The sequence below is a fragment of the Furipterus horrens genome, unplaced genomic scaffold (assembly GCF_987537825.1).
Source record: "Furipterus horrens unplaced genomic scaffold, mFurHor1.1.pri manual_scaffold_21, whole genome shotgun sequence".
Taxonomy (NCBI): Eukaryota; Metazoa; Chordata; class Mammalia; order Chiroptera; family Furipteridae; genus Furipterus; species Furipterus horrens.
The window spans coordinates 837,521-954,645 of record NW_028327191.1 but is presented as its reverse complement, the minus strand read 5'-3'; the positions used below and the strand labels follow the sequence as shown (position 1 = coordinate 954,645).

The following is a 117,125-nucleotide window of genomic DNA, read 5'->3' as shown; positions in this document are numbered from 1 at the left end:
CCCTGGTCCTGGGCTCCCCCTGACCCTTGCTCACCCCCGCCTGCTGGCTGGGGCGGCTTCCTCTCCTGCCCACTCCTAGGGCCATTCCCAGCTCCCTGCCCCCACATGGCTCTCCAGGCCTCGACCCTACGGACAGGAAGCTGCTGTCCATCAGCGATCAGGGGCTCCCAGAGCCAGCAGTCACCAGGCAGCAGGTGTGCCCCCGCGGAAGGCTGGTGGTGGCCTCTGCCTTTTCCTGGCTCCCTCCTGGGGACAGCATTCCACCAGGGCTGGCATGTGTCTGTCTCAGGCCTTGGTGTGATCCTTTGGGCAGAGGCAGCCAGATCTGGGGAACTCCTGGAGCCTCTGGGGTGAGCTGGGAACCTGGACCTGTGTCCGGATGCTGCCCCCCAGGGTCTGCCCCAGAGCGGGTCTTCTGTGTTTAGCAGACATGCTTGGGGAGTGGGTGGATTGTGCGCACCCTTGGCTGCTTAGAGACACCTGCGGCTCGGGCCAGAGGAGAGCCTGGAGACGTGCACCTGGGCGTGCCTGGGCGCTGAGGAGGGGGAGCACTGCAGACGCTGGCAGTGCTGCCATCAGGGGACCGCTGGGGGGGTCTTGAGTTCGAAGCTCCTAACAGCTCTTGCAGGTGCTCCAGAGTCCAAGTTACCTGTTTTCTGCTACTTCACGGTGCTGTGAACCAGGCTCACTGTACGTTTTTCTGTTTGGTTAATTAATTTTGGCCTAACCAATTTTCTCTTTTGAAGAAAACATTCATGGGTATTTGGCATGAAAAACACTATTATTGGATTTCCGGTGCCTTCAAACATTCAGGAGATGCTTGTTGAAGCCAGGCTGAGTGTAGAGTCCCCCTTCTGATCCAGCCTGCTGCAGTGTCTGCCCGCCGCTGACCCAGAGTCCAGCCCGAGGCCGTCATGGAGGAGGCGGCAGTGCATGCTTGTTGAGTGAATAAATGACCTGGATGGGAGAAGTTCCTGAGTGGAGGGGGCTGAGAGGGTGAGAGGAGCAGGGGCAGGAGGGTGGGGCTGCATTAGGTTGTTAGGGTGTAACCCTTCCACACCCTGGCAAGAAGCATGCAATTTAAAATTTTATTTGAAATAATACAGTGCTTCCTGAACATAGTCTTATAAAAATTAAAGCATTACCGATAAAATCTGAGCTCATCTTATCAATCCTCTTTACCCTTGCCCCCACTCCCTGCTCTGTTTTGATGTTTTTGCCACACGTCCTGTGTTACTGACATGCTGGCACGTGCCTGTGTCTCTGTGTGGTCAGTTTTGTGCACACACATGCGTGTGTGTGTTTAAACTCAAATGGCGCCGCGCTGTAGGCACTGACTCGTAAATTGCTTTTCCCCTAAGCAGACTAAATCTTGGAGCTCTTACCCCACCAGGATGTGGACTCCACCTGCTGACCTGCAGGCAGGCAGCCATGACAGGCTCATTTTATAGATGAGGAAATTGAGGCTCAGAGAGGCCACGTGACTCCCCCAGGGTTCCTGGCTGGTGGGAAGGTAAGGATCTGTGAGAGACGGAGGGACAAGCGTGACAGGTGAGTGTGAGGCAGAAGGGGCCCGAGGCCAGAGCCCAGATGCCGGGGGAGGAATTGGGGGCCCCTGGGATCTCGGTGACTTGGCCGTAATTCCGGCGTGACGCCCAGCGCTCTGGCTGGAAGCTGAGGAAACATACAGGTGCTGTCCGGCCGCCCACTGTGCCTCCTCAGGTCCCCGACTTGGTGACTCCTCAGTGCCTGGGCGGGGTGATGACCGAGCGGGCCTGCCTTCCAGGGTGGGATCCGCGCCCCTCCCGTGCCAGGTGGGCTCAGGGCCAGGGCCAGGTCCTGCTGCTGTGTCCCCCATAGACAGCGCCAGGTCCAGCCCTAGGTGGCCTTTTCCGGGCACCGTTGCCTAGGACTTGGCTCAGCGTGAGGCACAGGCCGGAAAGGCCAGCCCCCCTGGGCAGGCTGACGTGTGTGACCTGCTGGGCCTCCCAGAGGCCCTAATTAGGGCGGTTTCCTCCGGAGGAGGAAGCACCGGGGAAGTGGCCTTCAGCCTCCTCACTCACTGTTCCTTCCTGACTCACTGCTTGCCCGCCCAGGGACAGGCCGGAAGTCACCAAGCCACCCCGGGGTCCTGCGGGTCATGGGTCTTGTCTCATGCCCCCCAGGGGGGCCCCAGCTGACACACCTCCCAGGCTTTGTCGGTGGGGGTGGGGGGAGGGTGCGGCCTGGGCGCGCTCACGGTGCCGGGCCCTCGCCTCGTCCTCGGCTTGGTGTCCCCTGGTCACTTCAGGCCCGTCTCCTCGGAGGCCACTGGCTTACTCACCAGGCCACTTGTGCCCCGCAGCTGAAGGGCACCGCTGCCAGCAGGCTCTGAGGCCCCTTCTGCCACCAAGGGGCTTCTGACCCCACAGGGCCCTGGGCTGGGTCTGCGGGCTCCACGCGCCCGGGCCCTCCCACTGTGCTGGCCTGGACCGGCTTCGTGACCCACATGAGCAGTGTCACCGGGATCAGACGGGAGCCACGGGCGGTGCTGGTGGCAGCTGTGGCACTGGGGGCTGGTGGGGGCCCCCGCTTTCCAAGCCTGCGGCCTGCCCGGCAGCCCCGGCCGCGGAGCCCCAGCCCAGCTGCGGGCGCAGGCTTCACCGGCCGCTCTTCCCAGGGGGAGACTGCACTCCCAGGGCCCCGCGTCCCCGTCCGCGAGCAGCGGGCGCCCGGCTCCTTCTGCCCGGGGCATTCGGAATCGGCGCGAGGAGGTGTTGTCTTCAGGGCCGGACCCGCTCGCACGAGTCTGATTGGGCCGCGCGCGTCCGAGTCGGGGCGCTCGGGGCGGCCGGGCCTGTGGCGCCACCTGCTGGAGGGGGCGGCGCGCGCGACCCCCTGGAGGCCGGGCCCGTGGGCCGTGCAGCCGAGGGGCGCAGGCGGCTTCACGCTGTGGAGCCGGAGCCCCCCCCCCCCCCCCGCGGGCCTGGGGACCTGAACGGGAGAGGCCGGGCCCTGCACAGCTGCCTGGGGTGCTGCGCTGCCGCCCTCGAGCTCCGGGGAGAGCAGGATCCCCGCCCCCGCCGCAGGGCCGCGCGCAGAAAAGCGGTTCCCGGCCGAGCGCGGGGCCGCAGCTCCCAGGGGGCCGTGCCCGCCGGCCCATCACAGGAGAGCCTGGCCGCGGGCAGCGCCGGCGACAAAGGGTGCTTTGTTCCCCTGTTAAAAGGAGCACTTCCCCTGGATATTTACTCCCGGACGTGAATGTAATATGGGGTGTCAGTTACCCTCTAACGGGAGACCTGATCCTGGCCTCCCAGCTCCCGGAACTGATTTCCTGGAATAAAGGTGCTCCCCACCCCAGCCCTGGTGCCCTGCCAGCTCGCCAGGTGCTGATGGACCACCCTCTTGTCGGTCACGGAGAGACTGGCGATGCTGTCGCTGGGACCCCGGTCCCGAAGAACCGAGGGTTGGGGGCATCCCCAGCCCCGCTGAAGACCCAGCCGTGTTGCCGGTGAAGCCTGGACTGTGGGCAGTGACAGGTGAGAAACCCGTCTGTTCGGTTTCCCCACGGAGAGGACAAGGACGAGGATGGGGACAGGCTGCTGCGGGGGAAGGGCCACCCAGCGGGCCCAGGCCCCAGCGCCAGCTCACAGGCCCGCCAACGCCACTGCGGCCTGGACGACTCAGTCGGAGTCTCCGGGCCGACCTACCACGGTGCGCCCGCCTCTAAAGGTTCAATAAAACATCACGAACTTGGAGCCAGACAAATCAAAATTAAAAACCCAGATGGGATTTCAGTGATGGCAGGATATGGTCAGAACCTTCGTGAAGGAAAACTGCCTCCCACAGCCCCCATGGGTCATGCGCCAGGTTACCTCCGCTGCCTGCAAACAGTGAGCTGGGGCAACCGATGTCCCCGTGGGTATTGGGACTGGCGTAGAGGGGAGGTGGCTGTGGCAGGAGGGTAATGTGGCAAAATGTCACATGGGAGACACAGGGGTCCCACATGGCACTGTGACAGGAGGGAGGAGAGTGGGCAGGGACAGAGGGACAGGCACCAGGGAGAAGAAATGCTGGTGCAGAGGGACACAGAGAGCCTCACCTCTGAGACCCAGTTCTGGGTCCCAGGAGGCCCAGTGTTCCCCACGCCTTCCTTGGGGTCCCCGGGGACCGTCTGTCCTGCCTGGGCCAACGTGAGTGATGAGCCGAGTGAGAACATCTCAGGATGGACGTCCGTGGAACCAGAGTGCACCTGTCACCCAGCCTGCCCCAGTATGCAGCAGAGCTGGGGAACAGGAAGGGCCGCTGTGGAGTTGGGGAGGTCACTGCAAGAGACTGGGGTGGCTCTGCGTGGTGTCTCGCACGGGTCAGACGTCTGCCTGATGGTGAACGGAGGCGAGCACGCTTTGGCTCATGGGCTGCGGTGCTGGGGCCTGGCTGCTGGCTGGCAGGCGGGTAGGGCCCAGTGGGAGGAAGCCTGGCTCCTAGAGAGAGTGACCGTCTTGTGTAAGGGGCTTGATGACCACGGGGACAGCTGAGGTGGGAGAGGCACAGGGGTGGGGGTGTCCTGGGCAGGGCTGAGGTTAGCTACGTCTTTTCTAATATATATTCTTGACCACAGCTGGGGACTGGAATGGAGCCTGTCTGGAGGGGATGGCACCGGGCAGGAAGACGTGACCACTGAGGCCACCAGCTCGAGGCCCGGTTCAGGCTGGAGGCCAGAGGACAAGGCACAGCCTGCTGGCTGGACCGTGGGCGGCTGGAGGGGAGCTGCCGCGGAGCCCAGGCCTCCCTGCTGCGACCCCAGGCACGGGTGGGGGCTCCTCTAATGCTCCCGGCCCTCATCAGGGGCCAGGTGGGCGGGAGGCAAGCATTCACATGTGATTTCCTTGTGAAGCCTGGCAGCGGTCGAGGGGTTCTCTCTGAGGGATTGTGCTGCGTGCTGCGAGCAGCTGCTGTGCCCACGCCCGACTCACTGGTGGCAGAACTGGGGCGGCCGACTGCTTTGCAGGAGGCTTTGCTCTGGGCTTCCTTGAAAGGCAGGCTCTCCCAGGCTGGTGGGTCTTGAACTTGGGTGTGATCAGAACCTCCTGAAGGGCCCCTGAGAGCACAGGCCCTGGGCCTCGCCCTGCAGTGGCTGCTGCAGCCCCGAGTCCGCTCAGCTGGGATTAGGGCAGCGAACGTCTCTGAGGACCCTGGCAGCACGGTGCTTGGGCTCTGGAGGGGGTCTGTGCTGTGAGCTGAGCCCCTGCTTCCTTCCTGCAGGTGGGGCAGAGCTGTGGAAAGGGGGTCCCGGCAGGCATGGGGGACCCAGGGACCGGGGACCCCGCCTCAGATGGCAGGCAGACGCCCTGCAGCCAGTGACGCCTCCCCACCCAGGGTGGACACCGTGGCTGCTCAGGCCCCTGGGCGTGGGCACGGGAGGCCACGGAGCTGGTTTCACAGGAAGAGCAGCTGGGTTTCAGGCCAGAGCGGACACAAACAGGAGGCTCCCCTGGCCCTTTTCACAGGGGAGGTGGCCTGCTCTTCGAGTGCAGCGTCTGGGGCCCCTGTGCACCACAGTGAGTCCGTCCCCACAGTCGGCCCTTTGTGGGCTGTGGCGGGCCTCCTGCCAGCCTCCCGGACACCTCAGGACACCGCAAGGTCCATCGTGACATCCCCCAGCCACAGGTCGGGGGTGCCAGTTCACTTGAGGGAGGTGCTGGCAGGGGCAGGTACAACAGCCTGAGTCCTGGGGGTGGCAAACCGGGGAAGGGACCCTGGGGGACGGGAGACTCCCTTGAGTGTGGGTGGCCCGCACTGTGGGGACCCGTCCATGGCCTGTTCTCCAGACTCGTGTCTGGGGGAGAGGGACTGTGCCCCCTGACCTCACAGGCCCCTCTAGCGCAGATCGTCAGAGCCTGAACCCTGGCCCTACGTTAACTCGTTGGTTTGGTCACCAGCTAGTTACCTCCCAAGGCAAGCTGGCTCCTCTGTCCGGACACCCTTCCTATGCGTGAAATGCGCGTCAGCAGCGCACAGGGTGGGGGCACGCTACACGGGTGCGAGCAAACCAGGGCCTGGCACGGGGCACCTGGGACCTGCTGGCTCTAGCACAATCCCCTGGGGGCAGGAGCAGCCACACTCTCCAGGGTCTTCGACTGGGGTCCAGGGACCCCTGGGACATGGTAACAAGAGGCTCCCTTGAGCTAAGTTCAAGCACATGGTTTCAAGTTGCACCTTCAGATGGCCGGGCTGGGTTCCCTGCCCCCGCCTTTCCGGTCCAGGGAGCAGGCGCCAGGACGGGCTGAGTGTGGGTTTTAGGACAAAAGGTCTGCTCGGCTTTCCGCCTGCAGGTAAGGGCGAGGGTCCCTCTTGGTGGCTGTAGCACATCCCCCAGGTGCGCCTTTGAACAGGGTCCCCTGTCCCCAGTGCCCAGCATGCCAGGTCACGTTTGTTCATGCTGTCACCCACAGAAAGCAGCATGTGACAGTCAGCTCGCCACCCACAGGCCATGCCAGGATGCCACGACCCTGTTCCCAAGCACAAGGGCCTCAGGGCAGGTGGGCTCTGTGAGCAGGGAAGCGCCTGGAGCAGCAGGGTGTCGGCTTCGCTCCGCTCTTCGAGGCGTGGCTGACGCTTGGCGAACTTTCCGGGGGTGGGTGGGTCTGGTTTTGACATCCTCCAGCTGCCCTGTGTCACTTCCTACAAATCACTGCTGGCAGCCACCAGACCTGTCCACCTTCCAGAGGGTACCCTCCATCTCGGCTAAGTGCCCTTCATGCCGCTCTGGTACAGCTGACGGGTCCATGGTGGGTGATAAGCGTCTTTATTTATGTATTTATTTTAGAGAGAGGGAGACAGAGCGAGAGAAACATCGATTTCTTATTCCCCTTATCGATGCATCATTGGTTGCTTCTTACATGTGCCCTGACTGGGGATCGAACCTGCAACCTTGGCGTACTGGGCTGATGCTCCAAACACCTGAACTACCCGGCCAGGGCCATGGGCCCTTTATTAAAGCGACTCTAATTCACCCGGACGGTTGCGAGTGACTGTACTCACAGGTAACAAGGGGACGTGCTCCTGGGGCCGACGCCCCACTTCCCTTGGTCCTCGGTGTCTCCCTTTCTTGGTGAGAGTCCAGGTCCTCGAGTCCCAGTTGCGGCACTGGCGAGGTGGCCTTGGGCACGTCCCAGCCCCGCTCAGCCCGTCTCCTGCTCTGCACGCGGGCCTGTAGGTCCACCGTGTTTGGCTCTTGGCACTAACGTGCAGCGCGGGCAGCAGACCCGGCACCTGGGGCGCCCCAGGGAGCGTGGGGAGCCACGTGCTGCCCCTCAGGGCTCTGGTGGGCGCTGTTCTGTGTGTGGACCAGTGGGCTCCCAGGCAGGGCCCCTGAGCACCAGCACGTCCCTGGGAACTCGTAAGAAAGCGACTGGGCTCACCAGCTCACGGACAGCCCTCCAGGCGATTCTGACACAGCTCACGTTTGCGAACAGACGGCCCCGGCGAATGATCCCTAAAACAGCGTCTTTCTTGAACCACAAAGCCAATTTATCCCCCGGAGGCCACACAAACACTTGCCAGAGAAAACGCGACACCTGCCGGGCTGGTGTGGCTCAGGGGACTGAGCGCCGGTCGCTGGTTCGATTCCCCGTCAGGGCACAGGCCTGGGTTGTGGGTCGGGTCCCCAGTTGGGGTCATGTAAGAGGCAACCACACATGGATGTTTTCCTTTCTCCCTCCCTTCCCTTTTCTCTAAAAATAAATCAAATCTTTAAAAAAAAGTGATTCCTATCAGAACGGACTCCTCCCCACCTGCAGCGGTGTCCCCTGGGGCTGCCCAGTGCTTTTCCACCAAGTCCTCCTGGAGCCGACCCAGGCAGCCAGTGGGGCGCAAGGGCCACCTGGTCCCACGGCACAAGAGGAGACACGGAGGCACAGAAACCACACAGGCAGTGGTACCGACCACGGGCCAGACCTGGTGTTCCACGCTGGAGACCCTGAGGGAAAACAGGGGCCTTCCCCTCGGCTCCTCAGCCAGGCCCCCACTCACCTACAACTCCCAGGCAAGCTCACTGCTGAGAATGGTCTTTTAAAACGCATTTCTAGGGCTTTTGGTCATTGCTTTAGACGGAGGTTGATTATGCAGTGTTCGTGTGATAGTGGCCAAAGCAGAGGAAACGCCAACAGACTGCTGAGCACTATGGACTAGGCCTCAGGCGTGATGCCCTGATGGGACCTTCCAGAGTTCATAACCCACCCTCCGTGGGGCCTAAACGACCTGCTTCTGAAGGGCTCTTCCGTACCTGCTCTTCCATCCCCACAAGCGGCACCGAGTTAGAGCTTACACTTCACCACCGCCGCTTTCCAGAAGGGAAGGCAGAGGCTCGGAGGCCACAAGGTACGCAGGAGAGTCGCCTGGGTAAAGTGTTTATCGATACTGAACATCAAATGTGTGAGTGCGTAGATCTGAGCCCCAGCTCCTATGATAACCAAAATGTTGAGTCCCCAGTTCCTTGGGGTTCCTAAGGACGGGGTGGCCCGGAGAGGGTCTGGCCGCACGGCTGTGTACAAGGTCTCCTCGGGGTCCGACGGGCCCACAGATGCGGCGGGAGGAACACCGAGCAGGCCAGGGTGTCTTACAGGTGCATTTATTCACGCCAGCAAGGAAACGGTACTCCTACGACACCCAGTGCATCACTGTTCCCACATAACGGCTCAGATGGGCAGTCAGGTGCCATGCAATCCGGGCTCCGCTGGTTAGTGATGACCATGGGCAGGTGCCGGGCTCGAACCTTTGGAGAGAAGCGTAACACAGACCCAGCTTAGGACAGGCGAGCAGAGCCAGTCCCGGTGTGAGCGCGACAGGGCAGAGCGTGAAAGCCGTGTCCACCGGTCTGGAAGAGCGCAGAGGGCTGTTTCCACCGGCAGGCACAGCAGGGAGCGGCGGGTCTGTGGGATCCAAGCCCAGGCACGGGGCTCAGCAGCAGGCGCGGAGACCCGGGCACGGGGAAGCGCTGCTCCCAAAGGGGAGAAGCGGCCCTGGGTGTGCGGGACTCGAGGACTAGCTTCACTGTCACTTGGGATGGAAAGTGAAGAGGCACCAGCACGGTCCAGGGCCTGAGCTCACGTGGTGCGCTCCTTCCAGCACTGACAGCGCAGCCTGCCTGCAGCTGGCTCAGGCGATGGTTTTTAACATTCAGGCCACAAGAAGCACAACTTCATGTTTGGAATATCCTCATCGCATCCTCTACCGGGCTGGCCAGAGTCCACTTAGATTTTTCCATAAAATAAAAGACACCTTTTCACTTCACTGGTTTGTGTAATTTGAGTATGTGGGCTCTCTCCTGCTATCGGCTTCTAGGGGGTAGAGCCCGGGGGTGCTGCTAAACATCCTCCAGTGCATGAGACATCCCACAGTAATGAATTATTTGGCCAAAAGGTCCACAGCACCGAGAAACGTCACAAACCACTTCTGACACATTCGCTCAGTCACAGCACCTTCCCCACACATGGCAAACATCATTTCTGTGTTTCAGTTGCGTTTTTCCTTTTTTGAAATAATAGAGCAAACTATGCCGAAAACGGTGCATATCGTCTTCCACCTCCAATAGTAACATGGCTGTACAAAAGTTCACCAATTCTAAGGTTTTTAAAACCCACGAGACACGACAGCTGTCACAATACAATTTAACGAAATTGTTTCAAATGACGTTCGAGGCAACTAAGTGCTACTAGAACCATCCTATGGAGAAAACCTAAGAGACTTTTTGGCCAACCCAATACATTTACTGAACCACGTGTTCTCACTCCCCATCCACTTTAAAAGCAAAGATCTTACCTTTTGAAGCTTTACTTCTTTTATCTAAAATACAAAGAAACATTGGTCACATCAATGCTTTACACAAAGCGAACTGTCCACCGCAGACGTCCACGAGTGGCTGAGCAGCCCTCCCGCACCCGCACGGGCCTCTGCTCCCGCCACAGCGCAACTGCAGTGCTCTGACTCCGAGTTTGCTCCTTTCTTGCCTCTTTTTGACCAATGGCTTATTAATACATGATTGGGCCCCATCTCTGCTTCAGTGAGAACCAAATAGCCCTCCTCTGTAACTTTTAATATGAACTATTTCAAACATTCAGGACAATGGAAGATGAGCAATAAAACACTGTATACCGGGACTTCCGGCCAAGCTGGAGGCCCAGACAGACACGCTGTGTCTCCCTCCACAACTAAGAAGGAACACAACTACCTCAGAACTAGAGACAACCAGAAGTTCCAGAAAACCAAGCTGCATGGAAGGCCAACAGACAAGGATATAAAGAAGAAATACTCATTCAGACAGGTAGGAGGGGCGGAGAGGGGCGGAGCTGGGGTGGAGAGGACATGGTGTGGTGGCGGTGGCAGCAGTGGCAGCAGCAGTCCAGCAGAAAGCAGTCACATGTTTTAAAAAGTAGGGAGGGGAGCGCTCCCAGCACCAGACCAGACCGTGCATCTCACGGTCCCGGCGCCAGGGAAAATCAAGCCTCATTGCTTCTGACCGTGCAGACCCGTGGGGGTTGGGGCAGAGGCAGAAACTGCAGATCTCAGCAGAGTTTGCTTGTTTAAAGGGCCCCTGTGGTTCTAGAACATCTGCAGACCCACCCACTCAGGGAACGACGGCCAGGGCTGCAGCTAGAGGGGTGCTAGTCCGGTGCGGAAGTGGGAGAGGTGCCTAGAAAGGGGGCGAGTGCTGAGCAAGCAGCATTGTTCCCTCTCGGACCCCTCCCCCACACACAGCGCCACAACGTGGTGGGTGAAACCAGTCGCCCTGTACTAACGGATCCCTAAGCCCCCCCCCCCAACATAACAGGTGTGACAGCTCTACCTAAGACACAGAGGCAAACACACACAGGAGACTTCCAGCCAAGACGAAGGCCTAGACTGACACGCTCAGTCTCCCTCCACAACTAGGAAGGAACACAACTACCGCAGAACCAGAAATAACCAGAAGTTCCAGAAAATAAACGGAAGCCCAACGTATGAAGTTATAAACAAGTGCTGCTCGTCCGGACGGGCAGGAGGGGCGAGGCCGGGGCGGAGAGGCCAGGCTGTGCTGGCGGTGGCGGCTGTGCCCACAGCAGCGGGACGGCGGTGAGCACAGACGTCGTATTTAAGGGGAAGCGAGAAGCGCCTGGGGAGCACCCCTGGCAGCACACCAGACCCGTCAGCTTGTGATTCCAACGCCGGGGAAGGCAGACCCCCATTGCCTCGGACTGTGAGGCCCAGAGGGGGTGATCATGGAGGAGGAGGCTCCCGGTCTCTCAGCGGAGACTGAATGGCAGGAATCCATCTTGGATCCCCAACCCCACAGAAAACGCCGCAGTGTGGTGAGAAGGGTCACCTGGCTATGACGAGTGCACAGGGCTCCGCCCCCTATAGCATAGGAGGTGTGACAGCCCTGCCCAGGAAGCAAAGGTAAACTCAAACGGTCAGGATGGCACAGATCACGATAGAGATCCCGGGGACGCAGCTGACCAGGCAGCAAATATCTAACCTAACGAAGCAGCAGACAGGAAACCTTTCTGAGGCTCAGTTCAGAGCTTTGGTTATAAAAATGCTTACAGACCTGACAGCAGATCTTAAACAAGACGGGGAGGGAATGAAGGCTAGTCCTGCTGAAATGAACAAAAACACATACGAAACTAGTAGTGAGGGAAAGAAAACCAGGGATCAAATCATCAAATCGGAACACAGGGAAGGAACAAAGTCAACCAGTGCAGGAAGAGGAAACAAAAAGTGAGGAAAATGAGGAGAGGCTCAGACACCTCTGGGACAGCTATAAGCCAGCCAATGTCCAAATCATGGGGTTGCCAGAAGGTGAAGAAGAAGAACAAGACATTGAAAAATTATGTGAAAAAATAATGAAGCAGAACTTCCCGAACTTGGGGAAGGAAACAGACTTCCAGGTCCAGGAAGCACAGAGTTTCAGAAAAACTGGACCCAGGGAGAACCACACCAAGACACATTATTATCAAAATGTCAAAAATTAAGGATAAAGAGAGAATCTTAAAAGCAGCAAGAGAGAAGAGAATTACGTATAAAGGGGTCCCAATAAGACTATCAGCTGATTTCTCAAAAGAAACTCTGCAGGCAAGGGATTGGCAAGAAATATTCAAAGTAATGAAAAGCAAAAACCTACAACCACGATTACTCTATCCTGCGAAGCTGCCATTCATAATAGAAGGGCAGAGAAAGTGCTTCCAGGACAAAGGAAAACTGAAGGAGTTCATCAGATCCAAAGCACTGTTATATGAGATGTTAAAGGGACTTGTTTAGGAGAAAGAGGATCAAAACTATGAACATTAAAATGAAAACTGTATCACAACAACCAACAACAGAAGCTGGGAATCAAAACAAAGGCAAACTAAGTAGGCAACGAGAGTGGAAAAAGAATTACAGGTGTGGGGAACATTATGGGGGGAGGTCAGCAGGGAGGGGGGAGGGGGGAAAGGGAGAGAGAAGATACAGGAATGAAGAAGCATAGTAGGAGGGAGTGGAGTAGACATGATGATGTTGAGAAGAACTATATGCACAACCAATGGGCATGGACTAAGGGTGGGGGACAACTGGAGGGAGGGGGGCCACTGGGTGAAGGGGAACAAAGGGAAAAGAAATTGGGACAACTGTAAGCATAATCAATAAAGCGTATTAAAAACCAACCAAACAAAAAAACCCAAAATACCGTATACCAATACTTCATCTCCAAATAATTTAGCTGCATTTCTTAAAACTATGATCACTCCTATGAATTAGACCCACTCTCACCCCTAAGAAAACCCACAATACCCTGATATCCAGGTCTTACTGAGATTTCCCCAACGGTCCGTCCTTCACGTCTCACGGCTGGTGTGCTCCCTCTGCCCCCCCATCCCCATTTCAGCGTGGCCCACCGGCCTGCCACTGGTCATGCCTTGCTAGAACCACAGTCCTCACTGCGTGGACTACGCCTCCGTTTGAAAGGTGTCCCTGCCCTGACCTCCAACGCAACAGGCGCAGCCACTCACCGGCACTCCTGATCTTGTACACGACCAAGCTCATCAGGCCCACGCCCACCCAGATCTCCTGGTACACCTGGGTGTAGTAGGGCTTCATGGGGACCCAGACGTTCTTCACGAGGCTCTGAAACATCTGCAAAGGAGCACAGTGGTGAGTGTTAAGGTGACCATGGTTTTAAACTGAAGTGGCCGGGGACTGCCACCTCTTCATGAAGTTAGCCCTGTTTCTGCAACGATGCATCAGGGATCTGCTGACACCAGACGTGCCCCACACCCAAGAGGTCCCCCTCCCCTCAACGCCCTGACCTTGGCCATCGCAGTGCTGTCACCTCCCACTGCTCAAGCCTGCGCCATCCTTCAGTGTCGAGTGTCCCCCCTGAGGGCTACCCTCCCCTGACGGTGCCCCAAACCACTTCTACACCTTTGAAACTGGGAGTCGTGTGTTTGCACCATCGGGCTAAGAGCCGTTGGCATTTCACGCTGGGAGCACAGGGTCAGGACACGGGGGTTTCCCACGGGACCAACGCCCAGGCTCGGGCCCCAGGGATCAGCTGTAGCTCCCTGCTGATTTTTAAACGTCAGCTTTGCTGAGGGTTAACTAATGTAAGGTTGTGGTGGGGACTCCATACATGTCCACACTGCGAAAGGACTGCCACCGTGTGGTTAATGAACACATCACCACCCCACACCCGTTCTCTGACGACACAACCCTGTGCAGGGTTGGTAACTCCAGCTGCAATGTTCCGCATGGGTCTCAGCCCCCAAGTCAATTGCTAAACACAGAGCAGCTCAAGACGACAAGGTCACATCCTAAGAGCTGTGATGATCACAGAATTACTTCATGAGTAAAAATATTTAACCAACGACTGAATTTGATCAGTAAAAGCCGTCAGCTTCTGCACTTACACAGTTCACCTTTATGTGCAGGTCTCAAAGTGATTTTTTTTTTTTTTTTTTATGTTTATAATTTACTACTGACTCTAATGGGACACACTCACTTTCATTTTAATAAGCTTCACGACGCTGGTCTAGTGACAACAGTCATTCCAATCACCACCAGGAATCACCAGGCCTGGTCCTTCCCATTTTGCTTGAAAACGCCCCTTTGCATCCCTGGTGATGCAGCCTCACCACCACTCCGACTACCTTTCACCCCCCCGCCCCCCCCCACTCCTCAGAACTGTACTTCTCTGTGTTCACTCCATCTCCTGTCCCGGAAGCCTGGGCCCTGTGATCGCTGTTCACGCAGCGGGCATGATCCAGCACGCACGGGGCGGCGGCTACACACCAGGCCCCCCAGCCACGTGAACTGGAGGATGGGGGGATGGGGGGATGGGGGAGAAGGCCACAGTGGCTGCCCAGGTTCAAGCCCTGGCCCGGCCACTTCCCAGCTAAGTTAAGGCGCCCCAGCTTCCGCATCTAGAAAAGATAAAACCAGTACTCTCTTCAAGGGCTGTTATGAAGGTGAGTTATTCCACGTCTCCAGCACTTAGCACTGGTGTCCTATGCTGAGCGCTTGCTATAGAAAATGTCGTGGCTGGGCTAGCGAAGGGAAGGTGGCCCAGGTCACTTAGGGCCTTGGAGGCCACGGTCAAGACTTCAGCCTTTATTCTAAGAATGCCATGCAAATTTAACAGCACGCACACAGCGCTTCCTACACTTTATCTGCTGCGCTCCTCCCACCCCTGCAAGTGAGACCCGGAGCAAGCTGCCAGCCATCACCCAGGCCCCTGCGCCCGTGACTGAGCATCTGCCCCCAGGCCTGGCGTCCTGCTCTTCCCAGCAGAGCTTTCGCAGCCTGCGGCATGGTCCTTGCAGGCCGCGGCCGCGCCCTCCTCTGCAAGCCCTCGCAGTTCCTGTCCTCAGACTGTGCTGAGACCCTCTGTCAGCAGAGGCCCCGAGAAAGCCGCCACCTGCCTGGGGAGGCAGCGGAGAGGGTCCCGACGGGACGCAGAGGCCGCCTCTGGGAGCCCCAGGCGGGCAGGGCTCGGGGGCACAGGTGCCTGCCTCTGCTCCGCGCACCCAGCACCGGGTGGGGGGGAGGCGCTCGGCGGACAAAGAGCGCCCGGAGCCCGGAACCCCGGGCTGCGCTGGGAGCAGCCCGCCCGCCTGCTCTGCCGCTCCCCCGGGCTGGTCCCTGAAGCTGCGGTGTCAGAAGAGCCGCCTTCTGTGGAACAGGGACCGTCCTCCTGCCGCACGGGGGCGGGGGCCTGGAGTCCGAGACAGAACAGGCAGCCCAGTGCCTGGTGAGCACCAAGAACTCAGTCACGATCACAGCAACGGCAGACAGCGGCGACAGGCCCCCAGGCGGCCGCGACAGAGCTGGTCACAACGGGAGGGACTGGCGACGCGGCTCCCGCGCGGCCCCAGCCGCGTCTGCTCACCTGCCGTCACAGTGCCACGGCGACACGTCCTCCACGGTCAGCCGCGCGCGGCCCCTGCGCTCCCCGGCCCCCACTCCCAGCTCTGGGCGCGGGCTGTGCGGCTCGAGGCCCGCCCTGCTCAGAGGTCAGCCCGGCGTCCGCCCGGCCCGTCCGAGTCCGCAAGGGCTCCGGCTCCGGGACAGCAAACCGCTGCCCCCTGACCTCACCGGGGGCCCGTCGGACCCCTGCGTCCCGGCCCCGGCGCACGGCCGAGCCGGACCCCGTGTGGCCCCGCCCCCCCCGCACGGCGCACGCAGTTCCGCCTGGAGGCGCGCGTGCGGCGGCGGCCTGCGGGACCGGGGGCAGGGGCCGCTCCTCATCCAAGGCGGACCGGGGCGGCGGCCTCCCACTAGCCCGGACCCCTGGGTCGGCTTCTCCGGTTTCGGGGGCTGGGGAGGGAAAGCTCGCGTGGGCGCCAAGGTCAGCGGGGCTCGAGGCGGGGCTGCCGTGCGGCTGGAGCGGGTCCCGCTGGCTGCCGGCTCCCTCGACGCGCACACGCCGGCCCGGGCCTCCGCCGACCACGGCGCGTCCCCCACCGTCCCGGCAGCCCCGCGCGGAGCACCGGGTCCCGGTCCCCGCACTCGCCTTGTCCCAGGACTATCGGCTCAGGCCGCCCCAACCAGCACCGCCAGCGACGGGGGAAGGTCACCGACGACGCAGGCGTGGCGCACGGCCTGCCGGGAAGGCGGAAGGAGCGGCGGCGCCCGGCGCTCCCCGGGCCGCGGCTGCGCACCACAGCGCCCCCAGCGGCGGCCCCGGTGCCGCAGGCTCGGAGGCCGAGCGCCGGGGGCGGGGCTTCGGGTGTGAGCCCGGAAACGGAGACGACCCCTCGGGATCCGCGCGGCCGCGGGCCTTGCAGCGCGGAAACCGGGAAGGGCCTGGGCAGCGCGGACGAACACTGGTGAGCCTGAAACAGGGGCCATCGCTGTTGGCTAAATTGAAGCCCGAGAAGCGGAGTCCCCTGTCTTTGTGGTTTTCGTGCCATTTCTCTTTGTACTGTTAATATTTCTGCTCTGCGCATTTTAACGCATCTGTCCCGCGCCCGGTAATTCTACTCACGAACCAACATAGACTTCCACAGGGGGTTCAGACCCCGCACCTAGCCGACACAGGCTTTAAAAACACCTGTGCTCACTATGTTCACGGAAATGAAAAATAAGACTGAAAACTTCAGCGGGAAATTGTAACAAATGAAACAAAAGAAAAAACCTACTTACCTAATTTGAAAAAGAGCCAAAGAGAAGTTGGGTGTAGTTAGCAGCAGATTAGACAGTTGAAAAAATCACTGAATTGTAAAAGAGGGTAGAAGAGACAGCTCAGAAACAGAGACGAAAGAGTTCAGGGAGTACAGCAAGAAAGTCCATCATATGTATAATTGGAGTCTTAAAATGAGAGATGGGGCAGAAATATTAGAAGAAAAAATGGCGGCTCTGGGGTCTCAGCCACCACCATCTGCGGACGACCTCCACGTCTGTGCCTTGCGCCGCCTGTCCAGCTATGGGCAGGGTGTGCAGCTGGAACGCACGGTTAGGAGCGGGGAAGATGAATTCAGTTCATTTCCGTTCCGGCCCTGCAGAACTTCTTCCAGGTCCTCAACCCAGCCATTGGGGCTGCCCGCATTCAGGCCTCCACCTGCGTGCCCCTCCCCTGTGACCTCCCTGAGTCCTCTGTGGTCCGATTCTTTCCTGGTCAGCCCGCAGGTGCCACTTAGGTGGCGTTTTCCCCAAGAGGCCTCCCCTGCCCTTCTCCTTGCTCCTCTCCCCAAAATGAGGTGCGAGGTGCTCCAGTTTTGCAGCCAGCTGTTGACCTCAGCAAGACAAGCACAAATCCTTGTCCTGGATCGCTGTCCGCCTCCACACGCTGGGCTCTGTCGCCGCCGTGCCCCGCGGCCCTGCAGCGGGCCAGGCGCACAGGAGATGCTCCATAAACGTGGTGCTCCTGCGGCCTGAAGCCTCACGTGGCAGCCTCCAGAGGCAGACGGTGGGAACTTGAGGCCCGGCCTTGCACGCCCCAGTCCGTTGATGCCTTGCTCCAGCCCAGAGGCTGAGGGTCCCCTTGTGCTGCCTCCGGGGACGGCAGACAGGCTGCGGACCTCTGAGCCTGGACGCCTTTTAAGAATCAAGCCTCTACGCGGGGTGCGGACTACCTGGGCTCCCAGCAGGCCTAGCGCACCGCACGGAGCCTCTGCCTCTGGCGCTGGTGCGCTCTGATTGGAGGACTTCGAGCAGGGCGGGGCCGCCGGTGCTGGCGCGCTCTGATTGGAAGGCCTCAAGCAAGGCGGGGCCGCGGGCGCGTGGACGCTGCGTGGCGTCCTGTCGCCGCCGGTTCCCGCCGCTTTGTCGGGCGGTTGAGGCGGCGCGGACGGCCGGCTGCGAGATGCTGCGCAAGCTCACCGTGGACCAGATCAACGACTGGTTCACCGTCGGCAAGGCCGTGACCGATGTGGAGCTGCTGGGGTCGCCGCCCGCCTTGCGGGCAGAGGCGGCCAGGGACGAGGCCCAGCGTGACGACGGGGCCCTTGGTGCCCGCCCTGCCGCCTCGGCCGGAGCCCAGGCTCCTGCGCAGGCGCAGGCGGCGTCGGGGAGGTAGGAGGCCCGGCGAGGGTGGGGGCGGGGCCGGGACCGCCGGACTCGGGCTCCGAGGCGCATCCGGGGCCCTGCCGTCTGGGTGATGCCCGGGCATCCCGACATGAGGCGGCCGCAGGCAGGCCCCACCCCGCCACCTACGCCAGGCTCCCCGTCCCCCCGCCCCCCGGTTTTGTTTATTTTCAGAGAAAGAGGGAAGAAGGGGGAGAGAGAAACATCAGCTGGTTGCCTCTCGCACGCCCCGGGCCGGGACCCGGCCCGCAGCCCAGGCCTGCGCCCTGCCTGGGCATCGAACCGGCGGCCCTGGTCTGCAGGCCGGCGCTCAGCCCGCGGAGCCGCACCGGGCGGCGGGGCCCCTCTGTTAGTGTGAGGGCAGCCCCGCACGGCCTTCTCTGGAACCGCCACGGACGGACGGAGGCGGGTTCGCTGTGGGCTGGGCCGGGCTGGCCCGCCCCTCGGTGAGGCCTTGCCTTTCGGGGTCGGCGGCACAGGCGTGATGGGAGGGACCCCGTTCCCTGGGGCCTCTGCGCCCCGCGCCCCGGCCCCCGCAGGCCTGGCGCGTCTCCTCCGGCCCTGGGGCTCCGGCCTCGGCCGCTGGCCCCCTTCCCCCACTCGGGGGTGAAAAGACGCTTCCCTCTGCTCCGGGAGGGGCTGAGAGTTTGAGAGACTTTGGTCACTGACCGCCTGCCCTTCTCTGTTTCTCAACGCAAAGGGGGCCACGAGCCCCGCCAGCGCAGCGCCCCTCGACCTCCCTCGCCTCAGGGTGCGTGGGGACTCGCTTCCGACCCGCCGCAGCGCGCCAAACCGTTAATTTCTGCAGACGGGACAAAAAATAGGTGTAATTCTGATTCATTCACCCTGGACGGCTGTCGTGTTGGCTGTCAGTTTGTTTTGCTTTTTAAAGTATTTACTTATTTGTTAGTTTGTTTATTTGTAGCGAGCGGGGAAGGAGAAAGAGAGGGAGGGAAGCATCACTGTGTGGTCGCCCCTCACACCCCCCACTGGGGCCTGACGCGCACCCAGGCCTGCGCCCCGACTGCGGATCGAACCCGCGCCCCTTGGCCCGCAGGCCGGCGCTCAGTCCGCGGAGCCGCAGTGGCCGGTGTGATCGGTCTCTGATCTGACGACCTGAACGAAGAGCGGCCGGTGCCCCGACGGAAGAGTCGGGTGCTCCGCGCGCGCGCGTCTGGAACTGCGGCAGCACGCGGGCGGGTCACGCTCAGCCCGGCCAGTCGCTGCGTCGTCAGAGCAGCACCCTGTGCTCCGGGGTCGTGGGGTCCCTCCCGGTCAGGGCACCCGCGGGCGGCGGCCAGTGATGCATCACAAATAAGTGGGAAGCACACGGACGCCTCCCCCTTCTCTCTAAAGTCAGCAAATGAGAAATTTACAGAAAACAGGGCTGCAGCCTGCGGGGAGTCCTTGGCCCTCGGGCACGGTGTCCTGACGTCGGATGTCCTTCGCAGGCCGCCCGGCCCGAGCAGCGCGGGGCTGGAGTACATCCGCGAGTACCGGCAGCGTGAAGCCCAGGAGCTGGGGGCCCACGGCGGCGTGCCGGGGCCCGCACCGTGGGAGCTGTCCGCACGCTGGAACGGTAAGTTCCGGGTGTTTTTCAAATTGAGTTTACACTATTGGACGTTGGCTAATAAAATTGTATAGGTTTCAGGTTTGCAGCTCTGTGTAGATGTCGTGTGTACGTTGTGTTGTGTGTTCACCGTCCCAAGTCGGAGCTCCTAAAACATGAAATTCTTAGACGGCGAAGAGATGTGGAGTTTGGTCCATAAAGAATTCATACTGCGTGTTCATGCGGGAGTTCTGGGACTAAAGTGATTGTTGTTTTCTCTCTTTTAAATACACCGTAGTCCCCGGAGAGTCTGTTCTTTGGAAGACTAATAATGGTCCTGTTAATTAGGAATTTATTTAAAAATTATTAGTTTTTAAAAGTAAACACATTAAAACAAAATTTTAAACAGTCCACACATCTCTACAACAAAGGGTCAAAGGTGCCTTTTCACCGCCCCAGGGGTGCAGTTGTTCAGTTTGGGGGGGCGACGTCCTGTGAGCGTGGCTCCTGCTGCGGAGCCGACCCTCGGCCGCGCGTCGGGCCTGTCACGGGCAGGCGCCCGCTTTCGGGCTTTGCTTTGTGACGGGCTCTGCGCCCAAACTCCCCGCCAGGCCGGCGGGAGGCGCCTGGGTGCTGCCGCTCTGTGTGTCGCGCCCACCGGCAGGCAGAGCTCGGGCAGAGCAGTGGCGTCCTCTTCTCAGCCTGTGGCAGGTGGCGTGCCCTGTCTTCCCGAGCCGACGGCTTCCTGGCAGTGTTGGTCTGTCGTCCGTTCTGGGTGGCTCTGAGCGGTGTCTGGGCCCCACTCTGTCACTGAGCTTGGTGTGTCTAGTTTTGTCACCGCAGGCAGGTTAGCTTGTCACTGTTTGTCCCTCGCCCTTGGCCCCACTGTGTGCTCTTGCCTGTTGCAGACTTGGGCCAGGTGTCTGCTCGCCGTTTCCTCAGCCCTTCGGTCTTGTCAGACGGCCTCTGTCCTTTGTGCGGCGTCTCTGGTTGCCCCCCAGGGGGACAGGGGTCAGAACAGCCCAGCACGCCATTCCCAGACGCGCTCGCTCAAAGCGCGTGCCTGCTGTGACCGGCTCTCGTGCCCCTGGGGAGAGTCCTGTCTACGGCCTCGGTGCTTCTCTGGGGGGAGCCCTGGAAGCCTCTCGGGTGTCAGAGGGCTGCCCAGCTGAGCGGAGTCGCTGTGTGTGCTGTTGTGGAAAGACGCCCGTCACCTCGTGTGTCCCCGGGGGGGTGCCTGGCGGGTATGCGCGCGTTTTCTGGCCTGGGGACCCACCCAGCCACAGCCCTGCGGAGCCACCGCCGTGGAGGGCGCCGGGCCGTGATGAGGGCCTGTGGTGCTGTGTCCGCGCTGCACTTGATTTGGAGCCACGTCTGATTGCCGTTGGCTCCCTCGGTCCCCAGCGCCTGGGTGTGTGGGGCCCTGCACTAGGCAGTGCCGTAAGCCTCAGCTTCCATGGCGCTCGGAGGCCCCCAGCCGCTGCTGTCTGGAGCAGGGCGCAGGAGACGCGGAGCGGAGCCCGGCCCGGCCCGCAGGGACGGCCCTTCGGCCTGTAGTCCCCGACACACGCTCTGGAGACGAGTCTGGCGGCAGCTCAGCGAACGTTTAGTGCCACGGTGAAAGCGGCGCGCGTGACCTCACTTATCCTACAGAGCGCCCAGCGTCCTGGGTTTAAGATGAGAAGTGTTGGTATGTCCTGTGGTTAAAATCCATCGTGTCCGGCTGGAACCGCGCCCGCTGAATTGTTGGTCAGATCCCACAGTGGGGGAGCTCCGTGAACAGCAGCTGGCGTATTCCGTGGTTTCTCGGGTTTTCCAGCCCACGTGGAATATTTTGGTGTCAGTGACCTCGGACGGAGGGACACCAGATGGCCGAGCCGCGCACTCTGAGGTCGAGCCCTTTTTGTGCCAGAGGGGCCTGCGCTTGGCGTCGTCCTCCCCGGCGACGGTAGCTGGCTGCTCCCCAGCGCCTGCCTCTGGTCTGCTGCTGACGCCGGGAGGAGGGACGCGTGGCGGCGCACGCCCCTGGGACCCGCCGTCCCTTGGGTGTGGGCACGAGGCGGGCTGCCCTGCGCAGGGCCCGCTTCGGCCGGGCCGGGGATGTCAGGCCGCCTTTGTGTGGCGTGGACAGAGAGGGTGTGGTTCAGTCACCTCGGCTAGGGCTTCTCGCTGTTTTTGGTGAAACTTCTGCCTTTAGGTCGCAACCTTCCTGACGCACTTGACCAGGGAGTGGACGCCGGAGGCGCGGCGGCTGGGGCCAGGGCTCCGAGTCTCCGCAGAAGCACAGCTGCTGACCGTGCACAGTCCCTGCCCACTCCTCTCCCCTTTGAGGAGCCGCTCCCTGAGCCTCCTCCCTCTGCCCCCCATGCTTGCCGGTCCCTCCGTCTCCCAGCGGAGTCCGGGCCCAGAGCCCTTCCCGTGAGGTGTCCTTGTTCGCGGGGCCCTGTGGGTGCTCGTCCTCTGTGTATTACGTGGACGGCCTGTTGCCAAGGAGACACCTTCAGGACCAAGAACGGGAAGGGTTGTGTTTGTTTCTCCTTACTTGTGTGAATGTCTTCTCCGTTCTCGGACTTGGGGGCTGGCCTGGATGTCCGGCATCCATTCAGAGTTCCCGATAACGTAATGGCACGTTGGGGCCCTTTGTGAGTTAGCAACTGGTCAGACGTGGGCTGTTGCTCCTCCTCGGTGTGCTGAAGGGGGTGGGGGCAGTTTTAAGGATTCTTTAGCTGAGAGTGCTTCTGGGAGGGGAGCCAGGAGGAGGCACCGCAGCTGGGGACAGGAAGGCAGCGGGACTGTGTCTCAGGGGCAGCAGCGGAGGGAGAGTGAGCTGTGGTGCTGGGAGGCAGGGCTGGCTGGGGGGCATCTGGTGTCGCAGTGAGACGGAAGAGGACGACAGAGCCGTCCAGGGCTGGGCACGGACAGCGCCCCCGGTACCAGTGGCCTCGGTGCCCCCGGAAGGATTATCCACAGTGACGCTGCATTTGCTTTGAGAGATTATCACAGATCTGGCTCTTTTTAAAATTCAGAACATGTACTGCATACCCTGATTCAAATATAGGCACATTAGCCATGTTTTAGTTATATGTTGTTAGGTCAATTAATAAACTGCAAATGTGTGTCGGAAAAAAGGGTGGGAGAGTGAAGAGCAGCTTGGGTGCGCGCGTCAGGCAGCAGTGGCGACGGCGAGGTGCAGGGAGGGAGGCAGTGTCGGGGCAGAGGGACGGAGGGCTGGCGGAAAGGACAGCTGGGCTGGGGCCAGAAGTCTGGGGAGGGGACCAAGCTCGGGCCTAAACTTGGGAGCGATGGGGAGGCTGCAGAGTTTTATTTTGTAAGTAAAGCTATTTCCCAGAGAAAGGCTGTATGCCCTGGATTTCAGTGCTTTGTCGGTTTGTCAGGTGGTGCCTAGAGATCCACGAGGACAGGGGGCACTTCCTGGAGGGTGTGAGCGGGTGGGGGGCTGAGCGCATCGCGCCTGTACTTCATGGGCGGGTTTGGTTGTCTGCTACCAACTTATTCCAGTAGCAAGGGGGGAACAGGAACACCTGACACCGCGGTGTGTTCCCGTGAGGTTTCAGACGAACGCGGTTCTTCCAGCTCAGCCTTGGAGAGCTGCTTCCGAGCGGCGAGCGCTGAGCCTCCAGCCTCCGTGGGTGTGATGGGGGTGGGCGAGTGCCCACTGCCAGCAGTGACGAATGGGGGGCACCAGGGGCCTTGCTGAATTGCCCTGCTCACCGGGCAGCCAGTGGAACGTGGGTTTTGGCCGTTGTGGGTGTTGATGTAAACGTGGCGTATGCGCAGAGTAGAAATGGTGCTGGGTTGTTGGCCTTGCCTTTTTTCAGATGAGAAGTAGCATTGTGTTTGTCTGTCTTGTCTGACTCCAGGTCCGAGGTCGGCTTTGGCTAAGCCGAGCACCGTGACATGCGTCCCAGAGACAACGTACAAATACCCCGATTTGCCTATAAACCGGTGTAAGGAAGAGGTAAGAGCGCTCTCGTCCTGATGTAACGTGCTGTCTGAATTGAGGCTGAGACTCCACGCTTGCAGTTTAAGGTCCGAAGGTGTCCAGGCGCCAGGCGAGCGCCCTGGCCTGTGTGAGGCTGTGGGACCCGCACGGCAGGGGCTTCCTGCGGCCGCGCTGGTCTTCTGCCGCCTGGTTTGTTGTCTGCTTCCCCTCTGACAGCTCGGAGGGGCCACCTGCCCCACCCCCTTGCACAGCGTCCAGCCCAAGCCCCACTGCCTGTCTCCCCCTCACACACTCAGGCGCCCAGCCCCGCAGCCTCCCCGCGGGCCCTGCCACCCAGCGCTCTTCGGCAGGGCTGGCCCACGTGGCGGCGGCGTGCATTTACAGTAGCTTTTTATGTCAGCTGCGTGTCATCTAAGCTGTCGGAACCTTTATTCACTGTACTAGTGGGAGAAGCAGGGACAGATAACACCGAGTCTTCCAAATTTAATTTTTATTTAGCTCATGCAGCGTTGGTTGAGTAGATACACCTTGCGTATTCGAGGCCAGCACTCAGTGCTGAGTGGTGTCCCTGACGGTGGCGCTGGCTGGCCGTGAGCCGACACGCGTCCAGGTGGCAGCAGGGCGCTGGTGGGCTGGACTAGGGGCCATGGAAGTGAGTTGTCCAGACACGTGTCTGAAGAGTTTGAAACGGAATTTTAAAACCGTTTGAGTGTAGTTACAGCTGGTTTTCATGTTTTTCTCACTGGAATCTCATTCTTCTCAGTAGAATTATTTGAAAACTTTAAAATAATAGAAATTTAGACTTAGCAAGAACTGTAGCAACCCCAGTTCAGTGCTCTTATTTTTCTGTGTGAAGACGCAGAGACCCAGGGAGCTGAGGCCAGCCTGGTTCCCCGCAGCAGAACAGTTACTGTTCCTGGAGACTAGGCTGCTTTAAATGTGCAAATGCGTAGCCTTCCTGCTCTCTTTTGTGGTGTTTAGGTGGTTATGAATTTAACTTTGAAAGATGAAAGGAAAATAAATCCTGAAAGTCTTCTCAAGATAAAGCTTCTGGTTTGTAGGTAGCATTTTGTATCGTTGTTAATTTTGCAGGACGTTTGATGATTTTTTTTTTTTTTCAATTCCAGGTTATTTCTTTGATAGAAAGTAATTCCGTTGTGATTATCCGTGGTGCCACGGGCAGTGGGAAGAGTACTCAGCTGCCACAGTACATCTTGGACCGCTGCATCCAGCGCTCTGCCTACTGCCACATCGTGGTCACCCAGCCGCGCAAGATCGGGGCCAGCAGCATGGCCAGGTGGATCAGCAGGGAGCGTGCCTGGACTCTGGGGAGCCTGGTGGGCTACCAGGTGAGGGGCCAGGAGAGCTGCTCTTTCCGCCACACTCTCCTGTGGGCGCTGATGGTGGGATCGGGCTAGTTTATGCTGGAGACAGTCTGCTTATAGAGCAGGACTGCGTCAAAATTCATTTGTCTGTTTACTTATGTTTTCATCTTCATCTGAGAACATTTTTTCATGGCTTTTTTGAGAGGAAGGGGGAGAGAGAGACATTGACTCAGAGAGAAGGATCTATTGGTTGCCTCCTGTACGTGCCCTGACCAGAGATTGCACGCACCTCACCCGGGGACCAAACCTGCAGCCTAGGCATGTGTCCCGACCAGGAATCCAGCCTGCAACCTTTTGGTTACGGGGCAGCGCTCCAACCACTTGAGCCACACTGCCCAGGCCAGAAATACGGCATAATCTTAAAAATAATGAAACTGAATTCGCCCTGGCTGGTTTAGCTCAGTGGATTGAGCGTCGGCCTGCGAGCTAAGTGTCGCTGGTTCGATCTTCCAGTCAGGGCACATCAGAGAAGGAAAACTCTGACTCCAAAAAACCTCCGCTGCCTTGCGGCATACCTCTTCAGGGGAAAGGCTAAGGGAGTAAACCCCGACAGAAAATCCGGAGCCGGAGTCCCTAAGGCGGTTTGACGTTGTAGTCAACACCGGCAACTCCTGCGGCGCACCTGAAGCCAAGCTGTATCGACTCCGTCTTTCCCTTGGACCCTTCAGCTGCGAAGAGAGGGGGGGTCTGCTGCATGGGCAACAGCAGACCCTCCATATCACCCTGCCCAGGCTCTGTAGCTTCAGCGTCATCGCAAGATGTCGATTCAACACGGGAGGAGACAGATACCGTGTCACTCCCGAGTCGGACTGCACAGCCATTCTCGGCGGTGCAGATAGACTCTTAAGAAGCTACACCATCGTCTCTCGAGACGGACGGCTGCCGACGGAATGAAACTGAATTTCTTGAAAACAACTGCAGCCCTGGCTGGTGTGGCTCAGTGGATTGAGTGCCAGCCTGCAAACAGAAGGGCCTCTGGTTCGATTCCCAGTCAGGGCACAGGCCTGGGTTGCGGGCCGGGTCCCCAGTTGGGGGCACGCGAGAGGCAACCACACATGGATGTTTCTCTCTTTTTCTCCCTCGCTTTCTCTCTCTGTAAAAGTAAATAAATAAAATCTTAAACAAATAACAAAATAACTTTAATTTCCTTCCCAGTTGAATAGGAAAGACGTGAGAATCCTCAGACTCGTGGCTTTTATAATTTTAATGTTTAAATTATAGTTTTGTGTGTGGATATCTCATACACAGTTGTCTCACTGTAAAAGTGATAAGGGCAACATGACTAGAAAAGCCACTCCCCGCCCCCAAAAGGAGAACGTCAGCCGCATTTCAGCTCTGACTTAGACCTTCCGCAATAAAGTGAACGTGGACTTTTTGGGGGGTGAGGTGCAGCCATTTCAGCCCAGAAACGTTATCCTGTCCCTTTTCCTGCCCCGGTTTCAGGTAGGCCTGGAGAAAATAGCCACAGAGGACACCAGGCTGATCTACATGACAACCGGGGTCCTGCTTCAGAAAGTCGTCAGCACCAAGAGCCTGATGGAGTTCACCCACATCTTCATTGACGAGGTGGGTGCACGGCCCTCGCCGCGCTGCGTGCGCGGGCCCGCTCCCAGCAGGAGACCGTGTGGTGATCAGGGTTTCGTCCCTGTGCCCTCTCGATACGTGTGCAGGGTGGGGTCATCAGGGTAGGAGGGGCGGCAGGGCCACCTGGGGACATGGGGAGGGCGGGGCGGCAGGTCAGAAGTCCCGAGTGGGGAGATAGTGGCGTCCCGACCCCGAGCAGAGGCCCTCTCGGGGCTGTCAGCGACGAGCATCTTCCTCCTTCTCAAGTCAGACGCCGCTGTCTGTGCTGAGGATGTGCTCTGGACGGCGGCTGGGAGAGTCGCAGGGGCGTTCCGTCAGCCTTTCCAGCCGCGCTGCGGGAGCTGTGCGCCCTCCAGCCGCCGGAGCTGCCTTCCCGCCTCTGTGCCCCTGCCCCACGCGTCCGTGTCCGTGGGACTCGGGGTGGTGGGGTCGGAGTGATGGCCCGGACGCAGCCGAGGGGACGAGGCCTCTTGCTGTCGCACCCAGCAGCTCGTCTCGCCGCCGGGGCAGAGAAGTGTCCCACAGTAGAATTACAGTCCCCTTGTGTGTCCAAGTGCCCTGACAGGAAAACAGCCTCACGTCCTGCCCTTCCCTGCCAGCTGGCTCTGGGGCGGGCAGCCGGTGGCGCTGGGGTGACTCTAGGTCCTGGGGCTGGCTCATCCTGGAAGGCCTCTGTGTGAGGAGGGCACGGTCGCCACTGTCCCTGAGGGCTTTGCAGCTCCTGACTTAGCCAGTTCCTCCAGGTCCGCCCCCACCCCCTGGACCTGCAGCCCCCCCGCCACGAGGCCTGGGACACGTCCTGTCAGGCAGGGCGCTGTGACCTGCAGAGGTGTGTTGTTGGCTAGTGGTTCTCCTGGCGGGTTGTCACAGTGGCGTGGGGCACAGTTGGCATTGAGTGGGCGGGGCCAGCGATACTCAACATCACTCGACCCAAATGCTGGTAGGATCCCAAAGAGGAGGGCTGGGGGACTAGGACCCCCACAGCCTCTTCAGGGCCCTCTGCTTTGTCGGCCCATGGTCGCTGCTTCCCCTCAGCCAGGACTGGCACCGGGAGCAACCCCAGTCTCCGAGGAAGCCCATTAGCACCGAATGGAACCCCCTCCGACACACCTGCCCGCTCTTCCTGTGGCGGCGTCTGTGCCGCTTGGAGTCACGTGGGCGCTTTTCCTGTCTTGTAGGTCCACGAGCGAACTGAGGAAATGGACTTCCTGCTGTTGGTGGTCCGCAAACTTTTAAGAACAAATTCACGTTTTGTGAAGGTAAATTTGATTTCACGAATAACAAATATTTAGGGTTAAGATTTATTATTCAGTTTTGCTCCTCTTTGTTTTAACCTAGCTGGACTGGTGGGGCCTCCGTTTCACCTTTGCGCTGAGATTTACACAGCAGAGCCCTAACTGGCAAATGCGCCAGGCAGGCAGCGGCCGGCAGGGAGCTGCGCTCGCCCCCTGGGCGCTGCAGAGCCCTGCGGACCCTGCGTGTTGGGCGGTGGGGCTCTCGGCACTGCGCTCCCACACTTGCTCGTGGCGGACCGAGCCCTGCAGTCCGCCAGGTGTGGGTGGGCCGTGGGCCGCACGGCCGCCTCTGCCACTCTGCGCCTCCTTTCTCTGGTCGCTTGTTCAGTTTTCTGTTGGGTTCTGACACAGAGCGGCCTTGCAGAGAGCGGTTACGGCTTTATTGGAGCGTTCTTTAACTGCAGGGGTCTGCATCACTCCAGAGCGTCAGTCGGCACGTTCTATCCCAGTCGCAGAGGTTACTGACGCGGGAGGAAGCCTGGAACTGGCAAAGCGTCTCCCCTCAGCCCTGTCATTTGGACTCATCTGTCCTTTTCCCGGTCCTCTCTGCAGGTCATCCTGATGTCAGCCACCATCAACTGCAATGAGTTTGCCGATTACTTTGCCGTTCCCGTTCAGAACAAGATGAAGCCTGCGTACGTGTTTGAAGTGCCCGGGCAACCCCACTCGATTGAGGAGTACTACCTCGGGGACCTGGAGCACGTGCCTCACTGCAGGGTAGGCACCCTGGCGGGGGCCCCAGGGGCCACCCCACTGCCCTGGGGGGGGTTCCATTTGCTTTACAGACATTAGTGATGTTGGCGCCACAGTGGCCTCTGCCACAGCGAGGGACTGACGAGGCTTCACCCAATGTAGGAAGATGTGTGAGAGGGACCAAAACACAAGAGTTGTCTCCTGGAGGGCAGGCCCCTTGTAGGACACGCCTACCCCGCTCGGTGGGTGTTCCAGGATCCCATCTGGGCCAGGGCACCACCTGGCATTGCTGTGAGAGGCTGCGTTCGGCTTCAGGGAATTTTTTGGAGACTCCGTGCGTTTGCCTATTTCGTGAAGGGTGATTTACAAGCGCACCTGCCCACACCCTGCTGAGTGTTCAGCAGGTTTTGACCAAAAATGCATGACCCCGGTACCCCACCCTCCCTATTCACCCAGTCTCACCCCAAGCGACCTCTTCTTTGTTTCCTCGGATGAAAATAATCTTCAAAGGAAACGTTTTGCCAACATGGAAGAGGCGAAACAAAAAAACGGGCAGAAGCACTAAAAGACACCAAAGTCAATGAGTTCAAATCTCCTCTGAGCACGGGAAGCACGTCTCGCTGGGTGTGTTGCATCAGGTGGAGAGCGCTCTGACGGTGACTGAGGTTTAGGGACAAATACAGGACTTTTTATAAATAAGTTCCGTTTTGGGGGGTTCCCCCTTGTATTTTGTCAGATTACATCAGAGGGAGGCCAGTGATGGCCGTTAAAATGTTGCATTTTTTTCCAACTTAAAAAAGACAATAATTCTAAAAAACAGATCAGTTGGAAGCATTTGACAGTGCAGAGCTTACGTATGCGTCACCGAGAGCCTCCAGTGACGGCCGCACATAACACGTCCGAGGGGAGGAGCTGGCCCAGGGGTTCCCAGTCGCTGCCTCCACTTTGTGTGGATCACGCCGGCTCCCCTGACGTCCGTCCCAGGCCTGTGCTGCCGCCCGCCTGTCGTCGCGGCTTCCGGGGCAGAGGGGGCTTCTCAGCCGGCTCGCTCTTTAGATGACGGTGCGCTTCAGTGGGGCTGCTCAGGTGGGGGTCGCTCTGTGGCTTTCCTCGCGGTCAGGTGGGGGTTTGGGTTTGGGGAAGAGCCACAGAGGGGACGTGCCGCTTGGTCCCGTTGCTTCCTGGCCAGGCTCCTCACAGGCACTGTCGTCCTTGGCACCACCACCCCCGCGCCCCCGTCCTCCACACTTGTCAGGCTCCTCCGCGTGGTGGCAGCCGGCCCCTCCTCCTCTTTGGATTTGCTCAGGAGGGCCATGTCTGTCCTTTCCTGGCCGTCCTCTTTGGAAGTAAGTCACTGAGTGCGCTGCTTCCTGGGATGGGTGGGGTGGGGAGGGGTGGGATAGGGGCACCCAGGCTGGAACGGGACAGCGATGAGGGTTTTGTGACCTCCTCTTTCCCAGACGAGTCTCCCTACTTCCCGTTGACGTCTCTTGAGTCGTGTGTCAGATTGGCAGAGCTTGCTGGGGACTTGTGGGGGCTTGGGTCAGGCCTGGGTGCTTGCCCCCTGAGCCTGGGGTTACTGTCAGCAGGCTGGAGTAAGTGTCCTGCCACTGGTACCTGGTAGGTGCTCAGCCAATATTTCAGTAACTGAATATTCTAGACTTAACTATGTATTTTAAGCCTTACAAAAGAGTGTCACCTGGACTCTGTGGTACATTTTTCGACACCAGTGGACCTTTGTTAAAATTCCAGGTGGGGTTTACTAACAGCTTCTGCCACCTGCTGTTAGCAGGAGGTGCCCCTGCCCTTGACACTGGCCTTTCCGCATGTCCCTGTCACCGGCCAGCTCATGGGGGCCTCGTCTGTCTGCGTCCCTCCTCACTGCGCGAGCTCCTTGCTCCTTTCTCACTCGCGTCGGAGCGGAGCTGCGTCTGTTCTGCCTTTGCAAGCACTGTGCGTGGCTGTGTTCTCAGTGGCTTTTCCCGGACTGGGTGTGCACTCGCGCTGTCTGCCCTGCCGCCTGCCCCTTGCTCCCCGCCCGCCCCTGCGCCCTCGCAGCCAGACTGGCTGTCCTTCCTGTGTCCTTAGAGGAGCCCTTCTCATCGTCTGTTTTCAGCTTTTTTACTGCAAAGAGCCACCCTTAGGAAAGTGTGTAACCCTGAGCTGCGCGGTGCAGCAGCCCCGCTCAGCTGTGCTGTGGCCCGGCCCCGGCTGCTGCCGACGGCTTGCTGTCTGTCCTCTGGGGACGCGTTGGCTGGCCTGCCGTGCCGTCTCATGGGGTGGCCTCCCTCGGGGAGGGTGCCCGGCGCCCAGCTCAGACCGCACCCCTGGCGCCCCTGCCCCGCTGTGCTGCCTCCACCCGTGGGGCGGCCATGCCCTCCCCTTCCCAGTCCTGCCCCCCGCTGCGGCTTGTCTCGTCCCAGCACCCCTGTCACACGTCTGCCTGTCTGTCCTCCGCCCCCCCGGGCTCCCTCCTGACCCCGCACACGGGAGGGACCATGACCATGCTTCCTTTGTCACCTGCGTCGGGGCAGCACAGGGGCAGCAGGGCTGTGCTTGGTGCCTCAGCAGCGGGTCCGCAGCACCCCCCGGGCTTGGGCGCTGGGCGGCGGTCACGCCGCCTGTGAGCCGGCGACAGGCTTTCCTGGCTTGTTGGAGAGCGGCTGCAGGTGCGTTCGGATGCCACGGTTGGGGGAGTTGGTGAAGACTGCCTTTTCAAAGTGACTTGGATAAAGCAGGAAATTATTTGAGGTAAAGGTAGACTACGAAAACGGACTGACTAGACATGCTTCAAAAATACTGATTAAGAACAAGTCACTAAGCCGCCTCACGTCAGTAGAATTGAGAGAACAATGAAAAGTGGATTATTTGGACATTGACCGACTTAGCTGACTCTTAGCAAAGGTCGAAAGCAAACTTTGCATCTGCGGGTCACTCGGCGTCCCCTGAAGGGTTCTCCTGAGGTGTCCTCGGCACGGGCGAACCGATGTCCTGCTCTCAGGACTCGGGAGGTGGAACTGAGAGGAGAGGAAGCGCGGGTTTTGTGACGGTCATCCTGGATGTTGTAGAGAGAGGCCTGCACAGCGGTGACCTCAGTCCCACGAAAGCTGTCAGCTCAGAGCCCCACTGTCACGTGGCTGTCACGGGGGGAGGGGGCTGCCACTGTGTTGAGCCCCTGTGTTCTGAGACGTGCCTGAGGGCAGATAGCAACGGCCTGGGCTTGACCTGGCATTAATGCACCCTGGAAGGGGGTCTGGGGACAGTGACCCCAAACTGGGTAGCACTCTGATGCAGTGGCACTGTGACTGCACGTTGGCGGGTCCAGGGTGGGTGGTGTTTCCTTTTCCTGGGACTACTGGTTTTGAGGGACTGCTTCTCATGTGATGAAGTTGACATCTCGGGGCTCCGGAGGTGGGGGTGTGACAGAAGGCGATACCCTGACTCTGGGGTCATAGGCTCCCTGGCTGGCTTCCACAGGTGTTTGGAGCAACTTACTCTATGTCTTCAAAGTAGGTGTCCTGCCTGCCAGACACTTCGCTTGTGTGTCTGGACTGTGACCCCACCCTTGCTCTAGGGACGGGGTTGGGGAGTGGCCCGTGACCTCCCGTGTGAGCTGGTGCTTGGTCGTGTGCGGCGCTCAGCAAGCGCTCGGTACTGGCTGCAGCGCTGCGGCCTCCTAGGGGCGTTCGTCAGTGGTCCCTCGAGGGGAGCCCCTGCAGTCCGTCCCCCGTGACCCACTGTACCCCAGCTGCTTCTCCTGGTTTCAGCTCCCTTCCCACGTCCCGGAGGAGCCGGTGATCACGAGGGACATGTACGAGGTCGCTGTCTCCCTGATCCATACGTTCGATGACATGGACATGAAAGACAGTGGGTAAGACACTCGGGTGCCGTGCGGGATGCCCCTCGGGGTGCGGCCTGGGTTCCTTGTTTTAAACTCCCGCGTCTTTGTAATACCAAGGTTTCACTGTGGAGACTTTTTCAGTAGCCACTCTGTATCTTTAAAAATAAAGTCAGCACCTTCAAAATTTCCACTGGCAATGTCCACTCTAAAGTAGTTAGAACCGTGCCAGGTGTGAGGACCGAGCGCTGTGGGAGCCAGAGAGCAGCCTGAGGACCGTGCTCCTGACCTGCCGCGTGCTGCCCTGGGGTCCCGAGCGGACGTCACCGCGCTGGCTCGCTGTTCTGTCTTGTGTCCTGGACTCGCCTCCCTCGGCCGTTCCTGTCCCCCCTGAAGCCCAGCCCCCACAGCTGGCTTCCGGGTCCGCTGGGAGCGGCGCTTCGTTTTCCTTTGGCTGCGAGGGTCTTCATTTCATTCTCACGCTTGAAGGACAGTTGTGTTGTTAGGTGTGAAAGCTAGGGTGCTGTTTAAGTCTCTCCGTGCTCCTCTTTTTCTAATTTTATGTCTAACTTTATTGAGATATAACCTGCTCACATTAAATACAGTCATCTTTACTGTCCTTTCCGTGCCGTGGTGCTGCCCTGGTGACTCAGTCAGTCAGCTCTTGTCTGCTCTTCCCGCGTGGGCTGCCTGCTGGGAGGGCGCCATGGGGACCCTGTGTACCCTCCACCCCGTCTGACCCACGGCCTCTGCTGTGGGCACTGTGCCTGGCGGCCACTCACCTGTCACTCGCGTGGGCACCGTGGGCCGCACCACGTCCCTTGTCCCCTCAGTGTGTTCTTTCATCACCTGTTCTTGTTTGTCCCTGGGATCTCAGCATAGAGTGGGGCTTCCCTTATGTCACTGCCTCTCTGCTCTTCCTTGTGCTCTCTGTCTTCCCACGCTACAATGGACTCACGGACTTTTCCCCTTTAAATAGAATTTATTTTCAGGGAAGTTTTAGGTTCCCAGCAAAATTGAACAGAACATCTCCACGTCCCCATGCCAACTCCCCTCACCCCTGTCAGTGTTTCATACGTGTCACCAGCACCCAGCTCCCAGTTTACACCGGGCCACCCTGGTGACAAGTGGACAATGACAGCCTCCAGCACTGTGGCCTCGGGCTGAGGTTTCACCGCCCTGAAAACTCTCTGTGCTCTGCCTGCTCACCCCGCACCCCCCACCCCCCCGTAAGCCCTGGCAACCATCCATCTTCTCATTGTCCCCACAGTTTTACCTTTTCTGGAGTGTCTGTGGCTGGACTTACACAGCAGGTGGCCGTTTCCCACCGACTTCTCTCACTGAGTGATGCGCGTGTAACGGCCTTCCTCTCTTCTCGGCGGGCAGCTCGTTTCCTTTTAGTGCTGAGTGATGCGCCACGGCCTGAATGGACCACAGGCTATTTATCCTGCTGGAGGACATCTCGGTGGCCTTCAGGTTTTGACTTATGAATAAAATTGCTATAAACATCAAGTGCAGTGTTTTTAAAAAGATTTTATTTACTTATTTTTTAAAGAGGGGAAGGGAGAGAGAAAGGGAGAGAAACATGTATGTGTGGTTGCCTCTCGCGAGCGCTGACTGGGGACCCGGCCCGCAGCCCAGGCCTGTGCCCCGACTGGGGATCGAACCGTCCACCGTCTGCTTTGTGGGATGACACCCGGCCCGCTGAGCCACACCGCTCAGGGCTCTGTGTGCAGGTTTGTGTGGACATGGGTTTTCAGCTTCTTGGGGTAAATGCCAAGGCACACGAGTTCTGGGTCCGAGTAGGAAACCGCAGGACTGTCTCCTGAAGGGGCTGTGACCCCAGCAGTGAACGCGCGGCCTGCAGCTCCGCGTCCTCGCAGCAGCTGATGGCGTCCGTGTCTGGCCTGCGGCCGTCTGAGCACAGTGCAGTGGCACCGCATTGCTGTCATGACAGTCCCCGGTGACATGGGGTGGGGAGCTTTTCTTCATAGGGCTGCTTGTCACCTGTGCATCGTCTTCTATTTATTGTATTTTTTTACTGTTGTTCTATTACCGTTGTCCCACTTTCCCCCTTTGATCCCCCTGCCCCGCCCCTGCCCCACAGTCAGGCCCTACCCCGTTGTCCGTGTCTGTGGGTCCTTTATGTTAGTTCCTATACATCTTCTTCAGTGAGATGTCCGTCAGGCCTTCTGCCCATCCGCCCCCCAAATTTTAAGTATATTTTATTGATTATGCTGTTACAGTTGTCCCAATTTCTTCCCCCTTTGCTCCCCTCTGCCCAGTACCCCCCCTTCCCTCCAGCAATCCCACCCCATTAGTCACGTCCATGGGTCGTGCATATAAGTTCTATGGCTTCACCCTTTCCTATATTATTAACTTCCCCCTGTCTATTTTGTACCAACTGATTATGCTTCTTAGTCCCTGCACCTTTTCCCCATTTCTCCCCCTCCCCCCTCCCAGCTGGTAACCCTCCAGATGATCCCCACACCTATGATTCTGTTCCTGTTCTGGTTGTTTGCTTAGTTTGTTTTTGTTTTTATTTTTTAGATTCAGTTGTTGATAGTTGTGAGTTTGTTGTCATTTTAGTGTTCATAGTTTTGATCTTTTTCCTAAATAAGTCCCTTTAACATTTCATGTAATAATGGCTTGGCGATGATGAGCTCCTTTAGCTTCATCTTGTCTGGGAAGCACTTTATCTGCCCTTCCATTCTAAACGATAGCCTTGCTGGGTAGAGTAGTCTTGGTTGTAGGTCCTTGCTTTTCACCACCTTGAATACTTCTTACCAGTCCCTTCTTGCCTGCAAAGTGTCTTTTGGAAAATCAGCCGATAGTCTTATAGGCACCCCTTTGTAGGTAACTCTCTGCTTTTCTCTTGCTGCTTTTAAGACTCTCTTTATCTCAAACCTTTGGCATTTTAATGATGATGTGTCTTGGTGTGGTCCTCTTTGGGTCTAGCTTGTTGGGACTCTCTGTGCTTCCTGGACTTATATGTCTATTTCCTTCACCAAATTAGGGAAGTTTTCCTTCATTGTTTTTTCAAATAAACTTTCAATTTCTTGCTCCTCCTCTTCTCCTTCTGGCACCCCTATGATTCGGATGTTGGCTCGTTTAAAGTTGTCCCAGAGGTTCCCAAGCCTCTCCTCATTTTTTTCAATTCTTGCTTCCTCATTCTGCGCTGGTTGACTGTTTTTTCCTTCCTTATGTTCCAAATCATGGATTTGAATCCCAGTTTCCTTCCCTTCACTGCTGGTTTTGTGTGGGTTTTCCTTCGTTTCACTTAGCATGCCCTTCACTTCTTCCCTTATGTGTTTGCCGTACTCAAGCATGTCTGTCAGCCTGTGAGCATTTTTATCACCAGTGTTTTGATCTCTGTGTCTGTTAGGTTGGCTATCTCCTCGTCGCTTAGTTCTCCCACTGGAACCTGGATCTGTTCCCCCTTTTGGGCCATACTTCTCTGTCTCCTCATCTTGACAGGCCTCTGTGTGTGTTTGCCTGTGTCTTAGGCAGAGCTGTCGCTCCTGTTATGTTGTAAGGGGTGGAGCCTTAGGGATTAGTTAGTGTAGGGCGACCTGTTTCACCATGTTGAGGCGCTGTATATGGGGGGGAGGGGTCTGTTTGGATGAGTATTTCTTCTTTATATCTTTGTTTGTTGTACTTCCATGCAGCTTGATATTCTGGAACTTCTGGTTGTCTCTAGTTTTGAGGTAGTTCTTTTCCTTATTAGTTGTAGAGGGAGATGCAGCGTGTCTGTCTGGGCCTCCATCTTGGCCGGAAGTCCTCTTCTGTCCATTTTTAATTACGTTGATTGTTTTCTAATTGTTGAGTTTTTGGAGTTCTATGTGTATTTTGGGTAACAGTCATTTATGTGTTTTTTGCAAATGTTTTCTCTCTGTGCCTTGCCTTCTCATTCTCCTGAGATTTTGGTTTATTTCAAGTGTCAAAGTTGATGGCAGTCAGGTTTCTTTGTGGATGGTTAGTTATCCAGAGTGTGGCCAGCGGGAGCCTCCTCAGCTGGCCCCGGTGATGCCTGACCCTGGTGTTCTCTGCTTTCGGGCCCAGCCGTCCCAGCTCTTCTTGAGTTTCCTCGGTGGTAGATCAGGGGTCAACTTTGTTGCTTTTTCCAAAGAGCCAGGCTTTGGCCAGGGGGTGGGGCTGCTGGGGGTGCGCAGAGGAGAGGCGCTCGCCTCACACCAAGGACCACATGGATGGGGTGAGGGGCGGGGATGGGCTGGGATCTGTTCTGTAAATGTGCTTCCTGGTCAGTTTGACTCCTTGGAGTTTATTTTAAATGTTCTGTAGTTGAAGTTCTGGATTACAGTAACTACATTTCAAGGAAGACTTTTACAGATAGTTTTACAGGAGGAAATAATGGAACCAAGAGGCTCTGGGTCGCAAAGAGACTTGGGCCCCTCCCTTTGCTCTGCATCTCCTTATGGGAGAGAAAAAAAGTTCCGCCCGCAGGCACGCATGGCCTGTACACACCTTCCATGGTCAGGAGCTGCGGCGTCCGGGTTCTGTGGGAGCCCTGGCTGTCCCAGCCTGGGCTGATATCCGCCCCCTCTGTTTACAACAGGACCAAGACCGGGTCGGGTGCCCCGCTGGTGTGGGAGCGGAGCAGTGTGTTGGTGTTCCTGCCAGGTGAGTGCCAGCCCTCGCGGCCCGGCATCGTGGTGCCTGGTGCGCGCTGTGCAGAGCAGCATGCTATGTGCGGGTCACGCTTCTTCCACCCCAGGGACAGGAACGCTGGCGGCGTTTAGTTCGACCTGTGACTGTAACCCTCGTAGTGCTAAGGAGAGCGATGACCAAGAGTTCAATTTTTGAAGGCAGTCTTACCCCATCAAAATTTTCAGTGAAACACTTTGTTAAATTTGCTTTGTTACACGTATGTGGCCACAAATGTGTCATAGTGTTGTCACTAATGCCATGAGAGGCCTCAAGTGGTCCTTGAGTTCTTTTCTCAGTATTTGAGAAAACAGGCTCTTAAAATACTCCAAAGAAATTTACGTATAATTGTACTTTTTCAAAATGCTGTTTTTGGTGTTTTAATGAAGTGGGATAGCTTGATGAAACACTGTTGACAGCCATGCAGGTGTTTCTGCTGTGGAAGGTGCCCTGTCCCGCCGCTGAATGTCTGGATGCTGATGGAGTGCAGCAGGCAGCAGTGGCAGCGACCCAGCGCCCGGGGGACTCAAGCCCTGAGTGCCAGGCCGTGGCGGCTGTGGTTCAGTCGTATCCAGGAAACCCATTAGCTGGCCGTGGGATGGGGTTGCACTTGCCCCAGGAAGCACTTCTCAGCAGCGTGGGTGCGCCCAGCGCTGTTAGGGGAGAGGACCAGGCAGAGGCTGCCTTAGCCCCGAGCAGGAGACTGCGCTCTCAGCTGCGGGGCACTGCCTGGCTGAGGGTCTGTAAGGGGCATCTGCTGGTTGTCTTCCTGCGATGCGGTCATGAGGGTTCAGGGTTCACATGTGTTGCTTTTATTAGTTGATCTGGCGTGAAGGGCTCTGTATTCGTTTCCTAGGGCCGCTGTATGTAACCAAGTGCCCAGACTGGAGGGTCTGACAATCAGAGGGTCTTCTTCCTGCTCTGGAGGCTGCAGTTCCAAACGCGGGTGCCAGTAGGGCTGAGACCCCGCTGCGGCTGCGCACAGGTCCTTCCCGGCCTCCTCTAGCCCTGGGCCGGCGGCCTGTGGCTCCCGTGGCCTCTGCCGCCATCGTATGTGGCATCCTCTCCACGTCTGGCTCTCTTTTTTTTCTAAGTATTTTAGTGTTTAATAGTAATAATACTTTATGCTAATACTATTTGATGGTTCTTAAATATCATTTTTTGGTTGTAAAATATTCCATGCTCATTGCAGGGCATTAGGGAAATCAGTAGGAAAAAAAAAAGTGAAATGACGTGGCCAGCACTCACACGCAGCCACTTGCACTATAGAAGGGCCACATGGGGAGCGGGCAGTGTGTGTCCTGCTGCTGAGAGTCTGGGGATCCGTGTCACTGTACACTTCCCCTTGTCGTTCTGATGTGCACGGGAAAAGGAAGTGAGATGAATCGCTAGGGCCTTCCTTGGCAGAGATGTCGTCTTCATTTAAAGGTTGGTTTTCAGGCCCCGGCTGGGTAGCTCAGTTGGTTGGAACAGGGTTGTGGGTTTGGTCCTCGGTGAGGGCACATGCCTGCGTCAGCCAGTGGCTGCCTTTGTCACGAGTGGAGCGGCGAATCGTGCTTCTCTCTCTCAAAACAAACAAAGACATAAGGGTTCTTAGCAATAAATACAAATCTTTTTCTTTCCCTTTTTTTTCTTCCATAGGTCTGGGTGAAATAAACTATATGCATGAACTTCTCACAAACATGGTTCAGAAAAGGTGTGTTTAAACAATACTGCTTCTTTTTCCTTTCTGTTGAACTCATTGGAGTGACACTCGTCAATAAAATCCTGCGGGTTTCAGATGCAGATACTGCTGAATTCTTAAGACAGGGATGCATCGTCCCCGTGTGAAGTAATTTTAATTGTCTCAACGAGCAGTTGCTTATCTTCTAAGCTCTCAGCTACACCTCTGCCTTATGGACGTGGTGTTCCGCTCACTTGCCTCTTAGGCTCCACGTCTACCCCCTGCACTCGAGTGTGACTCTGGAGGAGCAGAGCAACGTGTTTATGAGCCCCGTGCCCGGGTACAGAAAGGTAGGACAAGGCTCCCCTGAGGAGATGCTGGCCTCCTGAGCCCTGGCTTACTTAATTTTGTCTTGGAGCTTCTCAATCAGTTTGCTAGAGGTTTTTATTGCCTTTGATTTCTCAAAGCGTGGGACTGCTCTGGCAACTTTTAAGTTTTATTTAGTTTTTAGAAAGAGGGGAAGGGAGGGGAAAGAGAGGGAGAGAAACACTGATTGGTTGTCTCTCACACGCCCCCAACCAGGGACTGAACCTGCAACCCAGGCTGTGCCCTGGCCAAGAATCTGATTGGCAACCTTTGGGTTCTCAGGCCGGCGCTCAGCCCCCTCGGCCACCCCAGCCAGGGCAGCTGGTGGGAGCGAGGGGCTGTCTCATCGCAGCCCTTCTGGTGCTGCTGGCGGTGCTCAGGGACCTTTGACTCCAGGGGGCGCCCTGACCTGCAGGGCAGCCTGGGCCCTGCCTTGGGTCCCAGCCTGGTGGTTCCTTTTGCCCCCGAGGGTGAGCCCCTCGGGGGAGGAGGCGGCGCTGTGCTGAGGTGTGTGGTCAGGAGCGGGTGGCATCGGGCAGGTGACGTGGTCCTCGCCTGTAGCAGTGTGGCTTCAAGCAGCCACCTCTCTGAGACTTGACTCTGTGTTTGGTGCCTGAGCCGGGCTGCTGGTGCGGCAGAGCCGCTGGGAGGGGAGGGGCAGTGGCGGGGCCCAGGGCGGGCGTCCAGGGCAGGGCGGTCACACGGCTGCTGCTTCCTGGACTTGGCAGGTCTGAGCCCTTCACACGTGTCACCTCCTGTGACCCTCACAGCAGCCCCGTGAGGGTGAGCATCACCACTGTCTCCGTTTCATATGTGAGGAAAACCAGGGACGTGACGGGCTGGGGTCGCACCTTGTGGAGCAGAGCTGGGGCTCAAGGAGGTTCAACTGCTGAGGCCACATTGCAGTGACCCCTCCTCCTACCCACGCCCCCGGGCCCCTGATCAGTCGTAACACGGATAAAATAGGAAAGCGACAGATTTCAAATTTGAGTCCAGCGTTCACGTCAAGAAGCTTTGAAACGACTCCGGGGTCTGAGTTTTCTTACTGTTGCCTGACGGTCTCCAGTGCGCAGTAAGAGCGTCCGCCTCTCTTTCTGCCATTTGGTAGATTATCCTGTCCACCAACATCGCGGAGAGCTCCATCACGGTCCCAGACGTCAAGTACGGTAGGCCGCTGCTGCTGCCCTCCCGGCGCGGGGGCCGCGGGCGGGCGTCTCTGAGGAGGTGTCGTTGGAACAGGGCTTGAGGTGCAGGAGGTGCGGCCGCGGAGGGTGTGGGTCCGAGGGGCAGGAGGAAGGCGGGTGTGGCTGAGACAGGCAGACGGGGGCTGCTGGGCTTGTCCTTGTGCCCGGACGGTCTGGGTGCCGGGGCAGGGCCGTAAACAGGGGCACACCCTTGTGAGGCAGCCCGGCTGGGGACGGGGAGGGGGACAGTGAACAGGGCAAACGCCGTGGCAGTGAACCGCGGTGTGCGTGTGGGGGGGGGGCACGGGTATTACGCAAGGCAGTCAGAACTCAGCCGTGCTGGGTGGGCTAAATGAAGGAAGACTGTGGCCTTGACCCTGTGGGGGGGGCCGTTGGGGAGCCCTGGGGCCAGGAGTGCTTGTCAGTCAGGTGGGGCCGAGACCGCCACACACGGCAGAGACGTGGGGATGGATGGGGCGCGGGTGACGGTCCAGAGCAGGACAGTCGCAGCAGCGGACGAAAGGAGCGGCCAGTCCCAGGTGAATTCTGCAGGCTTTGCTGAGGGGTCTGATTCAGGGCTTGCGAGGGCTGGAGGGGGCCTGTGGCCTGAGAACTGCAGGGGGTGGGGCCATGGCGGTGACTGGAGGGCCGGGTGCGGTGGGCGGAGGAGGGGCCTGCACTGGCCGCGGAGGCAGGGACTGGCCGCGTGAGCCTGGGCAGGGGGCAGAGGGGCACATGAGTGGCCGCGGAGGGCAGGTGAGGAGGGGCCCCTGGGGCAGGCCTTTGTGGGGGTTGGTGACCAGGCAGGGCCTGCTGGTGACAGGTCAGGGTCAGCGGTGACTGAAAATGGGCCTAGGGACTCAGCCACAGGACGTCATTGCTGACCTTGCTGAGCAGTTTCTGTGGAGGCGGAGCCTGCGAGGGCCGGGCTCAAGGAGGGATGGGTGAGGGGTCGGACAGGGAAGCCAGGCAGACAGCCCCCAGGGCCCAAGGCAGGAGACCCAGCACCTTGTTTGCTGGGCGACAGAAGCGGCGCGGGGCTGCTGCGGGCTGGGAGGGGACGGGGCTGCGGCAGGGTGCGGGGCAGCTCTGGTCGCAAGGGAGGCTGGCGGGGCCAGGAGGAGCTCTGTGGTCCCTGCTCCCTCGGGTACCAGAGGCACGGCTGAGAGCTGGGAGACGGGGTGTCAGAGGCTTAAGGAGAAGTGGAATGGGTCCCGAAGGAGAGGGACAGGGAGTGACCAGGAGGTGTCTTTCTGAGGGCCTGAAGGGGCAGGGGAGTCAGCCTGCTGGCCAGTTCGGTTTCTCCCTCTTTGCCACGTGGAGCGTGCAGTGTGGGTGGACAGCTGTCACTGAGCAGGGCTGGGGCGGAGCCACACGTGCGTGGGGCACAGGGTTAGGGTTTGGTTTCGGGTTCGGGTTAGGACAGATTGCTCGATGGACCAGGTCCTGTGTTTGGGGCAGGCGGGGAGGGAGGCGGTGCGGGCACAGGGGAGGGACAGGCTGCACGTTCTCATGGGGCCAGGTGGCAGGGCCCCCTGAAGTTCTGGGGTGAGAGGTTCTGCTTGACATTGAACAGAGCGGTCGGATGGTGTGGCATTTGGTGGTGGGAAGGAAGGGTCAGTGTGCTGCTGGTGGTTGGTGGGGCGGGGGTGCTGTCCGGGGGGTGGTAGGGCCCAGAGCGAGGGAGCAGGGGACCCACACACCCTGCTGCAGAGACCACCGCCTGTGGTAGCCAGGACGGGAGGGTCTGTGCAGGAGGAGTGGCAGGGGCATCTGCCACCTGGGCTCACAGATGAGGACACCGAAGTGCAGGGAGGCCAAGCTGCTGGGCCCAGCCCCCAGCCCTGGCCGCTCCTCTGCCCTGTGCTGCGCCAGGGACCATGGCCATCGAGTGTCGCCCAGGTGGGCTCAGCCTGGGGCACGTCAGGTCCTACAGGGCCCTGTCCGTGGTGCCCAAAGACTCCTTCCCCATCCTTAGGAGGCAGAGGCTGTGGGGTCTTGCCTGTTGGTCACTGTGCACTGTGATTGTCACACGGCTGTGTCCTGTGAGCATCGTGTTTGTTCTCCTTTTTAAATGACAGTTATAGACTTCTGTTTGACTAGAACTCTGGTGTATGATGAAGACACAAATTACCAGAGTCTGCGCCTGAGCTGGGCGTCGAAGACCAGCTGCCACCAGAGGAGAGGTAAGCTGGGAGCCGCCCCCCCCCCCCCCCCCAGGCGCAGCTTCAGGTCCAGGTTTGCCACTGTCACTCAGAGACTCCCCTTGTCGGAACCAGCTCTAAGATGTCAGCAGCCCATCTCTTACCATAAGACTCTGCACTTAAGCCTGTGACTCTCTCCTGTCCATCAAAGTAGGTGACAGTCTGTGTACACAGGTAAGGGACAGCATCCTGTCCCCTCCAAGGCTGTCATTTTTCACAGCAAGCCTGTGTGTGCCTGGGAGGGTTTTGGAAGCCATGTGGCTTGCTTTGTAAGTGCTTGGTAGTCCTTCCCTCCCCTCCCGTCCGAGCGCGGATCTTTTTGAATGGGCTGCACAGCGGGCCCCGTGTTTGCTGGGATGCACCCATGTATCCCTGCAGCAGTGGAGCTGGGGGTGTCTGTCAGGGGCTGGGACCTTGGCCGCAGTGCAGGTGTGGCCGTGACCTCCTCAGGGCCCTGGCTGCAGCTGACAGTGTGCTCCGTGTGGACTGATGCTGTCAGGGAGGGCTGGTGACAGCCACCCCCCCAGAATGGAGGGAGGCACCGCTGAGGGGCACCCACCACGTGCAAGTGCACCCGAGGTGTCCACGTGTCCTCAGTGCCCGTGCCACCACCAGGCAGAGCCGCAGTGCCACACAGAGGAGGAGCGGCCTGCCCAGGCTGCCCTGTTAGGTGGCGGGGCTGGAAGTGGCACCTTGAGGTCAGCCTAGCTTCTGGACAGGGCCCCTGAGAGAGGGATGCAGAGAGACTTCTACAGAGCCACAGAAGGGGGTCCACAGCCCACCCCTCACTTGGGGAAACCTCGTGCCCAGTAAGGGACGTAAGTGAGAACGGGGCATTAAACTGGAATCATCTCCCTGCTTATCCTGTCCCCCACACAGAGCCCTAAGCCAAAAAAATCTGTGCTCAGGAAAAATGACTGAAGATGAATATACAAAACTGAGAAGGGGTTGTCTTTGGGACAGTCTTGGGTTGTAGGAGTTTTAACCTTGGTCTTTTTGTACGCTCATCATTTCCATAATTAGAAGGATTGTCCTATACAGGAAGCTGCAGAAATAGTACAGAGTCCCTTGAACCCTCCCCCAGCATGTCAGCGGTGACGTCTGACATGACAGGTTGGTTCCATGTTGCACGCACTCCTTTTGCCACCGCTGACACCGGAGACAGGCCGGCACAGCCCTGCTCCTCAGGTCTGCAGCAGGCAGCCTTGGCAGATCAGTTCTCTCTGTCACTGCAGCGTCCTCGCGATCCATGCAGGTGGTCGCGTGTGTCAGTGAGAACAGTCTAGCACTGTCCCGTTCGCTGCTAGAGGACCTCTGAGGGTCTCCGCGTGGCGGTGGCAGATGTAGCCACTGTGCGCATGGATGGCTGTGTGGACACATTTCTCTGGGATCCCTGCCGGGCCGTGGGCAAGGCACTGCCCACTCCTGTGTGGCGGCCTCCTCTTCCCACTGCTGGCCGCGGCATGTGGCCCAGCACTGGCTGTCACACTGCTCTGGCCCACAGTCACACCCTCTGTGCTTGGAGGCGGCACATCCGTGACAGCTGGCGAGGTTCAGTTCTCGTCGCCTGCTGCACCTCAGGGACATGTGTGCCCGTTTCCTGACTGGTTGTTGGTTCTCAGTGCTGGGCCCTGGGAGCTCTTCCTGTAGCCCCATGACATGTGCGCGCAGTTCCTCCTGCTTCATGCTGTAGTTTGTCCTTCATGCTCTGAGCCGGGTCCTTCACAGGCAGCTGTTCAGTTTGGACACAGCCATGCGCTGGCTGCATGTGAGGTGATCCATGCCAACGTCACCCGAGGTTCTTGCTGACCTAGTCTGCGAGGACACGCAGAGGCTTCTGGCCATTGTTAGATACATAGTTATGCTAATGTGGGAGCAATTAATGCCACATGGCCTTCGAACATGTCTCCTATGAAGGCCGTGCTGGACGTGTGTCGAAAGGCTACTGTTACCACCTGGTGCAGAAGGACTTCTGGGACAGAGCCATCCCTGACAACGTCGTTCCGGAGATGCTGGTAATGGGCTCGGGTCCACGTCAAAGTTTGTTTTTTTATAGACAGTTTTGCCACAGTCTGGGTGATGTAATTCTAAGTGTTTATAATTTAGATTCCAGAAAACTCACTTTATGACCAGTGGTCTTTAGTGGCAGCTCGCTCGTGAGCACTGGGTGCTCTGCGGGCTTCACACGGCCCTGTCTGCCGCTCAGACTGCCTGGGTGCTCTGCTCCCCCTTGTCCCGGGGGGCTGTTGGGGGGCGGTGCCTGGCAGGGGGCTGGCCTTTCCTTCCCCTCCCTGTCTTCCTCTCTTCCCCCTCCTCTGCCCTCCTGCCCTCCGCCTTCCCTTCTCTCCTCTGCGTCCTCCTCTCTCCCTGCTCTCCCTCTCCTGTCCCCCTTCTCTCTCTCTCACACCCTGCCCCTCCCTTTCTTCCCTCCTTTGTTTTTATCATCCTTCTCTTTCTCACCTGCTCCTTCTGCTCCTCTTACCCCTCCTGTTTTTCCCTGGCTTTTCTCCCCTCCTCGCTGCTGCTCCCTCTAAAGCGCTGGTCATGCTGACTGGGGTAATCGATTTGGTTCCTCCGTCACAACTGAGCGGAAGCTTGTCCTCTGCAGCGCTGTCCCTTGGGCAGCACGGTGCTGAAGGTGAAGCTACTGGACATGGGCGAGCCCAGAGCCCTGCTGGCCACGGCGCTCTCCCCGCCCCGCCTGGGCGACATCGGACGCACCGTCCTCCTGCTGAAGGAGGTGGGTCTGTCGCACGCTCGTCGTGTGCGAGGCGGGAGACTTGGCGATGCGTTTGAAAAGCTCCATAATGTGGAAATCTTTAAAGTGCTTGGTTGTAGATACTGAGACTTTGCTTTAAGAAGCACGTGTACGTAATGGCTAACGTGGGTTTCATACCCCACGCGCACAGCTCCTTTGAGCTCTGTTCTCGGCTTGCCGAAGCTGCGTCGCTCTCGCCATCCTCCCTTGGTGTCCAGAAGTTGAGACGAGACAAAATCAGCAGTACTTAATGGTTTTTCTCGCATGTGTCTTTGTGTTGGTGTTGAAGTAATTCATGCCGCATGGCCTGTGCATGTTCCCCCGGAAGGCCAGCTGGGCCGTGTCGGGAGGCTTCGGTTACTGCGGGACGCGCAGGGGTTCCTGGGGCCGCCGTTCCTCCGAGAGCCTGCGCAGTGGCCCCAAGTCCTGCCGCTCTCCTCACGCCAGCTGCCCCTCCTGTGGCTGCAGACTCCGCCCCCTGCTCCGAGGGTTCTGACCCCACCCCAGACTCAGGCCCTGCTCTCGGGGCGCAGCAGGGCCCAGGGCGCAGGGGCCCCACCTCAGGCAGGCAGTGCCTCGTGTTTTACCTTCATCTCAATGTCCGCATGGGCTTCTATGGAATACGCTTGCCCAGGTGAAGGGAGCTTGTTTCTGTCCTCAGTTTCTGTTCTTTGTTGTGAGTGATGAGTGCGAGGGGCGGGGGAATCTTTGCTTAGTGTTGTGCAGGCCGTGATGTTAAGCAGAGAGTCCGACTGGCCTCACGTGTTACCTGCCAGGACCACCCTTTCCTAAAAGTGATAACGTGTGTTCTTCAGCTCAGGCAGCAAGGTAAACATGTTTGGTAGCATCCATCTTTCCTGAGTCGACTTAGATGTCCTTTAGGGCCTCGTTCACCAACCGGTCTTCATTCCGCGTTTGGACCCCTGGCCTTAAGGACACCGAGCGCAGTCAGGCCGCGCTCACGGCGCTCGTTCGTCTGCACAGGTCGGCGCGCTCGCCGTCAGCGAGCAGAGGGAGGACGAGAACCCGCACGACGGGGACCTGACCTTCCTGGGCAGGGTGCTGGCCCAGCTTCCGGTCAGCCAGCAGCTCGGCAAGCTCATCGTCCTGGGACATGTGTTCGGGTGTCTGGACGAGTGTCTCATCATCGGTGAGCACGAGGCCGGCGCGCGCAGGGCGGGGCGCCTCTCCCGCTGGCTCACGCTCCCTGCTTTCCCTTGGCAGCGGCAGCTCTGTCTCTGAAGAACTTCTTCACGATGCCCTTCCGGCAGCACCTTGACGGATACAGGTACTCCACATTCGTATTTGAAAGCCCCTCTGCTGTACCGGTCTCGGGTGACACCGTGCGCTGTCCCTCCACAGGAACAAGGTGTTCTTCTCTGGCAGCAGTAAGAGTGACTGCATCGCCCTGGTCGAGGCCTTCAGGGTAGGTTCTCTGTGCACGTGGGGTGGGTGGGACCCGCCCTGCCCTGCACCTTTCTCTGCCCACCACGTGGGCAGGGCTGGGGAGGGAGAGGTGGATGGTGGGCGGGGCGAGTCCAAGTTTAGGAAGTTGCTTGAAAAATTAAATCTGTAAATTTTCTGCAGTTCAACTGTGTTGAAATTGGACTTAAAAAAAAAATTAAGAGTAACCAGTTGAGTATTTTGAAACTCTGGGCCATTTCTCATTAGACTTGGCAGGCCTGCAGGCAGAGCGGGGAGCTGCGGTGTCCAAAGGTAGGTCTGCAGGTGGCCGTGGGGCCGGGGGCGGGGGCAGTGGCCTGTCCTCCTTGGTGGCAGGTCCAGCGCGGGGCCGTGACCTGCATGTCTGGGGCCTCGGTAGCGGGGGGGCTTCTCAGCACCTGGTGGGGGGCTCTGCTCCGAGAACCTGAAGCCTTTCCTCTTGCTGCTTGTAGCTAATGGGCTTAAAAAAACTCAACCTCTTAGCTCCCCGCCCCCCTTTTTGATCAGGTTTTGTTCTTCTAAACTGATCAGGTCAAAAGGCTGTTGCCAGGCCTGTCTGTGGGTTCCAGGTGCGTGCTGGGCGGGTGCCCCCCAGCGTCAGGCCTGGGGTTTTCCTGCTGGGGTGCGTGCTCTGGGTGGCGTCCTTTTGGATGAGTTGTACATGTTATAGTAGCCGAATTAGCTCCAGTCTGCTACTTTAATGTTCAGTATTATGCTTTTGTGTATTTAAAGGATGAACTTGACTGGGGACGCTTAAATTACATTCAAATCAAGAGGATTAGAGAGGTAAGTTGTAATACATGGAAGCAGTGAGTGTTCCGAGAAGTATATCCTGTTTCCAACTTCAGTAGAATTTATATGTGTGTGTTACATGCGTATAATAATGTGCCGATATGAGTGTGTTTAGGTAGAACAATGCATACTTTATATAATTCAGGTATAGTTACTTAATATGTATTTATATGACATGTGACAATTACATACAGTTGTGACAGTCTTGTCATTTCTGATGTGCTAGCATCATCTTCCTCGTTCTGAATGTTGGGTGCTTGTGTCCTCTTTGTTTCTTAATTAGATTTGTGTCGGGGTGGGTGTGTCCCCAAGACCACCCCTCGGGGTCAGTGATTGGCTAGAAAGACTCAGAGCTCAGCAGAGCCCGCTGTCCTTGTGGCTGTTGGCGCTCACAGCCGAAGAGTGCGGCGCCAAGGCAGCCCAGGAAAAGGGGACCAAGGGCCAGGTCCCTGTTGTCTTCTCCCCGCAGGGCCCTGCGGGCACGACGCATCCTCCCTGCAGGGGTCTCTGATGGCAGGGCCACGTGCTGCCAGCCAGGCCGGCTCACCTGGCCTTGGGGTCAGCTTTGCTGATGGCTGGCCTTAGCTGCTCAGTTTTTAGCCCCTCCAGAGGTCACATGGAGGCTGCATGGCCCATGGCCCCAGCGTGCATGGTTGGCACTGTGTCCCAGGTCCTCCCAAGCACACTCTTAGGAGGTGGGACGTTCCCAGGGCTCAGGCTCCACCCCCGCTGGGCCTGCTGAGTGAGCCCCGCACTGCACCCCCCCAGGAGGCCTGGCCTGTTCTGCTGTGTTTTCAGAGGGCTTACTCTTGGCTTGCTTTTACTCTGTAGGTTTTAGGAGGGAGGGGAAAGGCGGAGGACTTGAATTGGTTAATCTTTGCTTTTTTATTAATCGAGTCTCTGGGTCCCCCGGCTCACCGTTTTAGCCTCCCTGAGATGAGCGTTCCGTTCACTGCTCCTGGAAGGGCTTGTGATGGAAGCGCGTGAGGCCGAGTGTGTCCTGGGCGCACATCCGGGCTCTGTCCTTTGGTGGGTGGCCTGGGGGACCCTGCCTGCAGCTGTCTGCAGTGTGGGTTTCCTCCTCGGTATTTTGTTTTGTTCTTTGTTTCTGTTTTTATTGCATTTGGTAAGAGTAAGAGACTAGTTTTCAGTTGACTTTTAACTGGGGGGTTATGTGTGCCTGTAGCCGTGCGGGAAGGAGGTCAGTGGCCTGAGCCTTGTTAGGTGCTTTTTCCAGTTAAGGTCACACTTGTGGTTTGTATGGTATTTACTTTCTCCTGTAGTTCACTGCGGTAACTTTGTGGAGGCTTAACTGAGGAGCAGTTTGCAGGCATCTGGAGCTGTGTTCTCGTGTGCGCTGGGCGTGTGGTGGTTTATGTGAGGCAGTCTTATTGCAACCAGGTGGTGTTCTGTTCAGAGTGACTGTTGGGTCACTTAGGTTGATCTTAATCACAAAATCAGTACACATTTGTTGTGGAGATTTTGGAAGTGTTTAGAGGACTTAAAGTATCCCTGGCTGGTGTGGCTCAGTAGACTGAGCGCCGGCCTGCGAACCAAAGGGTCACCAGTTTGATCCCCAGTCAGGGCACAGGCCTGGGTTGTGGGCCAGGTTCCTAGTCAGCACACGTGAGAGGCAACCACATATGGATGTTTCTCTCCCTCCCTCCCTTCCCCTCTCTCTGAAAATAAATAAGTAATTAAAATTGCATGGAGGACTGAGAGCGGAAGGCTTAGTCACGGTCGCTGGCTCTCCTGATACCTCGTCGGTCGTGAATGTCCATCTGCAGGGGTCTTGTGTGTGTGCGCACGCGTGTGTTCGCATCACAGCATGTAGCAAGTGTGTCCCATCCTGCACTGCGCGGCCCTTCCATTCTTTTTTCGTCCTGCGTGAGATGACTGCAAGCCCAGCCAGATTCACGCTCTCCCCACAGCGCCCCTGCGCTTTCCCTGCTCTGCGCGCACAGGTGCTCCGCGATGTCACCTGTCACTGTGCTTGCCTCAGGTGGCTGAACTGTACGAAGAGCTGAAGAGTCGAGTCTCCCAGTTCAACATGAGTGTCAGCTCTCAGCGGCCTGCCCTGGACCAGGAGCACACGCACAAGCAGCGGTTCATCCTGCAGGTGCGCACACATGTCCGTCTGCTGGTGCACCGGGGCAGGGGTGTGCTTCCTTCTCCTCCCTGATGCCAGTCACGCCGCCGCGCAGTGCAGGTTCTCTGTGTCCCAGACCCGTCCTGAAGCCAGAGGGGTGTTTGCGAGCACAGTTGTCGTGACTGCCTAGAGCAGAGCCTTTTCCTTTAGCTTCGAGGAAAGGAAAACCGCTCCTAACATCACTCAGCGTGTGGAGCTACTTACACTGAAGGAGCCTTACAGCTTCAGAGGTCGTGGTCCGAGGGGCTGGCGGAGGGAGCCTCACAGGGCATGTGGGGAGGGGAGTGGCTGAGCCCCCACGCCAGGGTCCCGGGGAGCACGTCCCCCTGCAGCAGCCCCTGGGCGGAGGCAGACAGAGCCGGGTTCTGGGCGATGCTGGACATGTGTGTGGCTGTCAGGTGTGCTCCTCACAGGGCACCTGCTGATGGGAGCGGGGACTGTGCAGACTGCTCCTCACACTGAGTTCAGTGCATGGGGCACTTGGCCCCACCCTGGGGAAGTTCCGGGAGGTAGGGGGAGGGGGAGGAGGAGGGGTCCGCACCGGCCTATGGCCCACCCACTCAGCGCCGCCTTCCCCCGCCCTCATGGGAGAAGTGCTCAGGCTTCCTTGAGGAAAGGTTGTGCCTACCATGCTTCTGTTACAGTAAAATAACCAGAATTGTGACTTTCTGCTTGAGTGGTAAAAGGCCTGGTTTTTTAGTAAAAACCTACTTTTTACGTTACAGATGTTCTGTCCTTCTTGGAAGAGTGAGACAGGCCGATCAAGTGATTCTGCTGCTTCATGAAAGCAGTTTCTCTTCCAGGTGGTCTTGGCAGGTGCTTTCTACCCGAACTACTTCACATTTGGACAGCCGGACGAGGAGTTGGCGGTGCGGGAGCTGGCCGGCAGGGACCCCAGGACGACCATCGTGGTAGGTGGGGGAGGCCGCCTTCCCCGGAGAGCTCCGGGGGGCTGGCACAGCGTCCCCGGCCTGCTCTCCTTCTCTGTGCCAGTCCTCTGCAGGCCCCCCCGGTGGGGCGTCCTGGCTAGTTTGCCCGGCACACATCTCCCCTCGCTCCCCGGCTGGGCTCTTTCACAGACTCGGCCGCGAGGCCCCGAGAAGTTCTGTGCTCGTGGCTGACGCTGCTCCATCGTGTGCCATTTTGAAGGGTTTAAGGCATTTTTCTGTGAGTTTAAGCACACGTTGTTAATCCACAACTTTGTTTTACACAAAGCTGATGTGACTGGTTGGCTGCCTGGCTCTGCCGTCTCCACTGGTCCCCATACCTGAGTGCCACTCGCGTCAGAGGCCCCACGCCACAGTCTGAACTAGAACGTGTGGCCTGGAAACAGTACTTAACTAACGTGGACACGGGGTGAGGCTGGTGGTCTGCCTGCGGGGACCCTGGGTAGAGAGCTGAGCCATAGCAACCTCAGGATGCATAGCTGGGGACCGGACTTACTGGGGCCCCTTGGTTCCGTGACGAGCCTCCGTCTGCTAAGGGGCTGTGGCGCGCTCGGCCAAGTTCCCGGCTTGACGCGAGCTCGCGGGCACTGTTGGGTCTCCGTGTTGCTGTCCTGTCACCACAGGTAGGAGGAAGCGGAGCTGAGGAGGAGTGGGTCGCAGAGTGTGGTACCCTGGGGGTGTGCAGGCAGGGGCCCCGTCTCCCAGGACTGCCTCTGCTGCATGCCCCTCACCTGGGCTCCGGGCTGTGCTGACCTCCTGCACCCAGCGTGCATGCTGGGGCCCCAAGTGACCTGCTAACTGTGCGTTCCAAACCTGAGGGGCAGCCAGAGTCTCCTTAGCCCTGTCTGGAGGCCTGTGCAAGGTGCTCTGTGTCTGTGCCTGAGCCCTGCACCCTCTGCATGGGGATGCCTTGTCCCCCAGACTTGGTGCTGTGGCTTCGGAGTCGGAGGACGACCCCCTGACCTGCCTCCAGACACTTGGTGGGACGGGATGTGCACTGAGACCCACTGCCTGGCATGGAGCTGGAGGGGGCCTACGAGGCACAGGACCTGGTTGCGGGGACAGGGGACTGCCATTCCAGGCCGGAGCATGGAGCACCAGCGCTAGGATGGGACAGTGTGCTCGGCTGCCCAGCGTGGGCCGCGGGATGCAGGTTTCCTTCTGGTCATGCCGAGCAGAGCCCAGTCTCTGTGCTGGACTCTTAATGGGGGCAGAATGAGCCTTTGTTCAACACACATTTGTTATTAAACTTAGTTGTGATTTAAATGTCCCCAGTCTTTAAACACCCTGTCCACAGAGCCTGAGTCTGGGGTGGCAGTGATGTGCATGTGAGCGAGGCGCTGACAGGCTGCCCTGTTTTGCAGCTGAAACACGTCCCTCCCTATGGCTTCCTCTACCACAAGCAGCTCCAGTCCCTCTTCAGACAGTGCGGCCAAGTCAAGGCCATCATATTCGATGGTGCCAAGTAAGTTGCACGTTTCTGCAGTCAGCCGCAATTACAGAAGCCGTAAATTGTTTTTCTTGGTAACAGCAACCAGTTCCGCAAACCGAGTGCGCGTGGAAATGGCCTCCGTGTGGGCTGCCACCCGCAGCTGTGGCTTGGAGCAGTGATTGTGCTCAGAGGACTCCGGCGGGCTGTCCCAGGTGCTCAGACAGTGCGCTCTGCCTGTGGCTCCTGTGCACATCCAGGCCGGCCACTGGCCGCACGTGCCTCATGTGCCTGGTGGTTGGAGATGCCCAGAGATGGAGGCGGTCTGCCCAGAGTCGCCCAGAGCGTGTGCTAGGCCCCAAACCCAGGACGTCTGAGCCTCCTTTGGCGTGTTCTGTAGCGTCACTCAGGAGGGTGTAGTTCCAGGAGGGGGCGCTTACACACAGAGGAGGCTTCATAATTTCAAGCTGATTCTTAGTTTTTAAAATTAGAAACACCTTCTAGTATTCCGTAAGTTTAATTTATGAATATCTGTAAATCTAGAAAAGAAAAAATAGTTTTGCTTTTTCTTTGATGTCTAATAGCTCAAGTTGAATGTACATATTAAATTCGTTTTCCATTTGGGTTGATTTTGTCAGATGTTTTAAGTTCTGGAACATTCTTAGGATTTTATTTGTAGGCATGTAAAGGTCTCACGTGGGCAGGTGTATAGCCCAACAGGCGGAAATCTTCCTGAGCACATTAACAACAGTGACAGGTCTCCCTGGCTCCACTGACAGCGTTCTGAGCTTCCTGGAGTCCCTCCTCCAGCTGCAGGCAGCCACTTGTTTAGCACGGGATGTGCTGTCTCTCTGGTCTGGCCTCACAGAGGTCTCAGCAGCTTTGTCACCATCTTGACCCTGTGATGGGACTCTGTGTGTGTCTCCTAGTCCCCCTCCCCAGGACCTTCCCTGGCTTTGTCTCACAGCAGCGGTGCCACTTCTGTCACATGGGGGGTGGGAGACTGTATTCTTCTGGTTCAGGACATCCAGTGTTTAAGGCAAAGCATGACGTGACCTGGTGTTGGGGAGGACAGCCTGGTGTCCTTCTAGGGTCCAGCAGGGCCACCTGAGTGCAGGGATTCGGGGGGCAGAGGGCATGGTGTCCTCCCCAAGAGGCGCTTGGCTTAGAGGGAGGGTAGGAATGAGGTCAGCTCCACAGAGGTCATGGGAGAGGCCCGGGCTGCTCAGAAGCATCGGAGGTGGGCCTTGGGGAGGAGCAGGCCGGGCCCAAGGAGCTCCAGGAGCAGGAGCCCGGTGGGGGCCCCTCGGGACTTGACTCAGGACTTCGGAAAGTGGAGAGAGGTAGGCGTGGTGTGCTTGGTCTGTGGGACCAAGAGTCGGTGGGCCTGTGGAGACCCCGAGTGCTGGATCTGAGCTGTTTGTGGAGCCTAACGGCCTGACGGGGCGTCCGCTGCTGTGCGGGCCCCACAGGGAGGTGCTGGCCTGCTGGGAGGACCGAGGAGGGAGAGCAGGGTGTGGGTGGCCGGGAGCAGAGGCCCAGCGAGGCCCGGGCATGGGAGGACGGTCGGTGGGGTACCCCCGAGTACACTGCTGGGAGAGGAGGGCCTTGGAGGCGGGGCCTAGTGCGTGGGCCAGACTTTCTGAGTGGAGACTTGGGAGCCCTCTAGACACAGGCGGTGAAAGAGGACGTGAGTGGAGCTGAAGGCGGGAGGGACGTGAGCACCTTTACCAGGAGTCAGGGAGGACAGGGGCTCAGGGTGGGGCAGTAAGGGAGGGGAGAAGAGGGAAAGGTCCGGAAGCGCCCCCCATTCCTGCTTAGGGCTGGCTCTGTATCTAGCTGAGCTCTTTCTGGCCCAGTGCCCTCTGTGCTTCCCTGGCTGGTCGGGGTGCTCGACAGTGATGTTCTGACCCAGGGGCATTCGACCCTCAGATACAAAGCAAGGGAGCCTGTGCTGCGGCCTCGTGGCGTGTTGGGAGGGGTCAGAGACGTACCCTAGGGCTGCTGGGGCGGTTTTCTCTTACAGTGAAACAGAAAAAAACCAAAAACCTCCCATTCTGTTCTCATCATGACAGTTTGATTTCTTAATGGACAATCCCATTTGAACTCAGTTTATTCAGCGTAAGACTGCATGTTACGTAGAATGATGCTTTCCTAAAACAGGCTTTACGTGTTTATTCCTAGAGAGAGGGGGAGAGACATGAATGGACGGTTGCCTCTCACACCCCCCAGCCGGGGACCTGGCCTGCAGCCCAGGCCTGTGCCCTGACTGGGGATCGAACCAGTGACCCCTCAGTTTGCAGGCTGGCGCCCAACCCACTGAGCCTCACCAGCCAGGGTGGAGAATGATGTTTCATGTTAATCACATGTCACAGTTTGTTTCTTCCGAGCGAACGAGGAGACGTAAATGAGTACCTGCGTCTCATCCTGAGAGCGATTACCGTGCACTCAGTGCTCTTCCAGCCGCCTGACAGCTTTGTTTCAATTCACGTTGTGAGCAGAGCCTTTGTGGAGTTTTCCCGGAACCCGACCGAGAGGTTCAAGACCCTTCCTGCTGTGTACATGGCCGTCAAGATGTCTCAGCTCAAGGTGCCCCTGGAGCTCAGCGTGCACCCCGCCGAGGAGATCGAGGGGCGGGTGCTTGGAGGGGCCGTGTCCAGGCTCAGGAGCACCAGGTACTCCGGGGGGCGGGCAGCTCCCACGGAACGTGCTGGCTGGGAAGCCAGGTGGCATGGCCTTCCAGCCCTGGGGTCCCCCTGCCCTGGCTGCGCATGCTCGGGCTCGGGCGCATTGCGTGTCCTCTCTGAACCTCCGCGCTTCCCGTGGCGGCCCCCCAGTCTGGGAACCCCATGGTGGTGCAGGGCTCAGCACACACCGGGGGTCACTGCGAGAGGCTCACTTGTCCACTCAGTGAGGCCGTGTGGCGTTTGTCCTCCTCAGTCCCACTCCCCTTTCCTGATGCCTGCAGCGTCCATCTGTGCTGTCCCAGGCGGGAGGGTGGCCTCGTGTTTCTGCGGCTGGGTAACACGTTTATCACAACTTCCTTACCCGGCCCACACCGGTGGGCGCTTGGGTTGTCTCCGTGCCTGCACTGCTGTGAGCGCCGGGGGCAGAGAGGTGGCCACGCAAGCGCTTCCAGGCAAGGGACTGCCGTTCTGTTGTAAGCTGTTGAGGACTGCGTCCTGCTTTCCCCAGGGGCTGCACTAGGTGACATCCCCTTTCCCCAGGTCCTCGCTGCCTTGCTGCCAGCCGTTCTGACAGGTGGGCAGGGACGGCTCATTGTGGTTTGTGTGCCTTTCCCTGATGCCTGGTGATGCTGAGCACCTTCTCACGTACCTGTCGGCCTTCTCTGGGGAAACGTCTGTCCAGGTCCTCGGCCCATGTTCTCATTGGGTGGTTTGTTCTTTTTCTTCTGAGTCACTCGCCTCTGTAGAGACTGGGGGGCCTGCTGCACAGGGCCGCTGAGTGGACTGCAGGGCTCGCTCACGAACGTTGTGTTCAAGTGGCAGGGGTCTGCCTGCGGCTGGTTTTCTTCCGCCCCTCCCGGCTGTTGGTGTCCTCTTTCTGAGCAACACAGGACATGCCCAGTCCCAGCGGAAGGAGGGGGTGCATTGCGGTGTTTGGTTGCCAGCCTGTCCCTGGCGAACGGGCCTGCGCCCGTTGGAGGAGGGGCAGGCCTGCTGCTGGGTCTCGGCGGCTCAGACCATGGCTCTGGCCGCTTGGCAGCTGCCACCGGGTGCGTGGAGTTTCTTCTCTTGGACCCTTCAGTGTTTGTAACAGGTGGTACTGCCTATCGGTCGCACTCTCTCACTGTGGTGCGTAGGAGTCCTCCTCCATCGTTTCTTACTTGAAATGTTGTGTCCCCGAGAGCTGGTGAGGGGCCTGTGTTCCGGGAGCCCCGTCCCGCCTGGGCCAGCCGGGTGCCCTTGCCCATGGTGCTCCTGCCTCCCGGATGGGTCTGCAGGCTGGAATAGAGTAGGACCACTTCATGTCAGAATAAGAGCAATAGGAAGGGAACGTTTTTTTACCAAATTTGTGTTTTGTGTCCTTGAACTCCAGTAGTCACTGTCTTGGTGCATTAAAGCATGAAAGCTGTTTCTTGGGCTTATTGGGAAATCGTGTGTGTTTTCTAGTAGCATTGAACCAGCATGGAGTCTTACAGTTTTCTGAACGTCAGAGTCACTCACCTCCGGAACCATAGGTTAGGAAACATTGCAGACCGTAGATTTAGAGTTATACCCTTAAAAATAGAGGTCCTGGAAGCGTCTTGACCCTTCGAATATGTTCCTGGAGGGTGTGGCCTGTGGGGTGTGCATCCCCCAGGCTGCTCAGGCAGCCATCAGAAATGCAGTTTGAGACGAGGTCCAGTTTGTCCTCTGGTGGTGTTTCATTAGAAAGTTCTTGTCTTGTAGAGACAGTGGGGCAGTCAGGCAGCTGACATATGCGAATGTGTTTTCTTTCAAACACTTGACTCTTACTGTCTTTTTTCCAAAAACCACGTTAAACAGGGTGAACGTGGACTTCCAGAAGCAGACAGTAGACCCTGTCCAGTTGTCATTTGACACGCTAGACAGGGCCCGCCTGGTTTCAGATCTCTTCCTGACCATCGACGTCACGGAGGTAAGTCCTCCACGCGTCCCGCTCCCTCACCTCGAGTCGAGCGTGTGGGGGCCGCCCGCGGGACCCTCCCCTGGGACCTGGTGCTGTCCTGTCGTGGGGGCCAGGTCCTCCGGGGGAGCCGCGGGGGTCGCCAGCCGAGCCTTCACCCCGGCCGCCCGCCTCCCGCAGGTGGTGGAAGTGGGACACTTCTGGGGGTACAGGATCGACGAGAAGAACACAGTGACTCTCAGGACGCTCACCGCTGAGATAGGCCGCCTGAAGCTGGCGCCCCTGGCCGCCCGCCCGCACCCGGACCTGGTCTGCCTGGCGCCTTTCGGCGACGCGGACCGGCCGGGCTACTTCAGAGCTCAGATCCTCTACGTGTCCGGGAGCTCCGCGGAGGTGCGCTCGGCTGCAGCCCCCGGGGGTGAGACGGGGCGCGGGCCACGCGGTCCTTTCTGACTCTGAGCGGGAGTTAGGTCGGCCCGGTTTGCGGTCAGAGAAGGGGTCTGGTGGAGGCGCGCTCTCCCCAGGTGGCGCCTTGTCCTGGCTGACGCGCGCCCTCTTTTCCGCCAGGTGTTTTTTGTGGACTACGGTAACAAATCCCGCATAGACTTGGACCTTTTGAGGGAGATCCCCTGCCAGCTCCTGGAAGTTCCGTTCCAGGTTCGGGGGCGCGGCGGGGGGTGGGGCAGGGCCCTGCTGGGGGCGGAGCTCGGGCTGGGCCCGCAGGCCATGCTGGGCAAGGCCCGCCCTGGGGGTCTCCTTCTGTCACTGGAGCCACGTTAGGTTTCCACCCGTGTCCAAAAACTGTGTTGCTGTAGATATTTTTCCAACATTTTGAGAGTGCGTGGGAACTTATGGAGGGCTTCACACTTGGAGTGGGCCAGGGACTTAGGGACGCGGAGCCCTGCCAGGGTGAAGAAGGTCACGCTGCACGGTGCTGCACAGCCACAGCAGTGCCGCCCCGCCCCAGCCCCGGGGTGTGCGGTGGGGTGAGGGGAGCCCCGGGAAGCGCAGGGCGGGCCCCGCTGAGGCTCGCTTGCACACCAGCTGGCCCTGCCTGCTGCCCACAGGCGCTGGAGTTCCGGGTCTGCAGGCTGCGCCCGTCGGCCCGGTCGCTGGTGTGCGGGGAGCACTGGAGCAGCAGCGCCAGCCAGCGCTTCGCCGCCCTGGTCCGCGGCCGCGTGCTGCTCGCCAGGGTCTTCTCGGTGGTGCACAGCGTCCTGCACGCGGACGTGTTCCTGTCCCTGGGGCTGCAGGAGGTCGTCAATGTCCGGGACGTGCTCATCGACGAGGGCCACGCGGAGCTGGCGGAGGAGTGCCATGAGTCCCAGGTGAGCGGGCGGCGCCTGGCGGGGGGGGGGGGGCCGGTTGTCGTTTACCAATGGCTCAGACGTGTCAGAACGTCTTCGAGCCGTTGCTTCCAGAGTCGGTCTGGTGGCTGTGCTCCTTCGTCTGAGGGGCCAGGGCTGCCGCTTCTGAGGCTGCTGTGCGGGGCCGTGGGGGCCCGGGCGTCCTGAAGGCTGTCTCCTGTGAGGAGCACTTCGGGCCCCGGCAACACCTCCTGTGTGAAGCCAGCATCGTGTTTCAGAAAGTTCCTTCAAACCGTTTCTCACGCTTCCGTTTCCTGGTAGCGGAGAGGCGGGGAAGGCACAGGTGACTCTTGTGTCTGGATTTAAAATGTGTTTGATCGAATTTCCTCCTGATGCCTAAGTCACCTGGAGGTCAGCTAAGGAGAGGGTCACACCTAAGAACTTGGGTTAGTTTGAAATAAAGGGCTTTTAATAGCTTTTTTATCTTCATTGGATTTTTAAAAAAATTTTATTTATTTTTAGAGAGAGGGGGAGGGAGGGAGAAAGAGAGGGAGAGAAACATGAATGTGTGGTTGCCTCTCGTGCACCCTGAACTGGGGATCTGACCCACAACCCAGGCCTCAGCCCTGACTGGGAATCGAACCAGCGACCCTTTGGTTAGCAGGCTGGCGCTCAGTCCACTGAGCCACACTAGCCAGGGCTGTCTTCATTGTATTTTTTATTACCTTTTACTTTTTTAAGTATATTTTGTTGATTATGCTGTTACAGTTGTCCCAATGTTTTCCTCCTTTGCTCCCCTCCACCCAATACCCCCTTTCCCTCAGCAGTCCCACCCCCCTTAGTTCATGTCCATGGTTCGTGCATATAAGTTCTTTGGCTTCACCCTTTCCTATATTATTCTTAACTTCCCCCCGTCTTATTTTGTACCAGCCAATTACGCTTCTTAGTCCCTGCACCTTTTCCCCATTTCTCCTGCTCCTCCTCCCAGCTGATAACCCTCCAGATGATCCTCACACCTATGATTCTGTTCCTGTTCTGGTTGTTTGCTTAGTTTGGTTTTGTTTTTATTTTTTAGATGCAGTTGTTGGTAGTTGTGAGTTTGTTGTCATTTTAGTGTTCATAGTTTTGATCTTTTTCTTAAATAAGTATAACGTAACTTTACTGTGTCTGGGAATCACTTCATCTGCCGTTCCATTCTAAATGAGAGCTTTGCTGGATAGAGGAATCTTGGTTGTGGGTCCTTGGTTTTCATCACTTTGAATACTTCCTGCCAGTCCCTTCTGGCCTTAAAAGTTCCTTTGCGAAATCAGCTGACAGTGTTATGGGGTAACTCCTTTGTAGGTAACTCTCTGCTTTTCTCTTGCTGCTTTTAAGATTCTCTCTTTATCTTGAACCCTTGGCATTTTAATGATGATGTGTCTTGGTGTGGTCCTCTTTGGGTCTAGCTTGTTTGGGACTCTCTGTGCTTCCTGGACTTGTATGTCTATTTCCTTCGCCAAATTAGGGGAGGTTTTTCTTCATTATTTTTTCACATAAGATTTTAATTTCTTGCTCTTCCTCTTCTCTTTCTGGCACCTCTATGATTCAGGTGTTGGCTCGTTTAAAGTTGTCCCAGAAGTTCCTAATCCTCTCCTCACTTTTTTTAGTTCTTATTTCTTCCTTTTGTACTGGTTGACTTTTTTTCTTCCTTCTGTTCTAAATTATTGATTTGAACCCCGACTTCCTTCCCTTCACCATTGGTTTTGTGTGGATTTTCCTTCGTTTCATTCGGCGTAGCCTTCACTTCTTCCCTTATGTGTTTGCCGTACTCAAGCATGTCTGTCAAGCCTGTGAGCATCTTTATCACCAGTGTTTTGAACTCTGTGTCCGTTAGGTTGGCTATCTCCTCATCTGTTAGGTTGGCTGTCTCCTCATCGCTTAGTTCTCCCACTGGGACCTTGATCTGTTCCCTTTTTTGGGCCATACTTCTCTCTCTCCTCATCTTGACAGGCTCCTGTGTGTGTTTGCCTCCGAGTCCCAGGTAGAGCTGTCGCTCCTGTTATGTTGTAAGGGGCGGAGCCTTAGGTATTTGTCATTACAGGGCAACCCGTTTCACCACGTTGTGGCGCTGTGTGGGGGAGGGGTCCGAGAGGGAACAATGCCACCTGCCCAGCACTCGTCCCTTTTCCAGGCACCTCTCTCACTTCCCGTATGGGACTGGTGCCTCTCTAGTTCTTGCCTTGTTTGTGGTTCCCAGAGTGGGTGGGTCTTCAGATGTTCTAGGACCATGGAGGCCCTTTAAACAAGCGGACTCTGCTGAGAGACCAGCAGTTTCTGCCTCTGCCCCAACCCCCACGGGTCTGCACAGTCAGAGGCAATGAGGGTTGATTTTCCCTGGCGCTGGGACAGTGAGCTGCGTGGTCTGGTCTGGTGCTGGGAGCCCTCCACAGGTGTCCCTCCTGACTTTTTAAAACATGTAACTGTGCTTTTCGCCGGCCTCCTGCTGCCGCTGCTGCCACCACAGCATGTCCTCTTCACCCCTCCTACCTGTCTGGGTGAGTATTTCTTCTTTATATCTTTGTTTGTTGGACTTATGTGCAGCTTGATTTTCTGGGACTTAGGGTTGTCTCTAGTTCTGAGGTAGTTGTGTTCCATCTTGATTGTGGAGGGAGACACAGCGTGTCTGTCTAGACCTCCATCTTGGCCAGGAGTCTCAGTGTATTTTTTCCCTTACCATTTAGTCCCCTTGTATCCCCTCCCCTCAGCAATCACCAGTCTGCTGTCCATGTCCCTGAGCCCTTTTTCCTTTCTGTTCCATCCGTTCCCCCCACCCTCCCCCACTAGCTGTCATCTGCTCTCCATCTATGAGTCTGTCTCTACTTTGTTAATTCAGTTGGTTCATTAGATCCCACATAGGCGTGAAATCACATGGTATCTGTCTTCCCCCGCCTGGCTTATCTCACATAGCACAGTGCTCTCCGGGTCCATCGACGCTGTCACAAAGCGCAACGCTTTCTTTCTTTTACAGCCGAGTAGTATTCCGCTGTGTAAATGTCCCAGAGTTGTTTTATCCTCTCATGCACTGATGGGCACTTGTGGAGTTGACTTTTATTTTTGTTTGTTTTGTTTTGTTTTGTTTTAGTAAAAGAACTTTTCTTATTTCGTTCAGCAAAGCCATGAAGTTCTCAAGGGTCTCTTTTCCAAATCAGTCGAAGACGTGGCCACCATGCGCGCGCTGTCCCCGGGGATGGACCAGGAGAAGCACCTGATCCAGGTTCTGTTGGACAGCTTCTTGTCCAACAAGCTCGGGGCCCCGAGCCACAAGGTACCAGCCGACTGCCGCTCGCTCTGCTGACCCCGTGCGCGCTGCACTCACGCCCGTCCTTGGGCCTCAGTCCAGGGCTTTGCGCCGGGGCAGCCGAGGCTCCTGAGGGAGAGGCCCGGGCGGCTGTGGAGAGGTACCGGACGCGCTGGCTGTGCCCCGGGACGGAAACAGCGCCGGTCTGGCTTCCTCCGGCTGCCTGTGTGGGCGGAGGGCCGGCTGCCACGTCCCCGACCGGGCTGCTCACGGACCGCAGTGGTCGTGGGTCGCCTTTTTGGCCAAAGGCGCCGGTGACGTGGGTGGTGAGGGAGGCTAGTGGGGCTGCTGGTCCCAGGACAGTGCCACCCTCAAGGCGCTGCTTCCCCACCGAACCCGCCCGCTGGGCCACTGAGGTGCAGCCTCCTCGTTCCTGAGCACAGGGGCTGCCTTTGAGTTTTAAATCCACGGCAGATGCTATTTTGCTTCCCAGTGACGGTCTGCGTGTCATGTGTGTGCAGGTGACACTCCATGGGCCTTTCAACCCCTATGAGCTCAAGTGCCAGAGCCTGACCCGGACTTCCAAGTTCAGGTAGGAGTCATGAGGCCTGGCAAGAAGTTTTTTCTTCGCTCCCGTGTTCACAGAGCTTGTCAGGAACAGATCTTCGCCTCTAGACTGCGGGCATGTGCTACCTTTTCTCACTGCTCCCAGCTTCGCCCCCGGCTTCAGGCCTGAGAGGCGCTCGCTCTGACGCGCTCTCATCTGACGGCTGTTCTGGGTCAGAAGCTTTGGCGTATCTTTCACCCCAGACCCCTTTCTCCTGTTCTCGTTACTGCTGTTACTCTGCACACCTGGGGCTGCCTGCTGTGTCTGGGAGCCTGGGGACCACCCCATGTAGGGTCAGCAGTGAACAAAATGCATTCAGTGTCCCCTGGAAATTATGGGCCCAGGGTGGGGTTCACAGGAGAAAGTGGTCATTACCTGGTAGGTTCGTGAGGGTCTTGACGGGGCCATAGAGCCCTAGGACAGCACCGGGGTAGTAGGGGGGGACCCACGGCCACACTCACGGGCCACATGGGCCATGTCTTTAAGAGGCATCCGTCACAGGGTGGGCGTCGCATACCCCCTTGGAAGGACTGCAGCCCCCTCTGCCGACCTCTTGTAGGCGGGTTTGGATCGAGAAGGAAAGCATCAACTCGGTGGCCATCAGCGACACCCCGGAGGACCTCCACCAGAGGGTGCTGGTGGCAGCGTCTCTCTCAGTCAACGCCACGGGTAAGGGGGCCGCTCATTCGCGGGGCTTCTCTCCCCGCCTTGCGCCTGTCACTGGGCACAGCCTGTCTCCCAGTCCATGGGCAGGTGTGTGCCTCTGGGCCGTTTTCTGTGAGGAGGGGAGCGTGGCCCCTTCCTTTTACACGAGGGGGCGAAGTCGGCTCCACTTGCCCGCCCCCTCCACTGAGCTTGGCCGCCAAGGTGAACAAGTCCAAGTTCTCGGTCCTGGCAGACCCGCAGCCGAGGGAGGCGGGAGGGAGAGAAGGGTGCCAAGGAAAGGTCAGCCAAGACAGCCTCGAGGCTGAGCTCTGTGGCCAGGTGTCTGCAGGGAGTGATGACTGTCAGGGTAACGGGGGGGCAGGAGGGGGCAGGCCCGCGGAGGAGGGGCTTCTGGGGGTGAGTAGGGGGCCCCGCACAGTGTGACTGCCCCCAGGATGTTGCCTCTCACAGAGCCTGTCTAACAGGGTCCACCATGCTGCTGAGAGAGACATCCCTGCTGCCGCACATCCCCGGCCTGCCTGCCATGCTCAGCATGCTCTTCACCCCAGTGATGGAGTTACGGTGTGTACGGGGCCTCCGCCCACGGCGCCCGCAGCTTTTGTGAGATGGGAACTGGGTGGGAGAAATGGGTGCCTCCCCGCTCCTGTTGGAGAGAAAGCAGTTACCGAAAACCTGACCGTGGCGCTCTGGCTGCTTGCTGGCTCTTCCTGGCACCGGGGCGGCTGCTGGAGCCTCCGTGAGTGTCGTCGCCTCTGGGCTTGGCCTTGCGCTGCGGGGGTGGGGAGGGTGCTTGGGGACTCACGGAGTCACCAGAGCTCCGGAGTTCACAGGGGCGCGCAGGGTCCCCGGAGCTCGAATGCGGTGTGGTCAGGAAACGGAACACGGCAAGGCTCAGACACAGTGACTAGGCTTTGCTGTTGTGAATGGGTTGTGAGCGTGGCTCAGTTTTCTAGTGACCAGGTGTCAACAGGAAGCCTGGTCCGTGCCACTCAGGGCGGCGACCATGCGGTAGGAAGACAGCCAGTCCACCTACTGTCGCTCTCTGTGGTGCCCGGACCCAGCTGGACCTGCTAGAAGGCTGGGGTGAGGAGAGCGTCTGATGCAAATGGGCTGGTGCGGGGCAGCAGGTCGCACGGGTGCCCTTTGGACAGGGGGGTTTGTGGAGCATTTTCTGTGGGCGCAGCGCTGACCAGAGAGGCGGGCACTGGCAGAGGAACTAGGTCTGGTCCTGAGGGGCAAGATAGATCAGGTGACCGCAGCAGACACTGAAGTGGGGCCTGGCCCCCGCCCCTCCCTGTTGGCAGCTGGTGGCGGAGGTGCCTTAGGCGTCAAGTGAGTTCGAGTTCCACCCAGGGGGCTGCAGGAACCCTGCTGCTGGCTCCGTTCTGTCTGCCGCTAGCCTGTTCAGAATCTACTCTGCAGTCTTGACTATAGAGTGCTTTTTGTCATTTAAAAAAATAATTGTGTATGCCCCCCCCCCACTAAAATATGTATGCTACTTAGAAAAACATGGAAAAACTGAGAGGAGAAAAATGAGTGTGATCATTTTTAAATATTCAGTATGTTAATTTATAGTATTCTCACATGTATGCATTTTATTTTGTTTTTAGATTTTTGGCACACTGCATCCTTTCCCACAGTACAAGCCTTGTCCTGTTGTGATGCTGTCTTTGTAAACACCCATTTAAATTGCACATAACGTGTGATGGCCTTGGTAGACAGACCCTTGTCTCTGACCTGCTCTTTCCCAAAAACCTTGGCTCTGCCTTGGGGCTGGAATCTGGCTTCTCCCTGGCTTGACCGTGGTGACGTGGCCTCCACGAATCCAGGGGCTTCCGGGGCCCTTGCAGGGAAGATGGGAACGCTCTGCATGTGGTCCTCTACCAGCCAGTGTCACCTGGGCGGAGTGCGGGGGACACACACATGGACTCCTCTCTGGGGGCCTCAGAGAGCTGGCTCACCCCTGAGTAGCCCTGGCTCCTGCCTCTGCGCTCTTCCTGCACACAGGCACTTTCCGAGGGCGTGAGCGCGCAGAGCATTATCTCCAAACCGCCACAGCGCAGCCAGCTCAGGCGGAGACACGCAAGCAGCTCTGGGGTAATTGGTACTTAAAACACCATCTTTCCAGAAGAAAAGCTTAGTAGGAGAAGGTGACGTATCAGCAGTGCAGCGAGCTTTGCGCAGAGCTGACGCCGAATCCCCCTGGTGTGCCCTTGGGGGTGCCAGCGGGCCTGCTGGGCCTGAGCGCCTTCATCCAGACTCTGGCCCCCGCTAGCCGTGTGGGGTTTTTAAATACGCTGAGTCAGTAGCAACTGTTTTCTGAGAAACCTGGGGGGTGAAGGAGGTGTGATGTGGGCGGGCACCTTCTTCAGCCCCTGGTGCCCAGCCTCCTGCAGCCGGCCAGGCACGCCGGCCGCGCGTTCGTGTCCACCTGCGGGGGCTGCCCCACCGGCGTCAGCGGCCCCTGACCCCAGGGGTGTCCAGTGCTGTAGACAGGCTGCGGGGCCTCTGGGTCTGTCACAGTGGATGGCGACTGGAAAACTGCAAGTCTGGGAGGAGAGAGAGTTCAGTGAAGAGTTGAAGTTTGACATTTTCTTAATGTTCACGGAGGAGGAGGTGTGTGTGGCCCTCCACCGGCCAGCAGCAGCCGCTGTATAGCTGCCTGCTCTCCTCAGGCAGTGGGCCACCAAGCCTCCTGCATGCTCTGCCTGTCACCTCGGTCCCTCTGGCCTGAACCAGGCCTGCTCCGCCTTGCTGGCCGCGGTCCTGGTGCTCTCCTGACAGTCCCTGTTGCGCTGGCTTCAGGACCCCAGGAGGTGGGGGTCTCCGTGCGAGGGGTGGCTGAGAGCAGCTGAGCCCAGGACACCCATGGGGAGCTGGGTCTGCAGGCCGCACGGATCAGCGGGGCCCTGGTCCAGCCTCCAAGAGCTGGCGCTTCCATGCAGGTGACCGGTGAGCTGGAATCTTCCAGAACCACCAAGGTCCTATCAGGGGAAGCGGTTACAAGTGAGGTGCGAGTGGGTGTGAGGGGGTCTCTCACTCTCGCTGCCGGTTCTGCTGCTGTGGCTGCACAGCCGCCGCCCCAGACGGCCCTTCAGGCTGCGCGCGAGGGTTCCGACAGGACCCCTGAGAGACAGCTGTCTCTGCGGCACTGCCCCACGTCCTGGCGGCGGGTGTCCCGACGGGGAGCCCGCTGGAAGCTGCTCTTCCTGTGGGACCGGCCGTGACCCCAGTCCCTCCCACGGACGCCACAGGTCCCGCTTCTCTTGGGAAGTGTCCGCCGCCCCTGGAAGGACAGCAGGCAGCGTGGGAGTCACTGCTGCCGTGTTTGGAGGCTCGGTCAGCCACACGCGGTGCTCACCCCTCAGAGTTGTTTGCAGGATGTTCACATCCTGGTTTTGCAACATCAAAGTATCTTGATGTCTGTCCCATGGTTTAAAGAGCCCTGGAGCCCAGGAGAAGGCAGCAGAGGTCCCTCTCGGGCGCTGGGAGCACGAGTGATGAGCTCAGACGGGGCTGCTCAGCTGGGGCGGGCCGCGGTATGTGCCCCGTGGCCCGAGGCCCTTCTGTGGCCAAGGCTGTCCCTGTCTCAGGACAGCCAGGATGCCGTGCGGCATGGCAGGCCCAGCAGGCCCAGCACGGGGGATTGGAGGCCAGGGAGCCCTTGTCACAGCCGGCTGCTCTGGGGGCTGAGGGGGCCATGCAGTCCCCCTCCACGTGGCCTGCGCAGGCTGGGAAGCGTCTCGAGGCCCTGGCAACGACTGCTTAGCACTGGGCCGCCGGGCGCCACGTGCACTGTGGGCCACTGGGCAGCACTCTGACGTGGGCGTTTCCGGTGGACGGACGCTTCTTCGGAAGCAGATGTCCTTGTTGGCTCCCCTGGGCAGTTCTGGAATCCTAGCTTGCAGTAGGAGCACCTCCGCTGGTGCATTTGTTCCAAACATCCTTGTCTGGAGAATGTGGCCCGTCCAGATGGCGGAGTTGGCCTCGTGGGCAGGTTGCTCCAGTGTGAACTCAGTGGGCAGCACGCCCTGGAGGTTCCCGCGGGTGGACTCACTCCTCTGTGATATCTGCAGTGTCCAGTTTGAGCTGGGAGCGTGCGTGCTAAAGGAAACCGTGTTTCCGTGGTCTGGATGACTGCTTCCTAGGTTCACAAAGAACCCACCCCCGGGCTTCGGCTACCGTTTTTGATTTCGGATTTAGAACAGACGAGCGGAGTTACTGCCCTGGTGTGGGCAGTTCCAGGCCAGGTCATCTAGGACGTCCTTGCTGACAAGCAGAGGTGGGCACGCTGAGCAGTCGGCGCGTGTCCCCGGCAGCGTCCCACGGCGCCTTGGTCTCACCGACGCAGCAGCACTAGCATTCTTGCTCTCGGGGGGCCCTGGCCACTGTCGTGTTGCGGAGGGTGTGTGTGACTTGCGGTAATAACAACTTCTGCTCTGTCAGTAATGGGGGAGCGTGCTGTTGAGAGAAACGCTTGGTGACTGTCCTGTAAAGGAAGCGCTCAGCACTGAGTTTGTCTGAGCTCTGAGCCTCTCTTCTGAGTTCATGCAAAGTGGAATTCTTTTCGATTTCTGTGAAAGTGAAAAGAAGTGTGTGTGTGTTTGTGTATCTTCAGGACTAAGAAAAAAACTTCTTGCTTACCTTATTCCATCAAAACTTGATTGATCTAGATGATGGGAGAAGGTCTGAGCTAAGAGTCAAAGAAAATTAGCAAACTGTTTTCGAAGGTGTTCAATATTAATGTCGGTTTCCTTATTTTGTAATGATTTGTTGAGCCCATGACAGGCCACAGCAGTTGCATTTTAACTGGTGCCAGGACATGATAGGGTCTGGGGGAGGTGGTGGCGGCTCCTGCTGGGGGAGCCCGGAGGGGAGCCGGGGACATGGGAGCTGCGGGGCCCGAGGAAGCGGCTTGAGGACGTGGGGAAGCCGGCAGATGGGCTGTGCCACGGCTTGTAGGGCCCAGGGCTCACGACACCGGAGGAGGCCACAGGTCCCTTTGGCGAGGAGGGGAAGCGAGCAGGCATGCTTGGAGCTGACGCCCACTCTGGGAGGTCGGTTGGGGAAAGCAGGCGCGGGTGGGCGCTGCTGGGGAGCTGGCCCAGGGGGGAGGCGGTGAAGTGGCAGTGGTGTGACCGTGTGGCGAGGGGAGCCCCGGCCCGGGGAGCCTGGGGGGCCGCGGGGGCGCGACTGGCGCTGTGGGAGCGCGCAGCCGGCGCGTGAGCGTTCGCTGAGCGCCGGGCCTCCTTGACGAGGAGGAGCATGTGTAGCTTCTCCAGCCGTCTCGCCAGGAACGCGGCCGGGGGGCGAACTCAGAGGCGGGCGGAAGGCGGGGTGTGCCAGAAATATCTCTCACGTCATCTCACCTGCCGCAGTAAGAATCAGGACTCCAGATAATGCGTTAGTGAAAACATTTAATTGGTAACTATACATGCTTCCGTTATTTCTAATGGGAGAGAAAATGCAAAAACGAAATGAGTTGCTGTACTAAGGTTGGCAGAACGTAGGTCAGTGCCGCCAACTTGAAGACAGTGGCTTACTGTTTTGAAATGTTCACTCTTCTCAAACGTCTCGTTTAGGGTTGACCAGGCCGGGAAGCGCTACACTGGTGTGCTCTGTGGCCTGGGGTGGAGCCCCAGCTCGGGGGCCCCTATCCTGCCGGAGCACGACATCGAGCTTGCCTTCGACGTCCAGGTCACTGTGGAGGACATAGTGGAGGTGAGGCGCCCTGTCCTTCGTGGGTGTCGCTTAGACGCCTGTCTGGCCACGAGCGCAGACGCCCCCGGCCCTGGAGTGCTGCTGCCCCTCGGCCTCCTGCGCTGCACTCTCCGGGCTTCTCACCAGGGTCCCTGGGACAGAGAGCTCTGCTGGGGGCAGGCTGAGCCCCCCGACGGCCCGGCCTCAGGGCTCTGTCCCTGTCTCCTTCTGAGGTTTCGCTGCATCTCGTGCTCATTCGTGTCGGGAAGCTGGGGCCAGGTCCTGCCCCTGCCCCGCGGCCCTTGGGGCCAGAGCACAGGGGGCTGGCCGAGCTGGCAGCTGTGCAGACGGGCCCTCAGCAGTGAGGTCTGCGTCACTGGGTGGGGAAGGGACCGCTCAGAAACTGCAGCAGGTGGACAGGTGATTTCGTAGCGTTTGAACCTAACGCTGAGGATGTGGGCTTATATTTTGTGTGCTTTGTCCTTGGGTTTCATGGTTCTAGCGATTCCATTTTATTGCCTTTCGGAAAGCTTTGTTCAGCGAATCCCTCGCCGCAGGTAGCCTGACAAGCTCTGCTCCTGCGCACTTCGCCGCCTCTGCCTTCTGTGAGGCCCCAGGACGTGGGTGAGGCTGGCACCACCACTCGGAGGAGGGGAGATGGGCTGCGTGTGAGGCCTGCGTCCCACCTCCAGAGGCCACTGGCCGAGTCCTCTGTGTCATGTTCTCTTCTGTTGATTTAACTTCACTGCTTGTCCACATAGAGAGGGTTTTAGGTTTAAAATACTCGTTAGACAACAGACCGAATTGTAAAATGTAAACTGTAAAACTTCCAGAAGTAGAGGAGAAAATCCTGTGTGACCTTGGATTTGACCATGTGTTTGTAGTTGTGACAACAAAAGCTTGATCTGTGGGAAAAATGGGTAAGTTGGACTTTATCAAAACTAAGCCCTTTGGCTCTGCCGAAGACCGTTAAGAAGACGAAAAGATGAGCTCCACTCTAGGAGGAGGTGTTTGCAAGTCATGTATCAGATAAAGGGTTTCCATGCATAAAGTGTAAGGAACTCCAAGACCCAGTTCATGAAACAGGCAGCTGAGTGCAAACACAGAGACACGGACGGCTCCGGGCAAGTGAGAAGATGCTCAGTGCTGTCATCGTTGGGAAGATGTAGGTTATGGCAACTGGGACCTGCCTGGGCACCGCTGTGACAGCGGCTGGGACCCAGATCGCTGAGCAGGACAACTCCAGCGAGGCCTGGAGCCCAGGAGCGCTGCTCACTGCTGCCGGGATCGCCGAATGGATGATGCTTTGGGAGGAGGAGGCTCTTCAAGGTAAAACACATACGCACCACGAGGCCCAGCGACCCCACTGCCAAGTGTCATCCCCGAGACTTGGGCTCTGACATCCACGTGCAGCCTGTGTGTGCCCGGGGGCCACAGCACGCAGAGGTCACAGTCACGGGCACCGGAAGCAGTCAGAGTCCTTCTGCAGGGGTGGATGGGCCATAGTGGCCTGACTGGGGGCCCCCGTCAGCAGGAAGAGGGGCGGCTCAGAGAGGCCGGTTCCGGAGTGAGAGAAGCCAGGGCTGGGCCTCCATGTGGCGGAATTCTGCTCACATGAGTTTCTGACAGAGCTGAACTCTGGGGACAGACACAGTCCAGTGGTCATGGAGGCAGGGGAGGGGCCCATGGCACAGAGTGAAGCCGTGGCCCGTGGGGCGCCTGGCGGCAGGTACATGACTACACATTTGTCACAACTGCAGACGGTCTCTGTGGAAAGAGGGGAACTCCAGTGCATGTGATCACACACACAGCAGCCGGGAACAGCTGCCCCGCACACAGGAAGAGGAGCCTCGGGATAGGGCGTGGGTGGGGGCTGGGGGTGCCACCGCATGGGTCTGTGCAGACACCTGCTGTGCTGGCTGGAGAGCCATCAGCCCCAAGACTGCTTTCCATGTGCCTGCATTTGGACATGGAGCTGGAGCTGGGAGTGGGCACCTCATTGGGTCAGTGGGGAGGAAGCTGGAAGGGGCCCTGTGACCCAGGATCCAGCACCACTCCTGCTTTGCAGGAGCTCTGCCCGTGCGTGTGTTAGTGGGCTCCGGGAGGGCCTGGGAATGCACCCAGAGCCGGGCACAGACCCAGTGCCAGATTGTGGTTTGGACTGGATTTTTCAGCCGAAGGAGCCAGGGCTCCTTGAGTTACTGGTGAAGCCGGCTAGGCCTAGGCAGGGAGATGCCAGGATGAGCCAGGAACTTCTTTTGCTGGTCAGGAAGGGCTGGCTCAAAAGCCAGGGAGGGGCAGGTCCCAGGGTCCCAGGGACCCAGGGACCGAGGAGGCAGCGGGGAGAGCTCCGGCCGAAGCTGGGACAAAATAAAACATCATGGGATTGGCTTACAGCTGGAGTAGGAAGTGATGTCCATGTGTCCATAGGATATTAGTGGTTGGCTGAGCAGATGGAGGAAGAGGCCCATCTCTGTACAGAACTCTGGGTGGTACCTGCAGACGCCACGCCCTGAGGACAGGCCAGACTTGGCGACGAGTGGGGAGAGGGAGGAGAGGCTTCACGGTGGGGAAGCCGGACAATGTCCCTGCACCCTCACCCCCCACTGTGATCGGACATGCTGGGAGCCCACCACATCTTGGCAGGCTTCTCCCCAGAACCCATCACCCCCATCTGATTGTGAGAAGAACCTCACGGAGACCCAAACACCTGACCAGAACTCAGAGCCGAGGAGACTGGGCGGCGTGACAGCAGGGACAGTGCAGTGCGTGCCCTGAACGGGGTCCTGGGCCAGAAAGGGGTGGGAGAGGGAGCTGGAGTTAGCCCTCGCAATGCACCCGATTGGGGCCTGAGCTGACAGGTGCCCCATGGGAACGGGGGGCATGGGGCAGCGCCAGGACACCCTGTCTGTCCGTCTGTCCGTCCATCCTTGCCGCTCTTCCGTGAAGTCTGGAACAGTGCAGCGTGGTGAGTGCGGGGGGCGAGGTGCTCCTCAGGCCCCGGCGCAGGCGGGCTGGGCAGGGGCTGCTGGCAGCAGGGCCGGTTTGGGGTTAGGGGGCGGGTCAGAACGGGGGCTGGGCCATAAAGTCAGACCTTCCTTGCTGAGTTTTAAAACCTTTTTTTTACTTTTATTTTTTTTTAGCATATTTTATTGATTATGCTGTTACAGTTGTCCCAATTTTTTCCCCTTTGCTCCCCTCTGCCTAGTACCCCCGTTCCCTCCAGCAATCCCACCCCCCTTAGTTCATGTCCATGGGTTGTGCATGTAAGTTCTTTGGCTTCGCCCTTTCCTGTATTATTCTTAACTTCCCCCTGTCTGTTGTGTACCAGCCAATTATGCTTCTCAGTCCCTGCACCATTTCCCCGTTTCTCCCCCTCCCCCTCCCAGCTGATAACCCTCCAAATGATCCCCATACCTATGGTTCTGTTCCTATTCTGGTTGTTTGCTTAGTTTGTTTTTATTTTTTAGATTCTTTTGTTGATAGTTCTGAGTTTGTTGACATTTTAATGTTCATAGTTTTGATCTTTTTCCTAAGTAAGTTCTTTTAACATTTTATATAATAAGGGCTTGGTGGTGATGAACTCCTTTAGCTTCGCCTTCTCTGGGAAGCACTTCATCTGCCCTTCCGTTCTAAGTGATAGCTTTGCTGGATAGAGTAATCTTGTTGTAGGTCCTTGCTTTTCATCACCTTGAATACTTCTTGCCAGTTCCTTCTTGCCTGCAACATTTCTTTTTTTTATGGGAACTCCTTTGTAAGTAACTTTCTGCTTTCCTCTTGCTGCTTTTAGGATTCTCTTTTTGTCTTGAACCTTTGGCATTTTAATTACGATGTGTCTTGGTTGTATGTGGGGGAGGGGTCAGAGTGGGAACACTGCTGTCTCTTCAGCACTTGCCCCTTTTACTCTGTTGAGGTACTTGGTAGCTCCCTCTGCCGTTCCAGCCCTCACTGGCCCGCACAGTCAGAAGCGATGAGGCTTTATTTTCCCAGCTCTGGAACCATAATTGTGTGGTCTAGTCCAGGGCAGGGGTAAGCTGCTCGGTGTCCTTGCCGACTTTTTTAAATGCAGGACTGCTGCCACTGCCTCCGCTGCCCGTGCTGCTGTGGGCGTGGCCTCCCCTCCTACCTGTCCGGATGAGTATTTCTTCACATCTTAGTTGGACTTTCCTTCTGTTTGATTTTCTGGAACTTCTGATTGATTTTTATAGTTCTGAGGAAGACGTATTTTTTCTTAGTTGTGAAGGGAGACGCAGCCTGTCTACCTACACCTCCATCTTGGCCGGAAGCCTTCTTGCTGATTTTTAATTTTTTCTTTGTTACTGTTTCTTGAGTTATGATAGTGGTTATTGACGTGATTTGTGTTGTTTTGCTGATTTGCTCAGCTCGTGTTGCTGACAGCTCCACCTGCGTCTGAGTTGTGCAGATGTGGAGGAAGTGCAGTCACAGTAGAACCACAAGTGTGGGTCTGTTGCCGTTCGTTACAGATTAACATTCTCAGGGCCGCTATTAACAAGCTCGTGTGCGATGGCCCGAACGGGTCCCGGTACCTCGGGCCGGAAAGAGTCGTGCAGCTGCAGGATAACGCCCGCCAGAAACTTCTAGGGTGAGTGCGCGGTGCCCTGGCCTCGCTACCCCCCCACGCCCCACAGCTCCCCGCTGTCTGCACCTGGTGTGGACAGTTTAAGAGACGCCCCAGGGCCACAGGCATGTTGCCGGGGCGCAGCAGCCACCTTTGCCCTGTGAGCCCGTGCGCCCCGGGCAGGAGCTGGCGGGCACCCTCCATGGGCTAATTCGAGGAAAGTGGGACAAAGAGACCCTTCCAGGGTGCACAGGCAGGGCACAGGGACGCGACCGTGAGTGCAGTGGCCACTGCTGGGGGTCAGGGGAGGAAGGACCTCTCTGGAGCCTCCGCAGGGAAGGAGGTGGGGAATAAGCACCCTGCCCACCCCACCCCCCGGCTGGGCTCCCCACGGCCAGACCTGGCAGATCCCGAGGGCAGGCGCCGTTGGAGCTGCCACGAGCCAGGAGCCCAGGTCAGCCTGACCGGCTTAGAGGGCAGCTGGGACCATGGTCTCAAGGAGCAGAGGCCCCCCACGCCTCAGCCCACCGCTCGCACAGCTCCCGGGCTGCTGGCAGGCCCCTCCTCCCTGAGACAACGTCCTGCGCTGCCGGGACTGGGGTGGGGCAAGAGCAGGTGGCGCCTGGTGGCTCGGCTCCGCCCCACGTACATGTCAGTGGTTTCTCTTAGTCGTGTAAGCAGTTTGCAGAGGCATCCAGTGTGCAGACCTGACCCAGCAGCCGCGGGAAAGGCCAAGGTTACTTCTCTCCCTTCACTTTCCTCCGTGACAGGGCCTCTGCACGAACTGTGTGCTGACGTCACCCCGAGAGGCCCGCCGCCCCGTCGGTGTGTCTGTCTGCACCAGGCGGGCGGCCCAAGGGCCCGGCCCCGCGTCCGAGGTGGCGCTGCCAGCGCTGAGCGAGCTCAGAAGCTGGCGAGGGGCCCAGCCTGTCACGGGCGCTGACGTTTAGGTGACGGCAGGTCCCCGGCTCTGCTCTCTCGCAGCCTGTTTCCGAGCACATGTGGGTTCAGGTGCCCTCTGGTCAGAGCTGCTGTGTTTTGACCTTTCACACTCGTCGTCGTTACAATTCTGAGGGGAAAGTACGTGGCAGTTAGTCTTTTTAGGGAAACCACAGCAGTGTTTTCAGTTACTAACATGTCATTGGGGGTGACTTAGTTCTCTTCTTCAAAATTGCAGTTTGTTCTGTCGGTTGAAGCCAAGAGAGAGAATCGTCCCCACGTGGCACGAAAGGCCCTATGAGTGGGACCAGGTGAGTGACAGCGGGAGGGTGGGGGCGGCCCTGCTGGTCAGCAAGGGCGTCAGAGGCAGCACAGAATAGTGCCCTCCTGCCACGCCCGGATGGTGGGCCGCGGGTTTGGATGAAACCGGCTTTGAGGTGCGCCGTTGTCACCCCCGTCCGCACAGGCTGTCAGAGCAGCACTCCGTCCACAGGCCGAAGCAGGGGAATTGAGGTGCCGTGCGGTTGGGTTCTGGCTCGGACGCGGGTCCTGGCTTGTGTGGCAGGGAGAGAGAGCTCCGGCCTCCTCCTCCTCTTGGGGGCACTCACCCGTCCCGGGTCCCACCTCACGGCCTCACCAGACCTGACCACCTCCTAGTAGCATCTTGTTGGGGGTCAGGCCTCAACGTGTGAACTTGGGGTCACAATTCAACCCATGGCAGTTGGGGACTAGGGAGGGCGCTTCTTGGGCACCTTCACATTTCCGGTCCATGAGGTTAGAAAGCTGAATATGATGGGATTTCAGGGAGAGGGGCCCAGGGAGGAGCTGAGGCTCTGATTCCCGGCCGGGCCGTCCTTAGAAGTGAAGCCGCTGACGCTGCTTCCTGGGCCAGGAGCGTGTCCTCCCGGCCCGAGGTGGAAGGCTGCCCCTGCACCCCTCCGCGTGCCCTTGGCTGGCTGCCCTCAGCACCCTCGGGGCCAGTCCACCGGTCCCGCAGGCTCCCGGCGTTGGAAGCTGAGAGCAGAATCGCGTTTGGAGGCTGATGCTCTAGGAAGCCTGTGTGCTGTGTGCCCCTGTGAGGAAGCCCCTGCTCCCGCCCACACGGCGAGGGGGCGCGGGGCTGCTGGGGGTCACGCGGTGCTCCCAGGAACTGGGAGGGGAGTGGCCAGATCTATGGGGTTTGGTGGTGCGAGAGCAGAGGAGCGCTCTGTAAATGGTTTTGGAAACTCAGCGCTCTCTGCGTACCCTTTTCCCGGCTCATCGTGCTTCACTGTCCGTCCCGACGCCGAGCCTGACGGGCCCTTCTGTGCCCTCAGGTGGACCCGAAGCTGGTCATGGAGCAGGCGGAGCAGGAGCGCGGCCAAGGGAGGAGCACTGTCCTCTACCAGCTCCACAGACTGATCCTGCTTGGCCCCTAGAGACCCCTCCAGCCCGCCGCTCCCTGCACCCGCCGGCCTCTGCACCCTGGCTCCTGGCTCCCTGGTGGCGGCTGCACAGCACTCTTTGTGTTCGGTGGGAAGGGCGGGAAGGCCGAGTCTTTTCTAGAGCAGAGAGCCACTGTGCTGAGCGCTCGGGGTGGCTCTGCATGACCTCATTGGGACCGGGGTCCCCAACTGCTGTGCGCTTCCCGGGAGGCAGGGCGCCCCGCACACACGTTCAGTTTGTCATGACCTCGCCTGCACGCCCCTCCCCCCACTGTGCCACGGCCAAAGTTTTGTCAAACCATGTGGAATTTTCTAATTTTTTTTTTTTTTCATGAGGGAAAATACCCAATTTTGGTAAAACTAAAGTTCAGTTTTGTAAACTTCAGGTTTTGACTTCAGTTACAATTCTTAGTCCAGGTTTTGGAAATCAGAGAGATTGCCTAGGCGCTAATAACACTGTTAAGACAATAAAAACATTAGACAAAGTTTCTGTTTCTGACCATTTTTAGCCAGGAGACTGAAATGTGTTTTATCCTAAAAAACCCAAGTGTATATATAAAACTGGTTAAAGAATGGAGACCTCTTTTTAAAAGTCAGTTCCCATCAGGAGAACAGAGCCCAGGGACCACGGCAGCAGCCAGGAGAGGCTGAGCGGGCTCTCGCCTGGTGGGGTGGGGGACAGTGAGGGTCTGAGTGGGCGGGTCGCGGGGTCAGAGGCCTGTCCCTCTGGGCGCACAAGGGAGCATGAGCGGCATGCCATGCGCCTGGGTGCTGGGTCCTGAGACCAGTTCCAGTTCGGCGCATCACGGGCAGTGGCAGGGCGGAGTCCTCGCAGCTGAGGTGTGACCGCACGCAGATGGCGGTCCCGTCAGCCCGGGAAACAGGCCCAGGGGTGAAGGCTGCTCCCTGGGGTCACGTGGCAGGCAGGTGGCGGCCAGTCGTGTTGGCGCCTCCTGCCCGCAGGTACCGAAGCTCCTGACTTAGGGCCCAGCACAAACTGCGCTGTTGACACGGATGGTGGAGGCACGAGGACCCGCCTTGTCAGGGAACAATGGGACGCCAGCCAAGGCCGGCCTCACCAGCTGACTTTTCAGAGGATCCAGCACTGGGCCTGCCGCCTGGAAGCTTGCTGCGCAGCCTTCGAGGCCCTCTGCTGAGATGTGCTGCAGCGGAGCCCTGAACACCACGGGCCTAAAGTACGCAGGCCTGCGTATGTGCAGGTGTTCATTTTTTAATGGTTTTTTTTTTTTTAAATTTATTTATTTATATATTTTTAGAGAGAGGGGAAAGGAGAAAGAGAGAGAGAGAGAAACATCACTGTGTGGTTGCCGCTCACTCACGCCCTCAACTGGGGACCTGATGTGCAACCTAGTCATGTGCCCTAACTAGGAATCGAACCAGTGACACTTGGTTCGCAGGCCGATGCTCAATCCACGTTTTTTAATATTTTTAAATTTTATTTTTAGAGAGGGGGGAAGGAAGGAAGAGAAACATCAAAATGTGGTTGCCCCTCACACGCCCCCAACCAGGGACCTGGCCCGCAACCCAGGCATGTGCCTTGGCTGGGAATCGAACCAGCGACCCTTTTCATTCACGGGCCAGCATTCAGTCCACTGAGCCACGGCAGCCAGGGCTGTAGGTTTCTTTCTATAAATACCTGGACTTGTTTTCCATCCGTGGCCAGGAGTCTGCGGATTCCGAGGGACAACTGTGTGCGTTGCGTGCAGTGTGAGCATCCACAGCTTTTGGGGTCAGTGGGGGCAGGGAGGGGCCCAGAACCTATTCTCTCAGGTACTGAGCATCAGCTGAGTTTCTGGGGAATCAAAACCACAGATTGTTGACTGCACATGCGGGGTCAGCGGGCCTTGGTAAGGCTCCTGAGTATATGCTCAAGTCTCAGGGTCATTGCCTCTCTCCAGCACGACAGTGAGAGCCCAGAGGGTGCTCCTTGTGGGTGAGAGGGTTTCGGGCTAAGGGTGTAGGACCCACACCCAACAAGGAAACATCTCACTGAGAGACGCAGCCAGGTGAAAAAGCACGTGGGGGATTTTGCATCATAAAAAAGATCAATATGCAAGTGAATACAATTCCAGTTAGAATCCCAGCGAGGTATCTTTGGATAAAAATACCTTAGAATTCACACGGGTGGATAAACGCCCGAGGACAGGGTTCTGCAGGTGTGGGACCTGTGATGCAGACTCAGAAGCAAGAGCTGTGCGGGAGGTGTGAACATGGGACTGCATTCACCAGACAGTGTTGGGCAGGAGACGCCACTGCCGCCCACTGGGATGTTGGAGGGACGCTTGTGGCCCAAATGACAGGCTCACTGTGGACCGTGCAGGAGCCTCTCCCCAGATTCTTCAGGAAAGAGCAGCAACAAACAGCAAGAACAGGGTGGCAGACGCAGCTCGAGGGCGCGGAGGCGCTAACCCCGATGGCCAGGAGACCCGGAACACCCCTTTCCTCAGTAGGAAGGGCGCTAGAGGGGCTGAGCCCCGTACCCAGGCTGGCAGGCAGGATGGAAGCGGAGCCGCAGCGTTTGCGCGGGGGGTGGGGGAGAAAAGACTTCAAGGTTGCTGGCCAAGTCACACGTGTTTCCACTTCTTTGGAAACCAGTCTGGCAACGTCCATGAGAACTGAAAATAGTGCCCCCCAACTCTGCTGTGAGGACAACGGCTTGTGGGGGGCAGTATGAGGAGCGGCGCGGCATGCCAGGGGCCTCACTCCCACCCGGGCCAGGAATGGGCTGTCATGTGAAAGCGGCAGCGGCTGGGAACAGGCAAAATCATGACCCCCCTGCCCCACCGACACAGATGGGCACAAAGTGCATGTGTGTTTATACTCGTCTGGGTGGGATTGAGAGCACACAACAGTGGGAGATGCGTTCTTGGTAATGACCTCGGTCTTCTCTGTGGAGAAGGGGTGTGGGCCCTCTTCCTTTAGACCCCTTCCCTGCTGCTCCCCTGGAGCACAGATGTGACAGCTGGAGTGTCAGCAGCCTTCTTCAGAGTGACCTACGAACGGTGGCGGGCTGTGGGTTCCTCTCAGCCCTGGTGCCATCCCACTGGCCATGCCCAGACCAGACTGCCTGCCTCCTAATGGACTTCCTTTATGTGAGAGGGAAAGTCTCTTTTTAAAGCCTCTTATTTTTGGTCTGTGTTACAAGCAGTGAAACACAGTTGCTATTTGATACAGTGTGTACTTTTTAAAAATTTTAAAAAATTCAATTGACAAAGTGCTAGATTGCAGAAAGAGCGTTTAAAATCCAAAAAGAGCCCTGGCTGGTGTGGCTCAGTGGACTGAGCGCTGGCCTGCAAACCAAAGGGTCACAGGTTCGATTCCCACACAGGGCACAGGTCCGGGTTGCAGGCCAGGCCCCCCGTTGGGAGCATGCAATGGACAACCACACTTTGATGTTTCTCTCCCTCTCTCCCTCCCTTCCCCTCTAAAAATAAGTAAAATCTTTTAAAAAATCCCGAGGAGTCCCAGGCAGATGGAAATGCCACCGATTGTGGTCTGGGCATCTACCTGAATCCAGAGCAGCTTGCCCGCCGGCTCAGCACCCTGAGGGTCCAGGCCTCCTTATCAAAGAAGTGCAGTGGTTTCCAGACCATCCGTGCTCAGGTGAGGCTGGTCCCTGCCGTGAAGCTGCCCCTCTGACCAGTCCCAGGGCCCTCCCGAGCGGGGACCCAGAACCAGAGCCCAGGAGCGCTGAGTGGGATGCGCAGCTTCGCATCAGAGTGATTATCTCAGAACACGAACCAGAGAGGGTGTTTTTAAATAAAACAGAAGTGTCATCGTAAGCAGAAGCAGTGCCTGTGGAGAGGGGATGCGCGTTCTTCCAAGGAGCCCCACAGGAGGCCGTGCTCCGAAAGACCTGGGGGAGCGGCAGAGCATCTCACAGCGTCTTCCAGTGGAATCTGCTTTCAGAACGCGCTCCAGAGGCTTGGGTTTTGGGAGGCCCGTGTAAGGAGCGTGTCCTGGTCACCAGGGCAGGGTCAGCGGCAGGGACACACTGGCCCCTTGCTCCTGTCCCTCAGGACTGCAGGGCTTGCAAATCATCCATAGCAGGGAAAACATTATACATGAAAAAAAAAAGTTGAAACATGGATAAGAAATTGTGACAAAGCAGAGCTTCCAACTTTGTGAGAGCATTTTAATGAACCATTTGGAGAATTGTTACATAAGTGTGTGTAGTTGGCTATTAAAGTTTATTCTAGAATGACTTGTAGTTTAATGCAAAACAAAGGCACCACGGTCTCCCTGGGTTCCCTCCGTTTCCACGTGGCTCCGAATCGAAGGTCCTTTCCCCACTTTCAAGCTGCTGGAGGTCATTCACATGCAGGCCTGAGCCTCAGCTCAGGTTCTGGGACCCCGCACCCCGCGCACCCCTCTGCCGGCTTTGGCAGGCTCACTGTGGTGCCCGCGGCCTGGCCCCCCACCAGGGCTTGTCCTGGCTGCTGCATCGGCTCGCTGGGGTGGCCGCAGCGCGTTCCCCTCCTGGCGCGCCACCTCCGCTCACGCAGGTCTCTGCTCCCATCGCAGGCGCGCACCGTCGCGGCAGGGCCCCCCGGGAACAAGGATGCTGTGAACAAGTCTTCACAAACCGGTGCTTTCACTTCTCTCCGGTCGGGACCTGAGAGGTGGGGTCCCGGGGTCACCGGGCAGGTGGTGGTTTAACCTGATACAAAACCAGCACGTTTTCCAAGGTGACTGTGGCGCTGCTCGGAGCCTTCTCCGCGCCCCTCCCAGCCCAGGCTCTGCTGCCCCATCATGCTGAACCGGCAGACAGGGCTGTCTCCCCGGGGGCGCAGTGCCGGGCCTGGCCCTCAGAGGGCACTGGGCGGGAGGACCCCAGCCTCTGCAACCCCGCCCCCGAGCCACTGCACCTCCGCCCCCCCCTTGCCCCGTAGTCTCTGCACCTCCTGTCCCCCCCCCAGCCTCTGCACCTCCCGCTCTGTGTTGTTTATTCAGCGTACAAAGTCCTTTGTCATATCTGTCCATGAGCAAATTTTCCTAGTCTGTTTGGCCTGTTCATTTTATTGCAGAAAAACACAGAATTTATCACCTTAAACATTTTTAAGTGTTTTCACTCTGCAGATTGTGTCCTGTGATGCACACAACCTTAAAGGGCGGCAGCACAGCTCCGCGGCCCCTGGGGACGTGCCGCGTCGGCCCCGGTTCTCGCGGTTCGGCTGCGGAGACCTGGTGCGGCCGGCGCACCCCGGGATGGCTCCCGAGTGGGGGCCCTCGGGGAGAAGCCCCCGGGCAGACACAGGTGCAGAGCAGCAGCGCGGTGACTGAGCGTGCAGAAGGGGCCCCCCGGGGGGGGGCCGGGCACCCCGTTGTCCATGTGGCAGCCCTCCCGCCAGCCCTGCCGCCCCTGGGTTGCAGACGAGGCCTTTGAAGAACTGACGAGGTTGACGCGAGGCTGTCAGAGGGGGTCCCCATCCAGCCCGACCCGCGACCTCAGAAGAAGAGGTTCAGACACGGACCCCAGGAGTCAGAGGCCGAAGGGAGGCCGCGGGACACCGCGGGGAGAGGCCTCGGGAGGAGCCAGCCCCGCCGGCGTCCTGACCTCGGACGCGCCGCCCCCGGTGGCTACCGCAGTCCCGGCAACCACCTCGACCCGACAGAACTGATGCGCTGGAGGGTAGAAGAGCCTTATTTTGGTATCGGTCGGAGTAACACGTGGAACCAAAATCAGGTACAGAAAGAGGCTCGCTCTGGAGAGGGAGCACATCGGGGTGCCCGCGTGGTCCGGCGCGGCCTCGGGGCGCCGGTGCCCAGACACGGAGGCAGATTCCAGATCCGTCCCCGCTCACCGCCGGCCCACGCCACCACTTTCTTCGTGGGCACTCGCCCTGGAAGCCTCCGCCCCGGGCCCTTCTGAACGGGGTGCGAATGGGCTGCCTGGGATCTCTGCCCACCTTCCGCCCCGCAGGGAGTGGACACCGAGGGGGGTCAACAGCGCCGGCTCTGCTGGGGCACCGGGGTCTGCATGGTCGCCCGGGTCGCCGGCGCCACCAGCTGGGAGGCGCATGGAGTTTGCGCGCCGGTCGCAGATACTCAAACACCTGGGCGGGGTGGAGGTCCCGGGAGGCGCCCCGAGGCAGGAGCCTCCCCGCTCGCAGGCCCCGCCCACATAGGCCTGGACCTCCGCAGGCCGTCACCGCCCCCTCACCTCCGGGCAGACCCAGCTGCACACGCGAACCCACAGGTGCTGCCCCCCAGGGAGGACGCCCCCTGCTCCCAGCAGGCCCCGCCCACCGCGGCTGCCCTTGGCGCTCTCCGCCGCCTCCCCTCAGTCCCGGGTTTGCGGCGTCCGCAGAGCCCCCAAAGTCCCCTGGGGTCCCCCGCACCCTGTCCAGTGCCCCACAGCCTCCTCTGGTCCCCGAGGTAGCCTGGCCCGGCATGGCGCGCGCGCTGGGGCCCGAGCGGCGGGTCCTGGCCATCTACACCGGCGGCACCATCGGAATGCGGAGCCAGCGCGGCGGTGAGTCGGCCTCCCGGGCGGATTGGGTGGCCCTCGCGCTGTCGGACCTTCCCGAGGGCGCCGGGCGCACCCGGAGCCCGCCCCACGCCAGGTGGCTGCACCTGGAGGGCTGGGAGGAGGAGCGCGTGCGGGTAGCAGGTCCTGCGTGGCTGCCAGTCCCGAGAGCCCAGACCCGAGAACCGTGGGAAGGAAGCGGGGCTGTGCGGCCCCCAGACCACTGGTCTCGCCCCTTCCCCAGCTAACAAGCGGCCGGCAGGTGTCTAGCGGCTGCCAGCCCCCTTGCTAGGAGGGGGGCCGCCCTCCAGTCCACCCATTGCCTGTTCCAAGCGCCTGGCCCGCCTGGCCCTGAGGGATTGACCCCTCTGGGGACACACTGGTGTTCACGGGCAGGTGGCTTTGGGAGTTGTGGCAGTTGTTTCTCTGCCTCTCTGGCATTGGCCTGATTGGAGCCAGAAAGGGGCAGGCTGCTGGGGCAGGGGCGCTGCCTTCAGGGAGGGACCTGGTTTGGGGGGCCTGGGGCCCCGCAGGGGTGGGAAGACCATCCATAATGTCCCAGGACAGCAGGAAGCTGCACGTACCTTCCACAAGGCTCCTTGTGGCTTTGTGATGTGTGAGGGCCCAGACAAACCCTCACCCTCATTCTGGAACCTCTTTTTCTACACCTTTGCTGCCCACTGGTTACTGAGTCCTGCTCCCATGGCCGCTGGTCCTCCTTTGCCCCCTTCTTCCTCCCCAGCACCCCCTAACCAGCTGCTCCTTCCTGCTGTCCCAGGTGCCGGTCACACCTGGGCAGCCCCAACACCTGGCCCTGGGGCGTCCTCCCACTGGGACCCCCTCCCCACTCCACTTCCCAGCCACTGGCCCTGGCCTCTCCATCCCTCAGAACTAACTCAGCTCCAGCACCCATCCAGGATCTAACAGAGTACATCCTCCTTTGCCCTTGTCAGTCCTTGGGCCTCTTCCTGTCCCTTCCTACCTCCTTCCCAGCTGCTTTGCACTGAAGCAGCTGCTCACACGCCCTCCGCCCTGACGGCTCTTCTCGGCCCTTGGTCCCTGGTCCTTCATCCCCACACCCACCAGTCAGTTCATAGACGTTGGCGAGACCCATGAGTGTTGGGCCCCAGGACTGAGCCGTGCAGAGGCCTGTCCTGCAGAGGCTCAGACACCGGGGACAGGGGTGTTCACATCCCGGCGCACAGCCGCCCCAGGGCCACCCGGAGCCCGCCGTCCGCCGCTGTGTCTCCTACGTCTCTGATCGGGGCAGCCTGCCAGTTGGTGAATGCCCGGAAGCCCCGGTGGCGCCCACCCACAGGGCCTGTGGGTCCCTCAGCGCGGTGCGGGCAGGGGCAGGAGCCGACCTCAAACCAGCAGCTGCACGGGGACCAGAAGCTGGTCGCAGAGGCACAGGGCTGCGGGCACCTGGCGGCCGGGACCCTGCGTGTGCATCCGGAAGGGCTGGGCCCAGGCAGGGCAGCGGGGCTAGGGCAGGGGGTGGGCACCTGCCCCCTTGCGGGCTGGCCTTCCGGCCCATCTGGGGCATGTCCACCCTGCCACCCCACCCCGGGCTTGGCATGTGTCCAACCGCAGCTCTGTGGAGCTCAGCACGTGGTTCCCAAGGGTCCAGGTGACGGAGAAGGTGGGCTCTGGCCCTTCTCCCATCCCGCCATGGACCTATCACGTCCCCACCGTGCCCCTGTCCCAGGCCCCAGGGGCTAGAGGCAGCCGCCTTGTGGCTCTGCGTTTCCTGAGAGGCCACAAAGGCCACACGTCTGAAAGGTGACCCAGAGGCCTTACCTCTAGAGAGTGAGGCCCATGAGACAGAGTCTTCAGGTCCCTGGGGAGGCAGGGGGCCTGATGGGTGGGCTCAGAGCAGTCAGCCTGCCCAGCTGGAGGGAACACCAGTCTTCTGGGCCCTGGGGTCCCGGTGGAGGAGCTCCCATGCTTGGCAGGGCCTCAATGTCCACTGGGGTCCCGGCAGCATCTCCCGGCTCCTTGCAGAGGGCTCTGCATCCAGACAGAACCAGCCACTCAGCACCAGGCCTTCCCATGACCTGACCCCTGTCGTACCCTTCCCACTTCAGGAAGGTAGTCAGGGGTCAGGCCCCAGGGGCTGAGGGAGGAAGAGAGCTGAGGCCAGGTGTCTGCAGCCCCCCTGGCAGAGGAGAAGCTCGGGAGCTGGGTGCCAGGGCTGTGTGACCTCTGACCCCAAGGGACACCAGGGATAGCTCTTGGGCCTGCCTGCAGGTTGTCTGGTGCTCAGTCTTCAGGGACATTGTGGTGGCCTTAGGTGTCCAGGGAGAAGGGCAGCACCCAGGCCAGGGGAGAAACAAGGTGAGCCAGACTCAGGAGCCAGCCTGGGGGCCTCGGGAAGCCCCCGCTCTCTTCAAGCCCCATGGGGGGTCGATGAACTTAGGACTGCAGACATCCCTGTCAATGATTAGCTGGCCTGGCACTGCTGACCTGGGACCTGGGGGCAGGGGTGGGAGGGCAGCCACGCCAGCACTGTTAGATGGCCACCGTGGGGGACATTTCCGCACCTGCTGGTAAACAGCGGCCTGCAGGGCCCTGCCAGGGGTCAGGACAGCCAGGGGAGGGCACAGGGTGGCAGCTAGGGACGCCCATGGCTCACCCCTCCCTGAGTTCATCAAAGGTGTCACAGGTCAAGGGGCACCATGAATCCAAAGGCAGAGGTGTCCAGGCGGCTGGCCAGGCAGCATCACAGCCAATGCACCCAGAGGCCCCCCCTGCCTTGGGGGGAGGGGCAGAGCTTCGGGCTAGGAGGCCGAAAGAGGTCGTAGCAGCGACTGTCGGTCACCGCGACGTAGCATCTGTGTCCCTGGCCTGAGCCTCCTTCTTGAGCATGGTTCCACACGCTCTCCAGCTCACATTCGTGTGGCCTACGTCACAGGTGGCTCCAGGGCACCTGGGCGTCCTCGGGGTGAGTGGTCTCTCACAGAGGACTCGGCTCCCTGTGTGCGAGGCCCAGGCCCAGGCCCAGGCAGGGTTGCCTCTGTTTTTTTGGGCCTGAAACCTGGGGGGCCCTTGTTAAGAAAAATAATACAGTTTTTCCCTGACTGGGTGGCTCATTGGGTTGGAGCATCGTCTCATAAACCAAAAGGTTGCAGGTTTGATTCCCGGTCAGGGAACAGGCCTGGGCTGTGGGTTCGATCCTCAGCAGGGTGCGTATGGGAGGCAACCAATCGATGTTCCTCCCCCCCCTCTCTCCCTCCGTTCCCCTTGCTCTAAAATCAATAAGCCCATCCTCCGGGGAGGATAAAAAAGGATGCAATTTACAAAAGTCAGGCTTAGGTGTGAAGATGGATATTTATTTAGAAGGATAAGGGAAATCACATAAAGCCAAGAATGTCACAAAACCAGAAAAATATTTGTTTTTAACAAGAGAAAATACGCATATTTAAGACATAACTATTTAGGGGGACCCTGCACATGCACAGGAGGTTCCAAGGTCAAAGGGAAAGCTGGGCAGCTGCGGGGCCCGCAGAGCTCAGCCTGCAGTGTGAGGACACAGGGATTCAATGCGGTGCCTCTGGGAGCAGAGGGACCACCAAGGTTCGCTGTGACAGTGACCCAGAGCGGCCGGGCTGACAGGGCGGCAGAGTGACCTCCTGCGGGGGCGGCAGGACTGAAGTCTGTCTTATTCTCTCCTCTTAGGCACCTCTTCCCTTTAAATTTTTTTTTTAAGTCTTTTAAAAGAAATCTTTCAATGAAGCTCCTTTGAAAATTTTCCACTCCGTGTGAGCTCCTGCAGCCTCAGAAAATCTTCTAAGAGTTTGTTTGCACCAAACTGACGACAGTCACCAGGGAGCAAAATCTCAACGGTTTGGGAAAATGCTCCCGGGAATGGCAGTTTTACAGCTTATTTTATGCATTAGAATCAGAGGGGAAGACAAGGGGGGGGGGTCACGTGAGTCCATGGGTGGTAGACTAGGGGGGCAGGAGAAAGCAAAGCGGGGAGACCTCTGGGATTGGATAACAAGTAAAAGGAGAGACTCGGGCGTCTCCTGCACGGGTGGGGGCAGGACAGTGCACACTTGCAGCTCATGGAGTCGGTGTTGGGGGGACAGGGTGGCGGGAGGGTCCTGTGCTCTGGTGCCGGCCGGGCAGCCGGAGGGGCTGGGGAAGGAGACGCCGCTGACATTTCGAGGGCGCGCCGCCTGGGATGCGAAGTGGCAGGCCCGGTTCAGGTGGAGACTGACCTTCGCCAAGGGGGCTGCAGGCCTGGGCTGTGATGGCCTGCCAGGACTCGCCTTCAGAGGAGGAAGTTCTGCCGTCAGACCCTCCCGTGAGGTCCCTTTCCGTCTGAGGCTGTAAGGCGGCCACACAGGCCCCCCGAGCCCGTCGGGTTTGGTGTGTGGCCGCTTTCCCGTCCCCTTGGCTCTTGTTCCATTTGCTCAGTTTGGAAACCTGGACTTCCAGGTGCACTTTTAAAGTACTTTTGTCCAATCGGAACACTTCTCATAATGGCCACGGTAAAGCGATGGGTCTTCTTGAAGCAGCCTGGCCTGTCACACGGTGGTGAGAACTGATGCGCAGACAGTGTGCAGCCTGGGAGCAAGCCCCCCACCCGGGAGTGACCACTGACCCTGGTCCCGGGGGTGTCACGTGATTCAGCCAAGGCCACTTCTCGACGGGGTGGGGTGGGGGCTGGTCATCCTCACTGCTGCAGCCAGGTGCCCAGCACCACCACACACAGAACCTTGGTGAGTCGTCAGCTGCCCACTCGAGGTCCTGGTGCTGGTGAGGAGCGTGTGGGGCAGAAGGCCGAGACCTCCAAGGCAGTGACCATTCTGGGAGCTAGTGTGGAGGAGTCCTTTCTTTCTAGGAGACAAACCTGTGACCTTTTAGGGTTTGCTTGGAGCCAGATCTGCCAGGGCCTCTACGGGGGCCCGTTTCTGGGACAGGGAAGCTGCGGGTGGAGGGCTTGGGCTGGACCCTGGAGGGGCCACACACAGCCCAGCAATGGAGCCAGGGCTGTGGAAGGCATGTGGGCACTGGTGCTTGGACATCAAGGAGAGCTTCCTGGAGGTGGTGCCTTGAGCTGGAGTGAAGCACCTGACAGGTCAGAGAAAGCAGGGGTAGGGGACTTCCTGGCAGAGCCAACAGTGTGTCTGTGGGTGTTCTGAGAGGTGGACACAGGAGAAGAAGGCCACCGAGGGCTGAAGCCCCCTAAGCCTTGGCTGGGTTGTGGGCCGACCTGAGATGGGCCTGTGGCAGCTGCAGGCCCATGTGCCTAGCCTCTGAACTCCTACGAGGACCGGGGTTCACCCAGGCCAGCCCTGGTCCCTGCCACACAGCCCTGCCAAGGCCTGGCCCCCAGCATAGGGCTGCCAGTGCCCAGCACACAGTGGAGGGCCAGCGGCTGCAGGAGCCAGTGGTGCCAGCCCCTGAGCCCCTCTCCCCTGCAGTGCTGGTCCCCGGGAAGGGCCTGGCTGCCGTCCTGAGGACACTGCCCATGTTTCATGACGAGGAGCATGCACGGGCCTGTGACCTCCCCAAGGACACCCTGGTGTTGCCGTGAGTGTCCTCCGGGGTCTGGGACAGGGATGAGGGCCAGCTGTCCTGGGGGGGGGGGCCTGGATGCAGGGGCCCTGCTGGGCAGAGGGGGACAGGGTGGTCCAAGGGAGGAGGGGTCTGAGTGGGAGCCGCCCTTCTGCCTCCCGCAGGCCAGCCAGCCCTGGCCAGAGGGTCATCTACACGGTGCTGGAGTGCCAACCCCTCTTCGACTCCAGTGACATGACCATCACCGAGTGGGTCCAGATTGCCCAGACCATTGAGGTAGCTTCGCAGTGTGGTGGGGCTGAGACTCTGGGCGGAGCTGGGGTTGTGGGCGGGGCTGCATGTGGGCGGAGCCGGGAGTGTGGGTGGGGCTGTCAGCCAGGCAAGGCCAGCACCCCGCGATCTGGGGTCAGTGGTAGGGTCTGCAGCTTCAGGAGAGTATGAGATCCTGGGTCACACCTCAGCTGCAGGGCCGCTGCAGCCGTTTCCCGTGCAAGGGGAGGGTGGGCAGTGAGGGCCACGTCCTTTCCTGGGAGAGGGGACTGCCCGGACAGCGGTCCCGTTTGATCCTACAGTTGCCTCGTCCCACTTAGTGTCCTGGGCTGGGATGCGTGCTGCTTCCCCGCGGACTGAGAAGCCCCCTACCTGGTGGTCCCCCTCTGTCCCTCCCACGCCCACCCTGGAGCTGTGACCTTAGTGGGTTTAGGGCCCATAAAAGGGTGCAGAACCCTGCAACGGGGCGCCGTGGCTCACCGCATTGAGTGTGCATGCCTGTCCCTCGGCCAGAGGGCCCCCCCACCACTGTCCTCTCTACTCTCCCCACCCCTGCCCTGCGCGATCCTGGTCCTGGCTCCCAGGGGTGGGGGGTGGGGACTGCCCACCTTCCAGGCCCATTTCTCACTTGCCCCGCTGGAGGCTCGCCCCACAAGCTCCCTTCTCTGAGCCACAGTCACTCGCGGGTCTCCTGCCTGGGGCAGAACAGCGTTTTGGGCCTCACCACGCCCCCCTTCACTGGGAGCCTCGGAGCAGTGGTGGCCCTGGGCCTGGCTCTCCTGCCCTGAACGGGGCCGCCGGCTACCAGCGGGCTTGTCTGCAGCCATTGTCTGGGGCAGTCTCTCCCTGCGAGGTGTCTGAACGCTTTGCTTAATAAGCACACGTCTGCAGACCCCGCTGCGGGGGCGGCCACCGGGCACCCCGCACCCGGGAGCTGCGCGCCGAGGCCTGCGCGGCCAGCAGGTGGCGCCCCAGCCTGGCCTGTGGCTCCGCTCTGCAGCCCCGCCAGCTAGCTCGCTGCTTACGATCAGGGTTCCCGCAAGAGGGGCTGGGTCCCTTGGCTCCCATAACTGTGCACCTCACAACCACCGAGGCGCAGTCTAGGTGGTGGCTAGAGGATGTCCATGCAGCCAGCCTCCCTCCTGCAGAGCTGGCCGGCATGCCCAGGAGGGCTGTGCCAGGAAGGACCCTTCCCCGGTTTGCTTGTCAGCACCCTGCCTGTCTGCCCCAGTCACCGGCCAGCCCTCAGCACCGGCTGTATCTCCTGTGCCCACTGTGTCCACGCCTGGCCTGCCCACTGGACCTCAGGGCTCTCAGCCTTGCTCTCCCCAGGGCCCCTGCTGCCCCGGGTGCTGCCACTCGGTGGGGGCTCTGGCTGGTCCCCCACTGACCAGTGTTCTTGGGAGTCCTGACTTGGCATCGCCTGGGGGTGATACCAGCAGGAAGTCCAGTGGGGGGACCTGCTGTCTTTGGGGCACGTCTAGATCCCCAGCACAGCCGGCTCACATCGTAGTCAGGACTGAGGCTGTCTGGGGCAGGGAGAGCAGAGAGGACCTCCAATGACGGGGGCCCCGCGGCGATCCGCCCCCCGCCCTGCCCCGAGTCTGCGTGTGGCCCCTGCCTTTCCCTTTGCTGAGTGGAGGGCCCCGGTCTCTGTTCGGGGCCTGACACGCACCCTGCCGCAGAGGCACTATGAGAAGTTTCAGGGCTTCGTGGTCATTCACGGCACCGACACCATGGCCTTCGCTGCCTCCGTCCTCGCCTTTGTGCTGGAGAACCTGCAGAAGACCGTCGTCCTCACCGGGGCCCAGGTGACACCCCAGGCTGGCCCCGGCCCCGGGCGCAGTGGGTCAGGCCTCCCACGGCCACAGTGGGGAGGCAGCGGGATCCAGGCGGTGGCTTCAGGCTCCGCCCTGCAGCTCCCAGGAGGCTCCTGTGCTGCCCGGCGGTGCGTCCATGTGCTGGTCCTGCCTGGGCAGTGAGGGAGCAAGGGTCTGGGCCGGTGGGAACGTGCGCTGGTGGGCGGGAGGCCTGTAGTGAGTTCCTCCCAGTGTGGAGACCGGCGGGGTGCGCTGTCCTGGGGCAGGGCCCGCAGACCTGTCTCCAGCCGGCCCAGCCCGCCCCAGCCCTCCTCCCGCCAGCCCTGCGGGGGACTGGCCTCAGCTCCCATCTGCGGCCCCTCCTAGGTGCCCATCCACGCCCTATGGAACGACGGCCGGGAGAACCTGCTGGGTGCCCTGCTCATGGCGGGCCAGTACGTGATCCCCGAGGTACCTGCCCTCCACCTTGTGAGGGACACGCACGTCACATAGGAAAAGTTGGGAAACAGAAAGCTGAAGGGCACAGTCACCCACGTTTCCCTCCTGGAGCCGTGGCCTTAGTCCATGGTGTCCCCTCCAGATTACGTGTCGTCTGTTACACGTGCGTCCGTGTCCACAAAAACAGGTGGTTCCGGCCCAGTTCTGAGCCAGCTTTTTCGCTCCTCAACACCTGTCCCGTCTCCTACTCACGAGACTTCCGGCCCCTCACCGGGCAGGGCGGGGGCAGCTCACAGAAGGGCATTGCAGCCCCCTCACGCCGCGGCCCCTCCCTTCCCGCAGGTCTGCCTGTTCTTCCAGAACCAGTTGTTCCGGGGCACCCGTGTGACCAAGGTGGACACGCGAGGGTTCTCAGCCTTCTGCTCCCCCAACCTGCTGCCTCTGGCTGTCGTGGGCGCTGACGTCACAAGTGAGCTGGCGGGATCAGGCCGGCAGTGAGGCGCCTGCAGGTCCCTGCAGGGAGCTGGGTGGGGAGGCTGTGGGCTGGGCTTGGGAGAAGCTGGGGCTACTCAGAGAGGATGAGAGGCCCCAAAGGGTAACCTGGAGGAGGAGCAGGTTTGGGGGACTTGTCCCCAAGTGTCCCCTTGGGTCAATGGCTGCCAGCCAAGGAGTCCCTCAGTGACTGTGTCACACACTTGGTCCTCAGGGACATGGTTCCTGAAGTGGGACTTTCTCTGTCTCCTGGGCCTGGCGGGCAGCCCAGCACCGTGTCTCCAGCAGGTCATGTGTCCTGAGGCCTGGGGAGGACCCCGCCCCTTGCCCTGGGTATGGGAGCTGCTGCACCCCGAGCTCAGGCCTTGCCTGATCCAGAGCCACCCCTACATCTGCACTCTGTGGAGCCTCTCACTGTCTCCTGGCCACTCGCCCACTCTGGGTCCCAAGGGGGTCATGGCCAGCTCTTCCAACTCCCACCCAGCACGCTGGCAGCACCCTCTGCTCCGGGACTGGCTGAACCGTCTGCGCGCTCCAGCGGCCGTGCTGCCAGCTGACCCGGGCGCGTGAAGGACAACCCCAAGCGTGGCCTATGTCCTTTCACTTCTGACTGAGCCAAGGGCCCTGGAGCCCCAGCTGTGGACCCCTGGATGGGCAATGGGGACCAGCAGTGGTGGGGGGGGGCAGGCCTGGCCCAGCTGGCCTTCCTGGGGGGGCTTGAGGTTTGGAAGCCTTGCTCAGGGTGGGGCCGCTGCTGTGGACACAGAGGACCCAGGGGGAGCTCCTGGCTGGGCTGCCTGAGGTGGCCTTGCACCCACGTGGGCTTCTGCCTGGACCAAGGTGGAGCCTGCAGGGGTCTGGAAGGGGCAGTTCCTAGGGGCCAGCCACAGAAAGGCCTCTGGAGGCCTTGGGTGCAGCAGGTGAAGGGACGGGCTCTTTCCTGGTGGCGGAGGGTGGGGGGCTGGTCACAGGACCGTGCAGGCCCTTAGAGCCTTCAGATCCCAAGTCAGGATGTGCAACTGTGGGATCGAAGCCCAGTGGCAGGCAGGCCCTGCTGGCTGCCCTGGTCCTGCCAGGGGGTCCTGGGGCCAAGGTGGCTAGGGAAGGGGTGACCCCAGCATGGGAAACCAAGGTGGAGAGGGCAAAGGCCACAAAGGGAGCCATCTGCTTGGCACTGAGCCCTGACTCCCATTCCAACGCTCTGACCCTGCACTCCCCAGCCCTGGTCCACCCAGCCTGTGTCCCCGGGGTCTTCCTGGGGGTGTGAGGCCAAGAACACTTCATGCACCTCAGGTGGGTGTAGCATGTCCCAGGTTCCGGGGGTTCGGGCAGGGTCCACCTGCTTGCTGGGGGCCAGAGCAGTCCGGGAGGCTTCCTGAAGGAGGTGGCACAGTTGCTGGTGCCGGCAGATGGCTTAGCTTCCCTGCCCGTGCTGGGTGGTGGCTCTCAGTCCCTCCTCTCCTATATGGGCCACCCCAGGCCAGCCCAGGAAGAAGTAGTGGGCCCCGCCCCCATGGTGACTGAGTCACACCTTATCTGCAGCTCCTGAGTGCAGTCTCTGGGGGCGAAGCCCGCTGGCAGGTGCGGAGGAGTTCCCTGGATCCCGGGGCCTCTGGCAGTGTCTCACCAAGCCCAGGCAGGCCACGGGCACAGGGACGCCGCTTGGCGGGTGTAGGGCTGAGGCTAGCCTGAGGGAAGAGGCGCCCTTGGCCCCCGGGCCGATGAGCCCCTGACGGCTTCCCACTGGCTGGGGTGCCGCGCGGGTGTGAGAACCCGGCCCGCCAACCCAGGCCTGGCCGGTTCGGCAGCTGGTGTTGAGAAACACCAGCTCTGCCCAGGCCAGGGTGTGGCAGCGGGGCCCCTGGGGAGGGGCTGCAGGGTGATACCACAGCTGGGTCCCCTCCCGGGGATTCTTGTGTTTTCGTGCCTTCACGAGGCCCCCACAGATGAGGGGCGTGGGGCGCAGGGAAGTGCGTGGGCCTGCCCCTGCCTGGTGGCCGGGCCCGGGGGGGCCCACACAAGGCCTCCGGGAGACCACGTGCCCTCCTTGGAAGCCCTGGCCTCAAACTCTTGCTACGGTCCCTCCTCCCCTTGCTCGGCCCCTCTGGTTGTGGGGCAGCCCGCCCCTGGCTGGGTGGAGGACTGGGTTCCGTGGGCTCTCGGTGGGGGTGTCGGGGGCGCAGGCCCTCTTTGTCTCTGCAGTGTAACTCCCTGGCAGTGTCAGCCCCCACCCACCAGTGCAGCTGGGGCAGAGGGCCCTAAACTAAAGGGTGCCCCAATTGATGCCCTGGCTGACGGCGTCTCCAGCCAGCTACTCCTCCCCACTGCTGCCCGCCCCCCTGCCCCACCTCTCCGACTCCGTGTGAGAGGGCAGCAGTATCTGGAAGGTTCCTCAGTTTATTGTCCCTTGTGACTGTTCTGGCAGACACAGCGGGGGGCACACAGGCCTATGCCCCAGGGGTGCAGGAGGTCTGGTCCCCCCTTGCTTCTGCGCCTGCCTCTCTGCGCAGTTTTGGGCTGCTCTCCTCTCTGGGCCTCGATTGCCCTGGGATGGATGGGGGCTTGCACCTCGGACAGGCTGCAACAGCGGTCGATGCCGGTGGGGTCATCCCTGCCTCTGCGGATCCAGGCTGCCAAGGGGCTGAGAGGTGGGCTGGGCTCCTGAGGTTCAGGGGCCACATCTGCTGGCAGCCCCCCTTGCGCCCCCTGTGGCTGGGTCCTGGCAGTGCAGCAGCCTTCAGACTAGAGACTGACCCCCTGGGAGCCCCTCTGCCTGGCAGGTTCAAGCGGCCCTGACCCTGAGTATATGCCCCCTCCACCCACAGGGCTGGGGCCACCACTACCCACCCTGAGACTTCAGATGGAGCAGAGGGAGGCTTTTCTCCCCAAACGTGAGGGGCCCAGAAGACTCCTTCACTCACTCATTTGTCCACTGACTCAGCCCTTCCCCCACCACCACCTGCAGAGCCCACGGGCCCAGGCAGGCCTCTGTCCCTGGGGCTCCTCCTGGCCTCTGAGCCTGTGCCCCCCAGAGTCCGGCACAAGCCAGAGCATTTGTGAGCCCAGGGCTTGGAGTTGGGAAGGGCGGTGGCCGGGCCAGGTCTTGGGGCACTGAAAACACCAGAGGGAGCCCAGGCGGCACGGAGAGGGCTGGAGGCACTTGGCTGGTGCTCTGGCCCGAAGGTGGCCCGCAGGTCCCACCGGTCCCTGTCCTCACAGTCCACCAGGAGCTGGTGCGGAAGGTCCGAAGGGAGGAGCGGCTGGTGGTGCGCAGCAGCATGGAGCGGGATGTGGGCCTGCTGCGTCTCTACCCCGGGATCACCGCCGCCCTGGTACGGCCGCACCCTGGCCCCACTCCCCAGCATGCCCACCACAGCCCCTGTGCCTGCCCGCCTTTCCATCCTGCCCCCATCTGCACCCCTCTTCCCGTCACCTCGAGGCCATCTCGGGCCCAGGCACAAGGAGATCAACCACATAGGGCTTTCTGTGCCTGGAACCACGCATGTCAGGGGATGGGGGGACTGTACCCGCTCCCCCACCTCCTTGGAGGCTTCGGGCCCCATCGCACCTTTTTCAGGATGTGGGCTTGTAGCAGCAGGTTAAGCATGTGTTGGGCTGCAAGGCCCTTTCCCGGAGCGCCTGCCGTGTGCCCTGTGATGGGGCACCACTGAGGAGGGTGGCGGGCTGGGAGCGTGGCCTTCTGAGAGCGTGGCACCCTAGGAGCGTGGCCAGCTGGGAGCGTGGCACCCTGGGAGCACAGTGGGCAGCCCTGCTGCTTCCGGCTGACTTAGGCGCAGGACGCGTCTGCTAGTCCATTGCTGGTGCAGGAAACCAGTCCCTCACCATCGCCCCTGGCCCCGCAGGTTCAGGCCTTCCTGCAGCCCCCCCTGAAGGGCGTGGTCATGGAGACCTTTGGCTCGGGGAACGGGCCCACCAAGCCTGACCTGCTGCGGGAGCTGCGGGCGGCGGCTGAGCGAGGCCTCATCATCCTCAACTGCAGCCACTGTCTGCAGGGCACCGTGACCTCGGACTATGCTGCCGGCATGGTGGGGTGGGGCTCCAAGGCCCGTGGGGGTGCTGGCTGAGGGCACAGGGCTAGCCGGGCCGGGAGTTCCTGCACCCCACTGACCCCGTGCCCTCTCCCTCAGGCCGCGGCGGGCGCCGGCATTGTCTCTGGCTTCGACATGACGTCCGAGGCCGCCCTGGCCAAGCTGTCGTACGTGCTGGGCCTGCCGGGGCTGAGCCTGGACGACCGGAAGGAGGTGCGAGCCCCTCAGGCTGCAGCCACGGGCACCGACTTTCCGTGGGATCCTGAGGCTGCAGGGGTGACATGCGCAGACAGTGGGGACCAGTCAGGGGAGTGTGTCTGGTTTGGAAAGGGCTCCCCAGGCTGCACAGCCTGGCTCTGGGGCCCGTGCTCCCACACAACTTCGTTGCCCCCAAGCTTAGGTCCCAGTTGTCCTCTCACCTCCTCAGGAGCCCCAGGTCTGGGACACCCCAAGGCTCCCCATGCTGCTCCAGATAGCCCCTTCTTCCCCACGCTTCCCAGGCAGGCCTCCGATGCAGCCAGCCCAGGCCTCCCGAGTGGGCAGCAGCCAGTGGGGCCTCGGGCCTGAGCTGCTGGGGTGCAGTGACCAGGGGGGCCTGGCCTGGAGGATGGAGCCCGAACACGGAGTCGCAGGCAGGGCACCCGGCCCTCACTCACCACATGTGCCCATGGGGCGCCTGTGCTCCTTTCCTAGCTGCTGGCCAGGGACCTTCGGGGAGAGATGACGCTGCCAGAGGCAGACGCGCGCCAGCCCTCCCTTCGGAGCATCACGCGGGGACTCGGGGCAGCCCAGCTCCTCAGCCTGAGCCAGGTACTGCCCAGTGCGGGGCAGGTCCCACGGGACGTGCCAGGTGCCTGCCATGACCATTGTCATTCCAGGGCACGGCAGGAAACCACCAGGCGCAGCTAGGTTCCGGTTGTGGCCCGCCTGGTTCTGGCCCAGGTCCATAATGGGGGGGGGGGCTGGCAGGGGTTCATGGAGCAGTGAGTGAGGGGGGCCAGGGCTGCTGCAGGAGCCTTTGCACTGGGCAGAACACAGCCGGCCACTCTGGGGTGGCTGGGGACCATGCCAGGTAGGCCGTCAGCACCCACCCCGGCCCTGGGTGCTGGAAGCGGGTAGCGCCTGCTCAGGGGTCTCCCAGGCTCTGAGCTCCTGGGCTTCATGGGGGGGGGGGGGCTCCAGGCCCCATGGCTTCCCCAGCCTCCAACCCCTTCCTGTTCCCAGCCAGGCGACCCAGACCCACGAAGGGGCCGAGGAGCCGAGGGCGCGCGTCAGGGTCTGGGGCTGGGGGTTCAGGCCGGACCAGGCCTGCAGGGGAGATTGGGGCATCCCAGTGCCCACATCGCACACCGAGCCCGGTCTCTGGGCAAAGCATGCAGACCTGGCCTGGGAGCTGGACAGGCCCCACAAAGCACTGGGTCACGCCCCGCAGCCCGGTTTGCGTGGGCACAGTGGGAGTGGGGACACCCTGTTGTGGGGTTCCCTGTGGCTCACGTGGGCGGCTGTGGTCAGAGCAGAAGCCAGACCGTGTATGGCCTGTTACGAGGGGCCCCAGGTGTAGGTGTGGGGCTGCCTGCGGGGCCTCTGCTGGGACCCCTGGCCTCCTGGCACTTTGGGGGGCTCCTAGACAGCTCCTCACACTGCCGGTGCTGGGGGACTTTGGAGACATGCGCAGCAGTGTTCTTATGGGGGGTCTGGCACTCCTTCCTGTGCTCCCCCAAGTCAGTGCCTTGTGGTGGTCACGCCCCAGCACCCAGGCCCTGGCCGCACAGCGGGTGGGGACAGAGCCGGAGGGTGGCCTCGTGCCCTGGACCTTGCTCTGGAGGGCACTGAGGACCCAGAGGAAGGCTGGTCCCAGGGTGCTGCTGCTCCCCACCCAGGAGGCTGACGCTGTTCAAGACGCCCTGGCGCCCCGGCTGGCCTGTGCCGCAGCCCACGCCGCTGACCTGGAGACCCTGCAAGCCCTGGCAGAGCTGGTGAGCCGCCGCGCCCGTGGGGACCCGCCCCAGCCACACCAGGCTCGGGGGCGCAGGGGTAGGACTTTCCTGGGGCCCGCCACCTCCCCTGGGCCCTGGTCCACAGGCCAGGCAGCCAGCGTGGGGTCTCACTGCAGCTAAGGGGGGTACAGTGGCTGTGCTGAGCCCCAGCCTCGGGTGCACCCCAACCCTTCCTGCCCCTTCCTTGTGACTTACCTGACCCTACCCAGCCCTTCCTCAGCGGGGGATGTGTCCTTGCATCACTCCAGGGCAGTGACCTGAGCCTGCAGGACTTCGATGGTCAAACTCCGTTGCATGTGGCCGCCCGGAGGGGCCACGTCGGGGTGGTCACCATGCTGCTGCGGAGAGGGGTGGATGTGGACGCCCGTGACGAGGACGGCCGCAGCCCTCTGCAGCTGGCCGTGAGGGGCAGGTACTGGGGCGTGTGGCGGACACTGGGCGGGGGCAGCACACGGGGGGCCTGGGCTGAGCTGCCAGGAGGGCTGCTGGTTTGCCACAGTGACACAGCTTCCTGGCAGAGCTGGGCGGGCCAAGGACCCCTGCTTCCTAGCCCACCCCTGGCCTGCGGAGGGCTTTCTGGAGGAGGTGACCCTGGAGCTGAGCCAGGCAGGCCCAGAGAGACCCTGAGAAAACCTGAACAAGACCCAAGGGATCTACTGTTTGTCCCCCAGTCAGGTGCAGTCACCTGTGGGGCTGGGGGAAGTCCCTCATCTGGCTCTGGGATGGCTCAGGCTGCACGGCAGTGGGACGGGGAGCCCAAGCTGCCCCCACCCCCGGCTCCTTAAAGGCAAGGTTCCAGCCTGAGGTGTGTCTGGGGGCCCAGTGGGGTCTTGGAGGGGTGAGTGCTTGCTGAGGTCTTGAGGGCACGTGCTGCGGGCTGGACCTTGCGGGAGGTGAGCGTCAGTGAAGAAATAAAACACGCACATACTGGTGGTTGCCAGCCAAGAGCCGCCCAGCTCGGCCCCTTCCCCTGCAGTCCTTGTGCCCTCTGCGGGGGCTCTTCTTGGTCTCCACAGGCCCTGGCGTCTCTCTGAGCGTTGCTGTCACCTGCTCTGAGGGACATTCCAGGCTCAGAGCGGGTGGCCACGCGTTGGACAGGGCGTGAGGAAACTTGGGCCCACGTTCCAATTGAAACAGAACTTGCTGGGAAGGCCTTCCAGACGGGTGGGCAGGCCTGCAGGTGTCCCTGGTCCGCAACCTGTATATGTGTGTGCACACATGTGCGTGTGAGTGTGCATGTGCATGCGCCCAGAGCAGCATCACACACAGAGCAGGGTCCAGGCATGTGCACAAGTGGACATGTGTGTGTCGGGCGGGACCCCAGCTTTGCCCTTAGCTTGTTCCCAAAGGCAGAGCTGGCCTTGCAGGGTCTGTAGCAGCCCTGACCTGCCTCCCCGCAGCACTTCTCCTGGGGGCGCGGTGGGGGCATGGCCTGCAGGGCCCTGGGTTATTTCAGGGAGGGGCTGCTCGGGAGGCGCTGCCTCTGCCGGGAGCCCTGGGCTAGGGCGCATTGCCCTTGGTGAAGGGGTGCATCCTGGGGTGCGAGCGGGCAGGGCGATGAGCTCACCCCACCCGGGACCGACCCCCACGCCTGCCTGGCTGTCACAGCATCCCCCCCCCCCCACTGGTCTCCTGTCCTCGTTCCCTGCCCAGCCCTGCTGAGCCCCAGAGGGACAAGGAGGGCTCTTCAGTGGTGGGGTGTGGAGCAAGTCCTGGGGGGGTCCCACCCTCCTGAAAGCTGAAGTGACCATGGGACGTGGGGTCCACCCTGGCCCTGTGGGGAAAGGGGGTGAGTTAGCAGTTAGGCGGCCAGGGTCTGTGTCCCCCACTGGCAGTGTGGCCTTGGCCTTGGCGAGCCCCACCCCACCCCACACGCCCCCATGGCCGCTCACCCTGCTTGGCCCAGGTGCTGTCACCTCTGGACACCTGCAGGCAGCCAGGCCCTGCTCCGTGCCCCCTGACGTCAGTGTTCACGGTTGTCTGCCTGGGTCCCATCCCCTCTCCACCCTCGGGGCGGAGCCAGCCCGATGGTCTTGGTTTCCCCAGGCCCAGCCCTGGCCAGGGTGGGTGAGCAGAGGGGAGACTGTCCTCCAGGGTGCGCCAGCCCCAGGTGCTCACCACAGAGCCATGGCCCCAGGACAGGCGGGGAGACCCCGCGGGGCAGATGGGGGAGCTTCTCCGCCAGGGCTGACTGACCCCCGGCATGGGGCCGGTGCTGGGGGACCTACACAGGGCCGCCCTATGGAACCAGGGTGCCCGCACATGTGGCGGGTGTGGGGCTCTGGCCTGGGCCGGCGGTCAGCAAGCCCTTTCCCATGGCAGGCACTTGAGTGTCATCAGGCTCCTGCGGGCGGCCGGGGCCCGCCTGCCTGCCCCGGAGCTGGAGGACGCGGGGACGGAGCTGTGCAGGTGAGGGCTGCAGGCATGCCCGCCATGGTGGGGCTGGGGCTGGGGCTGGGGCTTCAGGAGGGCTGACCGGGGGGTGGGGGCTCCGAGGCGTGGCTGCTCCTGGCCTACCTGACTCGGAGCTTATGCTGCGCTGGGTGGGCACCGAGGAGGCCCGGGGAGACAGGCTCAGGGACGGGGGGCCTGGAGGTCCCGGCCAGGATGCTGGCGGTGTGCTGGTGGGAGGGCCGGCTTGGCCGGAGAGCTCAGCCCCGCCCCCACCCCCACCCCGCCCCCACCCCGCCCCCACCACGGTGCCGCTCCAGCCTGGGCTCCCGCAACTGGCCTGGGGTGAACGATGGAGAAGACGGGCAGGCAGAAGCCTGTGTGCTGTAGCTGGGGTCGGGGCCCTGGCAGTGGCCAGGTGGGTGTTCCTGAAACTCAGAGCCCCCAGGTCCAGGGCGCAGGTGCCGTGGCTGGGATCTCAGGATGACCGGCTGGGGTGAGGAGAGGGCGCTGCCCGCTCACAGGAAGAAGACCTCGGAGCTCTGCCTGACCCCTCATCCCAGCCCTGTGACTTGGTGCCAGCAAAGCCTCACTTGGCCATGGAGGCCCCTGCCCCCTTTGGGGTGGGGTGGAAAGACCCCAGTGGCCCCGGCCTCTCCCCATCAGCTCTGGTCTTCTGTGGCCCAGGGGGGAGGGGGAGTGATAGAATCCCACTAGTGACCTGACCCCTGTTCTCAGAGAAGACAGAGAGGAGGGCAGCAGATGTGATGGGGAGTGGGGCCCGGGATGGGGGCTCGGCTGACCCTGGGGGGGCTGCCCACAACACTGGTCTTGGCTTTGAGGGGACTTCCAGTTCAGGGCTGCCCTGGGAGGTGCTCTGCCCATGTGCAACTTTCTCCAGGGCAGCAGGCCCCTCGCCCAGCCAGGACCCACCCCCACCCACCCCGACCGTGTCCTCCCTGAACCTCTGGGCTGCTCTAGACATCCCTGGGCGTCTGGGCCCCGCCCGGGGAGCGCCTGTTGTGAAATGTGAAACTGGCACGCAACTGTCAGCAGCTGGGGTGTGTGCGTGTGCTCGTGCATGCATGCCCATGTGTGTGCATGCGTGCTCACCCTTGACCTGAGTCCCAGACACCCCCACTGGGTGGAACCAGACTCCAGGCTGCCCCGCTCCTGCGCTCCTGCCTGGGCCCAGTGCCCCTGGGTCCGCTGTCTGGGGCCGCTTTGTATGGGTCGTAGGCCCCTGGGCAGCCAGGGGGCAGACGGGCTGGATGGGCACCCAGCAGGCCCTGACAGCTCCCCCTCCTCCGCTCCCCTCCCAGGCTGGCTTCCAGGGCAGACTGCGAAGGCTTGCGGGCGTGGTGGCAGGCGGGCGCCGACCTGGGGCAGCCGGGCTATGACGGGCGCAGCGCACTTCTCGTGGTGAGTGGCCTCAGTGCGCTACTGCTCTCTCCCAAGCTGCAGCCTCCTCCAAGAAGGCCTCCCTGACAGCGCCACCAGCGCGACTTTCTCTGCCCCTCCCACAAGTGCCCACACCCTCCTGGTGAACACATTTCACATTTGGGAGCTGAGGGGGACTGTCCCCCTTCCAGTCCTGGCCCCTCCCTGGGCTCAGAGTTGTGGGGACAAGAGTGGAGATGTGGGGTCCCATGTGCTTGGGCGGGAGGAGGCAGGGAGGGTGACCTGGGTGGGGGAGGTTGAGGAGAGGCCAGGCTGCTGGTCAGCGGCCCTGCGGGCTCCTCCTGCAGGCAGAAGCTGCTGGGAACCTGGAAGTAGTGACACTTCTGCAGAGTCTCCAGGGTGGGGCTGGTGTCCTGGCCCCAGGTCTGGTAAGTGCCCCCAGGCACGGCTGAGCACTCCCAGTCCTGTGGCTTGACATCCCCCACCCCTGCCCCTACTTGGGGAATGTGTCTGAGAGCTAGGGTGAGTCCTGGGAGGGGGCTGCATGCCTGTGAGATGGGTCAGAGCCCCTCCTGTGGGCGGGCATAGCCTGTAAGGGGAGCTGAAAGTGCTGGAGGCAGATGGGCGCAGTCAGGGAGGACTTCCTGAAGGAAGGACTACCTCAGATCTGGATTCTGCCCTGACACACTGACCACAGCAGTGGAGGGCCCTGGCTGTGGCCAAGAATGTCCTCAAGCCCGGAGGGGCTCAGATGCCTCTGTTCTGCGTCCTGCTCTCTTGACCCCCACCTCAGGGCTTACTGGGCTGGGCACCCCTGCCTGCTTCCCAGGCTGTGCTGACTAGGCCCCAACTGACACCTCCACCCCCCACTCCTTGCTCTGGCCTTCTGGAAAGTTCTCAGAGCTGGCTGGATTTGGTTGGTCCTTGGATCCCTTCCCCATGGAAGGCTGGGCCCCACTAACAGGTGCCCGGGCATGTCTGTCTGCCCTGGACCTCAGGAGACCTTTCTCTTTAGGAAGTGCTGCCTGGCATCTAACCTAAAGCTGTCTTGCGGTGGCTTCAACCATTTCTTCCTGCTGTGACCTGCTGGAGGGATCGCAGCCCCTCCTCTCCACACCCCCTACCCCCCACCCCGCCCTGGCTCTGGCTGAGATGTGTGCTGTTTCCAAGACACAGCCTGAGTGACAATAAAGTCTCTCTGGGATCACTCCCTCCCTAGGTCCCCAGAGCCTTATTTCAGTGCATCTGTCTGGGTCCCAGGACTGTGGGTATGTGTGTAGGGGGAGTCTGGCTGAGGCTCTAGTTCAAAGGGCGGTGACTTCAGCACCCTGGGGGTGAGGGATACTCAGCCAACCTGTCTCCAAACAGCATGAATGTATGAGCCAGGCCCCTGTGGGGGAGGGCAAGCTGCCACTACCACTGCCTGCCTCCCTCCTCCATACAACCTCTGCCCCATCTCCTCTGTCCGATTCTTTCTCAGTCTTGAGGCTTGGAGTCACCTCCTCCAGGCTGTCCCCCACCCACATCTGCTCCTGTGAAAGTCTCCTGGCAGGGACCACCTGTCCTCACATTCCCTTCCTGCTGCCTCTGATTTCCAGCAGGTCTCATCCCAGCCCCGATCTACCGGGGGCCCTTACCCATGACCCTGGTGAGCCAGGCCCACCCAGGCCACTTGCCTGGGGGCCAGAGAGGGAGTGAGCAGTACCTATGGGCACCGGTGGGGCCCGGGGTGGAATTAGCAGGCCAGACGCAGGCCCGTTGGGTGTGGTTCTCTGTGGCCACTGGAGGCTACAGCCTTGTCAGAGGCCCACGCGCTCTGGGCCTGGGCTGCCCAGGGCACTGGGCCTGAGGAGCCAGGGGAGGGTGGGGGGCTGCCTCCTTCCAGGTCCCCCAGCACCTTAGGGCCACTAACTGCCTACAGGGGGAGTCTCATCTGTTCGTCTGCCCCCTGGGCTGAGGGCCTGTGTCCTGTAGGCACTGTGCACAGGCGTGACCCCAGAGCTCGTCCTTGGCACCCACCATGCAGACGGGGCCTCCCAGGTGGGCCAGGCCGGGGGCGGCCCCACCCGCTCCCGCAGGCTTCTTAGCCTGGTTCCCAGGCCCTGGCTGGCCGCCCTCCAGATTCTCACCCAGTCTCGGGTGTGCCAGGGCCTTGCACAAGCAGGTGACACCATATGAGCATGGTCCCGGGAGCCTTTGCCTGACACTCAGTGAGTGGGGTGTCGGGGGCTGGTGAGGAGGAGGGGCAGAGGGACTGGACTCCCCAGAGCACTCACTGGGGTCCCCAGCCCCCCGAGCCTGGCTTTGAAAGCTGTCCCTGTTGGTTTCCCAGAGCTGGTGCCAGCCGGCCTGCCGGGGCAGAGCCCTGTGCAGGGGGTGGGGGTGGGGGAGCCCTGCCTGCCTGGAAACACCCACTGCCTGTGTCCCACGGAGAGAGCACTGCTGAGCTGGCCTTTCCCCAAGTGGGTCACTGACGGCAGAGCAGCTTCTGCCAGCAGCAGATGGGGGTGCTCCCCACCAGGGTGGGGCTCGGGCCCCCCACATGCTGGGTATGCAGAGTCCTGGACCAGGCACATATCTGGAAGTTTTCAGGGTCATTTAGTGTCCCTGGGTGAGGGCAGCTCCTCTGAGGTGAGTCTGGAACCCCGGGCTCTGAGGACACGGACCCCCCCCCCCCCCATCACGATGTCCTGTGCATGCCCCTGAGGGGCCCTGGTTCATCCCACGTGACAGCTGCGCTCAGGGTTCCCGCCTGGCAGCCTCCTCCCCTTGCGAAGGCGGTGCTGCCAGCAGACTGTGGGAGACAAGGGGGCAAGGCTGGGCCGGGAGAGCCGGGCCATCCTGGAAGGCAGCCTGGGCCCCTCCAGGTCTGCAAGGGCCAGACTTCCCCACGAGCTCACACCCAGTAATTTCACGCTGGGTGGGGCTTTGGCTCATCTTGAATCAGGAGATCCCAGGATGATCTCTGGGAAATCTCTATCACCCAGGCCACGAGGTACGGGTTACCCAGGGTTTTCCATCATAAAATCAGGCTCACCAGCAACCTCCCCCTCAAAGGCCACCCCTACCCAGTAACCAATTTTTTCTTCATGCTAGGAAGTTCCCCTTCTGGTCACACCTCAATACCTCCTGCTGCAGACACTCGTCCTGCCTTCCTTCTCACTAGTCCCCTCTGGTGCTGGAGACAATGACAGTGTGTAGAGATCTGCCTTGGACTGGGGACAGGAGAGATGGGGTCTTCCAGCTCAGGAGGTGGGGATGTGGGAGGGGAATCCCCAAGCTCCTTTTCTGGGTAGTGCTCCACTGTGACCGTCACAGCCCCAGCCCCTGACCCTCCCACACACACTCAGGCCTGTGGACCAGGGCCTGGAGGCCCAGCTCCACCACCGGCGCTGTGCAACTTCTGGGAAGTCACTGCCTCTCTCTGGGCCTCAGTTTCCTCAACTGTAGTCGTCCGGTTTTAGGTGCATGATGTGACCCTGCTGCACCCCCGGCGGCCCATGTGTCTGCACCAATGGCTACATGATATGGGCTGAGGACTAGGGACCGCCTCCCTCCACACTTTCTTTACCAAAAGCTTGAATCCCCAGCCCCACTAGCCCAGTGTGCCTGCCCCAGGCAGCTCCGCAGTAGCAGTTCCTGGAGGAGGCCCCGCTGGCCAGGCCCTGACATTCCAGGTGACCAAGTGGCCAGGCCAGAAAGCATGGGGGCAGGGCTACTGCCCAGTGTGGAGGGGGCTCAAAGCTGCCCTCCCCCCTGAGGGGGCGAGGGGCAGGATGGGGCTCCCAATGTGGGTCCCGGTTGGGGCTTCTGCTGCCCGCCCTCCTCTCTGGGAAGACAGTGAGTCTGAGACGGAGAAACCTGCTGGGCGCGTTCCCTCCCGACCTGTAGTTTCACTTTCTCTTCGTTCCACCTCCCACGAAGTTCCCTTTGAAGCGCGAGGGACCGGGATGGGCGTGTGAGGCCCAGGCCCTCACCCCCACCCACAGGCTGGGTCCTCCCAGCCCGGGCCTCTCCAGGCACTGGCTCCGCCGGCGTCATCCGCGCACCGCGGTGAGCCTGGGCGCCCGGATCCCAGGCCAGGCAGCGCGGGCGTGGCCCCCAGACCTGGAGCGGGACCCCGGGGGCGCCAGGTGCGCCGGGCGGGGCCGTGAGGCCTGTGAGTCAGGCCCACCCCCGCAGGGGCGCGCCGCGCAGGTACCCAGTCGCGGACGGCCCGCCGCAGGACCCACCGGGCCGGGAGCCGCCTGCCCGGAAGAACCGGTCGGGCCAGCGCGGCGCGGGCGCATTCCGACGCGGGGGAGGGCGGCATTCGGCTTAAAAGGCGCCGCCGCACTGGCCGCCAACGGACGCACCGCCGGCCACGAGGAGTCGCGGGCCGAGGGGACGCGCGGCAGGACGTCGCGGATCTCGGGGCTGGGTGGACGCGACGCGGAGGGTGGGCCGAATCCAGCGGCCGTGCTCCTGCTGCACCGTGCCTGGGTGTCCGGGGTGTCCGGGTGTCCGGGTGTCCGGGGCCGGCCGAGCGGGGCAGCACACGGCTCGTCGCGAGCGTGGCGGGGCTGGACCCCGGGCGGCGGGCTTTTCTCTCCACAGCGCGGCGGACCGCAGACTCGCGCTCCGGGTCCAGTGGTTCTTAACAGTTCAACAGTTCTGTAGCGCAATTGTGAAATGTTTAGGACCACTAGACCCGGCGGGCCTGGCAGCAGCGGCGACAGCATCAGCGACACCGACGGGGCGTCCCACGCGCAGTTCCAGCTCGGGGTCGGGGTCCGCAGCCCGCGGGGGCCAGCCTGGGAGGAGCCCTCGGACGCGGGTCCGCCCCTGCCCCAGCTCTGTGCGTCTCGCGGAAGGACGGAGGACCGCACGTCGCCGGGAGGTGGTCGGACTTTGCAGTGCCGAGCCCGGGGGGCCGCTGGGGACTTCCTGGTGCGGGCGGCCTTCCCAGCCCCCATCACCACGCCGACCTAGAGACGCCACCACCCTCCAGCGCCCGGAGGGCCCCGCCCTTCCCGAAACTCCGTGGAATTCCCAGCCAGGACCTGGCGGTGGGCCCCGGGGAGAGGGCGCGCCCTGCGCCATCGGCTTGCTGGAGCTGACGGTGCGCAGCCTCGGCCTCCCGGCCAGGAGCTGGGGAGAGGGCTGGGAATTGTCCAGCAGGAGCCCACACTTCCCGGAGGGCCGGTAGGGGCGAGCGCAGGGGTTGGGTGAGCCTGCGGGACGAAGGGGGGACCCCAGGGACAGACAGGGTGCCGAGGAGGTTGGGACACGTGGTGCTCGTGCCGCCCTGAGCCCTCGGAAGTGCTGGCTCAGCAAAGCGTCATTCCGTTCCCACCTCCGGCCAGCGCGAGGCCCACTCCCGGCTGCGGTGTGAGGCTGCCTGGCCCGCTGGACTGGCCTCACCCTCTGGGGAGAAGGGGTCCCCTCAGGGTCTCACCTCTTATCCCAGTGCTTAGGGGAGCTGTGGGGCCGCCTGGGTGTGGGTGACATGGGCCCGCCGGGGCCCTGCCCGGCCGGATGACCTTGGACCGGTGACCTGCCCGGCCGGAGCCCCAGGCTGGAGTGGGGATCGGCCAGGGCACAGGAAGAGCCGTGCAGGGGGCTGCAGGCTGCCGGCTGGTGTGGTCGCGGCCCAGGCGGTGCTGCCTGTCACCACCCAGCGCGGGAAGGGGGTTCTGTTCCCCGGGGGAGGGTCAGCCCTTGGCCGGAATCTCCCCCCTTTCCCAGCAAACCCTGCGGCGGCCCCTTGGGATCGCCGGGCCAGACGTGCCTGGTGCTCTGTGGGGTCTGGGGGTTGGGGGTCTTAGCAGCAGTGTTGCCCCTCCCGGTCTCCTGGAACTTCACTCCACAGGGGCCCCCCTGGGCCGCTGCTGGGCCGCGCAGCTCAGTGAGCAGGCCTCGGGCTGGGGTCCCCGGGTTCCTGGTCCCGCAGCCTGGGGCCGTTTTGTCTGCTGTGGATGTACGCGTTGCGGTTGACGGAAATAAACACCTGTTCCAATGCCTGACTGTGTCCTGGGCTGCTGTGCTTCCTGCCCCAAGTGGCGCTGTCGCGGCGTCTCTTCCAGAGGAGTGGAAATGGGCCTCCGGCGCTGTGGTCTCCAGGAGGCTCCCACCCCTGCCACTGTGTCCTCTCCCCAGGAAAGGGCTTTGGGATCCAGAAGACCCTCTCCTGCCTCCCTGAGAGAGGCCCTTAGGGAGCAGGTGGGGAGGGGACCTGGTCCCCAGGCCTGGCAACCCCTCTTGGGTCCCCTGGCTGGCTCCCACCCATGCCCATCTGGAGGCCCTGGTCCCCAGAAGGGGTGGAGGGCTAGGCTTGGAGTGACAGGGGACCCTTCTCTGCCAACAGCACCCCGCCCTCCCCCGTGCCCTGAGTCATTACAGACTGAGAGCCAGCGGGGGTTCAAAGCCCGGCCCTGCTGCCTACAAGCAGGTGACCTGGGCAAGTCCCTCACCCCCTCAGAGCACCCACTTCTCTCATGGTGCTCCCTGGGGGTCCACTGAGGTGATGCAGCCCAACCCCCAGACGCTGCTGTGGGGCTCTGCCCTGCGCTCACTAAGCAGAGGCAGGCCCGACGTGGGGCCTGCGCCTACCCGCCATGTCCCCTCCACCGCCCGCCCCTGGGCTCCAGACCACAGAACCGGGCCGCTGAGGCGCTGAGTCCACTCTGGCCGCGCGGCTGGCGGGCCGCCCAGGTGAGGCAGGACAGCTTAGTTTGTCCTGGGAGCCCCTCTGTCCCCGGGCTGCCCAGGCGCCTCGGGCTGCCTGTCTCCTCCACACGAGGAATAAACCTTCTGTCTTCTCCAGGCCACTGTTATTTTGGTCTCTACTAAAGTAGCTAAACCAGAATTCTAAGTCTGTTGTTTTCCGTCTGTGGCTGAGTCACCAGCGGGCTGGTGCGGAGCGCAGAGGCCGGCCTTGGGAGCCGGAGGGGCCGGGGCCTGCATCCGGCCCCAGTCCAGAGTGACGCACACAGAGGCCTGAGGCTGAGGCTGAGGCCAATGAAGAGGGCTGGAGGAAAGGGGGACACGCCCCCAACCCAGAGCTTTGGGGGACGTCCCGAGTCCCACCAGTCCCTCTGTCCCTCAGCCCACACAGGGCCAGGGTGTCTCTGCCTGAGTCCCCAGCACCCAGGCCGCCCGTGAAGGCTCAGGCCAGGCCATGGCCACCGTTGCCCCAGGCGCCTCTGTGTGAGAAGGACCGGGGCGGTTCTTTCTCCACACCCCCAGGGAGGAGGTGAGCCCCGAAAAAGCAGATCTGTCCACTCCGGTTGGGCTCTGGGGCCCGCTGGGGCCGCTCTCTGAGCAGCTGCTGTGGTTCTGACAGGTGGGGGACGTGGGTTGGGGGACATGTTCAGGCAAGCTTTCCTCGAGCCCGCCAGTCTTTGGGGTGACCCTTCTCTTTATTTTTAGTTCATAGAGGAGGAAGGGACACACAGGTGTACATGTTTAAAGTGTACATGGGGGGCGGGGGGGCGGGCAGTGGAGAGCAACGAGGGGAAAATGGGGACGGCTGTAACAGAACAACAATTAAAAAAGAAATAAAAAACCAAAGTGCACACCGATGACAGCGGGCGTGCGCAGACACCCGTGAAGCCGGCATGCAATCAGGAAAGCAGCCGGCCCACCGCCCGAAGGGTTAATTGGGCTCTTTGTGGTTCCTCCCTCCCTTCCCCAGATCCTCACCCCCACACCTGAGTTGTTTTGCTGGAATGTTTCCAACTGCAAAGTCAGCACCTTTCACCCTGACCGGCTGGTTCAGTGGGCACCCAGAGAGGCACCAGCTGGTGGGCGTTCCTCTCCCTCTTCCTCCCCCTGCTGCCCCCTCTCTAAGAAAACAAATAAATAAAATCTTTAAAAAAGAAATTCAGCATCTTTAATAGACATAGGACTACTCAGGTTATTTATTTCTTCCCAGGTGAATTTTAGCAGTTCGTATATTTCAAGACATTTGTTTACTTAGTCTAAGTTGTCAGATTTATTGGTATAAAGTTATGCATAATACTCCATTATGATTCTTTTAATGTCTACAGACTCTGTGAAAATGTTCCATCTCTTATTCTTTAAAAAATGTTTGTTTATTGGCTTTAGAGAAAGAGAGACACATGGATGTGTTGTTCTACTTATTGATGCATCATCATTGGCTGATTCTTGTATGTGCCCTGACCGGGGATCGAACCTGCAGCCTTGGTGCATTGGGACGACGCTCCAACCAACTGAGTTACCTGTCCAGGGGTTTCCACCTTTCATTCTTAATACTGACGATTTGTGTTTTCTCAGCCTGACTAGAGGTTTATTGTTTTCATTGATCTTCTGCAAGAATCAGCTTTTGGTTGGGTTGATTATCTCTATTATTTTTCTGTTTTCCATTTAATTAATTTCCACTCTGACCTCTGTTATTTCCCTTCTCCTCGCTTTGGGTTTCATTTGCTCATTTCCCTGGTTTCTTCAGGCCCCTGTGGATTGGGCTCTGGAGGCTTGTCAGAGCTCTATTCCTCGTTTATAGTCTTTTGTTTTCTCTGTTTCATTTTGAGTGGTTTCTAAGAATTCTCTCTGAGTGGTTCTTCTGCAGTGTCTAATTTGCTATTAACACCATCAGTGCAATCTTTGTCCTGGAGATCATAGTTCCCATCAGTGAAAGTTTGGTGGGGTTTGTTTTACAGTTTCCAAAACTTAATGGATTCAAACATCCCCACATCTTCTTCTTCTTCTGTTTTTAAAAAAGATTTTATTTTATTTTTTATTTTCAGAGAGAGGGGAAGGGAGGGAGAAAGAGAGGGAGAGAAACATCCATGTGTGGTTGCCTCTCACATGCCCCCAACTAGGGACTTGGCCCGCAGCCCAGGCCTGTGTCCTGACTGGGGATCGAACCAGCGACCTTTTGATTCACAGGCCGGCGCTCAACCCACTGAGCCGCACCAGCCGGGGCCCTACATCCTCTTGAACCTACTGAAATATAGCTACAAAAATAGTTTCAATGTTCTTGTCTACTAAGCGTATCATCTGCATAATTTCTGGGTCTGTTTCTGTTGATCGATCTCCCCCTACTATGTCGTTCTCTCTTTCTTTAGATCTGGTAATTGTGTTGGCTGCCGAGCGCTGGGCCTTGAACATCGGTGACAATTCTGCGTCCCGTGAATTCCCGTGAGCCTTGTTGCGGGATGTGGCGTAGCCTCGTGTGTGGGGTCCGGCCCTTCCGAGGGTTGCCTTTAGCTTTGTCAGGCAGGACAAGTTCAACTTTTATTCCCCTTCATTCTGTTTTTGCCACACGGAGGCTGCCCTCGTGAGCACCCCCGCTCCGTGCCCGTGGATGACGGGCCTGCTCCTCCTGCCTGGGAGAACACATGCCATCCCCGCGTATTTAAAAACGTTTTAATTATGGGAAATATGCACCACATCAGATATACTCTTCAATCACTGCGTGTGCAGCTCAGTGGCACCAGGACATCCCCGTCTCTGGGCCACCGTCACCACCATCCATTTCCAGAACAAACTCTGTCTCTCTGTCACGCCCCTCCCCCCGCCCTGGTGCCCCCACCTACTCCTGTCTGTGGGTTTGAATCCTGTCAACACACTCCTCTGCGTGCGACCAGGTGGCATCTGCCCTGCCGTGTCTGCGAATGGCACTCAGCTGATGTCCTCGGGTTCTTTGTGCTGCGGCAGCTGTCAAACGTCCTTCCTCCTCCAGGCTGAGGAACGTCCCCTTGTGCGAGGGACCACAGTTGGCTTTTCCCTCGTCCACTGGGGACACTCAGATTCTTCCGCCGCTGGCAGCTGTGGGTGATGCTGCGGGGGCCGCAGGCGGGCTGTGCCCAGCATGGCTTGAAGTGGGGGCAGCTGTCCCTCCTCAGTGGTCCCATCTCTGGCCTTGGGGAGCACTCAGCTGAGGGCTCAGGGGCACCCCTTGGGGGTCTCCAAGCCCTGGTTCAGGTCAGCTTTCTTCTCCCTGCCACTCTGCCCTGCAGACCCCCTTGGTGTCCCTAGGGTCCCATCGTTTCTCCTCCTGGCGCCCACTCCCTGAGCCAGGGTCAGCGCCAGGGCCGGCGTGTTGGTTCTGCGTGTGCAGGGTCCCGCTCTGTCCTGTGTGGCCCAGTCCGTGGGCCGCTGTCTTCTGTAGGGAGTGTGGGTCTGGTCCCGGTCCCTCCATCGCCCCCACTGCTACCCCAGGAACACTAGCTCGAGCCTCCACTGCAGGCTGTTGAGGTTCTTCTACCACATTCATTTCCCAGAGACATCTCTCCCTGTCCCCAAGGCATGCCAGCGTTGTTACACGTCTGTCCTGGTGCCCTGGTGTGCCCTCGTTTGGAGCCGGGCCTCTCCTGGACTCCTCATGCCCGGCTCTGAGGCAGTCTCCGGGGGCCCAAAGGTGCCAGCTGGCTCAGGGGTGGATGGGTGGGTGTCCCTCACAGTGGACCTAAGCCCAAGGACAGCACCTGTCCCTTGCAGGCAGCATCCGTGGTGGCCTGGGACTGCCAGAAGCATGCACAGAGGGGCTGCCTTCCGGAGTGGCTCCGTGGGGATGCCTGTCCCTTCTGAGGGACTTTTCCAGGCACTTTCCCTCCTCCGGGACCCTCCGCAGCCTTCCTTCAGCTCCGGGGTGAATCTGACCCAAACCCCCCTGGGGCCTGAGCGGTGTCTCAGGAAGGCGACACCCCACGGCTAAGGCGACGTTGGCCGTACGTTTTGCAGAGCGTGGCTTGTTTAGTCCTTATTCTCTCTTGTTTCCCAATAAGTGCGCATCAGGATTCAGTGCTCCCTGGGGGCGGTGACATATAGCGCTCGGTTGCTTTCTTTATCATCCCTGTCGGGACTTTCTCCGGGAGCACTTCAGAAGGTAGTTTTACTTTCATTCACATTTCTAAATGAAACAAATAATTTCTCCTAAAGTGAAATTTAATCATGTATATAATTTTAAAAGACAGATAATAATTATACAGCTTGTTAAGAAACACAGACGCCTCCTGCCCTACGTATTCCCACGTCGAGTTAGCGCATAAGACTACAGCTCCTTTCCGGTACAGCTTTTTAATTAAAAAAAAAGGGAAAAAAAAGAAAGTAGTTGCTGTATCTTAAATTTTGCACAGTTTTCTATCAACTGTGAGTAGCCCCATGCTCTTGGATGGGAGTTTAAGTCTCTTCTGTATGTGTTGAAATACATAAAGCAATCTATTTGCCCTTCCCTTCTTCCTTCAGGCCTCCCTGTGGGGTGGCCAGAGTGCCCACTGCCATCTGCACCCTCAAGACTTACCTGATGCCCCTGAACCTCCAACCACCCCCGACCCTGGAAATGCCCTCAGTCTCTCTCCTGGGTTGGATCTTTCCTGATCCCATGCCCTTTTTCCTTGTCTATTTCCTTGTTTTGGGGGAGTCCATCTGCCAGGAACTTTGAGAAAGGGAATAGGCCACGCTTCTCACCTCTCTTCTACTCTTAGGCTCAGCTGGCAGTTTGGCTGGGTATAGAATCCTGGCTGGGAGCCAGGCCCTCAGTTTGGAAACCTCACTCCATTGGCTTCTATCGTCCCTCCTGACTGTTTGAAGGTGGCTCACATCTGCTCCTTGCTTGACAAGTCACCCCCAAGCTTCAGTATCTTCTGTTTGTTCCTGGTCTCGGTTTTAAATTTCACAAAGATTTTTTGTTTTAAATTCTGCCAGGTGCTGAAGACCCCAAGTCATTAGTTACGGGTATTATTTTTTGTATAATTTCCTCACCCACATTTTTTCATTCACTTTTTCCAGAAGTCCTATTATTCAGACATTAAACTTCCTACTCTAATCCTGTAATTATTTCCTTCTTCTTTCTTATTTTCTTTTTCTTTTTCCTCTACCTTCTAGGAGATTTCCTTGACTTTACCTTTAAATCCTTCTTTAGAATTTTATTTCTGTATTTTTATTTTGCAAGTGGTTTTCTTATTGTTCTCTGAATTGCACCTGCACTTAAGTTCATGGAACTCAGTATCTGCTCTTGTTTTCTCCAGAACCCCCGCGGCCCCACCCAGTGTGCGTGTGGCGTGCCGTGTCCCGCGGGGCTGTGGGGCTGGAGGTTCTGGAAGTGAGTGGCTGTTCTCCACGTGGTCAGTGGTGCTGCCAGCTCACCACTGACACCCCATCTCCATTCATGCTACAGATGGGCTGACACAGGGATCCTTCTCCATGTGGTATGGCAATGCTGTGAGAGGCATATTCACACACATGCATACATGTGCACACACAGCCAATTATCCAGGAAGCCACTTGCATGCCAGCTCTGGTCTTTACAGACCCAGAGCAGAGCCGGACTCCACCCCGGCCCTGGAGAGGGATGGGGGCGTTTTGCATGGAGGACCCACCCAGAAGGCTCCTTGGGAAGCCAGGAGGCCATTGCTGGTGCAGTGGCAGGGTTGTGACGCAGCTGTCCTGAGGGCTTTTTCAGAGCATTCCAGATCACAGCTCAGGCAGGGATTCCTGCCCCCTGGTCCCTCTGCCCCACTCGCTGCCTGTCCTCAGACCGGAGGCTGAGCCCCGGGCGGATGCGTAGAGGCAGAGGGAGCAGAAAGAGGAAGGGAGGAGGAAACAGGCCGGTGGGGTGGGAAGGGAGGCCACAGGGCCGGCAGGGCCTTTGCGCACACCCCTCACTCTCAGGGGTCTAAGGCAAGCCCCGTCCCTCTCAGGGCTTCAGGTTCCCTATCTGCATAAGGGGGAAACTGAGCCAGGCGATCGCTTACATACTTTCCCTTCAACCAGAGACGGTGGCTGAGCTTCGCCACCTGCTGGCCGTAGTTGGAAGTGTCTCCATTCCAGATCTGCTCCCTGGGGTCCTGGCTCACCTTGGCTGATCCCAGGGAGCTGGGGAGGAGCGGGTCCGCCCCTGCTGTCGGCCGACCTTCCCGCTGGGCTGTCTGCCTTCCTTACATGTTCACTGGCACCCAGGAGTGCCCAGCCCAGCAGGGCTTTGGGCAGCCAGAGGTGAATCTAGTCTCTGCCATGAGGGGTACAGGAATATACCAGCTGTGGCAGGAGCCCCAGGAGTGGGGCTGGGAGACTTCCTGGAGGAGGCGGCACTGAGTTTGGCCTGGAGTTGGAGTTGGCCAGCTGTGAGGGAGAAGTCCAGGCAAAGAGGGCGTGCGCCCTGCAGGGGCTTGGGCGTTGGGGGCAGGAACAGGAGTTCGGGCAGCGGGGCCCTCGGGCAGGAGGGGTTGAGGCGATGGGCCTCGCAGGCTGGCTGGGGACCGTGGCTTTCGGCTTAGAATTTCTACCGGGGGCTGGGCCCCCGGGCAAGCTCGGAGGAGGGCCAGGGTACACCCTGTCACAGTGAGGGGGTTGGGGACAACTCAACCATGTGCGTTCCTCTCGGGAGCTGGGAAGACAGAGCAGGGTCCTTCCATGTGGGCTGGGTGGTGTCCTCAGGCAGGTCACCTGGCTGGCCTGGGCTGGGCTGGGCTGGGCTGGAGGGGCCTGGTCAAGTCATCCCAGGGTCAGTATCCGGCCCTGAGGCTCTGCTCTGGGTGGGCTGGGTGGGAGGAACTGGCCCAGAGATACAGGTTGGGGGACAAGGGACAGAGGGCAGGAGGCCCTGAAATGAGAACCCCCACAGAAATGGGCAAGGAAGTGTGTGCCTGGGGTTCACTGTGCCTTTACTTGTTTTTGGTACATTTTATTTTTATTTTTATTAAAGATTTTATTTATTTATTTTTAGAGAGAGGGGAAGGGAGGGAGGAAGAGAGAGAGAGAAACATCAGTGTGTGGTTGCCTCTCGCTCGCCCCCAACTGGGGACCTGGCCCACAGCCCAGGCCTGTGCCCTGACTGGGGATCGAACTGGCAACCCTTTGGTTCACAGGCTGGTGCTCAACCCATTGACCCACACCAGCCGGGGGTAGCTTTTACTTCATCAACAAACACCAGTGGGTGTGGCCTCTCTGCTGGGGTCTGGGGAGACCACTGACATTCTGATGGGGGTGATGGACGATGAACCAGGGAGAGAAGAACCGTTTATGGTAAGTTCATAAGAGGTGCCCGGGAGGAGGACTGCAGTGGGGGAGGCTGGGGGTCGCTGGGTGGAGGGGTGGTAGTTCAGGCAGGGTGGGTGGGGAGGGCTTTGCTTAGGGGCCTGCTGAAGAAAGGAGGGAGAGAACTTCGTGACATCTGGGGAACAGCCCCTCCAGAGGGGGCGGGGCAGCACCCCAGAGGGCCTGCTGGGCAGGGTCAGGAGCAGCGAGGAGGCCAGCGGGGCTGGGCGGGGCCCTGGGGTCACCAGCACGGCGCCCACGCGTGGGGAGCACAGGTGCTGAGCGGCGGAGCTCTCACCGCCATCTTAAATGCGCGCCGGGCTGCAGCGTGGAGACCAGAACCAAGGGGGCGACCGTGGAAGCCGGGGCCCCCGGGGCGGGGCGCCCGCAGTGAACAGGTGGGTGGCCGAGATGGGGCGTGAGCAGCGCAGGCTGCAGGAGGAGCTCTCACGCGGGACAGGCCCACAGGGGGCGGCCACGGGAGGTCCTGCCGGGTCGGGGGCGGGCGGTGAGCGCCTGCAGGAGCCGGCCGGCTGCTGGGTGATGGAGCTGAGCGAACGAAGGAGCACGAGGAGGGCGGGTCCCCCAAACGACTTTCCGGAGTCCCTCCGCCGCCGCGGGGGCGGGCCCAGGGCGCTGGCCAAGGTGCTGAAGCCACGGTGCGCGCGGGGCTCCGCGAGCCCTGGGCCTGGGGCCCCTCCTGGTAGGGGGCCGGGCCGGGCGGGCAGGGGGCAGCGGGGCCAGCGGGGTCGGCTCAGTGACCGGTCTACAGAGGGACGGCCTGGCGCTCTGGTCTGTGTCTCCATTTGACAAGCCCTCACCCGCCGCCGGCTGTGGGGCTGTCTGCCCTCTGCACCCGCCTCTGCCCCGGCGGGGAGCTCCGGTCAGAGCCCCGGGCGGCCCTCCCCAGCGGTGGCCCTGCAGGCGAGGGCATGAGGACGCAGCAGAGCGGACCGGCTACTGGCACAGACTCGGGGCAGGTGCCCGGGTGAATTCTGGCAAGTCACACGTCACCACTCTGCCTCAGTGTCCCCGTCAGTAAAATGGGGATCACGTTATACCCCTCCTGGTGCTATTGCGAGCATTGCGCCAGTTCTGTCGAGTGGGTCAAATGAAGCCTGGTCCGTAGCAAATGCTAGTGTTTGCTAACCTGACAGTCGGACCCCCGCAGCAGACACCCCTGAGGAAGGAGGGGTGCAGGGACAGAGCCTGCCCTCAGAGCGGGGTGGGGGTGGGGCACAGCCAGAGCAGCAGGCCCTGCCCGGGATCGAGATGGGCTCCCCTCCTGAACAGGCTGGGTCTTGTCACCTGCTGCTCTCCTCGGTACCCTGCCCCCAACCCAGACGGCGCCCCGCCTCGGGGAGGGGTGTGGCCAGGGGCCTGGTGAGCTGGGCAGGCCTGGGGAAGTGTGGGTGGCCCCTGGACCCCTTGAGATGCGGGAGGGTCTCGTCCCCTCCCACCCTGGGTCTGCTCCATGCCGACTGCGGTCCCAGCGCAGGGACCTCAGAACATGTCTGTCTGGCAGCCCAGGTCCCCGTGCCTTCCTTAGCTCTTCCTGAGAGATCAGGTAGCTCACCCTGGAGGGCGCCAAGGGAAGCAAAGCCCCTCCTACTCGGAGCCCCCCTCACCCCGCGCGGCAGTGACGCCCACCTGTCCCTGTGTGGCTCCCAGGGAAGGTCCAGACAAGCCCCACCGCACTCTATGCTGTGTCTGGGGTGACTTTCCGAGGGCCCCCAGTTTTGACCTGCGTCCACTGTCACGGAGGACGAAGTGTTAGGAATGTCCCTGCTGGTCCGGTTTTCCACCGCTACGGTAACGGCAGCTGCCAGGCGCTCATCTGCGCGCACTGCGGTCCTGCGTGGGGCGCTTCTCCGGCTCTCCAATTTGCTGGCTGGAAGGCCTGGTCCCTTCGTGGGATGGCTGGCTGGGATGGGCACAGGAGGGGCTGGTCTGTATGGGGAGCATGTGTCCACGGGGGTTCCCGGGTCCCAGTGGGTGGGGGTGAGATGGTGGTACGAGGACTCAGGTCTGCCCGCGCTGGTGCAGGAGCTCAGACCACTCCAGCCCAGCGTCCCCCTGCCTTCCTGAAATATTGCCCGCGGGTCTGATTGGAGGCCGAGTCCGGCGATCAATCCCGGCTGAGCTGCGCTCTGCACGGGGCTCTGCTGTGCTCCCTTGGCCTAGATTTCCCCGGGGATGGCTCTGACCGCCGGGCGCCTGGTAAATTAAATGCGGAAAAATGTCCATGAAGACTTTAATCAATCCACTGAGATGGTGCGTAGCCTCTGCCCAGAGAGCCGGGTCCACTGGAGGGAGCCCCACCCCCTGGCTCCAGGGCTTGGGGGAGAGGAGGGAGGGTCAGGATGGAGCTGGAAGGGTGCCTGCTGGTGTGGGGGCCAGGAAGGTGGGAGGTCTCCAGGTCGGCCTCCCAATCCAGGCCACAGGAGCCTGGGAGTGGGCTGAACAGGGATAGTGAGGAGGGGGAGTGGGGGGACTCTGGGCTCCCCGTATGGCTTGCCTGGTCTCTGCCCCTGGACAGGGAGGGGGCCGCTCCTCCCAGGGTCTCTCTTGACCAGAGGCCTGGGTGGGGACCCTGTGGCCACCAGATGTGTTTATAAGGAGTGGGTGGGGGCCGGTGGGTGGAGACAATTCCTCCAGTTGCCGCTTGGGGGAGCCAGGAGAGGAACCCGGTGAGTGGGGGTGGGGTCGGGAGGTTCCAGGGTCTTTCCCTGTGGGGGCAGAGAGGGCGCAGGGCGGCCCCGCCAGAGCACCCCAGCCAAGCTGTCCCGTCCTGACATCTGCTCACGGCGCCCGTGCAAGGGCCCAGCGCTCTGACGCCCAGGCTTCCCTTCTTCAACCTTTCCCTCGCCTTGCCGTTTACCTTCCAGGTCCCGTTCGAGGCCGCGTTCTCCTGGGCAGTGCTCCTTGACACCCCCTTAACTCCCCAAACCTTCCCGGCGGGCCTAGGTTATTTAAGGCCACCCTGCCTCCCTGCTCCACTCTCCCCAGGCAGGGGGCGCCCGCCAGCGCCAGAGACCGGGGGCCGCGCACAGCAGGAGCGCGGGCTGAGTTTGGACCCGGGAAGAGCGCCCCGCCCCAGATTCCCACCGTGATTTGGCGGCGCAGGGGACTAGCTCGAACCCTGCAGCCGCGGGGAGTCACTGGGTCGAGGGCAGAGAAGGCTGCAAGTGGTGGTGGAATCTGGGTTTTGGAGTGGAGGCGCAGAGAGGGGCAGAGGTCC

The 117,125-nt window shown here is 60.1% G+C and overlaps 3 protein-coding genes and 1 long non-coding RNA gene across 6 annotated transcripts; 2 read left to right on the top strand and 2 right to left on the bottom strand.

Moving 5' to 3' along the window:
• Positions 1 to 8,595: 8,595 nt before the first annotated feature.
• On the bottom strand, positions 8,596 to 16,098 carry ATP5MJ (ATP synthase membrane subunit j). Its single transcript, XM_090265559.1, has 4 exons — positions 16,004 to 16,098; positions 13,005 to 13,128; positions 9,802 to 9,825; positions 8,596 to 8,755 (listed from the first exon to the last, which is right to left on the bottom strand). Exons 2-4 carry the CDS (start codon positions 13,126 to 13,128, stop codon positions 8,721 to 8,723), a joined length of 183 nt encoding a protein of 60 aa, XP_090121685.1. The 5' UTR covers positions 16,004 to 16,098; the 3' UTR covers positions 8,596 to 8,720.
• A 1,639-nt stretch (positions 16,099 to 17,737) lies between these two features.
• On the top strand, positions 17,738 to 75,229 carry TDRD9 (tudor domain containing 9). The gene is given in 38 exon segments (XM_090265523.1): positions 17,738 to 18,021; positions 19,485 to 19,539; positions 19,667 to 19,680; positions 22,487 to 22,509; positions 23,446 to 23,543; positions 24,656 to 24,877; positions 26,357 to 26,479; positions 27,676 to 27,756; positions 28,345 to 28,509; positions 32,253 to 32,356; positions 36,900 to 36,964; positions 38,630 to 38,684; positions 38,917 to 39,001; positions 40,126 to 40,183; positions 42,283 to 42,387; positions 44,323 to 44,420; positions 45,014 to 45,145; positions 46,148 to 46,313; positions 46,388 to 46,451; positions 46,526 to 46,589; positions 46,835 to 46,879; positions 47,339 to 47,392; positions 49,401 to 49,517; positions 50,351 to 50,458; positions 51,859 to 51,959; positions 54,425 to 54,598; positions 56,432 to 56,543; positions 56,712 to 56,924; positions 57,099 to 57,188; positions 57,599 to 57,859; positions 60,987 to 61,142; positions 61,637 to 61,707; positions 62,282 to 62,391; positions 62,853 to 62,949; positions 67,971 to 68,109; positions 72,573 to 72,691; positions 73,845 to 73,917; positions 74,923 to 75,229. Coding segments are annotated over 38 exon segments (4,146 nt in total). The 5' UTR covers positions 17,738 to 17,794; the 3' UTR covers positions 75,025 to 75,229.
• A 6,020-nt stretch (positions 75,230 to 81,249) lies between these two features.
• ASPG (asparaginase) lies at positions 81,250 to 101,124 on the top strand. Of its 3 annotated transcripts, XM_090265637.1 has the most exons (16): positions 81,252 to 81,526; positions 86,953 to 87,061; positions 87,211 to 87,322; positions 89,002 to 89,127; positions 89,503 to 89,586; positions 89,917 to 90,043; positions 93,286 to 93,398; positions 93,930 to 94,112; positions 94,215 to 94,328; positions 94,809 to 94,925; positions 95,996 to 96,091; positions 96,361 to 96,524; positions 98,435 to 98,521; positions 99,826 to 99,925; positions 100,252 to 100,332; positions 100,920 to 101,124. In XM_090265637.1, the coding sequence occupies exons 1-16, from the start codon at positions 81,445 to 81,447 to the stop codon at positions 100,938 to 100,940; spliced, it is 1,716 nt and encodes a 571-aa protein (XP_090121763.1). In that variant the 5' UTR covers positions 81,252 to 81,444; the 3' UTR covers positions 100,941 to 101,124. The 3 variants fall into 3 exon arrangements, with proteins under 3 accessions (XP_090121765.1, XP_090121763.1, XP_090121766.1); XM_090265639.1 differs by lacking the exon at positions 100,252 to 100,332 and having other exon boundaries at positions 81,250 to 81,526; XM_090265640.1 differs by lacking the exon at positions 93,930 to 94,112.
• On the bottom strand, positions 92,444 to 94,700 carry LOC149990189 (uncharacterized). Its single transcript, XR_016508904.1, has 2 exons — positions 94,535 to 94,700; positions 92,444 to 94,383 (listed from the first exon to the last, which is right to left on the bottom strand). It is a non-coding gene; the product is annotated as an uncharacterized LOC149990189 (long non-coding RNA).
• Positions 101,125 to 117,125: the final 16,001 nt, after the last annotated feature.

Excerpts from the sequence above, each read along its gene's own strand:
- ATP5MJ (XM_090265559.1), bottom strand. The coding sequence starts at position 13,128 with ATGTTTCAGAGCCTCGTGAAGAACGTCTGGGTCCCCATGAAGCCCTAC. Across the intron at positions 9,826-13,004 it reads GTACAAGATCAGGAGTGCCG|ATAAAAGAAGTAAAGCTTCA; the intron begins GTGAGTGGCTGC and ends TTTGTATTTTAG. Across the intron at positions 8,756-9,801 it reads AAGAAGTAAAGCTTCAAAAG|GTTCGAGCCCGGCACCTGCC; the intron begins GTAAGATCTTTG and ends TTCTCTCCAAAG.
- ASPG (XM_090265637.1), top strand. The coding sequence starts at position 81,445 with ATGGCGCGCGCGCTGGGGCCCGAGCGGCGGGTCCTGGCCATCTACACC. Across the intron at positions 99,926-100,251 it reads GGCGCAGCGCACTTCTCGTG|GCAGAAGCTGCTGGGAACCT; the intron begins GTGAGTGGCCTC and ends CTCCTCCTGCAG. Across the intron at positions 100,333-100,919 it reads GTGTCCTGGCCCCAGGTCTG|GAAGTGCTGCCTGGCATCTA; the intron begins GTAAGTGCCCCC and ends CTTTCTCTTTAG.